The following is a 144,179-nucleotide window of genomic DNA, read 5'->3' on the forward strand; positions in this document are numbered from 1 at the left end:
GACTGTTCCCCAAATATAGCACGGCCAGGGATAGCATCTGTAAGAAGTCAAATAGTTCTATGTTTACACCTTAATCAAGACATCTCAATACACCAGTTGCTAACATCTCAACTCAAATGTCATCTCTTTAGAGCGGTATCTCAGCATCTCCCTCCCCAAATCACACCTCATTATTTTGTCTTCTTTCAGCAATTTCAGTACCTGATTTTGTCTTATCTATTTATTTGTTCACATTTTTATGATCTATTTCCCCTCCCATTGGAATATAAGATCTTCAAGGCTATTACTCTCCTTCTATACCCCAATTTGCTCAATAAGTAAATAATTTGTTCAATTAATAATCAAATGACCAGCATCAGGACCTGGTGAAATGGAATGTACATCATCTAGAGACTCTCAATTTGCAGCAGCTGGATGTGATAGCTAAATGTCACATTGGTCGTCAGATCTTAAGGAGGGTGTGAGTGCATTTTTATTGTATGTGAGTTAATTGTATATATAGGAAAGAGAGAAAGAGGGGAGAGAGAGAGAGAGAGAGAGAGAGAGAGAGAAACCCAAGACATTGAATGTAGCAGGCATCTTTTATTTTCATTTGTCAATTTACTTTTTCTTTCTTCTGTAGTATCCCCCTTTCTTTGAGGAATTGCTCCTATCCCAGCCATAAAACTATCTAAGAATGCAGAATCTGGGGAGGTGAGTTTTTTTTAAATAATCTTTTACATTTCATTTGTGGTTAGAATATTCAAATTTTCTGCGTATTTTTGCCTCAGTTTTAATCATTACATTTTCATGGCACATCATTGATTATGATGCGTCCATAGATGGACTTTTCCCCCTTCTCTCTCTCACTCACCCCAATCCCCCTCTTCTGCTTCCTGGGATTACCTGCATCAAGTGTCTTCTTAGGCTGTGCGTTTGGGGACACCAAAACACTCATCATCACAGTCTGGAAAATATTTGATGAGGACACAGAGTAGGATTAATGGCAGAACTTCTAAGTCAGCCTCCCTCCTGCTTGTGGGGATACCTTGAAGAAAACTGCAGTATGGATGAACAGAAAATGCCATACTATTTTAAACCTGTGATACTGGGGACGTGTGCACCTTAAATACGAGAATACTGTGAGAAGCATCCTTGCCTGAGTTCTGAGAAAGCACCATGGCATGGATTGGCAGAGATCTGTATCGGTGGCAGTGGACTGGGGAGGTGGTCTAGGTGACAGGACCACCAGAACAGGGTGATCATGTCAGAGCCCATCTCTTCAAGGCCACCATGACTTCAGCACAGTCCTCATCATCATAATCTCCCTGCTAACTGCTGATGGAGCGCTTACACAGAGGAAGTGAGTTTGGCACAAGGGACATCCCTGAGTTCCCCTCTCCCAGCAGGTACCCACAGGTAAAAAATGAGTAGACCTGATTCCTGGGAAAAATATAAGCAAGTCTGGACTATGTGAAGGTAGAATTACTGAAGAATATTTGGTGAAGAAAAGGACTGGACTTTGTGTTAATGTCCCACCTAGGAGACCAGACTTATAATTTGGATTTTAAAAGAGAAATGAACCTATTTTATCATCACAAATTGGTAAAGTCTGAAACATATTTTACAACCACACTATCAACAATTATTTAGTCCAGCCTTTCCCCAAGCTCACTTATTTGCCTACTATCTTAACAATATACCATTTGTACTGCTAGTTACCTAATATTTTTCTTTAAACCAACATACTTTTAAAAGCCTAAACACCCACTTAAGCTTCATATTGAATAAAAACAAACATAAAATTATTGATTTGGTGCTCCCTCTATATTTCTAGCATGTATGAAAATAAGTATATAACTATCAAAGGAAAAATCACCTCAATCTAGACGTGGTGCACATATTAGAAATTGGGAAGCACTGATCAGACACAACTATAAGTCACCCTGACTCCTCTGTTTCTCATTAGATTTCTAGTGTATTACAATGCCCTCTACTTTGTGAGTTCTTAATTCTCTGTCCATTTTTATTGGGTTATAATTGTTCCACTAAGTTTGCTTCTCACAAAGGTTAACTGGGTGTTGTAATTGCGAGTCTTGACATTTCTGGAAGTATATTTTGTTCTCAGTTTGGCTGCAAAATTCTAATTTCATAATTTTTAATCCACAGGATTATTTACACACTGCTCTATTGTTTTCTAATTTTTAATATTGCAAACGAGAACTCCAACGCCAATCTATTTCTGGATGAAAGCTTATAGGGTTTTTACACTATACTTGAAATTCAGAAATTTTACCAGATGTGCCCTTGGGTGAATTTTTTGCAACAGTTCTGCCCAGGGCTACTTCAATCCATAGCTAAAACTCCTTCAGGTCAGGAAATCTCCTTTCATTATTTTGTTAATTGATATTTCACTTCTATCCATTTTTCTCTTTTATTCTATGACTCCAGCTATATGAATATTGGGACATTATATCTACCACTCTCTCTCTTATTTTTTATCTCATGAGTTTATCTTTTTGTCTCTATTCTGAGAGGATTGCATTAATTCTTATGACTTGATAATTCACTAAATCAATTGTCAATAGTGTATAGGCTACAGTCCTGTTTTGGGCTCACACAATCATGTATTTTATTTTCAAGGACTGTTGCTTGTTTTCCTAGTATCCCATTTTATGCTTCTTTTACCCTCTGGCATTTCACTGAAACACAAATTTGAATTTTTCAAATGTTTGCTCCTGTTTTCTGCAATCATTCTTTGTAACAAAAGCCATTGGCTCCGATCGAACTGCTGGTTCCCTGTTTGAGGCTGTTCATCTCCTCAGACGACGATTTGTCAAATCAAATATATGTTGCTGTTTATAAATATGAAAGCCTGCACTGGAAAGGGTTGATAGCTCGTCTGAGTGCTGGCAGCAATGGCACAGGTCACCATGAGCGTTCCCCGCGGGTCTGGTGCACCTTTGCCTCCAGCCCCAGCTGGCTCAGCGCTGTGGGCTCCAGCAACCGGACAGACTCACAGGCAGGCCCCTGCCTTTGCTGCGGTTGCCAGATATCCAATCACACCAGGTTCACTTCCTCTGGAAAGTTCTTGAGGCTTCTCCCAGGTTGATGTTGTTCTTCCTTTATAACAGTGGTGTTTCAGAGTTTTTTTCCTCCTCCTATTTTTATAACTTTCATCATTTCAATGAGATTTGGGGAAGTTATTGTAAGCTCAAATTATTATCTTGAAATAAAACCCACATGGCTTCCTGTTAGACTGAGCCTGATGTAACAGGCTCTGTGATGCTGGCACACAGACCTCCGACTTCCGATTGCCAGCGTTCACATTTCTTTGCCTGAGAGCTCTCTCTGGCAGCCCGAGCCCACTGTGACTGAGCACACATAGCAGGTCAGATGTACTGGAATGTAATGCACCACCACCTTTCCATGACTGGTAAGGGTTGGCATACAAATACCACAGCTCCTTGTCCATTAGGTAGGAAACTCTGAGGTGCCTTGTCCTACACTGGGTCCTAGAGTTCCTAAAAGGAGAGGATGATCTGGTCACTTGCAGCAGTGATGCCCCCTTTAAAGCTTTCCTTCCCCTCCCTGTCTCACTTCCTCACTCCCCTACCGGTGTGTCCCAGCATCACCTCGCAGGTAAACTACTGGCAATTGAATCCTTATCTAAGGAGGATCCCAAATCAAAACACTGACAGTGTGGCAGGTTTTTTAGAAAGTTCTCACTCCTGGTGTAGAGAATGAACTGGAAGGGAGAAGCTGTGGGCCGGGAGATCAGCATGGAGATGTGAGATGCAGTCCTACAGGGGTAGGAGAGAAGCCAGCTCTTCGTCTCAAAGGAGGACCAACACAGGCAGCAAAGCAAGAGTGCCCTGAGATATTTTTAAAAAATATTTTGACATTTAGAAGAATAGAAGTAGCCATCATGGAAGTGTCCAGACTTTACTGAGCTTCCTAGCACCAACTTTACATTGTATTATCATTGTTGCTGTTATTACTAAGAAAGCACTCAGAAAATAATGGTTGAATAAGTGAATAAGTAAATGACTCCTAGGCTACTAGCTGGCTGGTGGCACCATTCCCTGAGAAAAGGACCAGAGGAGAAGGAGCAAGTCTGGAGGAAGGGGTGGGGTGGGCAATCTCCTCTATGAACATATCATATAACAGGGCACTCTGCGTCCTGCTTGGAACTCAGGGTGCTGGGCAGGCTTAGGCAGGGGAATAATCAGATTATTTCATAGTCATAGTGGCACATGCCCCTGTCAATCAGGAGGAATACAGCCCCAGTGCCAGAGCAGAATCGTGGAGCCCCTGCTGGACCAGAGGAGAACATTTTAGTTGTAGGGTTATAGGGAGGATGGACAGAGGGACAGGGGAGCCAGGACACCCAGGGGCTTGGGACAGTGGATATTCACCAACAGCTTCAGCTGCACTAGTGTGTACAGGTTGAGCCAGAGCTCTGGGCTTGAAGGCAGACAGAGAAACCAGGCACATTGGAAGATGCTATCCAGAAAGTCTAGAGAATGGGCCCCTGGCTCCTCCTGAGAGTCATCTAGGGCAGGCCAAGGACGATGAGCACTTACTGGGTGCTTACTCAGGGTCACAACCCCATTCCAAGAGCTTCCAACAACTTAACTCAATGGAGAGTAGTTTCCATGACTACCACTATTTTATAGATGAAGGAACCACTGCAGGGAAGGGTTGAGTGTAGGGTACGATTTTTAGTAACTTGCCTATGACTACATGGCTAGTAGGTGGCAGGGCCCAAATTCAAACCCAGACAAAGGCCTGTCTACACTCGGCTGCCCTGTAAGTTGGAGTACAAGATGGAAGACAAAGTGGGAAATCAGCCAGTGGTGATCAAAGAGCTTTGAGGAGGCTCGGTGGTGACTCAGGAGCTCAAGGCGTAACCAGAGAGGTACTCCTCCAGCGCTGGGTTAGGCAGGGATTGCACACGCACACTTGCCCCAACTGGTAAGGTCTTTGAGGAGTTGGAGGAAGAGGAGATACACATGGGATTTGAAACAGTCCATGGCAGGAGAATGGGCTTGGTGGATTTGAAAAGTGGGGGCACCGTTTATCGTTTTTTCCCCAAATTCAAACATGGTCCTGGGTAAAAAGCATTATTGAAGAAGTATCTCTGAATGCATGAATGAATAAACAAAAGACCTACTTGATCGTTCTCAAACACAGAACTGGTCCCATATCTCAGCTTCTTAAAATCTTCCCAAGGTGCTCCACCAGTGGCAAGATGAAGTTTACACACCTTATCCTAGAATTCAAGGCCAGCCTGTCATCTACCACCACGTCCCCCACACTCAGCCCTTCCCTGCTGCTGGGTGCTGGAATCAATCTCTCTCGGTCTCTCTCTCTCTCTTTCTCTCTCTGGTCTTCTTCTCAACCTCTTGAGCCCTGTTTTCTGGTCATTGCAAACCTCCTCACAATTTGGGTGGAGGAATTATTTCTTCTGCATAACTCGTCTTGGATGGAGCTGCAAATCACATTTATAGGCACACAACACCAGTGGGACCAACCAGAATCCTTTTCAGGTATTAATATCATCCCAGAGGGGAGAGGGAGTCTTCTCTTTCCTCTGAGGCTGCTCCCTGGGGTGCTGGAGTATTGTAAGCCTGGAGCTATGAACAACCCCTGCCACACGAAGGAATCTTGCTCTCGCTGAAGGGACAGAAGTCACATACAGAGAAAAGCAGAAGACAGACAGACACACACACACACACACACACACACACACACACACACACACAAAGATAAACAGACTAAGTGACCATGTTGCTTGAATCTCTTGGATTCCCTGTCCTTCTTACTGGTTTCATGAACCAATACATTTCTTTTTGTTGTTGGTTGTTCACTTTTTGGCTTATCAATTTGACTTGTATTTCTCTCACTGATCAATACACAGCTGTACTGGACTGCTGACAGTCCCTGAGGTCCATGCTGTCTCCTACTTGCACTCCCTACAGGTTCAAGCAACATGGTCTGAGCCATCTAAATGCCGAGAGTGCAGGAAATTTGAGAGTGGCCCTTGTGATCCATTATCCTCATTCCTCAGTTCTTCTGCAGGCACCACCATGCAGCCATGTTCAAGCTGGCAGAGAGATTGCCCTGGACTTTCCCCTTCATACTGTGTCTCCCCCATCTCCCATTCCTTCCCAGTTTCTCGGCTCCTTTGTGCCCTCCAGAGTCTGCCTCCCCCATGGGACCTGGCCCCTGATGTGGGCAGATATGGGACAGCTGCTTCTGTCCTTCTGCTTCTGGACAGGGGACCTTGGATGCTGCCAGCTCCAGACCTTGAGAGTCCACAGTATGGATCCACAGCAAGTACCCCACGACCTCTTGCACTGTAAAGACTACTGTGGCCTACCTTCCCTCCCCTGTTATGCCTGAGAGCGCCAGCCAGCTCCCCAGCCTTGAAGCATGTTCAGGGATTAAGTGAAGGCTGGAGAACTTTCAATCACTGCATTTCACTTGTGTGGCAAGATCCAGGGGTTAAACACACCAGGTGTTCCGAAGAGGAAGCATGACAAAAGGTAGGCAGGTTCAGAGGACCGGCGGATGTCACAGAGGAAGCAGAGTCTACATTGGCTGTTGGCAAGAAGGCCAGGCTAGACCTAGAGTGGCTAAGGCTTTCCCAAGCTGGGGCAGGGCACGGACAGCAGCCTGGCAGAGGGGCCTATGTGCCTCGCTTAAGTAATCATGAGGGCCTCAGGCTAGTGGCCTTTGGCAAATGACAGGAAAACTGATGTTCAGTGAAGGACCTTGAATGCCAGGCCCAGGTTTTTGACCATCATTCTCAGAGTCTAACCAGGGCTGGGGTTGATGCAAGGCCTCTTCTGGGAGGGCCGGTTGGTCATACCCTCCTTCGGTGCACAAAGAGGACTGAGAAGCCAGGGCATGAAAGTCAACCATCTTCCTGGGGTCGGCGAAAGGGCTCTCCCCTCCTTCTGGCTCCCCCAAACCCTGCCCCTTCTGTGGCCCAAGGCCTCGGCGGGCTCTAGCTAAAATGGAAGGCACCTTCACTTCATGACCTCAGCACCTCCTGCCCCCCTTCTCCCTCAGTTCCTGTCTATGCCAGGCACCCCAACCCCACTCGCTGGATGGGTGGGTGAGTCCTCAACAATCCACCTCTGGTGTTTTCCAACCTATAACTGTCTTCATCCCATGACTCAGATTTTCACTGCTTTTCCATTTAGGAAGCCCCTAAGTGGAGTCTTCTAGACTGTCTGCCTTTTTTTGGAGGCTGTCTGCCTCCATTTCCTTCCTACCTCAAGGACTATTAGGGTGGATTCACTTTGCTGAGTTTCTGGGCCAGCCCAGCTGAATGGGAGGAAATATCCCGGCATACCACTTGCCTGGTGATTCCGTTTCTCCTGCAGCATCAAGCCAAGAGCCAGAGAGTCACAGCCTGGGAGCTGGGAGGGAACGAATAGGCAGCCTTGTGCAGTTGCTCCTTGAAACGATCCTAGGCACTGGAGGGAGACAGACCCTGGGCCTGAAACCAGCCCCACCACTCAGCAGCCTTGTGACCTGAAACAGGTGACTTCCTGAGCCTCAACTTTTTTTTTTTCACTTGTAAAGTAGAGATAAAAATACTTGCCTTGCACGGTTATGAGGAAAGATAAATGGGACTTATGATAAGTCTGATATTTAGGAACTGAGAGCTGATATTACTTATTTTATCCCAATATCCTTGAGGGAAAAAGGCAGATTTGCCCAAAGTCATGTGCTGAGACACAGCTGATCCTGTTTGTCACACTGGAGCTCTTCTGCCCGCCTCACGCTGCCCCCACTGAGTGGAAGACAACAGGCAGGCGCAGAGGAGCATGATGGGAAAATCCTCCTGTTCTCTGATCATCTCCTGAGGGGTAGCACAAGTGGCAGTGACAGGGTTAGCAAACCCGCCCCAGGGCCGCTTCCACATCACTGGTGAAGAACAAAGGAACTGGGGGGAAAAGTCAAACAGAAGAAAGCGCCTGGAAAAGATGTCTTTATGTTCACTAACATGGAAAAAAAGAGAATCAAAGTATACAGCATGAAGATATATGTGTCTCAGAAAATTCATCCCCATGAACCTGTTTGTTCAATCGCTGTTGTAATTCAAGCATTGCCAAGTGGAAGTCATAAAATCAGGATGGGGATGGGGAAAAGGGCCGCCAAGGGAAAGGTAGTAATTATGTGCTATTTATTCTCTAGTTTCAGATCATTGGGAGTTTAAACTTTTCCAGCAAGTCATTTATATAAACAGATGCCATACTAAAATATGTTGTGTAAAAATATAAAACTCCTAAAGCATGATGGCAATAATATTTTAGGAAAAAAACATTAAAGTCTGGTAATATCAGAAAATACAAATAGGATCATTTTGAGCAGTTCTGTTTCTCTGTATGAATAGCAGTTGCAAACAATGGATGTATATTAAAGAACAAAGCATTTGGTCTGCACATAACTTAGGGGTAACATTTCTAAACACTGACTTTGTAAGAAAACATGAAGGACATCTTACACTCAGCAATGGTTAAAAGAAGGAAATCACTTTCTGAAGGATGCAGTGGGCAGAATGCCAAGGCCTTTGTTTTCAACTTGCTCTTAACCATGTTGGGATGTGTTTACACTGCATGGGGTTTCCTGCAGAATCTAGCACCAATAGATGGATCAGATTTTATCTTTGATCTGAGTCCTTTATGTCTTCAGTTTTGAGTGTATTGAGGTATGTTCTCTTTGGCTGCTGTTGTGACGAATGTGTAATAAAAAAAAACTAATATTTACAACGTTTAAACATTTTAGATTTCAGTGTCAACTCTTCACATAAAAAAAAATTGGAAGACTCTTAAGAATCATGGGAAGGTCATTACTTCCTCGCATCTGTCATGAAACTGTTTTCAATACACAGAACAATTAGCCTATTAGCGCAGCTGTACGCTTTCTGGTCCAGAATCTTCCCCGTGCTCAGTGGGGAGGCCAAGCCCATGACTGCCACGTCGGCGGTTCGCCACGCCTCACAGTACTGATCCACAAGACGGACTCCATGGGTGCTGGAGCCATGCCAAACGACCTTCTGGGGCCTAAAAAGGAATTTTGTTGTGTTACTGTTTGAAGTTACCCTTCTTTGTGGCAAATCTTGGTAAGCAAATTGGCATGTCTAGTGAGTCAAGTCAAACTCCTGAACCCTCCAGGGTCTGACTGCACACCACCTCTCTGCCTTTATCACTGTTTCCAACTTTCTGAACACACTGCATTCCAATGCTACCCAGCTTGTACTTGCTCTGAAATCATACTCTCTACTTTGTAAATCTGAACCTTTGCTCATGAGGCCCCTTAGTCTGGAATGGCCTCGCTTTCATTTTCAGTGATTCCTTCTCATCTTTCAAAGTCCATTAAATGCCCCCTCTTACAGGAGGGCTTCCTGATTCTCACCACCAAGGAATGATGACTGTTTCCTCTGTGCTCCTACCATCTTATCTGTTTCTCCATTTTCCAATGACAATACTATGTCTAGAATTGCAGCTAGTCTGTGTCTATCTCCCCACAGACTATGAGCTTTCAAAGGAGAGGGGCTGTGTGGGTTTATTACTGTGCCTTCTAGGCCTGGCATCAGGCCTGGCATAGACACTGAGGAAAAGTTTACTAAGTTGTTCTTTTCCTAAAAGCATACATAATTTTCAAAGAATTAGGGTGCAACTCACAGTATAGGATTAAAGAATCATCAACAATAGCATTACTTACCACTAATTAAGTGCCTACTGTATCCTAGATGTTCTCACACTTACCTTTTGATTCTCACAACAATCTTATGGTATGGCTATGATTATCCTGACCATTTGACAGGTGAGGCAACTGAGGCTCAAAGAGCGGAAGTGCCTTTTTGCCCCAAATCCCATATTAAGTTACTGGACCCAGGTCTCCTGGTTCCAAGGCCAGGCTCTCTCCATGGCCCTTGGCTGCCTCACTGAGGCTGGCAACACCTCAGAGGAGCAGCTGATAAAGGCACCCCCTTGTTAGACTGTCTCCTAAAACTGTACCATATGACACACTTCAAGGGCTTCCACCTCTCCTTACCAAGAAGGATCTGTCATTACGTCTCGGCCATCAAAGGAATATATTGGAGCCTGTGTATTGAACTGACCTCCATGGCCAGAAAAAATGGAGTCCCAATTATTAAAAAGTACTTGACCCTATGGAAACAAAATGCCACATTAGAATTATTATACAAATAACCTGCAAATATTGATCCACTCTATAAGGCCCAGAAGCCCCCAACCCCAATCCCAGATCCTGGACAGAGCGAGAACTCAGGAAATACTTGTGGTTTGATTTTATAATCTATCCTTGAACCCTTTTGGCTTTAAAGTCTTACTTCTTGAGGTAATTTCTTTTACTATGTGTGTATAAAGTCTCCTCCCCATCAAACGTGTGCTTTAGGTCTTTATTTTATTATTGCTATTTTAAACATTTTATATGTATATACTTAGCTTCAAATTTGTGCCAAGCCTTGTGCCAGCCTACAAGTGGGTGATGTGGAGATGAATTTCTTACTCCTTTTCTTTCAGTTATTTGTTTTCCAAGAATACAAACAATCTGAGCGGGTGAATGTGGTAGAACAGAACCTTGGAAGAGGGCATGGAAAATGCTGGGTGTGGGGTCAGGATGGACTTGCCAGCCTCAAGGTTCCAAATTGGAGTACGGGGGTCACGGGGACCAAAGGGTCTTGAAGTACCTTTGAGATCTGGTTAGGGGTCAGGACCCAGGATGTGTGTGAGCAGCAACAGAGCTGCCCCTCTATAGCCTTAAAGGAGTAGGCTATTTCCATGGCATAACTGAGGGATGCTGTGAGGCCCTGCCTTGCCAGTGAGTGAGGGCAGAGAAATATCTGAGGGTACAAAACAGGGTGCAGGACAGAGTGGCTCTGCTCTGGGACCAGTGCTCACCAGCTTTTCTCTGGTGCCATTCAGCCAGTGCTCTACAGAAGGCATCCTTGGATAGAACCAAGAGCCCCAGACACAGGGGTCAAGGAAACTAATTCCAGTTTGTAGTGACTTTGAGCAAACTGCTTTCTCCCTGTGAGCCTCAGTTTCCTCATCTGACAAACTGAGAAAAGAATAACTCCCATTTTTATTGGAAGTATCTATTAAGATAATGGATACGAAGTGCTTTGTAAACAAACAAAAAAGCTATATAAGTGAAAGAGGTTATTACTATCCCTCCTGTGTGTTCCAGGGGTCATAAACCATCCATGCAGGAAGGGCCATTGTAAATATAAGGAAACTGAGGTCCAGAGAGGGAAAATAACCCACCCAAAGTCACACAGCTAATCAGGGCCTTTAAACAGCACACTTCTGATGATGTCAGGAGTAGCAACTGCCTTTAGTTCCTGTGGAGACCAGTACATCCAGGAGGCAACAGGAATGATATTTATTTTTACCTTGAGGTTTACTATTGGAAGGCTGTATCTCTCTGCTTTCCTCACAACTGTGGAGAGATCTTGCAAATGGGAGGATAAGAATGCTCGGTAGGTGGACAACAGTCCTGCAGCCCTGGCCTGCTGGAAGCACTGAAAATCAGCTCGAATGTCCCCAGAAAATGGCGTGTTCAGAGCAACCAAGTGCAGCTGAAAAAAGTGGGAGAAAAGACAGTGCAGTTGAAGAATTAAAAGCAAACTCCAACCCTCAATCAAAACCATCACATGTTCCTACTAAGATCCCAGACTGGTTGTAATGAAAGGCACGCGAGAGGTCACCTTATTCAACCTCTACCTGTCATTGGAATTCCAGCCCCTGCTTGACCCACTCCAGGGAAGGAGAGCTCAGGTCTCCCAAAGAAGCCTGTGTTAGCAATCTGAACTCTAAATAGTAGAAATTTCTTCCATATATGAGACAAACAAAACAAAATAAGGCATTTCAGAGATCTGAATCCAGCCTGCAGGCAGGCCACCTGTGGGACACTTCTGGGTCTACCCCTTGTTGAGTTTCTAGGAGGTTTTTAAACTAGCTTTGGTCCTAGATCTCAGAGCTACATCAAGTTATCTGCCTCGCCCTTTCTTCCACCTCTTGAGTAGGCCTAGGGCTGATCATGAGGGACCAGAGGGAAAAGGCATTGAAAGAAGGTCATGACATTTATTCCTAAGACTGCTGGGATAGACCCTTTTGGAAACGAGGGGACACAGAGTAATTCTAGCCTCACAGTCCTGCCACCTTGGTCAGTAGTTCAAATAGAAGCCATTCCATCATCTGCTTTCTCCCGTACTTTCTCTCCCCAAGCCCAGCCTTCTTCTGCAATCCTCTCTCCCAGCCCTTTCTGCTGTACCCTCTGAATGACACTCCATAATCAAGGAACAGTCACCCCCCTCCTCAGTCTCATGTCAGGAGTAACTTTTATCTCATTAGCATAGAGCTGGGGAAGGCTGGTGCAGGACCTGGGCCCCAGTCACCAGAAAAGAAACATATTGTTAACTATCTTAAACCCACTCTTCCTCCCTCTTATGTGTCTGAAGACTGTGGCACCTGAGGGAAGAGGCCACATAGTGTCTTCACCTTCTGGCCACTGTGCTTCTGGGGGCTACACCCAAGGGTAGTCACAAGAGGCCCCTGAGGGACTGCACTTCCCTGATACCAGGGGACACCTAGGAAAGGGGCAGCAGTGAGTACAGGCCTCCCTACCACAGCTCTAACCCCACCACCTCCAAGCCCACCACTTCCACCTCCCCTTCTTTAAGGAAATGTACAGAGAAATGTCTGAAATGATGGCTGCTTCTGAATGGTGGGATTGGGGGCTTTTATGTTCTCATGTTTCTCTCTCTTTAACCACTGGAACATTTCTATAAGGAACAGATATTTTTATGAAGACAATGACATTTCCACAATCAAACGTTAAAATGGTTTTTTGTGGATGGTTGTAGTTATGAAAAACTATAAGTGATCTGCTATTTTCTTCCCCATTCTTTTCATTCATTGTCCAAATTTACTACAACGGATGAGTAATACGTTAGAATTTGTAAAATACTAGTGAAAAATTTTTTGTAGCTACTCTCCTAACGTCTCCCCTCACAGCTAAGCTTTTTGAAGGGTTACCTATACTTGCTTCTCTATTTCCTCACCTCCCATCTGCTCTGCAACCAACTAGAATCTTGTTGGCAACCCTTCATGCTACAGAAATGCTTTTCTCTAGTTTCTCAATTTGAACGACACCTTTTAGTTCTTTCGATGGGCCTCTTGGCAGCATTTGACACTGTTTTGGCTTCTACCTTGTTTGGCATTCTTTCTTCCTCTCTGGTGATGGCTTCTCAGTTTCCTTCTCATATTTCTTCCATCGGTTCCTTTTTGTTTTCGGTCCTCACACTCCAATCTCTTCTCACCATATAGATTCTCTTTTGGGAATCCTACCATCCCCAACACAATTGCCATGGCTCTGCTGAAGACTCCAAAATCTGTATCTCCAGACCACACCCACTGTAGGATTGCAGACCTTCTGATCCTACTCTCTCCTGGCAGTCTCCACTCAGGTACCGCAGACTCACCGTGCCCTACATGAGTTCCTGTTCGGTGAATGGCAGCACTACAGGAAGTGTGTTTCTAGTGCCCTCCAAGTCCTTGCCTTGTTCTTTGAAAGTATCCCCAAAACACTTGCTAAAAAGAGTGGTCTTGGGCCATTCGATTTCATTCTCCTGGCTGCTCTTGATTTGGCTGTGGGTAGGCAACTGCCCCATGCAGACTACCTCTCCCAAGACTCTGAAATAAGTCAGGTAGTATTGGGCTCTGCAGCTGTAAGATCACAAAGATTGGGGCCAGGATCAGTGCCATAGCAACCCAAAGCTGTGTGCAAGCTTTGCAGATGTAACCGATGTCTGTGTGCTAGGGTGGGGGTGGAGGGGAAGCAGGAGGAAAGACCTTTGCAGAGGCTGTCTGTAGAGATAAGTGGAGCAGACTAAGAGCAGGGACAAGAGCCCGCAGGCCCTGCTGTACTTCCTGCAGTTGAGTTCCATGAGGTTCCTGTAATTATCTGAATAAAATCTTCACTTGAGCTAGTGAAGAAATAGAGTGAGAGTTTCTAGTCTAAGCAATGAAATGATCCCTGGGAAAAAGTATCTATCACCACTCAGTTACCCAAGCAGAAACCTGGGCATCATTCCTGATCACCCTCATCCTCACTGCCCCTTATCCAACCAATGACCAAATTGTCACTTCTGCCTCCTCAGTTTCTCTCCTATCTGCCCACTTTTCTACATGTTCACTGCTGTGATCCCAGTTCAGATAATACAGTAGCTACTTAACTGTCTTTGGGTCCCTGGTCCTGTCCCCTCTAATCTACTTGTACATTATAAGCAAGGTAATTTCTGCAATGTCAATCTTATATACCTTGTTTTCCTTAAGATCCTTCATTGCTCCCCACTGCCCAGTGGAAAAGGTCAAAGCCCTTGGTTTGGCTTTCATGCCCTTGATGACTGACCTTGCCCTCTGCAGACTATAGTTATCCCTCCCTTGCCTTGAACTCTACTCCTTCAGCAAGACTAAAATACTTGGAGTTGGAGAAATGTACAGTGCTTGCCCTTGCCTCCCCCTGTTCCATATTCCCTCTGCCTGGAACTCCTACTCTCCTCCCCCTACATGGCTCTCCCCTGTACTCAATTGTCCCTCAGGTTGTGGCTTAAAGGTCACCTTCTCCAAAGAAGGCAGACTTCTTTGACTAGGAGTGACTCCTTATACTTCCAGTACCCTGCATGTGCCTCATCCAAACAACTTCTCACACGGCACTGGAATTACCTAATTTTTATCTGCCTCTCTGGCTAGTCTATATGCTTCTTGAGGAACTGTATGCCAAGCATGGGGCCTGGCACATGGCAGACACACTTTTGGCATTTGTAGAGTAAATGCATGAATTGTACTTACTGCAGGCCTGTCATAACTGACTCTTGAAAGAGACATCAGTGGAAGCTGAGGTTGATGAGGCTGTCAGGTAAAAAAGGAAAACAAACAGTCCTGAGTATGCATTCAATCTGTTCTTCACCGTACATTAAGGTACAAGTGCAATGTTTCTTGAAAAGCTGCTTTAAACAGTTTGTCTTGGTCTTTGGACCACTCCTAACTGTGAAGAGTTTCATGCATGAATGAAAAATGATCCTCAGAAAGGAAGTGGATATTCTCAAGACTTTTAGAAAGAGCACTGAACCAAGGAAGCAGAAGTTCCATGTTTTACAACCAACTCTTTCACTTAGTAGAGCAAGGCACCTCTTCAGAGCCTCAGTTTTCTCATCTGCAAAGTGGGAATAATAGTACCTGCCTCAAACGGTAGCTGTAAGGTTAAGATAGTGGGCAACATAAGTTGCCAATGTTCTTATCATGCAAGGAAGTCTCAGTGTCAAATATTAAAGGGCTCTTCTAGATTGCTTATGCCAACCATGTTTTCACAGATCAATAAACCGAGGCCAAGAGAAGGGAAGTCCCTTGCCCAAGAGGATTCAGCTATGACATGGGAATGGCAGGTCTCCAGACTGTGGGTCCAGCTCTCCCTCCATCTGTTGTGAGAACGTTCTGTTGGCACTTGGTAATGTCTGGGCTTCTGCCAGGTAGTGTACCATGCAGAGTTGGCTGTCCAGAGTCTGGAGAGCTTGATACTGGATGCCAAGGGGATTCAGCAAGTCCTGGTGAATGAAGGAGCTAGAAGTAAGGTGGGGAAACGACTTACATTGCTGGAAAGCGCAGGAGGTGGAGGACTGTCGTCCGGAATGGGGATCAGTTCTCCCAGCTTTAAGGAAAAGAGTACATTGAAAATGAAACATCAACCAGAAACCGTTCACCTATTTTCAAATTAGAAAAATGGCCTTTACAGGAGTAGATTGTTATTTGTAGAGGGTACTCGGAAGCAGTTTGTTAAAGGGAGTTTAAGAATTACCTGTAATTTTTTCCAACCGTCTTTAACACGAATAAAAAACTCAGTGCTGTCCTTCAGGTAGATGAATGTCCCTTCTATGACCAAATGTGCTTTCTGCAACATGTCATCCATGTTGCTAAATGCTGTAACCTGTCGGATAATGTTAAATTCCAAACACTGCAGTTATCATTAGAGCGATGGCACAAGTTGAAAAACTGGCCTCTTTGTAAAGTCGAGTATGAGCCATTCCCTCACAGTCAATGAAAGGCTTATTGTGCCCTAGAGAGATATATAACTTCATTAATCACTCAAGGACCCTCTTTTTTGATAAAACAAAAACACGCATTACCTTGAAACACAAATCTCAAAACAAATTAAAACAAAGATAATATCCTGCGAGTTCAAAGACATTTAAAAACTGTCGACAGAGCTGGCTCTGCTGGGTGTTGGTATTGGCAAAATCATGGGGAGGTTTTCCCATTTCCACTTGTGTGGCTGCACCAGGACACTGGCGTTGTCGCCTGTGTTATATTAGCTCTTGCTGCTCCTTACAGGGTTTCAGATTTGTTTTCATTTGGAGTAAGAAATGTAAACAAGTAAGTGACTCCACTTAGGTCTTGAATCTTTTTTGCCTGGCTCGGTAGTTCCAATATTAAATACACAGCAGAAAATGGGGGTCCGTAATTTCTCTGTCTAGAAAATTGCCGAAGATTAGACAACCATCTTGGCCTATCCAGGCACAGACATAAAGGATGGAAAAATCCATCAAGAAGTATCAAGTCTCAAAGAAATATCAGCCAAGGCAGCTGTTATTTTTCTTTTCAATGGAGAAAGATTATAAATACTTAATTTTCACCTAGCCTTGAAGATAATGACTTTGTGCATTAAAATGACTTAGGCATCCCCCAAAGGCCCCCAATATCGGAATTCCATCAACTGATGGACAGTTCTTCATCTGGCAGCTCAAGTCTCCAACTAAAATCTACCAAAGACCAAAGAGCATTCCTAGGACTCCTGAGAGAGGTATTTGTCCCTCTTTCTGTGCATCGCAATAATCTCTGTGTGCCATACTGTGCTCCAACGATCTGCAGGGTAACAAAGGTACGAGACACATCCTTTGGAAGAAGGAGAAGGCTGCATCACCCAGGGGAGATGCGACCAGCACAGGGCCTCCTGTGATGTTGTTTACACTCTTGTACTTGTGTTTTTTGATGTAATACGACTGAGTTTTGTTACAGTTTAGTCAATTAAGGATTAGAAAGGTGGAACTTAAATCATAAATGATTTTGTAACCTGTGTACTTTTACTTAATAAGTCATCCAAAGAGATAATAAATACGCTGTTTGTGGAATTATACCAATTCTATTGTCATAGAGGCCTAACTCCAGCAGAGAAGGTGTGCTGGCCCCTAAACACTGCAGCCAAAGTTCTAAGGAAACCCATCCAAAGCAGAAGGATGAAGACACACTGATGATGATACTGACCAAGTTTCTGGATCCGGGAAGGCCCGGCTGTCCTGGAGGGCCAGGCGGGCCTGGAAGGGCCACAGCTAAGAGAAAGCAGAAAAGAGAAGTTATGGAAAAGCACAATCTCTGCAAAATGCCTCTGATGTCGGCTCGTCAGTAAGGGGAGCATTCACCACCCCATTCACAGGGCTACAAAGTGTTGCCACCCCATAACCGAATCTTAGGAGCTCTGTGCCCAGCATATGATTCAGCCACATTGACTGGTTTGGGGGAGAGCTGAGATTCTTGACTGTAGCCCTGGATGAAGTCATGCCTAAGACTTTCCAGTTTTATAAGCGAGTAAGTTCCTGTTGTTTCTGTTGTTTGTGTAAGTCAGCCTGAGTTGAATTTTATGTCACTTACATCCAAAAATGCCCTGACTCATGTAACTTATTTCTCTCGAGAGACAAACAGGTAATTACTGAACAGAGGAAGCAGGCTCAGAAAAAGGAAGAGAAGGTGCCAGGCTACAGGAGGGTAAGGTAGGGCAGTGACAGGGGCCCTGGCTTTCCAGCCAGGAGACTCGAGTCCCTGATTTGTCAATTCTCAGCTGTGCAATCTTGAGGAAACAACAAGCTCTCTGAACCCCAGCTTCCTTCCTCCTCATATTTCTTCGTCCCTAGTCTGTGTTGAGAACTGAGAAAAATACAAACTAGGAATGTGCTTTGCAAATTGTATAGCATCCAACCAGAGATTCTTAGCTTTTGAAGAGTCAAAGTGCCCTTAAAAATCAGATCAAGGCTACTGCCCTTACCCCTAGAAAAATGCATATGCACATGTGCGCACGTGCTCACACACACACACTTCTACTTAGAATGCTAGTGGAATGACATTTCCCTGAGGCACATCTTTGAATTTTCTAGGAGTTTATGGTTCCCAAATGAAAAGCCCTTACTTTAGGCAAACATAAAGAAAAATTATTACAGCTATTCCGCTGCTCTCCTTCTACCTCTCTAATCTCCTGTCCCCCTCAAAATCTGCAACACTCTTGGCGGAGTTAAGGATGGTTGTACAAGTCCCAGTAAAATTACTGTATGAGATTTTTGAGGTCACTGCAAATAAGCCTGCAATTCTGACACAGGACGTGAAAACTCATACACAGGTGGTGAGTATCTAATGGAGGAAGGGTCTGAGGACTTGGATTTGTACTCCAGTCATGCCTCTTCCTAGTGTTTGTGACCTTGAGTCAGGCTCTTAACCTCTCTGAGCTTTGGTGCCTTCATCCATAAAATGAGTTTTATAATCTTACCCATTTCATCTCCCTCCGGGGTTGCTGTGAAGATTAAATGGGATAATGGATATGGGAGTGTTTTATAAACTGTGAATTGCCATGCATTATGTGAAGGGTAATCTCTTTCAATGGAGCAAGGAGTCCTAGGGCTGCCTAGTTTCGGGCTACTATGGACAACAGAGTCTTTGCATCCTGTACCCACCCTGCAATGCCCCTCTACCTCTCATAATTCCCACGCAACCCTCAAGGTTCTATGGGCACCTATGGGTTTATCCACCCAGCACCTTCTCTCTTTACAGGGCCAGCATCCTCACTTGCTCCTGAGATCTTCCCCTTCACCTCTGCGACCATTCAGATCCTGAAGGAGTTGTCATGGTTTCATGCGATCCCACTTCCTGGCAGCAGGTGACTGGTCCAAGGTTGGGCATCTGGCCCAAGACAGGTCAGTCGGAATCCTTCCCCAGAACATCCCCACCCCAGGATTTTTCAAACTAAAACTGAGAAAGAAGGCCAAGATTTCTAGATGATGGTGGAAGATGTAGGTTGTCGGTATTTCCCACCATGCAGAGGATGTGGTCTATGGTGAAGAAGCGTGAAACTGCAATAAGAGAGAAGCTGAGCAAGAGAGGCCAGAGATTCCTTGCAGGGACTGAATCCCTGGTTCCGGCTGCACCTAAGTCTCACTGCATGTCTGCTCCTCTTACAAATTGATTGTTCATCCCCTCTTTCACATCCAATAAGTTTCCCTATTGTTTGAGCTAGTTTGGGTTCCATTTCTGTCACTTGCCCCAGACACTGTAGGTCTCTTCCCAGGTGTGCTTCCACCACACCTGGCTCATGTCAACCAAGACAACAAAATATGCTGCATTCATGCTATTCCTGCTGCTACTGTTATTTTCCACCATGGGCACAGTGACAGAACACAGGCTTCAGAGCTACTCTGACCTCAGTCCTAATTCCATTGGTGCCACTTATTAGCTGTGTGACCTTCGAAAGGTTCCTAAACATCTCTGGCTCTCACTTTCCTCATCTGTAAAATGGGGATGCTAATACTTTCCTTGAAAGACTGTGTGAGAATCCAGTAAAATAATGTAGTAGAGTGACTAGCAGAGTGCCCGGCACTTGGTAAGTATTCAATAAATGGAGATTTTCTTCTATTTCACCCACTTTTCATTTGAGGAATTGAGGTACCGGGGTTAAAGAAATTTTTACATAGAGGGTTAGAATCAGTGCTAATCCTCAAGTCCCTTAAGTTCCCAGGCATTGACAAAAGCTTCCAAGACATTTCCAACCACACGTGAAAAGATGTTCAATACTATTAGTCTTTAGGGAAATGCAAACCAAAACCATGATGAGATATCACTTCACATGAATGAATGATGACTAGAATAAAAAAGACATGATAATAACAAATGTTGGTGACAATGAGGAGAAATCTGAACATTTGTACACTGCTAGTGGGAATGCAAAATGTTTCAGTCACTCTGGAAAACAGTCTGGCAGTTCCTCCAAAAGTTAGATATAGAGAAACCATGTATATAACCCAGCAGTTCCACTCCTAGGTATACACCCAAGAGAACTGAAAACATATGTTCACACAAAAACTTGTACACAAATGTGCACAGCAGCACTATTCATAGTAGCCAAAAGGTGGAAACAACTCAAATGTCCACCAACTGATGAATGGATGAACAAAATGTAGTGTAGCCACACAATGGGATATTACTCAGCCATAAGCAGGAATGAAGTACTGTTACATGCTACAACACAGGGGAACTTTGAACACTTTACGCTAAGGGAAAGAAGCCAGTCACAAAAGGTCACATATTGTGTGATTCCACTGATATGAAATGTCCAGAACAGGCACATCCAGAGGGACAGAAAGTAGATTTGTGGTTTCCAAATCAGGGAAAGATCAGGGAAAAGAGGGTGAATGCTAATTGGTACAAGGTTTCCATTTGAGGTGATGAAAATGTTCTGGAATTAGAGACAGTGGCTACACCATCTTGTGACTATATTAAAAACCATTAAATCGTACACTTCAAATGGGTGAATTTTATGGCACACAGTGATATCTCGATTTAAAAAAAAAAAGAAAAGTAAGAAGCCTCCAGCCAGGAAACAGCCCTCTGTCGGGCGGTGTGGCTCTGACATGCCACCCAGATGTGGTGACGCTGGGCACCACTCACAGTACTAACCTGCTCCTAGGATAGCTGGAGGTCCCGGTGGCCCTGGGGGTCCCGGTGGCCCAGGGGAACCAGGCCTCCCAAAGCCAGGTGGCCCAGGCAGGCCAGGAGCACCTGGGGGTCCCTGGGGCCCGACGGCAGCCTCCCCTTTCTGGCCCTGTCAAGTGCACAGTAACAGAAGAGAGAAAGCATCATCAGTCAGTAGAAGTCCCATCTATGCTTTTTGTCAGGACATTGGTAAGAAGTCAGCCAACACCCCCTATCGTTGTCATCCTCCTCAGTCCTGGGCACAAGCCAGGTGGTGTAAGACCTAAAGAGTGGAGGCCCAGTTGTTGTGTTGAATGACAGCAGAGAAGCCCAGGGAGCCCTGGACTCAGAGGTCATCTAGTCCAGCTTCAGCATTTCACAGATGGAGAAACGGAGGCCTAGAGAGGGCCAGGGCTTGCCTGAGGTCTCAACGCAAATCAGCAGCAGAGCTGGAAGGAGAAACTGGTCTCCTAGCTTTGTTGGGTCTACATTCATGGCAAGTTCTGGTCCAGAATTTGCTAATGGTCCCTGAGGGTCAATGATCTGGTCATAATCTCACTGGAGGCATAATTTGAATTTCTCTTTTGTGACCTGGAGAAACTTCTCATCCTAAGAAGACCAAGCTTATCTAGGGACTCCTTCTTTGATGAAAATCTAGAAGAATCAGATAGCCCCTCTAAAAACATCTCCCTCACCTTCCCTTTTGCCTCTATTACCTCTATTACTCTTTGTGCTGAGCGAATTTTCCACCACTGATGTGAATAAGGCAGTGTGGTGGGTGACTTGGAAGTTACCTGCGTGGACATGGCCTTGGCCAGCTCCCTTTCCTCAGAGGCCTCAGCCAGGCTCCCCACTAGTTGGCAAGTGTTGGTTGTGGGGTTGGGGGAGAGGCCAACATCCGAGGTTTGCCTCCAGCCTGTGGTGCTGTGACTGGCCCTTACTCCCCAGGGGCTTCAGGGAACACCGTGACTCACCAAGGAAGGGGACATGGAGGGGTCACTACTCACCGCCAGGCCTGGACTTCCTGGCAGTCCTGGGGCCCCCGACACAGAGAAGCCACTGTCAGAGTCCCCTTTTTCTCCTTTGATCCCCCTGTCTCCGTTCTCCCCCTGAAGCAGAGAACATCCAGTAAGAGTCGGATGTACCAGCCTCTGACCTAAGCTTGAGAAGTTGGAAACACAGGCCAAAGGTTGAGAAATGCTCACCTTCAAGCTGTTCAGAAGATGTCTCAGATAAGTGGGATCCACAGGAGGGCCTAAAAAAGAAACACTTTTTAAAAATTCACAATCAATCTCAGAAATTCAAACGCCAAAACCTCCAAGTTGGCAACCATGATGAGCTCCTAGCAGAAGTGACCCCACATTGGTTTAGCTGACAGAGGGGGCATTGGGCTTGGAAAGGAGCCCTAGTCCAGGTCCTGGAGCCCTGTGGGATCCTGGGCTCATCCCTGCTTCTCTCTGGGCCTCATTCTGCATATGAAGCTGGAATGATTGGAACTTCCGGCCTCTCTTGACAATATTCCATCTTGAACACGAGTCACCCATGACTGGGTCTGTCTGGAATTCCATGGAGCTTGCGGGCAGGGTGGTAATGTAATTAGCTTTACTTACTGGCTGAATTGGATTTCTCAGGAATAAAAATCAAGGGCAAGATCCAGAACAAGAGCTGGGATACCTGGTGGTCCCTGGGGCCCCTGGTCGCCTTTTTCTCCTTTCGAGCCAGGAAGACCCCAGGATCCTTTCTCTCCTTTAACACCTGCCACCAAATACACACACATTAAAAATAAAGAAATAATAAATAAATAAACAATAAAGATAGTGGAAAATCACCTTCGTTCCATATAAAACATTTTTGAGACAAGTTTTGAAACTGAGTCTCTTGAGCTAAGACCACTCAACAAACAGAGGCCTATTGAGGGTATAAAATCCTTTGCTATAGTATGGGGAAGCAGAGATAGATGCAGCAGACACAATGCCTGACCTTGGAAAGCTCTTGAGGAGACAGACACAGTGAGAATAGCACGAGGCAGGATGGAATAAGTACCATCCTCAAGGTGCCAGCAGTGCATCATGGGATCCCAGCAGAGGCTACAATTAACTCCCTTGGACAGCTTCATGCATGTGGCCTGAGACTCAACACCAAGTCAAGCACCCAGCCCCATCTCACCTAAGCCTGGGCAGCACGGTGGTGTAAGGGGAGGGGAAGAATCTCCCAGGAGTGCCATAAAGGACAACTAACAGTGCTAAGTTGGAAGACTGCCGACAGTGCGGTACCCCCACTCCCCACAGGGCTTGTGAGAAGCACTGTTTCTGCAGAACCAGCCTTACAGCCCTCCCTCCTCCCCAACTCTTTCTCTGGGAGAGGGTCTTGGAGGGAGCCTCCACGGAGTACAGAGTCTGGGAAGGGAAGCAGTGCCCTTTCCCTACCTGGATGAGTGGGGGGACACTAGATCTTTGAGTTCCTGGTTCCCAAGAGAGATCCACTGACCAACATGTGCCTACACACTGGGGATCCGAGAAAGCAAATCCAGCTCCATCCTCTCCTCCCCAAGGTCCACCTTCCACCAGGGGAAGGGAGAACCCTGAATTGGATCTGAACAAGCAGTTTCAGAACAGCCTGGACTTTGTAACCAAATGTAATGAAAAACCCATGAAGCCAGATACCATCAGGGAGACCACCACCTGGCAGGTCAGGGGTGACAGAGCCGAGCCAGAGGTCAGTGTTGGGGGAAGGTGGGGGAGAAAAGGGAAAAAAAGGCCTTTCCCTGTTTAAACTGCAAGTGTTCAGCCTTCTCAATCAAAAGGGGCACCCATGGTGTGACAGAGTGTGTGGGGACATGGAACCAGAGTCACTGCTTGCCTGCAGGCTCCCGTCTGCTGGCCTAGTCCCCCTCTGACGTGTGGTAGATAAGCTCCTACAGGCTGCGAACATGCGGATGTTTACTAATCACTCAGAGCCAGCACCTCTCACACTGCACTGTGTATACACTTCAGAGGGAGCTTGTGAAAACGCAGCTTCTGATCCAGCAGATCTATGACGAGACCTGAGATTCTGCACGTCTAACAAGCTTCCAGGAGGTGCTGACACTGCTGAAGCAAACGCCTTCTGAGCTCCTATGACCTCCCCTTCATTAGCTCTTGGTATATTGCATTATGTGACTTTTTAAGTAGTTTCATCCAGCAGAGTCTAAGGGCCTGAGCAGCAGGAAGAGCATGGGATTCTTCTGTCTCAGCCCAGTGGGTGGGATAGCGCCAGGCAAGGAGAACAAACTATCTGCGAACGGAAAAATGGAGTGCTGCCTGCTAGCTAGGAGGCTCAGCCAAGATGTGTAGAATAGGCGGATGGGTGACACAAGCAAACAGAGGTGCCCAGTCCCACAGCCTTGGTTCAGCTCCCACCCTGCCCACGACACACAGCCAGATCTTCCTGACCACCTAGACTACGCCCAGCCCTGGGCAAATGGAAACCACCTCTATAGAGAGAGGAGGGTCAGCAAATGTCCCAGAGAATCATAAGGTGAAGATAGGAGTGTTTACCATGAAAGGTGATGAGTTCTGAATTCCCAGGATACGTTGTACCAACCTAGAGAGAGAGAGAAAGCCAAGGTCATACGTTGCAAACCCTGTTCTGGTGTTTGCATGAACAGGGAGCCACAGTCCCCTGTCTCGGGAGCGAGGGGTGAGGTCATAGACTTAGACCTTCCTTGGGTGTTGGAGCCCCCCAAAACCCTGAGCTTCCCAGCGTCCCTCAATGCAAGGCACCCCAGGCCTTCAAGTGGGGTGGGTGGCATCACGTAGCTGAGCTGGGACGAGATCTGCTGGCCGAACAACTCTGCAGAGGGAAAGCTTTAAGACAAAAGTCATGGCAATGTTGGTCTGGCCAACTGCAAGTGTTCTTGCCCTCCTTCCTTATCAATTAGGATTGATACGTGTGAGAGGTCAAGCATTTGGGTGAGTGATATTCTCAAGCCACGAAGCTGGGCCAGCCATCAGCTTTCCTACCACGTGTAATCAAAGATGAGCACACTGAACAGCGCTCATGGTGGTGGGGATAATTAACAAAGGGGAGCGACCATTGGATTGTGGGGCTACTCGCGACTTCCCATTAAGTGCCAGGGGTCCGGAGTCCAAGCTATTCAAGATACTATTCCTTCGAAGTTCATCCTCAGATTCCTGCATTTCTTTTCTTTATCTATTAAAACAGAGCCACCGCAAGACAGTGGTGTTTTGTTTCTTGCATTTCTCAGTTTCCTCCCATGAATATATTTATTAACTTTGTAATAATCGTTTTAAAAATAAAACATTATTTTAAAAGTCAAAAAAAACAAAACAAAAAACAAAAAAAACAGAGCCACCTGCCACCCTTCTTTTAATAGTCGACTTTCACCTTTTTCCCAGTTAATATGCAGAATCAATATCATCCCTCTCACAGCAGGTCCTCGCATGCTTTTGGGTGGAAGGTCACAAGCTGCTCAGGGGTCACCAAGAAAAGATGGGGGGAGGGGACAGGAATCTTCCAGGGAAAACATTTCTAAGTTAAGGATAAAGGCAGCAGTGCCCAGCTGATATCTTACAGCTATGCTGATAAAGTTCCTTCACTCCAGGGGTGAACTGTAAATTGTTAAGATATTAGAAAGGGGCTGAAATGAGAAGGGGTTTGTGAAATGCTGGATGTGAGAGGAAGCATTTCTTTTTCAAGCGTCCATTTTGAGAGCTGAGAAATGCTCACACCCCAGTCCACGGGGTGTCCGTCCAGGCAATATGAAATCAAAAACCAAAATGCTCTGAGATCATCTTTGGCTTCTTGTAAGTAACGTCATGGCCCCTAAAGGCCATGGTCATCTGCAAAGCGTCCTAGCACAGGTCACGGTAATTGCAGTAGTATTTTTATAGCACGCTTGAGTTTTTCAAGTACTGTCCCGTGGTCGGTCCATTTGAATCCTGATACAGTGTTTGCTGGGAGGGGCTCCGGGCACTCCCTCATGGCAGGGATCTTGCTTCTCTGAGCTGCGGTCCCCCTTCTCCAAGGCTGGAGGCAGCCGCCTCTCAGCAGGGTCCCTCCGGCCCTGACGTGTTAGGTTTCCCCTCAGGCCACTGATGTAAACATGACCTGGGTAGCTTTTGTCCTCGCGTAGTTCTGGGAGCCAGCAGACCCCTTGGTTACCTTATTCACGTGGGTCCTGTCCTCTGCCTTCCAGGCCTGAGTTCCCAGGCCCTGGGCTGCAGACTTGGGTGTCTTGAAGTTTAGACATGGACAGATGTCTGGGCAAACACTCAGCCAAACTGCGTCATTTTAAAGCCTCTGACCCAAGTCTCATCACCAGCCCCAACAGGCATCAATTAAGAACCCACTTCAAAGAATCTTTCTGAATCGTAATTTGCAAGCTCCCGAGAACAGAAGCCACGCCTGTCTGGTTCACCTCTGTGGTCCCAGGGCCTCACCTGTACTCGGCCCTCGGCAAGTCCTCGATAAATGTTTGCTGAGTGAATGAGGGAATGATTACGCACAGTTCCATGACCAGTGCCTGTGCACGGGGAGCAGCCCACCCTCCCTGGGTTCTCCCACAGACACAGGACTCTCCCAATACGGGCGTGACCTTGGGGACACTGCACTGCCAGCTGGGCCATCAGGCACGTGCCTGACCCCTTGGGGTGCCTGTACCTGCTGCCTAGTGGTCAGGGGACCTGAGTGATGGTCCCAGCTCCTTCCATCCCGTGACCTTAGACAAGTCAGTGAGCTTGTCTGAGTCACAGTTTGTTTCCCCATTACAATGGGGGAGAGAAAGTCCTTCCTCTCAAGGTTGTGTGCTGTGCAGTAACACGAGTGTTGAGAAAGGACAGTCATAGATTTTAGCCCAAAGTTCCCGGCGCAAAGAGCACTGGTTGGAATTTCCTTTTTATTCTCATCTGTATTTTAAGGGGTCTATTTCCCTGCTTTTTATACTGCTCCAAGCATGAAACTAAAATGCTGATATGAAGCTAACAAAAGACACAGCTTTTGATTGCATTAAAAGAAACACTGTCCACATGTGTGCCCTCAGAAGACACAGTATGTTTCAGTGCCACGATCTGTTATCTAGAAGCCTCAAGTCACTTGAGGGTCTATATGTAGGTGATAGAAGACATCAAAGAGAACACAGACGGACAGAAGGGGCTCAAGACAAACACTTCTCTTCTGAGTTGCATTCTATGTCAAAGCCTGTTCTTTAAGGCAATGTCTATATGCTACTTACTGGTGTTTTGCAGTGTGGCCGGACTGGTATGGGGAAGACAGCCTGTTAGAGGAGAGGAGGGAATCAGGACACCCAATTCCAGCTTAGGCTGGGCTGGGGCTGTTCCCTGCTCCCCACCAGGGAGGTCTCCCTCACCTCCCCGCCACCAACTTACTCCTTTGATGTTAATCACAGCTCCAGGTGTTCCTGGAGGGCCTGGAGGACCAGGTAGGCCAGGTGGGCCCTAAAGGGAGGAAAGAAAGGCCATTTCTGACTTCAGGTTGTTATGAATGCAGAACAGTTGGCAGGACACTTCCCCAGGGTTTAGAGACACAACGAGGAAAGGAGCGTCCTCTAAAACCAACTAACTCTTCCCACGGGTAGGCCAGTCTCTTCCTGGAGCACGTCAACAGCAGAGCAAGAATCATCACTGGTTTACAACTGGGATAATGAGGGCCAGAGAGGGGAAGTGACCTGCTCGAGACCACACAGCAACTCACTGTGGAAGCCAGATTCTGAGCCCCCAGAGCAGTGCTCAGCAGATACTGAGCCCACCACCTCTATTGATGCATCCCACATATGGAGGGGCAGGTGGGGTGGGGCCTTCCCAGGACATGATGCCTGGTAGACTCCTTCATAAATGTAACAATAAACACCAACTCCTGTTAGAGGGCAGAGTCACTTTCAGAGCCAGCTTAGCCTGGCCTTGACACCATGCAATGTTTTCTCCACTGAGCCTGGAGCCCAAGCTGGACATGCAGCAGAAGAGGGGCAGGGGGACGCTCTGACCACAGGTGAGAGACTCTGATCACAGGTGAGAGGCATCTGGCCAACGCGGAAGCTCAAGTGCAGGCACCGGCATCTGCTGTACCTGCAGCCCCGGCGGGCTTGGTGAGTGAGTCAGTGCCCAGTGATTCAATACCATTGCATTTCTGGGCATACGAAAGTGCAGAGAGAGACCTCGGGATGCAAACAGAAGCAGCAACACACTGAGAACGGCATTTGCATGTACCAAATGGGGGACCTTCAGTGGTCACTAACTTTTGGAGTTCCTAGGTTCCTCCTGTGTAAAACAAGGACCCCAAGGAGTGTCTCTCAGGAGACTTATCAAGACTGAGGTCCTGTCCTCAAAAGCACGTCATAGAGTGTCTGGTACACAGTAGGTGCTCAATAAATGCTGGATCCCTTATTGCAGACATGGGGCCCTACTGATGTTCCAGTGTCTGCCATTTTATGAGGCCCTGCCTATGCAAGCTGATCAACCTTCTGTGTTCTCTCAAGAACGCTCACCGAGCCCCCCAAGAGACGTGCAAAGCCCCCAGGACTGTGTAACTGAGGCAAGCTTGGAGATTACTTGAGTCAGAAGACCTGGGATTGGAAACCAGACTTCCTGAGGATGCCCAGATCGCGTTCTCCCATGCTCCCTCTGGGGTCTGGATGAGGAAGCTTATGCTCCACTATGGTGGATTTGGTGGCAGGGACCTCCTAAGAGCGAGCCGGAGGAAAGGGCTGGGCTGGAGGATCTTTGGAAGTGGCAGCAGAGGAAGAAGAACATTCACGAGCATTCTCTGAGCTCTGCTTACTGGACCAGCACTAACCACCTCTCCTCTGGACACTGGCCCCAGGGACGTGGGGCTGGGCCCCTGTGGGCCCCTGGTGTCGCACTCACCGGCATCATGACCCCTCGATCTCCTTTGGCGCCTTTGAGGCCGTTCAATCCTGGGCGACCCTGAAACCCACCAGAGAGGCCTTAGTAAACCCACTGCCCACAGGCCAGCCCAACAAGTGTCCTCCCTCACATGCAGTCTGAGGAACCCGGACACCTACGGGTCGTCCGGGGAGGCCAAATTCTCCTTTGTGTCCTGGTGGTCCTCTGGGCCCCTAGAGGCAAAGTAAATACCAGATTAGAAAGAGAAAAATACTGTATGATGTCACTTACAAGTGGAACCTTAAAAAGCTGAAGTTGTAAAAAACAGAGTAAAATGGTGGTTACCAGGGGCAGGAGGGCTGGGGAATAGGAGAGGTGCGGTTTAAGGCACAAACTTGCAACTAGTAGACAGCTGGGTCCTGGAGAGCTAACGCACAGTAAAGTGACTACAGACCACAATATTGTATGATAATCCTCAAACTTGCTAACAGTCTAAATTTTATTTATTCCAACCACAAAAAAGAAATGATTATGTGATGTGAGAGAGCTGCTATCTCTACAGTGGCAATCACATTACCATATGTAAGTGTGTCAAATCAGCATGCACACCTTAAATGTACACAATGCTGTTTGTCAAATATATTTCAATTAACAAAGAAAGAAAAAAACAAACTCAAGGCTTAGGGAGATGGGGGACATCCAGCCTACCTTTATGGGCAGTGGGGACAATGAAGCACTAATAGGAGGACGGAGGTCAAGGGGAAGTTATGAAGCATTCACCTGCCTAGCTCCTTGTCCCCTGCCTCTCTGCTCTCAGCTGGACCCACTTTCTCAATCCCTCCTGCAGGCTCTACCCCATTCCAGACGTTGGACCCAACCCTCTCAGACAGTCAGGGCTAACAAAGAAGCAAGAGGTCAGTAGCTCCACGCCTCAGCAACCAGGTAGCCGTGTGTAGGGTCAGCTCAGAACGCAGAACTTTGCCTTAGGTCTTATGACCCAGGCTCTCCATGTCCCCCGTTGGAGTAATGCAGCCCTGCTTCGCTTCTCATGTCAGCCCAGCCCAATAACCTGCTCTAGGATTTGGCTCCTGCCTTGCTCCCACCTGTCCCTAAGGACCAGAGTCCTGGCCTGGCACCCCAGTTCTCCAGATAAGCCCCTGCCCATGGACCGCATTGCAGTGCTGGCTTTCCGTGTCCCCGTGCTCCCAGTGCCACTGCCCTGTTCCAACCTCCTGCAGAAAACCTCATGCCTTCCAGTGTCTGGGATGCATACAACGCACGACCTCTTCCCAGAACAAGCTCTACTTCCAGTCGACACCTTCCCTGTTTCATAACTGGGTCTGTCCTGTCTCCCAGCAGAATGATGGGCGTAAGTCTGGGGCATATCAAGCCCCTTCTTCCTGCTTTATTAACATATTCAGCCTTGCCCTGAAAGATGGCAATTAGACTGTATTGAGACCGGCTCTGTATGTAAATTGCCCAGCACAGGTTACTCTTAGGAAAAGAAAAGCAAGGAGTGAACAGGCTACAGGCCACATGGTGGTACATTCTAGTGCAGGGCTTCTCAAACATCAATGTGCCTAGGAGTCACCTGGATCTCATCAAAATGCAGATCCAGTAGATTCAGGGTGGGGCCTAAGGCTTTGCTTTTCCAACAAGCTCTAAGCAGATGCTGGTGATGTTGGTCCCTGGGCCACACTTTGAGTAACAAGGCTTTAGTGGAGTTGTAAGCTATGCTAGGCATGAGGGCCACAGACAGCCCATGTGGCACCTTATGCAAATTAGAAGGTGCCCCCTTACTGTCTGTGCTTGGCAAGCTATGCACAGCTGGGCTTCAGTGGGAACAACCACCCTGGCCATCTGCAGCCAACTGCTGGCCACCCCTGGAGCAGTAAGGCAAGAAGAGCCCTATCATGTCATCTAGCACTCATTCAATACCCTCACTTATCGATGGGAAATAGAAGCCCAGAGAGAGAAGAGGACTTGTTCGAGGTCATACAGCAAACGAGCAGCGGATCCAAGACCAGAAGCCAAAAGGCCCAGGTTTCCTGGGCAATAGCAATCTTTAGCAGGCAAGACCTGTGGTTCTCGCCACTATCCACTTCCCCTCTCCTTCCTGGACACACAGCTAAACCACATTTCTGAGACCTACCCGCACCCACCCACCCCCGCCACCACTTCCTGCATCAGAGGTCTGGCCAGAGTGGAGTTCATCATCTTCCATGGCCTCCTCCCCATTCCAACCTCAGCCTGCCAGCTGGAAGATACCAGTGTGGCCTTGAATTCACCAGAGGGCAGAGTCACAGGATGCAAGCATCCTGGGTCCCCAAGTCACTGCTTGAAGGGGAGATGCCCGACTGGGAACCACCACAGTGGACTTTGCAAAAGTGAGAACTAAGCCGCTATTGTGCCAAACCACTGAGATTTTATTTAGTTGCAGTTAGCCTACCCTTGACACAGACACATTTTGCCACATCCTTTTTATTTTCACAACTGGGACAACTCCATCTAGTTGAGCTAAAGTACAATAAATGCTTCGAACCCCAGTACAGATGGAGGGTGAGATGCTCTGGCTTACCATCGGTCCTAGAGCTCCGTGCTCTCCAGGTTCACCCTAAAACAGGGAGACAAGGACTCATCACTCAGACGAACAGTTTGCTACAGAAACAAAGATAGGATGTCGAAGCAGATGTGTGCCTTCAGGGTCTGGTGACATAATTACCTTTTTGCCTCTCAGCCTTTCCACCGGAATATCCCCTGTCAGGATGGCGCCCGGCTCTCCCTTCTCACCCTGAAATGCAGAGAACCTTTTGATGAAGCCGGCCCGGCCTTGGCGCCTTATCCAGACACTCATTGCCATGATTTCTCTGGCCTTCATGCTGCCCCTCCAACCCCACTGCCCCGACATGACCTCTTGCTAGAATATTGCACAGCCTCCTAAGTGATTAAATGGTCTCTGAACTGTTCTCTCCGTGTACCATCAGTTACTGTCTGAAAGCACAAGCTGGGGTCCTGCAAGCCCCTCCAGGGCTCCTGCTGCCACCAGATCAGCATCCCCACTCTCAAACCTCCAGGAATCAGCGCCAACAAAATCTGTCCCACCCCTGGCCATATGGCTCCCCACTGAGAGCCTCTGGCTCCTAATATATTTGGTAGTTTGCTTTCCTAAAACTCGACTTGAGATCTGTTCCCACCTAGAATCCTTATTCTTGTTAAAATATCTAAAATTGGGAAAGTGATGAAAGCATGAACAGTGGAGGCCTCTCAACATGAGTCTCCATGTGGAACTTTGCCTCCAAACTCCAGGCTCCTGTGTAAACACTCACTTGATCAGGCAAAGTTATTTCATTTGCTGGAAAACAGGGGAGATGTGTAGACTGTGGCAGAGATATGGGATCCTGCCCCCAATCCTGAGCTCAGGAGGGCCACCTACTATCCCAAGAGGCTTCCAAGGAGATATATGTTCAGAGAAAAGGCCAGGGAGAGGAACTACTCAAGACTCTGGCCCCAAAATTCAATGCTGGCCCCTGAGGAGCTGGGCTGGCCCACACAAAAGTCTCCCTTCAATAGGGCTGGAAGCAGCCAGGGCGGGCAGTGGTGCCAAAGCAAGCTGAGCAGCCCCTCCTCTCCGTTCCCCAAGCCCAGACCTGATATTTGGATCTTACCACTTTGCTGGTGAGGAAAAGCAGTCCTGAGCACGCCAGCAGCAAGAAGAAGCAAGCACAAAAGCATTAGAGGCAGCGTGAGGAAAAGCGCATTTTCTGCAAGGATCAGAGCAGAGCTGCCTGGGCGCTCTTCCCAGTTTTCAAGGTGGCAGGGGATTAGGGGCAGGGATGGCATGTAGGTCCCTCTAGATCCACCCGACCTTGCAACATAGAAAACAGTGTTTGAAGCAAGAGCTGATCTTGCTTGACCAGGCCTCCTCCCAAGCCAGAGGTGCCCTGGCCCCACACCATCTCTGTAGGCCCATGGCAGCAAAAGCCATCCCAAGACATGGTCCCATGTAGTGCTAAACTCAGCCCCAGCACACTGAAACCCCCACCCCCTGAAACTGTGGTCCATCGGCCACTGGAGACTCTCTCCCCCTCCGTGGGGCTAGTGTGGAATGGTGGGGGGAGGAAGGAAAGAGACTAGCCTAATGCTTCCACCTCTTAGAGACACATCCACCCTCCTTGACTCCCCGAGGCAGACTCGGGGTTGCTCCCACTGACTTTGTACAGACCCCCATTACAGCAATGACCATGCTTTCTGCTGGCTCTCTGCTTGTCTGTTTCTCACATCTTATTTCTCTATCCCTAGGACCTAGTACAGGAAACTGGCTGGCATACCTTAGGGCAGGGGTCCCCAAACCTCAGGCCGCGGGCCAGTACCAGACCACACAACAGGAGGTGAGTGGCGGGCGAGTGGGTGAAGCTTCATCTGCCGCTCCCCATCACTTACGTTACCACGTGAACCATTGCTGGATTACCACATGAACCATCTCCCTCTCCCTCCCCAACCCCTCTCCCCATCAGTGGAAAAACTGTCTTCCACAAAACCGGTCCTTGGTACCAAAAAGGTTGGGGACTGCTGCCTTAGGGAATGCATGTAATCTGGATGAGTATATAAATGGATGGATGAATAAATGAATCCAATCCAGAGTCACTGCACTCTATTTATGGAGGTCACTCTCCCTTTATCTATAAAAACCAACTGGGATATTAATTCTAAGAGGCAAATGTGCAAGGGTACAAAGGTCATTTCAATGCCCTTGAAATTCTCAGGAAGTGCTCTGCATGCTAAATATTTATTCCAAAACTTATGGACCAAACTGCCATCTAACTGCAGAATGCCCCAGCTCATAATAATAATAATAATAATAATTATTATTATTGTTATTATTTAATAACAATAATAATTTCAAAATATTAGCATTCATTTTACTCATTACTTATGCATCCTTGCATCCAACAAATGTTTTGAGCATCATTTGTGTACCAGGCGTAGTGCTAAGTACTGGAGCTACAGAAAAGACAGTGGATGTGCCTGCCCTTGGGGAGTGCACACTCAACGCGGGCACCCGTAGGCGGTTAGACAAAGCACAGTACACGTGAGGGCAGCATTCAAGGAAGTGCTGGGTTGAGTTCTCTTTCCAAACTATGATGAAAATCTACTTCTCCACGCACTCCACCTTCACCCTGGAGGAACCCTGAGATCATGAACGTTAACAGCCGGGGAGTGACTGCTACTAGAGACAGTGTTTCTTTGGCAGGATGAATATGTTCTAGAATTAGGCAGTGGTGGTGGCTGCACAACCTTGTGAATATACTAAAAATCAGGGAATGTCACAATTGAAAGGAGTGGATTTTATGGTATGTAAATTATATCTCAAATTTAAAAAAAGTTAACAGCTACTTTGAGCCCATTTGAAATATTTAGCAAATTCTAAAGCATGATCCCACCCAGATACCTGGACCCTTCTTACCTGTTCTCCTTTTAGTCCTGGAAATCCAGGCACGCCAGTGTCACCTTTTGGTCCTCTGGGGCCCTACAAGGAATCATTGGAGGTTATTCGGTTGTTTGTTAAGATTAAAATGCTTTAACTAAACAAAGTTTTTTTTTTTCCAAAAAGTAAAAGAACACAGAGGGCCAGTGGAAGTCACAAATTAGGAAAAACGATGTTTTTCCTAATTTTAAGTAGTCTAGAAATTGTGGTCTGTGGAAGGAAAACAGCACTGAGTGTTAGGAGGCCTGGAGGCCCCACTCCTCTTTGAACTGTGGGTTCCTCCAGCGGGCACCACTGAAACTGCCTGATGCCTCTGCTCACCCATGGGTCCTCGGGGCCATCCTGCAGCCCACCTCCCCCATCAATCACCCTCCATGACTCCTGCCCCTTCTCTGGCTCCCTACTACCTATGGGATGGGATCTAAACACCCTAGCCTGACATCCAAACTGACCCCAGCTGGCCTCAGCACCTCATCTTCCACTTGTCACTCCACCAAGGGCGAGCCTGTCCCCTTAGCCTCTCTGCACCCCACCCTCAACCCGCAACACAGCCTCTGCCATTCCTTCTTGCAGAACCAAATTCTGCACACCCGGTCAGAGGTGACCTCGTCTCAACTCCAACAGACACTTACTATCTGTGACAATGACTCACACAGCCAGACGTCTGCCTCAAAAAAAGAGTTTCAACACTTTATTGCAATTTAGCTTTTCACAAGTCCCTGTTTTCTGGGTTAACACAGTGGCCTTCAAATATTTGTTATTATTTTTTTAGCAGTGAAACTCTTTTTGTTCCCTTTTTTCAAGTAAAGTCTAAAACAAAAGCCCAATGTATAAAATCTGTCAAATGCAGCCCCGTCAGTGGCCTGGATGCCCCTTCCTTACTCGTGAAGTGGTCCCAAAGGCTCTTCTGAGGAGCCTGGGCTCCCTCGGGAACACAGAGCCAGTCATTTAGAGGAAAATGTGTCTGGAACATGCTCCGGTTTTGGAGCAGCCAGGCTGGGGGTGGAGCTCAGAGGTCTGGCCTCGTTTCTTCCTAACTAAAAGGTCTTCTCGGTGGCTGTCACCCTCCCGTTTTTTAATGTTTAGTTCCCATGTATTTTTAGTGGCAACACCATAGCATATGCTCCTTTCAAAAAAACGTAAAAGTTCAGAAACGTATGAAAAAAGAAAAAGAGATCACACAGTTCTACCCTCAACAACAAATTTCTGTTACGTTTTTTGATAAATTTCCTTCATTTATGCTGGAAGCAGCGTGTGTCACCGTTGGCATTACACCTCTCAGAGCTACAATGTATGGAGAAATTGTGCGGATTTCACTCTAGAACCTTGGACTTCGGCGCAGGCTCAAGCTTTTCGACTAAACGGATCACTTTCTGCACAGAAATGCATTTTCACTTTCCGTGGTGGAAGCCCCATAGCTCAGTGCACACAGACTATTACTTTTGGATTCCCCTCCCCATCCTCCATCGCCACCACCCTCTCTCTCCAAGAAGTTTATCTACTTGGACTCTATATACGTGATGTGCTCGCATTTATAGGAAGCCAACCAAAAGCTCTGCCTCTGGCTCTGGCTGGCCGTGGGCTAGAAAGAGGTGAACCAGAGCCAACCCGCTGCAAGCTGGTCACAGCACCGTTGAGGAAAGAAGGACTAAGGCAGAAAGGAACAAGAGCCGAGGTGAAAATAAAGCCCTATGGGACTCAAAGGAGGGAAGGACCACTCCAGGAGGGGGCAACGAGGAAAGGCTACATGAACAAGACAGGGTCAGAGCACAGCTGGGCAGGTGTGCAGATGGAGAGGAACAGCATTCCAGGTGGAAGGAACAGAATGCACACAGCCATGGGGCACAAAGGGAGATGGCTACTGCGGTACTCACTGGAAATCCTGGCAGCCCAGGCATGCCCTCGGGGCCCTGTGACACAGAGAGACAAAGCAGGCAGGTCAGGAGCAGCATTTCCAGGCCAGCAGGAACCTGCGCCACAGGGGCCCACTCCCTCCAGCACCTTCCAGAGGCCCAAGCGTGTCCCCACACAGTGGGGCTCAGAATCCACTCTGCGGAGGATGCCGAGGCCCGGGAGGGCACGGGACCAGTTAGCACAGAGCCAGGAGCTGCCCAGGAATCCGGGGCCTCTGCTCCCCCGAGCCAGGACTCTCGTCACATTAAGTCCCAGCCTCCTCCTCCCTGAAATCACTCGGCATCAGGAACCTCTGGGGCAATGAATGCAGAGCTCAACCTCCACAAATATTCTCAGAAAACAAACCCCTGGACTCCGAGGAGTGGGCCCAAAGGGTGTGCTGGGGTATCTGGGGGTGGAAGTGGGGGCAGTTGGTGAGACTCAGTTCTTTTCCCTCCATAAAAGTGAGAATTTTAAAGGCCCAGCCATTTTAAAGTTTCCAGGAAACAGAAAATTAGTGGTTCATTCCACATGGGGCCAGGACTCTTTTTCCTCCAAGCCCAGATACCTACACACCTATTAAAGGCATAAAAAGTTTGGTAGAATATATGTATACAGAGAGATATAACTGAATGACACAACTTTCTCAATCAACTGTACACGTGTCCCTGGTACACAGGGGGATTGGTTTCAGGATCCCCTGTGGATACCAAAATCCGCAGATGCTCAAGCCCCTTATATAAAATACTGTAGTGTTGGCATATAACCTACATATATACTTCATATACTTTAAATCATCTCTAGATTACTTATAAAAGCTAATACAGTGTAAATGCTATGTAAATAGCTGTACATCCAATGCAAAACCTATGTAAACAATTGCCAGCATGCAGCAGATTCAAGTTTTGTGTTTTAAAACTTTCTGGAATTTTTTTCAGCGTTTTTTATCCAAGGTTGGTTGAATCTGTTGATGACAGAAGCAAGAAAGGACAGATAGATAGATAGATAGATAGATAGATAGATAGATAGATAGATAGATAGATAGATGATGGATAGATAGACAGACAGACAGATAGATGATAGAGTATACATATAGTGTATATATATATGTAGTGTGTGTGTGTATATATATATATTATACATATAGTGCAGTGGAAAAGCATAAGGGTGCAGCTGGGAGGGAACTGCCTCTAAGTAGGAAAATCTTGATCTTCCATTAGGGATGAAGGGGACACCTGAGGGTCTGGATTTGCCATAGAGGAGGACAGGGATTGGGACGAAAGGAGGATTCTTGGGGTGGGGAAAATAGAGAAGTGGTGGGGGCAGACAAGGCTCAAGGACTCTTAGAACAGAGATGTGGATTCTTAGATCTTAGGCTGTCTATGTTTTGCCTTAGAATTAAGCCACCTATAGTTTGGGGGAAACTTTTATGAAATGACTTGATTATTTGCTTTAAGGTTTTCTTATTGGGGTGTGTGGATGATTTTAGAAGAAATCAAGGAAAGGGAGCCCCATTGGATGTAGTACAGAAGAGACAGTGAAACAACCTACCAACAGAGCAGAAGGAGATACAGGTTCTAAAGGAATCTCCCAGATATTTCCCCAGGACGTGGATAGCAGGGGTTCAGGCCAACCTCACTGTGAACTGCAGGGCGGATGGCCCCAACAGACACCTGGACTGCACAGCTGTGGAAGTACAAGCCTCAATCTCCGTGTCAGCTTCCACAGAATGCCACAGTTTGCAAAGCAGTTTCACATCCATCACCACTTATAAGCTTCCCCAAAGGCTGGTGAGGTGTTATCAGGGACAGGATGAGAGGCTCAGAGCATTACGTAGCAGAGATGGGGTTGGAACCCAAGGCTCCTAAGGCCAGAACGCTTTCCTCTCTCCCCAGCTGGCACCAGCAGGTGTGGAAGATGCAAGGGGGATTCATTGCATGGGCTACAGGAGGAAGCTTCCTTCCTCTTAGGTCATGTTGTGTCATGGACTGACTGTGGACTTGCAGAAATAAGGCAGCTTCATTGTGTGTTCCTGATCTCTAAATGGGGCCAGAAAGACTGAAGCCAGTCACATTTCCTCCTCATGTGCCCTCTAGGCTCCTCCCATTCTGGGAAATGAGATCATGTAAATAAAAGCAGGCCCCAAGCATTGCTCAGACGTCAATCAATTTGCTACTTATGATTCTCTGATTTCCATTACACACATTTCTGATGCAAGGGACTGATAGCTTCCACCGTGTTAGACAAAACTCCCTGTACAAATTAATGTGACAGAAACTTCTCAGAAACGCAAAGTTCTCTTTCCATTTTACTACTTCGAGACATTCTAGCTCTATGCTTCAGGAGATCAAAGGATTCAAAACGAACACAACTTAGTTTCAACTGGGGCATCTAGGTAGGACCCTCATTCTAGGGCAGCTGTGGATACACACCGGAGGCCCGACGCGCTCTGGAATGCCTGAGAAATTCGTGAATCCATGGGTGACGTTGATCAAAGGCTGAAAAGAGAAAAATCAGACAGAGGGTGGCACGTGTTCCACCTTGTTCTTGGCAGCTAGGCTTTAACTGAAGTCACCCCGCATGGCAGACACAGGCAGACACTGCCAAACCCACCCACTGCCAACATGCCCACCCCTCCCACTTCTTACAGCGCAGCCCTGAGCTGCCTTATCACTTCCCTCTTTCCATTAATCTTAAAATTGCACCATACATGAATGCCTTCCTTCTTTTATAATTTTAAATATATGTTTGTATTTAAATATTATGTGTATACATTATTATATAATTATAAATGATAATAATACCCACAGAAAACAGTGTTGCTGGGGGTGTGTGTGTGTTGTGTGTGTGTCCATGTGGTTATTCTATATAAATGGCATCGGGCTGTATGTATTATTCTTCAACTTGCTTTTTTCACTCAATCATGCAGCATGGAGGTCTTTCCATATGGAAGTTTTCAGTATGAACATTTTTAGTTTTAGCAGATTGCCAAAGAGCTGTCTAAAGGGGCTGTACAACTTACACTTCCAACGAGGTATGTGAGATTATCTATTTCACCACACCCTTATCTATACTTGATATTTTTTAATCATACTTAAAAAAAAAACCCTCTTTTTTCCAGTCATCTGGGATTTTTTGTCTTTCTGTCATCTACCAGTATGACATTACTTTTCTCCGAAGGGCCACAATTTTTCACAAATGTGACATTCTAATATTCAGTGGACTGCGATTAGGTCCCAGCCCACATCCCAGTCTTCTCTACAAATTTCCATCACTCTCCATCCACCCCCATGCCCATCAGCTCCCTGTGCCTTGGACACACCCATGTTTTTCTCTTCTGTGCCTCGGCTCAGAGTGTCCTGACCACCTGAGTTCTGGAAGTCCTGTCCTCCACACTTACCTAGTAAATCCTTCTTAGCTTTCAAGCCCCTGCTGAAAGACACTTCTTCCAGAAAGTCTGCCTTGATTTCTCACATCCTAAACCATCTTTCCTCCCTGGTTCTGCAACTTACTTTCCTTGCCTCTCAGTTACAGCTCTGTTACACTCATTCTCCTGACTGCAAATGCTGCCAACCAGAAGAGAGGATTCTGGACACTCTGTGTGAGACAATAGCGGTACCAGGGTAGGAACAGACAGCTGGGTCATGCTGGCAGGTAGAAACTCCAACACCAGATGCCAGCTACCTGCCCCCTGCATAACAAGCAGCCCTGAAGGCCCTGAAGTTGTGGACAACCTTCCCTCCCCTTTAGCAAAGGCAGCCATGTTCTGACCTGGTGATACTCACACTAGATAAGACCTCGATGCGCCCTGGTGGCCCCCTGGGTCCAGGGGGTCCCACAATGCTGGCTCCATCCATCCCTCTTTCACCCTGGATATAGCAGTGAGAATGGAAAAAAAAATTTACTGTATGTGGATAATGCTCCTAGAAATAGGCTGGAAATTTCCCTCACCCCCACTTCAGATCTGTGACCTCACCTTGGGTCCCTGGTCTCCTTTTTCTCCTTTAGGACCCTGGCAAAACAAACAAACATTCTTTGGTGTTTTTTCTATTCACCTTGCCCACTCTGCATCTATCCTCCCATCTTGCCATCTCTCCCTAAGCTCTCACACAGATTTTGTCCCAGATAATTGGAGCAAAAGATGAGAGGCAAATCCCCTTTACAGAGTCAGAAGGAAGAAATATCTCACAGAGAGTAACAGGACCTGAGGCCTTTTCCAAGCATGGGGTGAGTGTCCTTTTGACCCTAAACCTCAGAGCCCTCTGCATCTGGGGGATGGGGGAGGTCTTCCTATTCAATCAGGGAGGGGGCTGTGCTCTTGCATCTGCAAGGCTTAGCTCCTCCAGCACTGGTGTGCTCAGCTCTGGGTACCACTTGACAAAGATAATGAGATCCTGGGGATTGGTCCTCTTGAGCGCAGGTTTCATAGCCTAAGATGGACAACACCTCCCTGGGGGTAGATGTAGCAGGGAGGGGTACTTGTTAGGAGCATGAGATTTTGAAACAGGGCGAAGTGTGAGTCTTGAATGGACATCAGGAAGAAGGCAATGAAGCAGAGATGCTTGATGGTAAGGGACTGGGAGAGAGAGGAAGGTAATTTTCAAGTTTTCCCACATGATGTTTTGTGCAAAACCTCTGTGCTGCTCCTCACAGAAACAAGCTGTAAAGAGCACCCGGTCTCCCCACCGCACTGCTGGAAGCTGGAGGCGCAGAGAGGGTGAACTATTGAAAGCAGCAGAGCCAGGATGGCACCCCACAGCTTCCCCACTCCAGCGTGACAGCATGACACCCCTCAAAATGGAGGTTTCAAAAGTCAACCTACACTTGAAGCCGTTGGTCCAGAGATTCTGGGCTCATGCAACAGCCTGATGCTTCCAGAGCCTTCGCTATCCTGGGCAAGGAAGAAGAATGAGAATTTCAGATCTGATTCCTGAGCACCTCCCTGTCCCAGGTGTGGTGTTGGGAGCTGGGGCTCAGTGGGAAATCAGTACCACTTGGCGCTCAGTTAGCTGGCCTTTCCAATAGTCCTTTGCGCACATTGTTCTTTAACCCCAGGAAGGAGGAAAAGTACCTCAAATCCAAGTCCCATTGAACATCCAGGGCCTGGGGGTCCAGGGGGTCCAGGAGGTCCTGGGGGTCCCATGACCCCAGGAGCGCCAACTTGTCCATTTTTCCCTGGGGGTCCTGGTAAGCCTCTGTTGCCGGGATCACCCTGTAAGGAAGGGCGCAGGCTGATTATCTAGCCTGGGGTTCACTCGTGGAAGCAACAGTGCTCACACCTGAGTCAGGAAATTCTTCTTTGAATTTAATTAGGCTGATGGAGTCTCTGATCAGCGCTGCTCAGTGGTACAGAAACAGCTGTCTTGCCAACAGACATTTCTCTGGGAGATAAGCTGATGGTGCTCACTGAATGCACTTGGATGGAGGGGGTGAGAAAGGAGAAAACCTGGTGGGTTATTCACTCCCCTCCAGCTGCAGCTGTCCTGCCTTCCCCAAGCAGTTCCTTCCAGTTATTTCTCTCTGATCCATGACATTTACATGTTCGAAACTCTAGCCCAACAGTTCAATTACACTAAACTCGGAGAGAGGGGAGGAAGGAGGAGAAAGTTTTTTTCTTTTTCATTTTTTACCTTTTCCCCAACTGAGCCATCAGGTCCTCTTGCTCCCTGAAGAAAAAAATGGGGGCCAATTAATATATCTTCCATTAGGTATGTTTAGAAGGAAATGCAGGATTACAGACTCTTAGGTAACAGGACATTAAAATGGGACTATTCCTGCTCAGTTTGGACTGATGTCTCAAACCTGAGCCCATTATGGTAGTTGTGAGTTTGCTAGGCAGGTCATGCTGAAAGCTTGTGAAGCCCATTTTCAACTATTAGCTCACGACCTCCCTCAAGAGCGAAAAGAAGTTGAAGAGTAACCAGGGAGAGATTGTAGAGGAAGAATGCCCTTGGAGAGTTGTCAGTACACTGGGTGGGTCCTCTTCCCACCCTCCTGTGATGGACGTAAAGGGGTGATTCCCCTCCTCGAAGCCAAGGGAAGGGGCTTCAAGAATTTGATATGTATTCCTTAGGCTTTTGGAGATATGTGGATGATGGCTGGTTCTCTTCTGGGAAAATCTAAAGACCAAAAGCTGGCCGGAATAGTCCCAGGATTGGTGGGGTTGTGTGTCCACCCCCAGTGGGGGCCACAGTCAGGTTTCCTGAGGGGTTAGATGTGGACCCCAAGGACAGGAGCCAGCTGCAAGCTCAGAGCAGAGGGGAGGCCCCATGGGGACTGATGGTCAGGAGTTGTCAGCCACAGGAGACACTGCCCTATGTCAGAGGACTGCAGTTGGGGGCCCCCAGCTATAGGACCTCCAAGGCAACCACAGAAGCACCCATAAGAGAAGAAGCCGGCAATTGCATGGCCACACAGAAGGCCCTGACACCATGATATACCCGCCACCTAAGGCTGTGCCTCCTCCTAAGCCCCTCTTTCCCTGATCCAGATTCCCCTTCTTATAGCAGATTCAGAGAAAAGCAGAGAGGATAGTTCCAAAACAGTCATGCTCAAAAATAAGTTGGTGAGTGACACTGAATCTGAAACAGTGAGGAATGCCAAAGAGCAAACATGGGAAGCCTCTGGCTTCAGTTGTGGAAAGAAACCGCAGGGAGAAAAATATCAGACAAAGGGGTGGTGGAAGCCAGGAGCAGGGTGTGGCTCTGACAGGAAGATAGGTTGAAATTCTGGAGCTAGATAGCCCATCTCCCCTCACTTCCCACTCCTACTCCTACTACAACAACAGTAAGAGTCGTTTACTGGAGCAAAGAGATAGGGCAGAGCCCCAGATGGCTAGCAGACCCTGGGAGGTCCAGGGGTACCCCCAAACACCTAAGCTCAGCTGTTGCGGTGCCCTGATGGCACAGCCTACTCCTCCCATCACCTTCCGGAAACCTGCAGCCAAGCAGCTACCATCCAACTTCCCAGCTATTTGTACAAACAGAAACAGTATACAGACTAAAGAGGGATTCCAATCTCTAAAGCAAACACACAAGCAAAAAACACTACACATCTGAGGAAAGGCAGCACTCTGAAAGAGAAACAACATCAACCGTGGAATGTTTCCTGAGGAAACGGAGCTAAGAACATGATCCAATCAGGACTCTAAGTAAATACAATATATTCTCAGGGAGAAGAGGGAAGATATTACAGCCAAGAAACAAGGACAAACTATTATGAAATAAGAATAGTGGTTATAGAAAACATCAATTAGAGGTCTTAGAGACAAAAATATATAACTGCTGAGAGGAAGTACTCTATAGAAGGGCTGAATAACAGAAGAGACACACGTGAAGAGAGAATCACAGAAAGAATCCGGCTACTGCATGGTATGGTGGGAGAAGTGGGATGTTTGCAGAAGGAAGCAGCGGTGGCTGGGCCCCGTTGCTCCCCTGCCCGCCAGCCTGACCTGGGAAAAACTAAGTGTGGCCTTCTGTATCCAGGGCAGAAACAGGAAGAATCAGGGTCCAGTTTTGCTGCCCAACCTGCAGGCTACAGTTTCTGTCTGCTTTTCTTGGGTGTGACCAGCCACACCATCGTCTGCTGCCTGACGCAATCTGTCCTTGAAGGCAGTATCAACCTTATGCATTTTTCCAGTAACAAGTCAAATCACGGTCAGGGATATTGTGAAATAGAAGTTAACTTAGTCCCATCTCTTGACTTTTGGACTGCATCCTCTGAAAACATTATTATTGTGTTGCCAGTTGACTCCGTTCAAGAGAAGGATATTCGTAAGATGAAAAACTGTACTTTTTCAAATGCCTTCCTGACTCTTCAAATAAAGAGTACATCTTGCAGCAGTTTCAAAGGAAGTTCTAGAAGAGATGTTGGACCTTGATTTACGTTTCTCAGAAACAGATGATTTTATCCAGCTTGTACATATGAGGAGATAGTATTTGGACCCGTTCCACTGACTCACAGACTTGGTGGCCACCGTTTTGGAATGCGAGCAGATCAGCTTGGGGACGGAAGAGCTCATGTTTTTGGAACCTACACGAACAGGCAGAGTGAAAAGTGGTAGCTCCAATTAAAAGGGTCAGCTAAGACCCCATAGACAAAATGGTGATGGTATACCTGTACTTCGTTCCTCAGCAAGAGAACTGTGTGGTGAGGCTATGCACTATTTTGGAATTCCAACCAGCAGAGCTGCAGGTCTGCTAATGATGATGGAGTATGGAGAGACCAGTTCTACAACAGAAACACTGTGAAAGAATGAGGTGCGGGAGTGCTGCATGTCACAAAATCGTGGTTTGGAATTCATTAGAAATTCTGGTTTATTATGGTAACTGGCTTTGCTAAGGACAATGTTCGCCCTCATCATACAACATCAAAAAACCTAATAAACACATAGATTTCTGTTTCTGTTGTGGCTTCTGAGACAGCACACCTTACTGCCTTGTGAGTGCTCGTTTTGCTCATGGTATTTCTTACACTGATAACTTCAATTTGTTACAATGACAATTGACTATGGTCTATTTGGTTTTATGCAGGCCCACAATCCAGATTTTGTACCAAATATATCGAATGATTAAAGAAGATATAAAATAGGAAATCAGGCCAATATCGGCGTGTTTAATCGAAACACGTTGTTACGAGCTCTAAATCCATTACCAGATCCTACTTAAGAGCAGCTCACCACTCAGGTTCTTGGGGGGTACACTGCTCTCTACTACACAAGATTTAGAGAAGCACTCAAAGCCAAACTGGGATTGCTTGGAGAAAGGGAAGGTGATGATGATTTCCTTGCACTTCTCTCACATCTCATGGAGAAGCTGGTTTTACAGTGCCAAGCAATGACCTTTCAGTAGCTCAGTGAGGTTACTCATAGTCAGTTACTGCGAGCTTAATATTCCTCAGTAATTCTGGGCACTGAAGAAAATTCCAAAACACAAACTCTCTTCGGCCTGGGTGCCCCAGCACCTTTTGAGACTGAAAAATAACATGAATGAGTCAAATTGTGAAAGAAGGAAAAGAATGACCACTATTAGTCCTAGATGCAAGCCGAAGAACTGGAGGTAGAATCTACAGTGCAAAAACAGAAAGGAATTTTTCAGAGATCCATCCCCAGCGAGTCCTTCAGCAACCTCTCCAGAAGCATTCTACAGATGAGAAAGCAGGCCATTCCTTGCCCATTACTTTATGCACTAAAGATTGAAGAGTAGCTGCACATCTTAATTTATAATTATTTTTTATAAATTTTTATAAATTTTATAAATTTATAAAAAAATAAATTAAGGAATATTTCTGTCATCGAACTCAACATAGAATAATCTATTTGATAAATTCTTAATGACATCCACATTTTGATGACAATCCCACATTTGAAAACAATTACATACAGCAATACTTTTTTTCCAGCCATGTAAACCAGATCTTATTCTTTAGGATTTTCAACTGTCTAGACTGGTCTATGTGCCCTACAGGTGATAAGAGTGGCTGATATCCTGGTAGCATGAAGAACAGCTTCCTTGCAAGTGTCCATGCAACCGTGGAAGGAACTACCTGGGCAGGTAATGAGTCCCCTGTCACTGGAGGTGTGTAAGCTGAGCAGAGACTGTGGAGGGGCATCAAGGATCAAATGTATCATTGGATCTTATGTGGTGTTACATCACTGAGATAATGTTCTTTAGCACATTTTTGTTGTTATTTCACATTCAGACTATTCTCCTTGGTTTACTTTTTAGGGGGTTGGGGTGGGTGGGGGTAGATGTCATGTGCAAGGTTCCCCTCCAGCTCTCCAGAAGATGCAAATTTCCAAGTCCTTCTAGAGTCTGCTTTTCCTTGACCAGAAAACATCATATACACACAGGGCAACATTAGGCCTCATAGCAAATCCCAGGAAGAAAAATGTGATTTATCTGCCACAATTAGTCTGGGCAAGCCTGCCTATCTGTGCACAACTGTCTGTGCAGCTGCAGAGTGCGCCTGCGCAGGTGTTTGTGTGAGGATGTGGGCATGGGTGTGGGTATTTTTAACTCCGAGACCAGCCAGGGAGGGGTGGAGGGGTGGGGGAGGGGGAAGGGTGTATGGGTGAGGGGGTGGGCAGGGAAGCTGGTAAGAAGAACAGGGAAGATTAGAGTAAGTCTTGTGATGTTTTCTGCAAAATTTAATTTCTTATGAAAGAGTCGGTACATGTAAAATGAGTTCTATAAAGCTCGACAATTGTTTCTTCTTTTTCTGAGAAACGAGCTTTCTACGAAAATCGAGTTACTGTTTCAATTAAAATAAACACACTTGAGAGCTGACAGAAACTGGAAATTCAGTGCGGTGATGATGGTGATGTCTAGGGAGTCAGCATGTCCCACAACTTCATCCAGGTGGGGTACCCCACTCCCCTTCCAGCTGGGATGGACCCTCCCTCTTCTGAACCCCAGTGAAGCTCACGACTACATCTCTAGAAGGAAGCCTACCTTATCTTTTGTGACCTCTTTGCGGAACATGGCTTATCTCATCAACCAGGCTGGGGCAGGAACCCCACCCCTACACCGCCACATGGGCTTAAGAGACAGAAGACTACAGGGCTTCCAGAGAAGGAAGAGAGAGAAGGCGTATAAGACGCGGGAACCGAGGATGAAAGTGGCACCTGAAGGAAGTTTCATTCACTCATCAGGCTGCTCGCAGAAGCCTGTGCTAGGTTCTCAGGATGCACAGGCAGTGCTCGCGCTCCACTTGTCACGGTGGGGGTGGGGAGCAGTCTGGTAATCTAACAGCTTTCGTGTCCCTGGCCGTAGGGGTCCCAGCAGAACCAACACTGTGCTAATGAGAAACGGAGGAAGGAGGGGTGCTTTCTGTTCACAGAATCCGGGAGAGCCTCCCTGAGGATATATCTGAACTGGGCCTCGGAGAATGAGGAAAGGGAACGGGCATCCCAGAGAGGACACAGCAGGCAAAGGCCAGAGGTTGTACGAGCCCAGAGTCTTTCAGTCTGGCGGGCTGGCTGGCACAGAGGCTGGGTGTGTGAGGGAGCAGCGGGAGGTGGAGCTAGAAAGGTAGGTCGGGAAGGGCCTTGAAGGTCTGCACGGAGTGAGGGTTCTGTCCCGCAGGCAACAGGGAGCCGCTGGTTCTTTTTCAGTGGAGAGGGCAGTGAGTGGTAAGTGCCTGCTCTAGGAAGATGGACTGGGCAGGTGGGTGGAGGCTGGGTTGTGGGTGGGGAGAAGGAGGCACCAGGGAGGAGCCTGATGCCACACTGCAGGCGAGGAGAGATGAATGTCAGGTCAGGGTGGAGAGAGAGGTGAGAGATGTGGACATCAGATTGGCCAGTCTTGGCAATGGGCAGACCACGGCAGGAAAGAGAGAGGCAGGAAGAGTTAGAGAAGACTCTGCTTTTGAGTCCAGGTGACTGGGTGGATGGCAGCGTCATTCACAGAATCTGGGGACATGCGGGAGTGGGCAGGGGAAGATGCTGAGTGCAGGTTTGGGCATAAAGAGTCCGGGGAGGGGGAGACATCCAGCAGGGAGGACCAGGATGGGATCAGAGGCAAGGTCAGGCTTAGAGGTCCGAGAGGCAGGGTGGGTGTGGGGGTTCTCCATGTTGGACATCCCACCGCCACCCCCGCCACCGTTCTCCGTACCTTCTCCCCTTTCATTCCAGGAAGGCCAGAGGCTCCAACAAGTCCAGGCTTTCCCTCAGGACCCTGAGGAACATCAAGGACAATCAGCCCACAACATCTCTGATAAGAATCTAATAGGAACCCTCTTTGGAAAAGGAGACGAGGTCTGGGAAGACCCAGCGGGCGAAGCCAGTGGACCCGGAGCCTTGCGTCAGTCCACAGCGCAACACCTGTCCTGGCCCCAGCTCACCACTGCTGGCTGTGCACCTGTGGACGAGTGTCCTTCACCCTCTGGGTTGTGCTTTCTCTTCTGCAGGGGAGTTGGGGGCAGGGCTGGGCTAGATGGTCTCTGGGGGCCTCCCACCCCAGGCCTAGCACTGATGTCCTACGATTCCAAGATTCTGCACGAGCCTGCGTTTCCTACGCTGACGAAGATAAAGCGGCGAAACAGCGTGCAGGATGGTGTTTCTCTTGGCTGCTGCTTCTTGAGTCTTAGCAATGTCTTGGCTGAGGAGGATTCTGTTTACAAACGCTAGCTAGCTTCTCACTCCCCGTCACAAGCCTTAGCGCTGGGGTCTGCCGTGTGTACCCCGCCCTGGCAAAAGGAAGCCTCACAGGCACAGAGAGGGGGCAAGGACTTCAGCAGCTCACCGGGGGACCAGGTTCACCAGCAGGTCCATCTTCTCCAGGAGATCCAGGGGGTCCCATGAAAACATCAGTTCCTGGTGTTCCTGGAATCCCAGGTAAGCCAGGTGGGCCTGGGAGGCCTGGGGGACCCTAAAAAACAGACACCTTGTTAAGAAACAGCGCAGGAGGGGACATGTACATATATGGTGCACTCACTCCATTCCTGACAGCAGCCCTACATATAGAGACCACTGTTTCTACTTAGAAGATGGGGAAACTGAGGCTCGGTGAGATGATGTGACTTGCTCAAGAACTCACACACAGCTAATTAGGAGAAGAGCTAGGATTTGAGTCCAGGTCTTTTTAAGCCAATTATATCATGTTTTCTTCCTAGATGTTACACATACAATAAAAATCTAATTTGTTGGAATTCTCAGAGGTGCTCTAATTTAGTTTTCTGATTACCTGAGAGGTGAGTCTAAAACTGCCTACTGTTAACCTTTATTAAAAATATCCCTGCAAGGTACTAGCCTCTTTAGCCTCAGGCTGGGTTGACTGATGCCACCAGCTTGGAAGTCCCAACTGGGTCCCATTCCACTCATCCATCGAGTCCTGAACCCTTCCAGCCCAGGTATGATGAGTGGGCAGAAGGGCAGCTGAGCAGAGCCTTCTAGGTGGGGATTCAGCACAGGGGCTCAGAGGAAGGGATAGAGATGACGTTGGGGCCCTGGGGACAGAAGCATGAGACCCAGCTGAGAAGAGAGGTGCTCCCAGGGGGAAACCTAGAGGGACCAGTGGGGACCCAGCCTTGGGCAAGAGGCTGGGGGAGCAAGAGGTGCCAAAGAGGCAGAAAGAGTGATCTGGAGAGGCAGGGAGGGGGCTGCCTCATGGTAGGGAGGATTAGGGAAAGGGTGTGGAAGCCAAAATGTGAAGAGAAGAGGCCAGCAGGTCTCTGGGGGGAGTGGGGGGCAGAGCCAGGTGGTAGAGATGAAGGTCACGGGCATAACTGCTGTGGAAAAGCCTGCTGGAGAAGGCTGCCAGGGGAGGGAGGCAAGAGGCAGAGTGGGACTTCTGGCTGTAAATTAAGGCTCAGACTCACTTAAAGCTGATCAAGGATAGAAATACCAAACATATATAAATGTAGAGGGGAAAGTACAGTGAGTCCTAGGAGCCCACCATCAACCTCAACAGTTATCAACGGTGGCAATCTGGTGTCATCTGTTATTGGCCCCTGTGTCCCTCCCTCCTGGATCCTTGTGAAGGCTGCCCCCGACACCAGGCTGTCTAACCCTTGACACTTACTCTTAACAGCTCCTCCCTGCGCACCAGGTCACCAGAGCCAGAGCCAACGTCCAAACCCCAGCCCGAGCCGGAGCCCTCAGCCTCCGCTCCCACCTGCAGAGAGAAAAAAGTCCCACGGCTGGGTTTCACCTGCCACTCTAAGGACAGCCGTGTCACTGAAAGTTTTCCAATATTCTGTGGCCCGATAACTGCTGCTGCGAACTTCCCTTCCGGCCTTTTCTCTTATTCCCCTCTGCAGATGCTTACATCCCTCTCCCCCTCCTAGCTGTGCGGCCAACCCACAGCCAGTCCTCAAACACACTCTTTCATAGCCTCTCCGCCTCTTCTCCTAACTTTCAAATCCCTACTCATCCTTCAAGGCCCAGCTCCATGGTCACCTCCTCCATGAAGCCCCTCCCAACCCCATTTTCAGACAGAATTCACCTCTCCTACCCTGTGTTCCTACCAGCCTCTGTGGGGGTCTAGACTTGGCAGTAAGACCACCTGACTTGAAGCTCAGTGGTGTGTGTCTGTCGGCCCCACGAGGCTAGGACTCCTCCAGGGTCGGCCCAATCCTGAGACACCTCTGGGTACCCAGTGTCCAGCATGAGATCTGGCACCGAGAAGGCACTCAGTGTGTACTTGTTAAACGCCATCAAATTCCTCCAGAGAAAAGGAAACTTCCAAAACACCTTTCTGATACTTAGTTCCTGAAGATGGGAACCAGGCAAGGCCTAATTCAATCATCGAATAAGGAAGAGCTGGCTTAGGGGTTAGAGCTGAGTTTAGGCAGCTTGTGGTGGTGTGTGCATATGGGTGGGAGAAGGGAGGTGATGATATGACGGCGGGAAGACAGTTGGGAGGCTGTTGCCAGCATCTGAGGAATGCGGAGGTGCTGCACAGCTAGACTGGGGGGGTTGGGGGCTTACTGGATGGGGGAGGGGAAGGGGGGGCAACTCGATTTCCTGGCTTCTCTCTTGGTCATCAGGAAGATGGGGTACCATCCCCAGAGCAGGGGAACCCTGTGGGGGAGAGCAAGCCTGGGAGCATGGTGACAAGTTCAGTTTGGGATGTGCTTAGTTTGAGGGACCTGGGGGAATTTTCAGGGCACAGGATACAAAAACATGTAAATAGGTTCTGCTCCTGGGCTCCCTGAGAGCGCCCCGGTACAGAAGAGAGCACTGAGCTCTGACGGCAGGGCACCTGGGGGCAGACGGGAAGGATCCACCCATGGCTGCTTTGTGCCTCCTCGGCCCCCGCACGTTGTGCACGTGACAAGCCTGGGTGGAAAGCTCACTGTGGGTCCAGTAGGCCTGGCAGGTCCAGGGGGGCCAGGAAGCCCCTCCCCAGCTCCACCCTAAAGAGAACAAGATGTCAGTGGAGCGCGGGGCACCCCTTCCCACTGTCCCCTCCTCTCTCCAGAAGCTGTGCTTGTTTTAAGAGGAGGCTTGTGCAGGAGTTCTATATACCTGATTTGTTGAGCACGTACTGTGTGCCAAGCAAAGTTTTCCATGTATTAATTCACTTAATCCTCACCACGTCACAGAGAGAAGGTTCTATGATCCCCATTTTACACATGAATAAACAGAGAGAGAGGGGTGTAGCAGAGCCAGACACAGATGTCCCTCTCATCCACTGCCTTGGGTAATTCTGAGATTCAAATGATCCAAAACATATTCCAGAGTGGGTGTTCCCGTGACTGTCCTTATTGTGTTATTAAAACTGTTTGCTCAGGAAATCAGGGCACCCATTTCAATTCATCACAAATTCTTGACACAGACACATAGGGTCATCTGTCTTCATTAGCTACATGCCACAATGAAATGCTGCACGTTTGTCTCTCTCCTTCCCTTTCTCCCCACATCTCTCTCCCCCTCTCTCTAGGAGCTTTTTAAAAATCTCACTGAAAAAAAAAGAAAAAAAAAAAAATCTCATTGGATGGGAATTCCCTGGCGGTGCTTAGGACGCTGCGCTTTCACTGCCAAGGGCCTGGGTTCAGTCCCTGGCAGGGAAACTAAGATCCCACATGCCATGTGGCAATGGCCAAAAAAGAAAAAAAATTTTTAAATAAAAAAAAATCTCATTGGAAAATTCAGAAACCCCCTTGATGGAAAAACCACGATGTGTTAGGGACCTACCAACCCCCACAGTTCTACTACTTTGAGGCCACAACTGCTGACATTTAGGGAGGGTATTTCCTTCCAGGGTCTTTACATGTTGTCTGTTTTTAAATAGTTAAGACCACACAGTATATTGAAGTTCATAACCAGCTTTTTTCACTTAGCATTATATGGTAAGTATTTCCTTCCATCATTAAATATTCCTAATAAGTACAATTTTAACAGCTGCATAATGTCCATTATTTGAACATCCTTTAATTCAGTTAACTCTTCTATTGTTGGCTAGTTAAACTGTGTCTAGTTTTTTTTCCATTACGGACAATACTGAGATTAACGTCCATGTATGAAAGCCTTTTTCCACATCAGATATCTCCTGTAGGGTTGACTCCTAGAACAGAAGTGTCCCGGCCAACAAAATGTGGTTTTACGGTGTTGATAAGTGTGAACAAACAGCTTCTCAACAGTAAACCACTGACACCACCGCCAGCATAGCTGGTCTCGCCCGGCCCTTACCAACCACCAACTTCCCAAAGCACAAAATATAAAGGGTCTAAGGACAACTGAACCAGGTTTCCCAACAAAATCAATGGTAAAAAGAACAAAGTATGTGGGAGACTATCATAGACTAAAAGAGATGTAAGAGACACATCAACCAAACGCAATGTAGACCTCGTTTGGATTCAGATTCAAGCGAACTGTAAAAAGGCATTTTACAACAACTAGGGTATTAGATTATGTGAAGGAATCCCTGTCAGCTTTGTTAGATGGATAATTACCACTGATGGATGACACTGTGGCTAAGGGGAAAAAAAAAGGTCCCACATCAACCTATTAACAATATACATGAAAGTGTTTATGAGGTAAATCATACGATGTTTGGGATTTGCTTTAAAATACTCCAGCCTTCCCCTTCCCTCCACTCCAGAAAGATGGCTGTAGGAGGTGGAACAGGTAAAGCACGACTCCCGTAATGTTGCTGAGTGATGTGTATGTGGGGGGTTTATTATACTATTCTAAGTCCTTTTGTGAATTTTTAGTTTCCATAATAAAAACTTTTAGGAAAAGAAAAAGGAGAACTGGCTCTATTTGAAGGTGCATCTCCAGCCAGTACTGCTGCACCCGAGGTGGCTTCACCGTGGGGAGATGCAGTCCTGGTGTTTTGTGTCTCTTGGGGTGAGGAGCAGAGGAATGGTGGGACTTTGCTTAGGGAGCCCAGGGCCACAGGCATCCAGCCAACTTGGTGGGTTCCATGTTTGCTGCCCAGGACAGTCTAGCAGCGTGAGCCCCATCCCCAGGGGCTCCCCAACTAGTCTGGCAGTGGACTCGGACACCTGCAGTGGCCAAAGCTTCCCAGATGTCTCTAAGATGCAGAAAGGGTAAAAAACCAGAGCTCTTGCTCACCTCCTCCTTTTATAGACAGTAACACCAAGACTCACCACAAATCAGAACCTCAGCCTCCTGGCTCCCAGCCTGGGGCCTCTCTATCACACCACACTCGGGGATGCTCTAGGGCATGGGCTTTGCAGGCTGGCATGCCTGGGTTCAAACCCTAGCCCTGCTCTTAGGGGCATGCCACAGCAGGCAGTTTCCTTTACCTAAGTCTCCCTCCCCTCACCTGGAAAATGGAGAGGATTCTGCTTGCACCAGAGAGTGGTTGTATGCATAGAATCAGATCAACTTGGAACACAGAGTGTTTAATAAATGTCAGTGCAAAAGGCTTATCTCCTGCCCCTTGACTGTGAGTTCCTTGGGGACAGGAACAAGGTCATATTCATCTCAACCTCCAAGTGTAAGGACTGAGGGCCCTGCTATGCACTGAGTCAGCGAGAACACAGTGCTTGATGACCACTGAGCGCTGGAGCAGTGGGCCTTCAGGACTCGCAGCCGGCTCTCGGATGTCCCGTCCCACAGCCCCTCTTGTCCTGGGTCAGCCCTGGAGCGCTGTGGCCAAGGAACCACGTGCCTGTAGCTTGAGTCAAGGCTCTGAAAGCATGTGTGGCCAAGTGCTACTTGGGGAACTGGCAGGCCCAAGCTGGTCAGCAATGGAATACTTTCCTCTAAAAATATTGACACTTAAAGGGCAATTTAATTCCCCAGTTCACACAAGCCTATGCTGAGGACCAGCTCTGGGTTTCCCATTTCTAAAAGACAAAGTCACATCCCTTAACTGGTGACAACCTCACACCTGTGCATAGAATTTTCCGAACATTCCCTGACCTGCCTTCTGACTTGACCTCACAGCCACCCTCTTTTACAGATGAGGAAACTGAGGCCCAAAGAAAAGGATTTGCGTGAGGCTGTACAGTTGCAACCCAGAATTACAGAAACTCATGTTGGAAAGGACCTGAAGGTGACCCAACCGCATCCCCCCCACCCAAGCACACACACACACACCTTTGATGCTTCTATTTCCTCTACAGTCCCTGCCAAGTCTTAGAAGCTTCCCCACCTCAAGGATGGAATCTCACGACATTTGAGATGGTCCTTTGTATCTCTGGGCAGCTCTGCCTGTTAGAAAGTTCTCATTTCTCATATATTAACACATATATGTGGACTATAGAAAAATGGTACAGATCAACCGGTTTGCAAGGCAGAAATAGAGACAGATGTAGAGAACAAACATAGGGACATCAAGTGGGGAAAGCGGGGAGGGTTGTGGGGGAATGAACTGGGAGACTGGGATACCAAATTGTACGCTCTAAATATATGCAGTTTACTGTATGTTAAAAAAAAAAATAAAGTAACAGCTCAAAAAAAAAAAGAAAGAAAGTTCTAATTTCAATTAAAGAAGTGGGCAATTTGGGACACAAAGCCAGGTGCCCTACTAGGTTTTTACCTTTTGCTTTTTCTCTACAAACTGCAGTTTCCTTGTGTGTTCCCAAGTTGGAGGGCCCTCAAAAGCCCAAATTCCACACTTTGCGAACGAAATAAAAACCCACCTCTGGGAAAGCCAGGAGCAGGCCCCTCCCATGACTCTGGCCTTTCTTTCTCTCCTCTGTAAGACTGGCCAGGTCAAATCCTCCTGCCTCTCTGCGAAGTAAAATCTTCACTTACCGGAGGGAGCTCTCTTTCTGGAGCCACTGTGGGGATGGGGAGCGGGGGCCCCTCAGGGGGAGTGCCGCCCAACTCCTTCACCTCAGCCGCCGTGAGGGGCTGCTCTGGTGTGGCTGCTGCCACGTCTTCATCACTAGGACCCTGAGAAGCCAAACCAACACGAGGAATCACGTCACGCCACCCACGAGGCAGTGCGCATGCTGTTGCTGGGGAGATTTGTGGGCTGTCCTCTCAGTGGCACCAGCCCAGTTTCAAAACATCTTCCTACCTACCACCGCCATGATGCCCCACACACAGAAGCACAGCCTCACACCAGTCCTCCCCTGAAACGTGCATCTCCTCTGAGCCCCCCTCCCCAGGGAGGGTGCTCACTGCCTCTCCCCCCAGCAACGCCGTCTAACTTTGGACCACGCTCTGAGAAAGTCCTCCTTGGACAACGCTGGGGGTAGCAGGGACGGGAGAAAGTCTGCTCCCCTGACCCCCCTCTGCCAAGCTCCTTCAGTGATATCCTGCCTCCCTCTGGTTGGTGCCGACTCAGATAAATGCTCTAATGAAGCTGCCCGTGCATTTGGCTCTGGGAAGGCCGGCAACTGCCGCCGTCTCATGACCCTGACCTCTCTCCCCACTGTGAGCCAGGGAGGATACGCTAGGAGACACTTACAGATGTGAGCAATGGCTCGGGGGCCGCTGTGGGTGTGAGGGGAGCCAGGCCATCGGTGGGGACCCCGCTGGCCTCCTCTTCCTCAAAAGTGCTGAGGGGCACTTCTGCTGCAGCTGCTGCTGTTGTTAAGCTTTCTTCACTGATTGGACCCTGAAATGAAATTGACATAAGGGACCATGACACTTTGTCCACACCCCTGGTGGGTGGGATGTGATTACAGGGAGGAACCTGCCGAGGCCATCAGATAAAAGCATGGCCACAGCTCTTCTAAGACCATGCCTTAGCCCACAGACCCCCAGAACTCCAGGCTAGAACGTACCTCTCAGGTCATCCCCTCCCTGCCCAGGAGTCCCCTCCAGTACTCCTTTGCTGGGTGCTTTGGCCCAAACCTGCACACCTTCAGGAACAGGCACTCCCCACCTCCACAAGAAGCCCTTCTATCTCCAGACAGCTCTGCTAGTTAAGTTCTAGTTTCTGTTGAGTAAAGACTTGGTAGAACTGGGACCTACTCCCTAGTTTTCTCACCTTGTGACAAGGGATTTGCTTTTAAAGAAAAAGGAAAGCTAAGGAGGGAGGGAAGAAAGATGAAGGGGAAAAAAGATGAAGGAGAAGAAAGAGAAGAGGAAGAAGAAAGAGAAGGTGGTGGTGCTGATTTGTTGATTAAAATAACCCACGTAACTGCCGAGTGGCCTGGGGAGCCCCATCACCTGGCCCAGGCATACCCGCCCCCCTATAAAGCTTTCTTCTCCAGGCATTAGACCAGGTGTGAAAGGCTGGGAACAAATGTGTGGAATGATCTCAAAGGCCAGTTGTTGACATGTGATGGCCTGACGACCCCTTCCTTTCACTCACTCAGCAAACATCTACTGAGTCCCCAATATCTGCAGGGATGAAAACAGATCAATGAGCAAGACGTATGTGGTCCTTGGCCTCACAGAGCCTACAGTCTGGTAGGGAGCCAGAAAGGAACGATTTACCAAGTTTATTCTTTTTTTTTTTTTTCCTCAGCTCTTTATTGGAGTATAATTGCTTTACACTGTTGTGCCAGTTTCTGCTGTACAACAAAGTGAATCAGCTGTATTTATACCTATATCCCCATATCCCCTCCCTCTTGAGCCTCCCTCCCACCCTCCCTGTCCCACCCCTCTAGGTCATCACCCATCATCGAGTTGATCTCCCTGTGCTATGCAGCAGCTTCCCACCATCTACCTATTTTACATTTGGTAGTGTATATATGTCAATGCTACTCTCTCACTTTGTCCCAGCTTCTCTTCCGTCACCCAATGTCCTCAAGTCGGTTCTCTAGGACTGTGTCTTTGTCTTTATTCTTGTCCTGTCACCGGGCCTTCCAAGGAGACGTTCAGGGTACTATGAACATGTCTGATGGGGAGACTCACAGCCTGGGAGGCACCTCCCTGATGAACTGGTGTTTGAGCTGAACTCTAGAGGATAAGCAGGAATTAAAGGAGGGAAGAAGGAGGAGAAAAAGGTTCCAGGCAGAGAGGAGAGGGTGCGGGAAGATTCTAAGGCAAGAAGGAAAGAGGCACGTTCAAGAAACTGAAAGAAGGCCAGTGAGGCTGTACTGCCAAGAGCAGGGACAGCGGCCCAAGATGTGGTCCCGGAGGCTGGTGAGGCTGGACCCTGCAAGCCTTGGTGGCCAGGTGGTGGCCACGCTGCCTGAGGAGAGGGCTGAGAAGGCCCGGCCATGCCCTTGGACCCCGCCAGGGCCTGCCTGCCCCTGGACCCTCTACCATGCTCTGACAGCTGACCCGCTGCACTGCAGCCTCCAGGGGCCACAGCACACTCACCAGGCACTGGCAGACTCTACCTCTGGGGGCGTGTTTGGCCAGCGAGGTGCCCTCTCCCCATTCAGGTTCTTCTGGATTTGCTGAACAGAATGGAGACCGGCCCTCTGAGAAGGCCAGGATCTGTTCCCAGCCATGACCTCAACCTTGCAGCACTTTACACTCCTTACCAGAGTGACCCCTTCCCCAGGGTCCTGGGTGGGCATGGAGAGGGCCAGTCCCTCGGTGGGCACAGTGCTGGCCTCCGCTTCCCCGGCACTGCTGACGGGCACCTCGGCCTCCCCTGCTGCTGAACCTTCCTCATTATCTGGAGCCTGAACAGGAAGACATCGCAAGGGCCTCCATCACTGATCCGCTGCACTGCAGCTGGAGGGAGCTAAAGTTGCTCTCCCGGAGGTCACTAATCAACGAAGATGCTTTCCAGGCCTTCACTCACTGGGACTCTTGGCCTGAGGTGACGTCACTGGCCACTCCCACAGCGAGCCAACACCAGCCCTGGCCCAGACCTAGACATAGCCTCCAACCCACCCTCCTGCCTCCAGGGTTGCTTTCTCATCCTTTTCCTGATCAGGAATCAGGTGATCTTTCTAAGATCCTACTATGACTATATCATTTCCCCCTTTAATACCCTTCGTGACTCCCCACTTCTGCTGAACACTCAGGCTTCTTCTCATGGCATCCACGGTCTCAGAGGCCTCTCCAGCCACACTGCTCGCACCAGGCCCCACAGGCATGCCGCACTCATTTAGGTCTTTGTGTGTTCATGCTGATGCCTCCAGGCCTTGGCTCCTGCTTGCCCACCTTCCGCATCTGTCTCACTCGCATCACGAGGCTATTTCTAAGCATCCCCTGGTCTCGCCATCAGCATCCTTTCCCCAGGAAGGCTTCCTGGACCCCCAAGTCTGGGTTCTGGGCCCCTTTTTGGTGCTCCCCTGTGCTTCTCCTATCATACCTCGTCCCTCTCTGTCCCCAGGTGCTGGGTTTATCCTATTCACCTGGCGCCCAGCACAGCGCAGCACTCCACAAACACCTTCTGAGTGAGTCAACAGAGCCTTCGGCCTCCCAATCAGTGTCTGTTTGGACTTGGCCCCACAAGGCTGTCACTCTGTACTTTGCAAACAGGTGAGGAAGGCCAGTGACTGCTCCCAGCCAAGACGCCACCAAACTCCAGAAACGAGTGACGTGGCGCATGCACTCTGAGCGGCTTACCAGAGTGACCCCTTCCCCAGGGTGCTCGGTGGACATGGAGGGGCTCCGTCCCTCGGAGGGCACGCTGCCGGCCTCCGCTTCACTGGCAGTGCCGACGGGCACCTCGGCCTCCCCAGCTGCTGTTGCTGCCAAACCGTCTTCCGTACGTGGACCCTGAGAACAAAGGCATCACGGGGGACCACGCCACTTGCCCACGACCCTGATCAACGTGCCTGTGGCTGGAGGAGACAGTGCCTGTGCCCCTCTGGCAACTTGCATTTCTGTAGCGTCTTTCCTCAAAGCACTTTCTCATCTATAATGTTACCCCAGCTCCACAACAGTCCCAGCATCCCTGTGGCAGGAGAGACTGCACGGCACCTGTGTCTCCCATTTGATTCCAAGCATCTGTTTGCCACACCAGTGACTGGGAGATCACTGCCTCCTTTGACAGCTGCTCCAGTGCCAGACACTTCAATCGAGCCCTGTCGCCGCCCTGTGATCTCCCCCACGTGCCCATCCAGGAGCCATAAGAACAAGGCAAATGTCTTCGCCCTTGACGGTGCATCAAAGATGTGCAGGCAGCAACCCTGTCCTCCTCAGCCTTTTCCAGACTGGACACCCTTCTCTTTCCCTGTGACTCAATTTCCTTGGGAAATTCACAGGCAGATTCTCTGAAGGTTACCTAGCAGACGCAGGAAGTGGCAACAGAGAGCAGCTTTGGCCTCTGGAGTCACCAAACCGACTATGCTTTATCTCAGTTTCACAAAGGTTGTTTTTTTTTTTTTTTTTGATTTTGTGTGGGGTTTTGCTTTGTTTTGTTGCAAAACTTTTTTTTTTGGTTACTAAAAACACTAGGCTGAGCAGAGTTAGAGAGATTTCTTTGCTGAAGGACTCCTCAGAGCCTTATAAGAAGAATACAGAGGGGACCACTCCCCAAACTAACTGGGCTACAGAACTCTTTTTCCATATAATATCAAGTCCTTACAGAATTATTGTCCCAAACAACAGAGAAAAGATGATGTCATAGGCTTTTAAAATGAGATTTTTTTTCTGACTCAACGTCAGCAAAAGCCGCAAAGGACGAGTGTTTGCAGTAAGAATTCCTTTGGAGACAATGTTCTGCGTGCTGTGGCTTCCCTCCACCCCCACCACGAACTGTTTGGTGAGCTGGATATTCAGTCTTAGGACTTTGGGAGGCAAAGGGGACGGGTGTGTGATTCCCTCTAGGGAAATACCACAGGCCAAAAAGCAGGGAGCCATCCAGACTGAGTCAAGAGAGCGAGACAGAGAGTGAGAGAGGCCCGTCCTGCCGTTGTTTTCCCGGGATAGAACGATATGACCCCTCCAAGAGGAGCCTGCTAAAGCCATCTTGAGATGGACTCCACCCAAAGGGCCCTAGAGGATAAGGGCGACCAGCAGCGGGTGGAAGCCCAGGCGGAAGTCAACAGGCCAAAAATGCATTGGGGTCCTAGGTCCCCTGCAGGGCCCTCTGAGGAGCTGCAGAAGCTGCTGTGAGAGAACGCAAGGCCCAGATCACAGTCTGAGCAGCCATGTAAAACTCTGCCCTTCCTTCCCTCCAGGTGGGCTAGACTCTGCACGTCGGGGAGGGGAGTGATGACAGGGAGGAGAAAGAAGTAAGAACACACGCTTCCTTCCCTGCCTGGGTCCTGATTCTATTCGTATTTTTATTGCATTTTTGATATTAAGCTGGACTGGATTTTGGAAATACCTGTGAAAATAGGCTTTCACCAGAGAGTGAATGGGAGAGGAGAGAAATGTCTTGAGTTTTCATCCCAAGATAAGGGGAAGAATGAGCTGATACAGGGTTTTTAGCAGAGGCCAGAGGTGAGAAACACAATTTGCTTTAATTTGGCACCCTCCTGTGTCCACATTTAAACAACTGGCTTTGCAAGTGTAAAAGCCAATTACCAAACATAGAGCAGACACACCTGCAGTTAATCTGATTCTATCTCCAAGGGGCTCCAAGGGCAGAAGAGGCTGTGCATCTTCACAACGGGAGGGAGGTGGGTACCGTGTTGAGAACCCAGCATTCATCTCCCTGTGGGTTTGAGGACCAGCCTGAGCTGCCTCTCCTCCCCTGTCCCGGTGCCTCCCTGGGGAGCCTCTGGGGCCCCGGGACGCTTGCCTCCTTTTTACCAACAGGAGGGAGGCAGTCTCCATGATGTTCAACGAAAACCCTCGCCACCGTCTATGGTGCCCAAGACAAGTCACCACTGAGTCTGAAATAAGCAAGCAAATGTACTACTGACTTACCAAATGAAAGTTACCATTCACTCACCTCTTCAGCGACATGAAGGAAGGCCCCATCCCCAGAGCCAGTGTCTGTAATGGGGGAACCGTCCACAGTATGAACTGTCTCCAGTGTGTCATTCAGGATCTCACCAGACCCTACAAGAAGCAGGCATTCTGCAATTAATAACTGCATTTTGCAAAGGAAAAGGAATGAGGTCTCTCTTCACCTATGACTTGAAAAGATGTCCATAATACAGGATTAAGAGGGAGAAAATGTTGCAGCAAAACAGACATTGAAAGACAGTATTGGACTTCCTAGGTGGCGCAGTGGTTAAGAATCCGCCTGCCAATGCAGGGACATGGGTTCGAGCCCTGCTCTGGGAAGATTCCACATGCCCCGGAGCAACTAAGCCCGTGCGCCAAATAAATAAATAAAAGAAAGACAGTACTACATGGTGGTTTCAATCACAGGCTGTGTCTGGCACCAACTGCAGGGCAAGACCCTGCTTCGCCACTTCCTAGGAATGGGACCTGTGGCAAGTCACTTAACCTGTGGCTCAGGTTTCTCGCCTATAAAGAGGGGATCATAATTTCTACCCCACAGGGTCATTTTGAGGATTATGTGTTCCAAGGATCAATTAAGCTAATGCAAGAAAAAGCATTGAGGACAACGCCTGACATATAGTTAGCAATGGATAAATGTTCATTGTCAGTGTGATTCTATATTTGTAGAAGGAAAAAAAACTATATATGAGAATACATGTTTTAACATCATTATATACATTATCATCATTATATAGTTAATATATTTATTATACATAACATATGAAGTATATAGATATATACATATATATGTGTGTGCAGATAAACCACACATACTAGGCCAAACCACAGTACTTAACGTTGGTTTCCTCCACAGGACAGGAAAGGAAACGACTATTTTTTTGGTTTGCATAACTCTGCATTGATTGAACTATTACCACAAGCACATGTTTCTTTTGCAATTTAAAAAACAAATGGAGTCCTAAAGCAAAGAAAAAGACATTATCCTAACACGAATGCCTGCCTGTTACAGGCTGAGCCCCAAGCTAAGCACACCCCATGCACTCCCTCCTGCAACCCTCTGGCTGGCCCATCTGTCCTACCCACAGGGACCTCCCCACCACCTCGCAGCCGGTGGGCAGAGCCAAGGCAGGAATCCCACGTTTCAGTCTCCCTGCTGTCACCCCACAGTGTGTGTCCTGCTCTGATCTGCACACCAGCACCTTGTGGTTATCAACCCCATTTTACGCAGGAGGAACAAGGGCCCCGTTAAGAGTCTGGGAGGGGCCCTGAAGCCAGCCCTTTCCACACACACTGTGCTCACACATGTCCCATAGTAAGGACAGTGTCGAGGGGAGGCACTGAACTATTCAAGGGACCCTGTGCCCACATGCACGTAAAAGACGGAACGGTCAGCCAGTCCCTCTCTCGTCCTCCCTGCTCTGACCACAAGGGGGTGCTGTGCTAGCAGCCAGAGGGCCTCGAGGCCTCTGAGTCCCCACGCCTTGAAGGATGGAGGTTGGGGTGGCAGATGTCCTACACCAAGGTACTGTCAGGGACCCTTGGAATAAAACTCTTGGGAGGCTCTCCCTAGCCACGCACAGGGCTCAGGGTTCAGCCCCTTCCTCCTCACTGAGCTGTCTACTCAGTAAGAATGAAGATCTCTAGCCAGCTCTGCCGTTTCCATTTATTTGGCCTTCTGTCTGCCGCAGGAGGAATCTGGCAGGTGCCGGGGAACAGGCACGCTGTGCTCAGGCCGGATCCCACCTCCTGCACACTCAGCCCTCAGTCTAGGAGAGGCCCTTGCCCCCCAGCCCTGCAGCCTCCGCCCTCTCCTTGCCCTCGCTCTGAGATCCTAATTCCCTCCAGGAGCGCAGCGTGCACAGTCCAAAACCCGTTTCCACACCCGCACCCGCAGCATCCAACCCTCTCATCCACCCAGGAGGCCGGGGCTGTGAACACACCCAGTGGACGGCGGAGGACTCCAACGCTTGGAAATGTCCAGCCTTTGCCCAGGCCCAGCAGCAAATAGGTAGCCGAGCAGGGCTTCCGTCCGAAGCGTCTGCTATTGGCCAGCAGTCTTTCCATAGCTACACCCTGACTCCTGGACGCTGTTGTAACTTTATTAAACTATTATACAATTTTTTTCTATTCAGTGCTGTATACCTTCTCTCACAGACTTCCCAGGTTTAGTTGTTAAAATAACATTCATTTATTCGTGGCAGAAGTAAAAAGAATAATGATACATAGAATTTTATTAGAATTATAAAAGATAGAAGTACCAAAAAGAAAATAAAAACCACCTACAGTCCTGCCACCCAGAGATAACTACACACAGCATTTTGCTGTGTATTATTCTAACACACACATAGAGTGCTCTACATAGCTCTATATAAATAGATACAAATAACATATATTCAAATTGAGGGTCCCAGCACTCGTATAGTTTTGAAAGCCAATTTTTTTGTGGAGTACACCATGAGCATGTTCCCAGGTCATTAAATCTGTGTCACCAGTTCCAGGGCTGTACATGTGAATGTGGGTGGCCTGGGTTGTTTCTGACCTTATACCTAAATCTCGGTGCTCTGGTGCTGTCTGTAACTTCAATTTGAATGGTTACCCCTCTGATAAAGGGCAGAAAATGCAGGCCAATCTCAGCCCATGGGCACATGTCAAGCTGCTGCCTGGGGGATCCCGTCAGATCCTGTGCTTCCGCCAGGGCTCCTCTGTATGGCTGGCCAGGAGCAAGGGCTCTAGACAGGGAGCCAGGAGGCCAGCACTGCCTCCAGGGTCTGCCAGTGACCTCCTGGGTAGCTGCCCCTCTCTGGCCATCAGTTAGTTTCCCACATGTGCCAACAGGAGTTTAGATGGCCTGATCCCCTGAGAGTCAGTGAGTTTGTGGCCGAGAATGGAAAGAGTAGGGATCCTGGAGTCAGGCCTGGGTGCTGGCTCAGTCCCACTGCGCACTAGCTGTGTGATTGTGGGCACATCACTCACCTTTGCCAGCGTCAGTTTTTCCACGTGTAAAATACTGGCTAACACTAGAGACTAGGAGACATGTTGTCGGGATTGGAGAGGAAGTCTGTAAACGCTTGGCACACGGTGGGTATTTAATAAGCAGCCGCAATGATCACAAGCTTTTCACACCCCAGGCCCTTCTGGAGGGGTGAAGTCTGGGGGTTAAAAGTTCTGACATCCAAGATTAAACACCAGCTCTGCCATTTATGAGCTCCAGAGCCTCAGCTGGGTGACATAACCTCTTTGTAACTCGATTTCCCCATCTTGTCTGTAAAATGAGGGTGATTATGGTTCCTTCCTCAAGGGGTTGAGGGGAAGGTCGAGACACTCTATATCACATACATCACCCAGTCGTCACTCAACACAACCCGCCACGTATGAAGGTGCATCAGGGACTTGCCTTGCTCAGGGCTGCTGTGCGGGATGGCACTCAAGTTGGCCGTTTCCTGGGTCCCCTCAGGTACAGGTTCACCGGAAAGCTCTGCATCCTCAAAGGGAGGGGATGGAGTTGGAGGTATGTTTATGGGTTCAACTTCTGCTTCTTTAGACTGCAGGGAGGAAAAACGAGGCCCCAAAGGATTTACTTGGTAGGAAAGCAAAAATATGGCACTGAGTCTCACTGAAGAAAACAGTACCTCCACAAGAGCTGAATAAACCCAGAAGAAAGCCTAGACCTGCCTATGGTGTACCTGGGCGATCACTGAACCCCCCAGGCCCTGAAAAAGGTACATGTTAGGGTAATCGAATTGTGTTCAATTTACAGCAAAACTCCGCTATTCTTGGTGGAAGCTCTTCGAGCACAGAAGCCATATCCCTGTGATCCCGGCATCCCAGGCCAGCACAGAGGAGGTGCTCAGTAAAGATGTGTTAGAGAGAGAGAGGGAGGGAAGGAGGGAGGGGGCTGCGCTAAAAGCGATACAAATCCAGTCCCAGGTGTGTACTGGTCACGCATGCCTACGAACGTAACAGATGGGTATGGTTTCCTTTCCAGGAAACTTCAACTTCTGTGTAGCTTTTCCAAAGCCGGTCGATGTCTTAACCACCTTTACCAACGAGGCCAAAACAAGCAAACAAAAAATCCCAACAGTTGGAAACAGCAGTTCAGAGATCTAGGCAGAAATCCTGATAAAGGGGAGCCAAGATCATCCCCAGACCCAGGAACAGATAGCAGTTCCTATGACCCAGGGCTTGTCAGTGGTCAGACAACCTCATCGCTTTCTGAGCTCAAGGGGCCAGGGTGAATGGAAGGACCCTGCCGACCAGTGTTGGACCTGTGGTATGAATAAGAAACAACTAAGACACGAAGATTTCAGGGTAAATTTCTTACCACAGCCATCACTTACCTATCCTGACTAAAAACAGAAGATTATTTCCTTAATGTCAGAACCTAGTACATAAATGATGACTCTCTGGTCCGTCAGAACAAGGAAGATTCTTATGGGCCCCAAACTTCATGGTTCAGTTCCTTTAATCAAACTCAGGTCAAATCCCAGCTCTCCACTTATTAGCTATGTTATGTTGGGCAAGTCATATAACCTCACAGAGCCTCAGCTTCCTCTTCTGTAAAATGGGGCCAATAATAACTACTTAAAAGGTATATTATGCACGGAGGTGCTTGGCACAGGGCCAGGCCCATAGTATGAGCCCACAAATGGTAGCTATCACCAAAGTCACTAGATGTAATTTCTCTGGGTGCTGATATTAAAGGTGATTATCTTTTTGCTAATGTGCACTTGCAGTTTTTTCAATAATGAACGTGGAATATTTGTGTACTAAAAAAAAAGATATAGTTTATTGTACTATAAAATCTCCAGGGTGAGGGCAGGGATGGAAGGCTTCACGAAGTTGAGCCTTGAAGAATGAACAGAGTTTCAGAAAACAATGGACGGAAGGAGGCACTGAGGTGAGAAAGGACACAGCACTGCCTGGGCCTGACACCCTGTGCTTGGCGAGGGTTCGGGGAGGGAAGGGGGGGATAAGTCTGGGGACATAGAGAGAGGGAGGGGGCTGGTTCTTAGGTGAGACGTCTGGCCTTGAACCAGAGGCAACAAACAGCATCCCTTTGGGTCTCAGGATGAGGGAGATGTGGGCAGGTGTGCCCTTTAGGGAGTTCCTCCAGGTGTCAGTGAGAGCATGGACTGGGGGAGTTGAGGTTTAGGCCAGAAGACCAGGAGGGTGCACTGAAGAAGCCCCGTGAGGCAGGAGCCGGGGAGGAGTAGTGGGAGCAGCAAGCAGGCTCTCCCCACACCCCCCACCCCCCGCCAAGGAGAGGCTGGGAAGAAGACCGAGTACGAACTCCCTATTCCCAGCGGCAGGGTCATCTAGCAAGGCAGTGAGGACCCCTGCCCCAGGCAGGTCCTCTCCTCTCCCTGCCAAGCGTCTGGGGGAAGCCACTTCTCCATGGTTACCTGATGGGGCCAAGACAGCCTGTGTCTAGTCTGGAGCAAGGGTGCTGGTGACTGGAAGCCAAGTGGCTTTATAAGGGGCTTGAGATTTGAGATGAGGCAGGCAGGGCAGGTGAGGGTGCGGGAAACACAGGACCGTCAGGTAAGGGTGGGCTGAGCTCAGTAACTCCAGGTGGCAAAGGTGGAGGTATATGAAATCACCAACCCCAGCCTGTCAGCGAAAAACCTCTTCTGGCAAACTGCCAGCAAGGCAGCCATGAAGCCCGGACTCAAGGCAGAGCTAGTGAGCTGACCCTCGGTGGTCAGGGTCAGGTGTCCTGCCTCCAACCGGCTGCTGCAGGTTTTCAGGGGTTAGTGTGGATGGAGGACCCGTGTGGCCTGTGACAAAATGGGAGTGTTGAGTCTTAAGACTTTTTAATCAAAATGTGGTGATTTGCTGGCCCACATTCAACACGTATTTCCTGAGGCCCTACTGTGTGCCGTGTCTTAGCTGATCCCCGGGATGTGGACATGAGTGAATAAAAAGGGCATCTGTCCTTAAATTGCTGGACTGCTGGGGAGACGCAGACCAGACACAACTAACTGTGATGAATGTGACACTTGGGATTGCGGGAGCGAGAGCCACGTGTGAGGGGAGTGCGGCTGTGGCCTCTGGTGAGAGGGGTGGGAACTGGCCAGGCAGAGACAGGGGCAGGCAGGGGCCACCCTGGCAAACAGGACTGCAGAAGCCAAGGCGTGGACGAGGGGTGCAAGGGCTTTGTGTGCTGGGAATCTGAGCGTTTGGGTGTGGCTGGAAGAGAGGTCCTGGCTGTGGAGCAGAATCACGTGCAGAGCTTTGTGTAAGTACAGACTCTCAGACCTCACTCCTGACCTACTGAATCTGAACGTCCAGGTACGCAGCCCAGGCAAGAGGCTTTTTTTAAGACCCTCCCCCAGCACCCCTCCCCACGTATACACATACACACACAAGCACACAGACATATACACAGATACACATACGGACGGACCCCCCCCCCCCCCACACACACACACACACTCTCTCTCTCTCTCAGGGCTTTGATGCACAGCCAGGGATGAGAACCATAGGGTATTAATTCTAACTCAGCAAAGATAGAACTTTCCAGAAATGGAAAGGTGTGTCAGCAGACGCTGACTTAGCAGGGAGAAGAATGGGGGAGCAGGGACTCCTACCCTAAATGGGGAAGGAGGCGAGGAGGGGATGGCTTTTTAAGTCCCTGACTGCTCAGGCAGCCCATGATTCAGTTGGCTGGTCATGGCCTGTGTCTTGGAGGGTGGCAGTTTGGAAAGGGTGAGGACAGGGAAGTGAGATTCATTCCAAGAGAGAAGCCAGACAGAGAGGGGAGGGGAACGTCTGAGCCGAAGAGAGAAATGCCCCCGCCAGGGGAGGGGGGAGGGTTGTGGCCCGGGAGGGTAGGCTTCCGGGAGAGGGTGAAAGGGGAAAGTCCCCAGCTCGGGGGTGACATGACTGACAGTGGCCTGGACCCCAGGCTGGAGACCTGGCTCTGCCACCTCCAGGCTGGGCAGCCCCAGGGCAAAGCTCTTCACTCGTGTACCTCAGCACCTCCTCTGGGGAATGAAAGGAAAACACCGCCCTGCAAAGGAGGTGATAGCCCTCCCTGACCAGCCTCTGCCTCCACGTCTCACTCTCTTAAGCCCCACTCCCCTTTCCTGTCCACCCCTCAGGACCACCTTGGGTTATTAGCCTCTCTGCCCATGTCAGCCTCACTCTTAGCTCTGAACTGGTACCCTGGGGGGCAGCGTCAGGCTAGAAAGCCCAGGGGGCCACGGCTCTGTGCCCTGATGCCCTATGCCATGGCCATGCCAGTGGGGTGACCAAGGGCTGATGGGCACATAGGATTGCAACACTGCCCAGAGCAGCCACCCCCCCTGCAGTTACCACTCAGGCAGATACCTTGGACCCTTGACTTTCTCCATCCCAGCTATCCCCAAATTGGCTGTGGTCCTGGGGATGCACCCCTGCAACATTGCCCAGACCAGCAGCACAGGGTCATGGCCTGAACCCTTGATGGGCCATGAGGGGACCTGTGCTCTAGCCTCAGCTCAGTCACTTACCCTAGGGCCCATCTCTTCCCCTCTCTAGGCCTCAGTTTGCTCATCTGTAGAAAGGGCAGTTTTCTCTACACCTCTGAACAGAAAGGGTTGACCTTCAAGTCCCTGACACTAACACAGACTCTGGTCCCATTCTGCCCTACCCACACCTCTGTCCCTGGAGCTCTCTAATTTATAGCCTCCGCCTTATTTCCAGCTCCCTGCTTTCTTGTATCAGAGATGAGTCTATAGACTGAGCCAGACCAGTTGAGGAGATGGCTGGGGCTTCCGCGCTCCATGACTCAGACACTGCCGGCTGTTTTCATTAAAACAGGCTCCTTGGTGTCTCCAAGGTCTGATTCAGTGCTTTTAAAACCACTTCCTTGTCTCAGCCACAGGGCACATTCCCAGGAGGGAGGAGGCCCACACCACTAGGAGGATGGCTGCCTTTCCCATGGGGCCAGAAGCAAGCTCCTGGGAGGACTCTGCATCTCATAGGAGTGGGGGCCCCAACTTCCTTCTCACAGCCAGAGCCCAAGCTAGTGTGACAACAGCCACCATTCAGGGCCACTTTCCTTGTGCCAGGTACTGGGCCGAGACTTGCCTGTGCACGGCCTCATCTAACCTCACAAGGACCCCATAAGACAGCACTCTGATTATTGCTTCATGGAAGAGGGACTGCGGCTCAGAGAGGCTGAGTAAGTCACCGAAGCTCACGCAGCTGCGCGGCGATAGAGCACAAAGTTCGTCTTCGGACAGCCCTCTCGTGGCCACAGCACAGGGTGGCACCCAGGTGATGCCATTCCCGTGCACTGGGGATTTTGCAAAATGCCCATTGGCCAGTACTTTCCTGACCTCCCCAGCTGAGCTGTCAAATGAAATCGCAGATGTGAGAACAGAGAAGTCAGTCAGCCGGGGCTCTGGGTACACCCAGCCCCCTAAAAACCGACCAAGATGACACAGCACCCAGTACTCACCGGGGCTTGAGTGTAGGTGACGGCCTCCAAGATCTCAGCTACGTCATCTGTCTCCTGAAGCCCGCTGGTCTCTCCTGATGCCTGTGTGGAGACAAATCATGTGGGGCAGAGGGGGGCAGTTTACAACGGGGGGGTCACAGAAACAGACTCCTGTGGAGGCACAATGTGCGTGTGAAAGAGACAGAGAGGGGTGGAGACGGACGGAGACACAGAGAGCAGGATGGAGGACAGAGCATATGACTTGGCTCTTCGTTTTGTTTCTGTCCACGTTTTATTGCGCAAACAACAAAAAACTGCAATCCATGCAGTCTCTCTAACATACCTACTTGCATTTTGCCCAGGTGCCCTTCAATCTCTATCAAAAGTCATTCCCAATCTTTGCATGGCTGTCACCAGAATTTCCCATTGGGAACCGTTACATTTAAAATACATCCTCTCTTTGCTACCCAGTCTTCACAATCAGCCCCCTAATGGCAGCCAAGACACCTGTGTGCCATGATTTTGTAACTTACTTGTGGACCCTTGGGTTGTTTCAATTTGTTCAATTTTAATGGCAACACAGAGATGAAGGAATAAAGACACACGAGGCTTCCCTTCTCTCAGCATCGTGGGAATGCCAGGCCGGGATCACAGCCTCAAGGAGAGCAAACATTCTTACAGAGCCAAGTTCCACCTCTGAGGGGCTTTCCAGCTACACCGGCAGCATTTTTTACTAAATGAATGAAATCAGCTTATGTTTCGTTTTGGGGCTGACACCACCCAAAGAAGAGCAGAAGCCCTAGGAACATGCCATGCTCTGCTTGACCCTGCCTTTCCTGCATTGTGCCATGGCCTCTGCTGGGAACACCTTTTCTTCTTCATCTGGCTGACACTTGCTTGTCCCCGGTCAGGCATCAACTCCTCCCCGACTCGCTTCCTGTTCCTCCTCTTCCACCTTCCTGCCCCCAGCTGACCTGTAGAGTTTGGGTCTGAGGACCAACCATACTCAGCTCTATCACTGCAATTTGGGTGAGTGTGAGCATCTTGAGGATGGAGACAGTTCCTAGTTCATCCCTTTATCCCCAGCATCTCCCCAGGTCTGTCACCTTGCAGGTGCTCAGCCAATTCTGGACGGAGGGAGGGAAGAAGTGGGGGAGGGAAGGGGAAAAGGACCCATCTTTTTTTCCCCTGCGCCCCCCCCACAACTGAGGAATTGATTCATTTGCCAAGCACAGAAGCTAAATTTAGGTTTGTTTTTATAAGAATTTACACCCAGAATGTCTTAGAGGTTTAACTTTGATTTTAGAATCCTGACACCCTTTCTTGGCAGGAAGTCTGGAAACCAGGCCATTGACTGGCACAGCAACGGAAGAACCTAACACCTTAGAAGAAACACAACTCTTCCCCCCCGCCCTCACTCGCCACACACACACCAAAGACATGGCTGAAGTTCTTAAAAATAATAATAAAGCCAAAAAGCCCAAAATAGGACTCGACGCAGTGCTTGCCAAGAGGAGAGATTTCAGAGACTCCATGACGCTGGGAAGGAAAAACTGCCTGGGCGCCAGGCCCTTCTCTGGCTGCTGTGGCTACAGGGCCCACTGTGGGGGCGACGGGGAGAAGTGAGGGCTCACCGAGGATTCTTCAGCGTCACACAGCTCCTCAGGAGTCCTGGGGTCAGGGTGGACAGTGAGCTGCTGTATGGAACCCTAGGGAAAAGCAGAGAGGTCAGAGGCCGCATCTGCAACATAGGCACCAATAGGAAACATGATTTTCTGTAACAGAGAAGAACCAGTGAAAGGACAGGTGTGAGAAGTGCTGCCCGGGGCCGTGACAAGGAAAACAAGCCACTTTCCAGGCCCACTTTCATTCAGGGAGACGCTCCTTGGGCCAATGTAATATGAACCACACTAACTAGAGAGGTCCTTGGAGATCACGGTGTTCAAAGTGCAGACTAACAGCAGCCTCCTAACTGGTCCCCAGGTCCCCAGCTTGTCAGCAATGAGCCCTAAAACGTACGCCCCACCGCCCCACCAGAAAGTGTCTCTCCCCCATGGCTCAAAGCTTCGCAGCTGAAAGGACTTGTCCCCAGAGTAAGTGGTAACCAGCCTCCCTGCCTCCACTCTGCTTCCCCTCCCCACACCTGACAGCTCATTCTCCATGACGATCTCCAAGTGAGAATTTCAAAATTATTCATTGGATTTTAACTTCTTAAAATCCATCGTCCACTGTACTACAGATAAACCCAAACCGCAGCCCACAGTCCTGTCTTGAATCAATTGGGAAGGTATCAGTAAGAATAGTGCTGACTAAATGAACAACTACAGTAACTCAGGGATTTGCTTTAGAATGGCTTATTCATAAAAACCCATTTTGATAGCAAAATCAGTTTTTGGCTATTTCTTTCAAGACACAATGTCCAAAAGGAGCGGGAGAAACTACCTCACACTCTGACATCCCAGCTATTCCACCTTTGCAGAAATTATGTACAACTGTCACCCTTTTCCAAAGATAAAATCACTGAAGGATAGAACAAGCCTTACCCCTTTTATAATGCCTTAAAACATACAAAGTGCTTTCACACAGGTTAGCTCACGTGACTCCACAACCCAGTGGCCTAGGTTTTCTTTTCCCCACTCACAGATAAGAAAACACAGAGAGGATCAGAGAATCCAGATACTGTCTAAAATCATCAGGCTACACTGAAAACTCAGGGCTGGAATCTGTTCCGGGCCAAGCTTTCTTCCCCCCAGCATGCATGCCCCTTTGAGGACATTAAAAATAAAACAATAACAAGAATAGTTGCTTGTGTTTGTTGCACAGCGTCCAGTGGCCCCCCTGATCTGCAGGACTTGGACTCACGGTGAATCTCTCCAGCCCCGTGGCTCCTGCGTTGCCCACGAAGATTCCCGCACTGGGCTCGAAGGCCAAGGCCCGGGAGGACCTCGGGAAGGGGACGGGGCTGTGCTCCTCGCAGTCCATGAGGAGGGTCACGTCCTCGCCCTGAACCACCACGGCAAAGCGGTTCCACCTGTGGGTCATCACGGGCACGGGGAAGGCGGCAGCCTCATGGGACACCTTGGAGCCGGGCTCCGTATAGTAGAGGATGATCCGCTGGCGGCCGTCCTCTACGCCTGAGAGCCGCAGGCCCAGGTAGATGACCTTCTGGAAGGCATCTGTGATAGCAAAGAGCACGCCACCTCGTGCGCTGCTGGGCTTCACCATCACACTGATGGCAAAGTCCCTGAAGAAGGTGGGTGGGATGAGGGTCCTGGCAGGGCGGCCGACATTGGCACCAGGCCCGAAGCTGTACGCTGGGAAGCCACCATAGCCAGTGACAAAGGACACAGACGAGGGCAGCGGGACGCCGATGAGCTCCGTGAGGTCCAGGTGGCCCTGGGAAGCCAATTCTGCAGGGAGGGAGAAAGGAGGCCATGCTTCACACATATATTCTACTATGTTTGGAAATGAGAAAGAAATAAAGTCAGGAATGAAATGGGATCCTTCAGGAGCCCTACTGCTGTGTCTTAATTATTGTTTTTCAAACTTTTTTGACAATGACCAACAATAAGAAATGCATTTACATGGCCACCCAATATGCACGTTTAGACAAATATATATATCTGTAACACTGAAACAGATGTTTCATAAAACAGTGTTTACTTTTAATACTCACCAGGCACTATAATATTTTCCTTTCTGTTTAACAATTCTTTTTCTCTTTTGTTTCATTAAAAACATGCTGGAAACAACCTACTAAATTGATATCATTACCCACGAACAAGTCATGATCCGCAGTTTGGAAAACATTTAAGAATACTCCTAGAATATCCCTACAATGTTCCACCATCTACTTAAAGATTCCCCCCCCGCCCCCGCCCATTTCTTCCTTTAAAAGTGGATACGTTTGTTTTGTTTTGTTTGGAATGAGGTCTACTGTTTAAGTGCCTCAGGATGTGGGGGAAAAAGCAGGGACAAAACGAAGTGGTCCCAGCCCATAGGACGGCCGAAATCTGTATCACGGTCACCGCCCTTTGTCACTGCCATGATCATGAGCTGCATCACCCATGCTCCCCGAGCTCTCACACCAGGCCCCAAGCTCCTCACATACATTAGCTCACTTACTCCTCACAACAGCTCCACGAGCGTAGGTACGAGTACCCCACCCTACTCCAGAGAAAACTTAGAGAAGGTAAGAAATTTGCCCAAGGTAAGCCCGCCAGGAGTCCAAGGCCAGAGCATCGGTCTGAAAAGGCTGGACTCTTAACCACCAACCCTTGGGGGGAAAAATAACAGGCCTCCATTGTGGTGGCCTGGAAAGGACCCCAGGCTTGGTCCCACCCAACCACCATCCCCTGGGAAAAGGCTGTGTGGCTGGCTTGCAGTGACGTGCACCCACATGTACTGGAGGTAATGAGAGAGGAAGGCAGGTCCCAGGGAGAGGTGGACATGAGGCCTTGTAACTGAGACAATAGATCCAAACTGGATTTTGAGAAAGGAATGTTTGAAAAAAGGAATGTAAGATGTTCATTTTGTTTAATATGTTTAGATTGATTACATGTTGAGATGATAATTTGGGGAAATTCTGGGCTAAATAAAATATTAACATTTTAAAAACAAGAATAACATGAGGAACAGGCATGGGCCCACCACTCCACTTAAGAAGGAAAATAGCAGCCCAGCTGAAGCGCTCATGAACTCTCCAATCCTGCTCCCCCTGCCGATGCCCCAGAGGCAGCCCCTCTGGGGGTCCTGTGTTTATCATCCCCACGCATGCCTTTGTGTGTTTACTGCATGAGTATATGTGTCTAACAGAATGCCACACCGCAATGCCTGTCTCCTAACCTCATGTAAATGTTGGCATGCTGCATATATTCTGGAACTTTTTTTTCCCACTCAACAGTGTATTTTTGAGATTTATCCCTGTTGAGACATGGTTCTAGGTCTCATATTTTCACAGCAGTACTCTATGTATAAATAAGCCACTTTGGATGAGTTCACTTTTCTGCTGATGGAAAGTGAGATTTCCATCACTACAACAACAACTACTGCTATAGACTTTCTTAAACACACCTCCTTGTGCTTACCTGTGCAGGTAATTCCACCACTTAGGGTAGAATTATTGGATGATATGGGTATGTTCATCTGCAACTTCACTGAGTGTGGCTAAACTGTTCTGTTAAGCAACTGTGCCATTTTTAAAAAATTGAGATGTAACTGACATGTAACTGTGTAAATTTAAGGTGAACAAAGTGTTGACCTGATACACTTATGTTATATATTGCAATAGGATTACCGCCCTAGCATTAGCTAACACCTACATTATACCCCACAATTATCATTCCTTTTTTGATGCAATTATTATCTTAATTATCATTAAGATGCAACTGTGCCATTTTACATGTCCACCAGAAGCATGTTCTTGCCAACATTTAGATGAGGTAGAGAGATGAGATTTGGGGAGCCGTCCATGGGGCTTTTCAACTACAGTGATGATATTTATTTCTTAAGCTAGGAGATATTTGAAAATATTCCTGTAGTATTCTTTATTAAAAATATCATGGAAAATATCTCACAGCACTACTGAAAACGATTACCCCATTTTCAGCAAAAGGGCAAATCTGGTCATGTTGAGGCCCTGATGAGAAGGCTTCTCTGGCCATCTGCGCCCTCAGGGTCCACAGTGGCCTGGGTGCCTGGCTGGGGAGGCCTTTGCGGTCTAGACCCAGCCACACTCCGACTCCCCAGCATGCCCAACGCCATTCCTCTGGTGCCCCAGAATACTGCAGGTCCTCTCCCCTCTACGTCAAATGCTCTTCCCTCTGCAACCCACCCAACCTCACCGCCCCCGCCCCAACTATTTTTACCAGAATAACTCCTCATTCTTCAAGACTCACCTCCCCTGAAATCCCTTGTTTCACCTCCTGACCTACATCCTCCTCCCAAGGCTGCATCAGATGCTCCCTCAGTACACACTGGGGTCCTCCACTTTCACCCTCAGCATGCTACAGGTCACTGTTGGGTCACTTGTCTCTCTCCCTACTGGACCACAAGAACATGGACCACACCATTCATCTCTGTGTTCCCAGTATCCAGCTCAGTGCTGATGAATGAATGAATGAAAAAATGAACAAATAAATGAATGAAGTCCAACACCTTCAGTTTACAGAAAGAAGGCAGTTTACTGAGGTTAAAGGAGGGAAGGGGTTTGGAGGCTAAAAAAAAGAACTAATTCTCGGGAAGATCCCACATGCTGCGGAGCGAAGCCCGTGCGCCACAACTACTGAGCCTGCACTCTAGAACCCGTGAGCCACAACTACTGAGCCCATGTGCTACGCAACTACTGAAGCCCTCGTGCCTAGAGCCCATGTTCCGCAACGAAAGAAACCACCACAATGAGAAGCCAGCGAACCACGGAGTAGCCCCCACTCTCCGCAACTAGAGAAGACCCGTGCGCAGCAACAAAGACCCATTGCAGCCAATAAAATAAAATATTAAAAAAAAACCCTGATTTTCAATCCAATGCCTTTTCTGTCCAGTTTACAACTTGCATTAAATAAGTATGACAAACCCCAGAAGCCAAAGATAAAAAAGATTTATAAATTTGGTTAAATTTAACAACACATAAATTTTTAAAGTTCTGCATAGCAAAATAAATCCCCATAGTGTCAAATAAAATCCCAACCTGGACAAAAATATGTGCTACATATATTGCAGACAGCAAATGAATTACCCTAATACAAAAAACAAACGAATAAGCCGGAGGCCAAAGAATCCAATAGAAAAATGGGCAAAGAAGAGGAAATTCTTTCCACAGCAGAAGAAAAAAAAAGTGGCTCTTAAACATATGAAAAGATACTCAACCTCATTCAGAATGAGAGAGAGATAAGGTAAGATTACGAAGAGATACCATTTTCCCTATCATAGTGGCAAAGATCAGGATGCTGAATAAGATTCTGTTTAACAAGAGTTTGAGGAAAAAGGCCATTGCAGGCTTTGCTGGTGGGGCTGTAAACTGGCATAACATTTGTGGGAGGGGCACTTTTAGGATACTTATCAAATTAAAAGTGCATATGTACTCTTTTTTTTTGGAGTATAATTGCTTTACAATGTTGTGTCAGTTTCTGCCGCAGTGAGTGAATCAGCCATACGCATACACGCCTCCCCTCCCTCTGGGACCTCCTTCCCCTCATCCCACCAAACTAGGCCATCACATAGCACCGAGCTGAGCTCGCTGTGCTATACAGCAGGTTCCCACTAGCTATCTATTTTACACGTATGTACTCTTTGACCCAGCAGTTATACTTCTATGAAGTTTTTAAACAGATAAAAAGTTATATGTGACATATAAAGCACTTACAAGAATATCCAATGAAGCATTGTTTAAAATGTATCTAAAACCATTCTGTCTTGGAATTCTTGGGAAATGGTTAAATACATAATACTTTTAGCTATATCCATACAATGAAATACAATGCAGCCTTTAAAAAGGTATGATTCCTTAGGTTTCAATATGAAACGAGATGTATTAAATAGAAACAAACATAAGAAAAACAAGGCGCAGAATAGAATTGCTATCAGTTGGAAACACATATATTAATGCATGTTAAGTACATAAATACACAAAATATATTTTAAAATATATATTAGAATATCTCTAGAAAGATACACAAGAAACTGGGACAAGAGATTGTCTCCAGGGAAGGGAGCTGGGGGACAATAGGAGACTTTCCTCTCACTGGATACTCTTTTGTACTTTTTGAATTTTACCCCCAAGTACATGATGTGAAAAGGACATTAACTCCTTCCATCCCCTTTTAGAAAGTATAAAACCTTTTCTTCATGTTTTTCCTCACTCAAATACAGCCCATCTCTGTATACAAAGACAGAAAAAAAAAAAGAGTAAAAGAAAAGAAATAGAAATAAAAGCAAGTACCCCACTGAGATTTCTTTTCTCTCCTCCACAGTTTAAAGATAAAAACAAAACAAAACCATGAGTACCCTGCTGATAGCTTTGCTTTCTTCTCCATCTAATGCAGTGAAAGCTCTGCCTCCAGCTCCTCTCCCTCTCCTACTGAGAACAGAGGGAAGCCCCTTTCTGGTAGGATGCTCCAGGTTTGCAGAATGTGTGGTTCCAGAGGGAATAAATGACCCGGGGCCTCTCATCCAGTGGCATGTTTCTAAGTGGTGTCCCGAGGGTTCAAGGGACAGGTGGGGTTCAGGGGACCCAGAGACAGGGGCTGAGAGGTTCGCACCCAAAGCCTGCTTAAAGCAGCCCAGCGCTGCCGTGGCCAGTAAAGCCCAGGCTTCCACATGGCCATTCTGGGACTTCTTACTTCCAGGAGGATTCTGGTTTGGAAAAAAAAAAAAATTCACCAATCTATCCAACCTCCTTATTTTATAGACAGGGAAATGGATGGTTAGGGAGAGAGTTCCAGGACCAGGAGACACAGCCAGGAAGCAGCAGATGCAGCACTGAAGCAAGGATGGACAGAGGGGAGGTATGATTCTGCCTTGGGGGTGACTTGGAATGACAGGTGACCTGGAATTGGTGCCCTTCCCATGACCCCTGGGCTGCCCCAGCCCCACCAGGCACAGGCCACTGGTTGGCCAGAGGGAGAGTGGGCAAAAGAGATAGCCTGTAGAGGAGAACTGGACAGAGCTGGATTCAGATCCAGCCTTTGCTGATTACCAAGTGGGCAGCTTTTGGGTGGATCATTAACTGGTGATGTGGCGACGTCCCACCCATCTCACACATGGGGACCAAATGAGATGATGGAGAAAAAGTACAAGTGCTCAACAAATGGTAGAAATTGGCCTTCTGTTTGATTCAAAGGTATAGCTTGCAAAAAAACAAAGTCTGCAAAGAGATCCTTTCCTAATCCTACCCGCCCCTTGCTGCCCAGACCTCAGCTATGAGGGAGGACCAGTGTGCAGGCATCAGGCAACAGGCCTTGCCTCCACGGGGTCAGCCACAGGGGGAACCAAGCCACAATCTAGAGGAAGTCCGAGTCAGCCCAGCCATGCTCTCAGCAGCCACCCCCCGCCCCTCCCCCCCCCCCCACACACACTGTCCCACAGCATGGTGTGGCGTGGCAGGGAGCAACCCCTGGCCTGGAGTGACCCATGCTCAGGGCTGCGCCTGGGCCTGCTGGCTCATTTCTCCTTGGCCTCCAACAGGAGGGACACCTGCTCAGAGGGCCACCAGGGAGGGGAGAGAAGCCAGGGAGCCAAGACAAACAGGCCCAGCAACGTGGTCCGTAGGCTTGTCCTGGGATGGCTCTGTGCTGGGTGGGAAGAGGGGGGTGGAGAGCACAGCTAGTGGGAAGACATCTCACCATTCTTGAGGGGCAAGACTGGAGGGCGGAGAGCTAATGGGGAACTGACTGCAGAATTCTCTGGCCTCAGGAACCTTGGGGCCCTTTGTGGGAGGGGGCCACACTTCTCCAAAGATAACGACCTATCTCATAGGACATCTGTCCTCAGTCTTAATCTCTCACTTCATTAATGCATAGGGATAGCTTCATTTCCAATGGGGGTTCTTCAACCCACTTTTCCAATTCATGAATTTGATAACATGTATAAAGCCCCACATCATACCTTGTGTGCAGCTGGGGATATGGAGCTGAATCTAGAATGCAGTCTCTCAAGAAGCTCATGATCTAGGTTTCTCAGTTAGCAGTCATCCACTCATGCTACTCACAAACTCCAGAGCCTTCAATGGCTCCCCAGTGCCCTCAGGATCAAGTTGAAATTCCACTCAAGACACCTGCTTCATCTCTTCATTCTCCCCCTTTTCCTGTCCCTGGCTTTGCTCGTGCTGTTCCTCCTATTGGTAACACTCTTCCCTGTCTTCTCACAGCTGAATCTTTCTAAGCTCGCTCAGCTGCACCCCAGGACACTGCAGCTCCACTCCCACCTCATACACAGAGCCACAGGCATGACTCCCTCCTTCCAATGCCCACATCAGGGCTTGGCAGAGGGCAGGCACTTGGTGTTGTGGCCTGCGGAAAGGGGAGAGACGGATGCAACTGGGCATCTGTCTTTGGTTCAGGCTCCTGAGCACAACTTTGGCTGAGCCCCACCCGAGGGCACAGGGAAGTGGAATCAGATGGCTTTAGAGATGGACTGGGCAGAGGAAAATCTGAACAGTCACCACACGGTGCGACTTTCCTCCCAGGGGTCCAAAGCCAGTTTCCATGGAAACCGGGGCAGAATCCTAGTGATGAAGAAACAAACAGGGCAGGGTTCAGCTTTTCCTTCCACAGAGACGACAGTGACCTGGCTAGAGGAGGTGAAGAACTGGAACCCTTCCCTCTCCTCCGCTCCAGGGCAGCTGACATCTTTCCTCCCCAGGCAGGCCTCAGTTTCTCCTTCTGTGTAATGGGCTGGTTCAGCACTTCCATCTGTGGGGTCCTGAGGCAGTGCATAGGGCTAGCCTGGGCTATGGAGCCTTGCCTCCTTAGGGAACTGTATTTGGCTTTGCAAAGCTCCATCTCACAGATGATTGTCTGGGACCTGAGCCCAGTGCTCGCGCTTGTTAGCATTTAAAGCCCCAAGGGGCTAAGGAGCATTCCTCTGGCTCTAGGTCAAACAGGGCTGCAGAGAAGTCAGACAGGGAAGCTAAGGACACTGCAGGAATGTGTGCAGCAGTGGCCCCTGGTGGCCACATGGAGAACTGCACCCATGAAACCCAAGGAAGGCTTCCTGGCTGCGGCTGCCCGGGACACCGCCTAGGCCAGAATCAGAGTCAGGTTTGGAAGTGACCCAAGAGAGCAGGTCTGAGGTCAGTGGGGAGCTGTGGACAAGCCAGGACTAGAACCCAGGTGCCTTCCTCCAATCGTTTGCCCCTTTCCTACACCAGCTGTCTGTTAAAGCAAAAGGTGTCCCCTCCCCACATCCCATTTCTACCTGCAGCTGTGAAGACTACAGAACACTTCAGTCAGCTTAAATGGGGATTCACTGACTCCTCCTGCTCCCACTGGGGGCAGGGCTCAGGGGGTCCAGATGATCCAACCTTGCTGGGGCCAGCAAGCTAAGTGTGTATAGGTAAAGTTGGGGTAACTGCCCTGCAGACCACAGCAGGGCCCCTCTCTCCTGGATTTCCTTGCACTCAGCCCCTGGGGAGAGAGGAGGTCCCCAGTACCTCCTTTGCTGCCTGCTGGGAGTTCACCAAGTCACAGACTCTATGCAGAAAGAGTGCAGCTCACCATCTGGAGAAGGGGCTGCCTCCGCCATATTCCACCCCCACCCCCCACAAAGGCCATCTGCTTTCTGCTTGCATATCTCCACTGTTCAGGAGCTCAATGCCCCCAGGACAACCCTGGCCACCGCTGGGCAATTCTAAGTCTTCTGTCTCCCAGTAAGCTAAGGCATGTCCCCCTGTAGCTCCCACCTACCAGGCTGGGTCTAACTCTGCCCTTTGGACCACATACAAGTCAGCCTGGACTTCCACACCATGACCTCTCAGACATTGCACGGGATGGTGGATGGGGCCTGGTCTGGGAGGCAGATTCTGCCACCAAAGCAGTATATGATCTCCAGCAGTCCCTTTTCTCTGAGTCTCAGGTTCCTCACCTGTGAAATGAAAGGCTTGCATCAGATGGTTTCCAAAAGCCCTTGCCAGGTCTGAATGTCTCCAGTTTTGCATCTTCCTCTCCTATCTGTCTTCCAGTTTCTCTACCCACCCATAACTGCCAGTTCCTTCAGCCCACAGCCTTCAGGCCTGGAAGGAATGACTCCAACAGGGACCAGTACAAACCCAGCCCTCCCCCCACAGACGTCCTGTCTTTGGGCAGCACGGCCTGGCCGGAGGCAGGGAGCACTGTGCCCAGGAAAATGTCATAGCTCTGCCTGTGAGGAAACATCACCCCACCCAGGCTGGAGTTCCCAGAGGCGCCCAGCTCTACCTGACTCCCTTCCCAAGGAAAATGAACGCTACAGGATTCCTGCTGCAGGAGCTCCATCCACACCCAGCAAAGACGCAAGAGGTTCTTAGAAAAACCTACCACCCAATGCATTTCTTAGAAAAAAGAACTGTTTCCCTGCCAGGGAAAAATCCTGGATCAACTTAGAAGGGAGACCTGGGCTTGCCAACAATCAAAGACCTCATTTTTCTGAATTACAGAAGAGCATTTTTCTACATGTAAACTTAGAACGCCTCTTTCCCTTTTCCGGTTTTCATATATAGCGCAGGAATTTTCCTGCTCAATGAAGTTACTGTATAAGCTCTTCTTTCTCTCTCTCTCTCTCCTTCAGGCCTCTGACCTCAACTGAGAAAATGATGGTTTTGAAGGGGCCTGGTGGTGGTCAGTGTACTGGCAAAGCGTGGGCTCTGCAACTTGACTGCCCTGCCTGGCCGCTGGAAGGAGCTGGGCCCAGCTGGGGGGCCCAGCTGGGTGTCCCCAGCAGGAAGAAGTCTGCACCTACCAGCACCCTCTCCAGTTTCTGAAGCATCCTCTCACCTGTTCCCTTCACCAGCGGGGAGGCAAGGTGGGGCTCATTCTCTCATTTGGCAAAGGAGGGACTCAAGCCCCAGAGAGGGGAAGTAACTCACCCGAAGCCCCAGTGCAGGAGCCAGCCTATCATAGTCCACTGCCTCCTGGGCTTCCCCTGCGGCTCTCCCTCTGTCCCCACAGTCCCCATCCATCCCTCCACCGCTACACCCTCCTCTCTGCATTCTGGTGGTTAGTTCCCTTGCTTCCCTGATATGCGTAAACATGGGCTCCTGGGCATGGACCATGCAGACTCATCTCTCGGTCCCCGGCACCAGCACAGAGTCTGGCAAGGGTGACCCAGGAATGGATGACAAGAAACAATAACATCTATGGCTAAGATTTGCTGCGGGCTTGCTGCATGACAGGCACTATTAGAAGAGCTTTCCACCAATCATTTCATCTTTACCCTTGATTCTTTATGAAGTAGATAATATTATTATCCCCATTTTACAAGATAGAAAACTGAGGCTTGGAAAAGTTAATTACTGCTCCAAGGCCATGAAGATAATAAGCAATTGCAGTCAGGATTCAAATCTGACTAGGTAGTACAACATGGCATGAAGGTTCCAGTCCTAGCCACACATCAGAGTCACCCAGGGAGCCTTTAAAAAGATAGAGGTCCTAAAAAAAAAAAAAAAAAAAGACAAGAGGTCCACCCCTCATGCCTGGCCCTATGGAATAAGAGTCTTCGAGTCTGGCCTGGGTGTGTCTGATGCCCTCTTCCAGCTGGCAGCCACAGGTAAGGGTTAACCTCCTGGGTTTTAGTAGCAGAATGACCTGGGCTTGAGGCCTGGGTCTACCACTAACTGGGCTGTGACTTTAGGCAAGCTAATTCGCTTCTCTGAGCTGTAGACTAATTGGTACAGCAGGGCAGCAATAGAAGCTGGTCCCCAGAGTCCCCGTGAGAATGGACAGCACGGTGAGGGCCACGCACAGCACAGGGCCCAGCACACTGGGAGCACTCAGAACCCGGAGACTAGGCCGACTCCGGGCCAGGTACCCTCATGGTCTCTGCAGTTCCCCTCACAGCCACCCTCCAACTGTTAGCCATCACAGGATCAGTAATAGAATCGGATAAGTAGGCCCGAGACAAGGGAACTGAGGAGATGAGCCTGGAGAGTGGTATGACTCCCTCATTCTGTGACCAGGGCCTGACCACCCCCTACACACACACACACACACACACACACACACACACACACACACACACACACACACACACACACACACACACACACACACACACACACACACACACACACACACACACACACACACACACGTACACCTTGCGCTAAGCAGAATCAGCTCCAGAGCCACACTGGAGCCCCAGGAAGCAGGCAGTGGGTCTTCTGTCCTGCTGCAGTGAAGGCCTTCGGACCCCTTCCTCACAGCCTTCCCCAAACCTGTTCCAGGAACTTGGGTTCAGAGCCACCGCACGGACCACGTGCACCAGGTGGCACAGTAAAGGCTGGCAGCTGTGGGCAGGTGTGAGGGCCACGGGCACCTGGGAAGAGTTTTGTAGTAACTCCTCTGGGTGTGTGGCCCTGCCTTTTCCATTTGGGGAACAAAGTGCTCTTTGAGTGTGATGGAGGCCTTGACTCCGAGGATGACATCAGCTGTGGTGAGTCACCACTCCCGGCAGTGGCTCTGGAGGACTCGGCCCGGGGCTCCGCGAGGAAAACTCACAGACTCACTGAAGCCGGCCTGGAGGAGAAGGGGCCTGCCCAGGGCACGTGAGGGGCCCTGGAGAGGAACGGGCAGCGACCTGCTGGAAGTGGGCGAGTCCAGGAGCTCCTGAAAATGCTGGGCTCGGCGCTGCAAGGGGACACAGGACCAGCACTGGCAGGGCAGCAGAGTCAGGGGAGATGGCTGGGCCACACGGTTCCCAACTGTCCCCTGGGGCCAGGGATGGCAGGAGGGAGGGGAGGCGTGGAGGAGGCCACCAGCAGGAGGGGGGAGGCTAAAGTAGGCCTGCCCCTCGGCCCCCTAATACATGCACATGCATCCAGACTCACACTCGTAAAACCACACTCACACACACACTCTCACCTGTTCACAGCACACCCACGAACACACTCACACACCCTGATACAGATATCCACGCACACACATTAACACACTCATATACACACACACACCTTCACCCGTGCTCATCCCATACTAACACACCCTGACACCTTCACACACTCACACGCATCCACCCACAATTCATTCATGGAGACGCTTTCACACATTCACACACTTACACTCAGCTACCCTGATCCATGCACTCACACCAAAGCAACTCAGACTTAATTTGCTTAATATTTTGGGTTCCAATTACAGTCCCATTTGAAAGGGATTCTGCAGCTAAACACTAACCCCCCACACAAACCCACACATTAGAGACCCTTCCGTGTTATAGATGTTGAAGTGGGGGCTCTGCAGGGGCAGATGTTTGCCTGGGGACCCACAGAGAATCTGCAGTCCCCTCTTTCTTCTCTAGATGCCTCTTTAAAGGTCTGAAGATCTTCGACTGCACGTCCTACACACAGGGTTTCAGTGTCTCTGATGTGGGCACATTTTCTGGATTCTCCCCTTTATCAGTAAAACCTTCTTCTCAGCATATTAGATTTGGGTCATTTCTTCACACAGCATTGAACCCAATTAACTCATTCTCTTGGAAGCAATGCTAGAAATGGCTGAGCAAGAAGTATGAACCACAGGTGATATGGGCACCTGGCAGAGCCTGGCACAGGTAGGTGCCCAATAAATGCTAATTTCACGAATGTACCAGGAAAGCGTAACGATAGCTCATGTGTATTGAGCCCTTATTATGTTCTGGGAGCCACGTATTTTGCCTGCCGAGCAGTGGGTCTCAACCCTGGTTGCACAGAATCACCAGGGAGATTTTTTTTTAAATACGAATGCCAGGGGCCCACCCCCATACTGATTCAGCTGGTCCAGGCATGGCCTGGGCCCCAGCCCCCCAGGTGGTGCTGATTCACAGCCCCCCGAGTTCTCCACAACAACCCCACTCTGGACCGTTCCCAGTGGACAGACGAGGGAACAGCGGCACGGAGAAGTTAAACAGTTGTGCGCCCTTCAGCAAGTTATCAGGTCCCGGAACCGGTGATTTTAAACCCTCATCTGTCTAAGGCCAGGAACTGAGTCTCCCTCTGTTCCCCTCCAGGAATGTCACTTCCGCCTAAGTCTGCCCCGCCTCCCGGGAGCACACCCTGATTGTCCCAGCCTCAGGGACCTTGGGCCCGTCTGCCTCCCTACTCCCATCGCCCTGCAGCACCTCCCTCTCAGGGATGAGGCTGTGCCATCAGCAAGAGACCGTCTCTCATGGGCTTCATCTTCTGAGCAGATCTGGAAGAGAACTGGACAGCCACTGCTCTCATCTTGGCTGGCCTGCCACATCTTTCAAACTGGAGAAGGATCCTCCAAGCAGCACAGTATTGGGGAGAAAGACTCAGCCAGATCTGGCTTCAAATCCCAGTTTGTCACTTAAAAGCTGTGCAACTTTGGACAAGACACTTCATCTCTCTGAGCCTTGGTGTCTACATCCATAGCACAGGAATAATGCCACCTACTTCAGGAGACAGTTTTGAGAATGACTTGAGATGACAGACATAAAATACTAAGAGAGGGCCTAGCAAAGCATATATTCAATATAGCACAGCTGTTGTCTGTGATTATTGTCAATATTAGCCTTGTTTTCTCTCCCCTGAACGATTGCCTATAATTGCCAAGAAAGGTAGGTTTGTGCAATTTTCCCTCTGGGTCTCAGTTTTCTCACCTGCAAAATGCGGTGATAGGACCTCCTTCAACTTAGTTGCAGTGAGGGTCAAATGTGGTTCTGTATTTGAAAATGCTTTGTCAAGCGTAGCCTGCTCAGGTGTAAGGAGCAACTAACATGGACAGAGGGCTCCAAATAGGTGTCTGGGGGCTGAGAGTGCTGTTTTTCTCAGGTTAGTGAAACTTGAACATGCTGAAATGCTATAATGTGGCCAATGCAACTTCATAAGCAGAATTTCCTGCCCCAGCCTGGAAATGGCTTGAATAAAATGGGGCTGACCTGGAACCTGTAAACTGGTTTAGCACCTGTCTCCATCCCCTCCTGACCCCACAGCTGGAAGCTGTGGTCAGGCTAACTGTAGCGGCTGGAAGAAACAGCAACTGAACAATAATAATAATGGCCCACGTTCACTGTAGTGATGGCCTCTAAAATGACAGGTCCATGTCTTAATCCCTGGAGTCTGTGATGTGACTTTATTTGGAAGAAGAGTCTTTTGAAGATGTAATTAAGGATCCTGAGATGAAGAGACCATCCTGAATTATACAGATGGGCCTTTTTAAATCCAATGACAATTGTCCTTATAAGACACAGGGGAGGGACTTCCCTGGTGGTGCAGTGGTTAAGAATCCGTCTGCCAATGCAGGGAACATGGGTTCGATCCCTGGTCTGGAAAGATCCCACATGCCGTGGAGCAGCTAAGCCCGTGCACCACAACCACTGAACCTGTGCTCTAGAGCCTGCAAGCCACAACTACTGAGCCCATGTGCTGCAGCTACTGAAGCCCATGTGCCTAGAGCCCGTGCTCCACAACAAAAGATGCCACTGCACTGAGAAGCCTGTGCGCCGCAACAAAGAGTAGCCCCCGCCCCTGCTAGCCGCAACTAGAGAGAAAGCCCGTGCGCAGCAATGAAGACCCAAAGCAGGCAAAAAATAATAAAGTTCTCTTAAAAAAAAAATCAATCAATTAATTAATCAATGTTAAAAAAAAAAGACATGGGAGATTTGACAGAAGAGAAGACGATGTGATCACAGAGGCAGAGACAGCAGTGATGCAGCCATGAGTCAAGGAATGCTGACAGCCCCCAGAGCTGGAAGAGGCAAAGATCCTCCCCTAGAGCCTCCACAGGGAGTGCAGCCCTGCCAACACCTTGATATTGGACTCTGGCCTCCAGAACTTTACCAGTTGGTGGCAATTTGTTACAGCAGGCAAAAAACCTAGTACACTCGCTGAATATTTACTGTATGCCAAGTCCTACTCTAAGTGTGGTGACTGCACTGAGTCATTAAATACTCACAGTACCCCAGTGAGGAGGTATTATTACCACTTTATACATGAAGAGATTGAGATGCAGAGGGATGAGGTCATACAGGTAACAAGTGGCAGAGACAAGATGTGGACCCAGCCTGGGCCCATGCTCCACAGCCCATCTGATTAACCACAGCGATGATTCTCAAAGTGGGGTTCCTGGACCAGCAGCATTAGTATCCCCAGGGAACTCACTCTGGGAACTCAGAGATACAGACTCTTCGGCTCTACTCCAGACCTACGGAATCAGACACCGTGCGGGGTGGGGGGTCCAGCACCCTGTACTTTAACCAGCCCCCCAGGTGACGATGCACACACACGTTTGAGACCCACTGCCCTACACTGCACTGCTGAGGGGAAGCTGGTGCCCTAAAACCTGAACAGAGGCCAGCAACGGGGAATCGTGGAGCAGAAGACATGAGCAGGCAGGGAGCAGCAGGGACGTCTGCTGCAGGGGCGGAGACCTGGGCACGGGACTAGGCAGGGCCCCAGCTGAGATGGGGCTTCCCTCGGGTCACAGCACAGCCACAGCAAATGAGCTGCTTCCCAGACAGGCTGATGGGGGTGCTGAGGTCCTTCAGTGACTAGATCCCACTGACTGACAACAGGGAGAGCCAGCCACGTGGCCCCAGCTCGGGGGAGGAGGTTGGCGGTCTGTGGGATGCAGAGAGGCTTAGGAGGTCCAGCCCAAGGTGTCTGGGCACGTTGGCGAGGGTTCTGCAGCCAGGAGGAAGCTTGTGGCCTCCAAGGGAGCTGCTCCCCGGAGAAAGCCTGTCCAAAGCAGGAGGAGCCCACGCCTTCCAGGAGGGGCGGCAACAGCTGCTTCCCTTGTCTCCGCAGCTTCCCTGTGCCCTGTCCGGGGCTTAAGAGGCCTGAAGACCCCAGAGAAGTCCTCTGCAGCCAACGGGGAAGCTGGGCCTCAGGCTTGGCTTTTTCTAAATGCCTACAGACGAGTCACCCCGTCTGGCCAAGAAACCCTCGCTGGATGTCTCCCAGGAGGCTCCAGGTCCTCACTACTCTGCTATTATCTGTTTATTTGCACATGTCTCCCACCGGCCTGTGAGCCCTTTGGGGGAAAGGCATCATCTGTTTCATGTTTATATCTCCCACCTTCACTCCCACCCCTCTAGAGCGGGGCTTGCCTGAGTTAGGCAAAAATTGAGCATTGATGGAGGGATGAATGAATGAATAATGCACACGAGTGAACGAATGAGCGTGACAGATTCTGGACAAGAGTGGCCATGTGCCAGTCTTACCATATCACATTTATTGTCATCAATACATGCAATCAATACAGTCTTTGTCATTAATTACAAAGAATTCCAATGAATGCCAGCTCTTGTCAGTGATCCCACCAGCACCATTTAGCTCCACATGCACTTAATAGCCTAGCTCTTATCTGATGCCACTGTTGAAGTATACTATAATAACAGGCACACAGAGGCCTGATGTTAACTTTTCTGAGGGCTGCGATCTTCCATTCCTTTGGCTGACCCTTAAGCAAGAGGGTGCAGAATGACCAGCCTTCTAAAAAATGCCTGCCTTGACTCTCACCCACCGAATGAGTTGGGAGTGCCGCTCGAAAACACACTGGCCTCTTAGACTTCAGACTAAATTCCAGCTGCCTCCACCTTCTCCCTCCCTGAAACAAGGGTCTGGGTAGGGATGGTGAATAACGTGAGCCTCCCCTTCTCAGTACAGGTTCTTGAGGTTTGGCTGGAGACCTCAGAGAGGCTGCTTGTCGCCTGTCTGGGGGTTAGGGCCTGAGCTGGGGCTACTGGGAAGATGGGGTGGGACAGGCCAGCCTTCAAGGTCCCGGGAACAGAAGGGTAAGATTCCTGTTCCTCGCCACACCCCCACCCCACCTCCAGCCCCACAGTGTAAGACATTGGGGTGGGAGGGGCATCAATGGTAGGAGGAGCTTGAAAGAGTAATTCTGGAGCTAAGTCTCTAAGTGAGGCATGTCCTTGGGTATTTGAGTTCTTTTGCATGGTTGACACCACATGGTCCATAAAAATCTCTTACAGAGTTGCTAACCATGTGTAATTCAGTCGTGAGTTACCTTATGCCAGCCCCGAGAGAATGCCGCCACAAGGGGAGGATGGATCTCAGAAGGGAGGCAGGAGTGGACCTCCCTGTCTTTCACTCTATCCTGGTCCCCGTTGAGGGTTTTCTGGCATTATCTACAACCAGCATGCAGTGGCCACTCTTGTCTGGACTCAGGCCTGGGCTGGACTCTGGAAGATCAAGAAGGCTCAGACTCTGGTACCCGAGTAGCTCTCAGCCTAGTAGAGGGAGCAAGACACCAACACACAGAGCCCTGATACAGGTGCCTGAATTGAAGGAAGGGGCAATGGAGACAGGCCTGGAGGGCTCTGCACAGGTGAACACAGTGGAGCAAGCAGAGCATAAGCAAACCCGTGGAGTTAGGAGAATGAGGGCTATGTGAGTGGTCCCCGGAGGATGGAAGCAATGGGACCCTTAGGTAACCTCCAACGTTAGGGCAGAAAGGCAAGAATTACGAAGCCAGATAAATACGGACGTGTGAAGCCAATATCAGCTCATTTACTCTCAGGACAATTTGATAAGGTGGGGACTACTGCGCTCCCATTTTGCAGATGAACAGACCAAGTCTGGAGGAGATCAGCCCACAGAGCTGGACTGGGATGGTTGGGACTCACGTGTGCGTCACCTGAGGTCCTTCCCAGCTCTTTCTACTCTTAATCACTTTTTCACTTGGGAGACTGGAAACAGATTAGGGAAAGCCTTGAATGTCAAGCCAAGGAGACTAAAATTTATGCAACAGGCAATGGGGTGCCTGGAAAGGTTTCTGAGGAAAGCTGCTGCTGACCATTTTAGGAGGCATCACCACTTCACCTCGAGCTGCTGCCCCAGCAGTCAGCCTCTTCCTTTCCCTTGCCAAGGAGAGGGTGGAATTGGGTGATTTGGAATGCAGAGCGAAGGCGGTCGTTTGGCAACAGCAGGAGACATACTTTCCTGCAGCTTGGCATGTTATGCCCTGGGCAAAATCAAGCTGCCCTGGGAACGGCCCAGGGCATCTCAACAGATGAGCTTGTGTGAATTCAGCCAGGGCAGGGAGGATGCAGGCAGAATGAGCTCACTTCTTCAGAAGGCGCTGTGAAATCTCTGACCTCCACTGACCAGGCTGATGCAGGCCTGGAGAGTCAGGGTGACCTTCAGAGCTGGGAAGGACTTCAGTCCAGTGTCCCCAAGATGAGGAAACTGAGGCCCAGACTCATGATGTGACTTGCCCAGCATATCACGTTCCCACTCTCCAGGCCATTCTCATCCATTGCCCTAAGAAGGCGAGACACGGGGAGGTGTTTGGTACACCACAGGTGCCCAATATGGGAATGAATGCATAGTGGGGGCCTGTGGCCTACACATATAACTACTGAATGCTGTTGAGTAGGTGGAAACAAATGACATAGAAATTTGTCCTACAGCTGTTATGAAACACACTGCTTCTTTCTACAGATTTTCCTGCTCCACTGTGCAGGGACCTGCTCTCTGCAGGATGCTGGAGCCCCATTTGGCTCTGAAATGGGATCTGAGTTTAAGGGAACAGCCAGAACAGATGGTGACCCTGAAGTCATATTTTGAAACAGGCTGACTCTTGTTTAATCTAGATAAAAGTACAGCTTGATGGCCTCCAAATGTTAGATGGAGGAAGAGCCTGTGCACCTCCAGAGTAATGGGAGAGGAAACCAGACCTTCCAAGGTGGGGACCTGGGAGATGTCCCTAACTGGAGGCCAGAAACTGAGGGTGACTTTGAGGGGAACTGAGGAGGATGGCCTTGAGCCTCACCCAGCAGATGCAGAGGAGGGACGTGGAATTCTATGCCAGAGACCTGCACTCAAGGTCTCATCCACTTACTAGCCAGTGACCTTGGGCCAGTTCCTTAACTCATCTGAGCCTTAGTTTCATTATCTGGACATAAAGATGACAATACTCGGCTCTCAGGGTGGTGATGCAGAGTAATGTCAGGGGCTGAGCACGTCTTATTTATCTGATTGTTCATTCATTCATTCACAAATATCCTTAAGCACCAGCTACCACATGCCTGGCACTGCTACTGCGGGAGGTTCACGGACGAACAGGACAGACGTGACCCCTGCCCTCATGGCATGTATGCTCTAGCACTGAGCTCCTGGCTGGGCAGAAGAACCACCTGAGGGCTTTAGAAGACTAATGCCTGGCTCCACCCCAATTCGGATCTCTGGGGGTGATGCCCAGGCTTCAGTACATTTTAAAAGCTCCCTAATGATGCCGTTATGCAGAGGGTGTGGTTCGTGGCTTCAGGAAGACCTCTCACCCACCAAGGGCCTGTCATCTCTGGCTCTATGCTGGGTGCCTCGAGAGGTGGGACCTTCACCACCCCCTGTTCAGATGAGGGAACCAACTCTCCTTCTGAGCAAGTTGCCCAAGTCATACAGCTGATAAACAAAAGAATTGGGATTGGAAGTCCAGGTGATGTTTCCAAACTTCAGCTCTAACCATATGCTGCCAGGCACAGAAGAGACCCTCAGTGTATGTGAGTTCCTGTCCCCCGTCTGTCCTCCCACACCCGTGAGATTGGGAGAGATGAATAATACGTCTACGGTCAAGCAGCAGCAAAACTTGGGCGTTCAGGGGTGGTGTGATACTGCCCACCTGGACATCCAGTTCTAGATCCAGTTCTTCTATATTTTCGCAGTGACTCTTATCATGTCCCTTGTCCTCTCTGAGCCTCCAGCTCCCCCTCTGTAATTTAGGAGAGCCAGAGTAGAGGATCCTGAAAGTCCAACATTTTCTGGGTCCTCAAGGTCCCCAGTGGGTTTTGATGGAAGCAAGGTGTTTAGGGGACCCGTGGACCCTAAGAAGGGAACTTAGGAGCTCCAGCTACCCAAGGTGCATGAATGGTGAACTGTGCCTTCTCCCACAAGGAACACAGACCACACTGGGTAGGAGGCTGCCTCCAAAGGGATTCTTAGAAACCTTGACCTTGAGTGGGACTGGCCAGTCTCCTGCATGCATATGCATGAACAGCATTTTCACATTCCACCCAACCTTCCCATGCCCAAGTACCCCACACACTTATTCCTGGAAAGGTAAGTGCAGATTGAGAGAGGGAAGCTTCTTATGACCATCAGCACACATGTATCTATTCATTCAACTAGCATTTATTGAGCATCTGCTGTATGGCTGCACTGTTCTAGGTGCTGGGGATCCAGCAGGGACAGACAAGTTCTTTCCCTTGCCAAGCTGAAAGTTCTAGTACAAGAGCTGTGGAGAGCAGTGACCTCCATCTTGTCAATGGCAAAAAACATGTCAGTAGCCTCTTCCACACACAAGTCCATTAGGTAACTATCGATGGAGGAAAAGTTTAGATAAGAATGGGTTCTGGGGACTTTCCTGGTGGCACAGTAGTTAAGAATCCACCTGTCAATGCAGGAGACACAGGTTCCATCCCTGGCCTGGGAAGATCCCACATGCCAAGGAGCAACTAAGCCTGTGCACCACAACTACTGAGCCCACATGCCGCAACTACTGAAGCCTACGCACCTAGAGCCTGTGCTCCGCAACGAGAGAAGCCACCGTGATGTGAAGCCCGCGCACCGCAACAAAGAGTTATCCTCACTCATCGCAACTAGAGAAAAGCCCATACATGGTAACAAATACCCAAAGCACCCAATTAATTAACTAATTAAATTTATAAAGAAAAAAAAAAGAATGGATTCTGGCACCTGCTACAATAATTCCAAGCCTCCTCCACCAGTTGGGGACCTCAAATCTATACATAACATAATCTCCACTAAAGCATCCTACCATCAGAGAGAGGAGACCCTATATCTGAGGGCCTGAGTCTAACCAAAGAGCCCCCCAGAGCTTGAAAATTTAATTAAAGCTTCCAGCTCTATCTTTACAAGCGCTTAAGTTTTGCACTCTACTCCATACTAATTGTGTGCTGTTTAATATAAAAATGTTCTAAATTATTTCCCAGTTGTTACTGGACTCCCCGAGTTACCAGCTGCTGAGTAAAATGGATGCAGGAAGTAAACAATGTGGCTTTGCATGCCACTGTCACACAGCCAAGGACCACGAGCACACCCAGTTTGAGAAGCAGGTCTCCAGAGGAATGGCCTGGACAGGAGTGGGTAATGCGTCACCCATCTCCCACCACCTCTAAAGAAATTGCTCCCCACACGAAAACACCTAAAAGCTTCCCACCCGAGTTAACCCCCGCAAGACCCCTCTGTTCCCTGGCAAGAGAATTCTGCATTGTACTTGTGTACAATTCACATTGTACACTGTGAATACAGAGATCCAGAGAGAGAAATCAGAAGAGATATCAGATCTGATGAGCCTCAGAGCTGGTCCAACCCCTTCATTTCACAGACAGGAAGAAGCTTTTCAAAGCCAAGACTAACTGGAGACTAACGGCAGAGGGCAATTCTTAGAATCATTTTCCCATGTGACCTTCACAACCTCTCAGCCAGGCAGCTGTGACGGCCTGAGAGGCTCTGGGTGGCTGAGGTAGGACCAGAGACTCTGCTCCGGGCTCTCACACAGCCCTACTTCCCTATCGTTTCACTGTAAGTCTCTCATATACACTTCTCTTGGGCAACACAGAGATGGAGACCTTGTACCCCTCCCTGAAGCCATAAACTCTCTGGTAAGTAGAGGCAAGAGGAGGGCAGGAAAGAGCACCCAGAGGCTCTCAGCCCACAGAACCTGGGCTATGAGCACCGGGCAGGATGCAAAGGATGGTGCAAGCCAAGATGCTCACCCAGAGCCAGGCTTGGGAAAGCAGCTACTGGACGGAGGCTCTGCTTTCATGCTGCAGACCCTCCACTTCAGCCCCCTCCTATCCTGTCCGGTTGCATTCCAGCCTCCCCTCCCTTACCAGGCTCTGAGAGTTAACTGCCCAGGCCCCCCGGCAGCTGCTTTCATCCCCTCCTTATTCTGTTGTCTCTATCTGGAACATTCCACTCCTCTTTTAACCCACCAGCCCCACCCGATTTCCTGGCTAAATCTATTCACACCTTGGATCTCATCTTAAATGCCACTCCCTGGGGAGACTTTCCTGACACAACAGTACAGATTAGAGTGGCTAGGTACGTGCTTTCATAGCTCCCTCTTCTTCATTACACTTTCTACTGTTCCTGACATTTAGGGTTTCTCTTGCAACTCTTTATTTAGTGTCTATGTCCCCCATTAGATTCTAGGCTCCACGATGGTGGGAACCATGTGTATCTTGTTCATCATTTTATACCCAGCATGTACCATGCTGCCTTGCACAGTTAAGGAAGCAGTTAATAAATGTTTATTTTTAAAAAGTGAGTGAAAAAAATGAGTGAAAGAAAAACCTACCAGGCTATGACAGGCAGAATGACCTTTATACCAAGAAATTTTGGCATTAATTCTATCCAACTCACCCACACATACTTGCAAGGTCCTTGCTTAGCTATATTTCACTTTTCCCATATTGAATTATGGCTATTTATCTCTCTCCACTGGAAGGTCAATGATTCTGAACTCTAAAGATGAATGGCATTGTCCTGGCTCCCCCCATCCTTGGGGAGATGGATTTGCAAGTGATTCTGATGGAAGAAACCAGGTACAAGCAATGCTGAGGGAGGCCACAGGAGAGTTTAGGGATCATGTCAGTTAGCACTGAGGTTGAACCTCGTCATCATGGCCATTACTCTTCATTGAAGGTTCCCGTGTGCCACACCCTGTGCTAAGAGCTTTCGGGACATAACTCCATGTACTCATCCAAAGAACTCTGAGATAGGTATTATTATTACCTCCACTCTACAGATAAGAAAACTGAGGCTAGAAGAGGACCTATAAATTGTCCAAGGTCACCAGCTAGTATGTGTAAAGCCTGGAACCAAACCAGCCCCGCCTGACCCCTCGCCCCAGCACTTAACCACCAAGCTACCAGGCCCGCGTCTCACTTCCGTTTGCACACCCATCACCTGGGGGCCAGGGTAAGGCGTAAGGTGCAGAATCTGATGCAGCAGGTCTGGGGCTGGACCAGGGACCCTGCATTTCTAACAAGCTCCCCAGTGGTGCTGATGCTGCTGGCTCAGGGACCATACTTTGAATGCCAAGGCTTTAAGGGAGAAAAGGAGAAAGAGGATTTCAACAGGGCAGGGAGAGTATTCCAGACTGTGGGGCAGCACTAGCAAAGGGAACACACTTGTAAATTCAGAGACCAGTGGAGTTCAGCGTAGTTGGAGCCAGCACACTAGGAGGGCTGGGAGGGGAGAAGATGTCTTGAGCTCCAGCCCGAGGAAAGTGGAATTTAATGTACTGCAATGGAAAGTAGGGAAGGGTTTTAAGGGGATGTGACACGATGGGACCCACCACTCAGACTGCAGTGAGAAGCACTAGAGGAAAGAGAGATGGGAGGACCTATTGGCCAGGATAGGGAGGTGCTGTGACAGTCCCTTAGTGACAGGTTCGAACCCAGTGGGACAAAGGGATGAAAGGGAGAAACTGGATGCATCAGACCTTGCAGAGGCAAAATCAGTTTCTTCAACACAAAGTTACAACACGCTTTCCAGGTGCTAAAAATTTGCCAACCAATCCATGCACTACAGCAACCGTGCAGAGGTGACAAAGCTGATGGCTGATATAAACGTAGGTGCACACAATGCCAGCAAAGCCTCAAACAAAACTACTCTTAGAAATGGGGCCCACCAACCAGTTCTTCCAATCAACCACACAGTCTCTGTGGTGACCCAGCCTTTTCCTTTCTTTGCAGATTAAGTACCCGAGTCCAAGAGTGGAAGTTACTTAGTCAAGCTTCCCACTGAGGTTCCAGACCCCAGGAATTCTACCACTAGCTTCCTGCTGTGCACCCGAGAGCACTTCCTTCAGCAGAAAAAAATGAAGACATTCAACTATAGTTTAATAGCAGCCCACACTTGCAAATATTAAACAAGAAAAACCATTCCACTTCTTCAACTGGCAGCTCATATTCTAATAAAAGGGGAGGGGGGAGCAGAAATGGAGCCATCTACTCTAGACAGTTAAACCTGAAATAAAATTAGAAAATGTGTCACATGGAAAAACTGCAGTGAGAAATGTTTTCTTTTTTTCTCCACTTTTCTTTCTGTGGGAGAGTGAGTAATTTGGCATTTTAACTAGACGGGGAAGGAGAGCAGCTGTGGTCTCCGTTTTGTACCAAATACACACAGCCGTTGGGCATAGTTCTGTATCCTGATCCCAGTGAAAGACGGGAACCAGACTGAGCGCTGCTGAGTTGAATCACCTCCCCCAATGGCCACAAAGTTTGGGTGAAGGGAACTCAGATATCCTAGAAGGTTCCTGCTAACAGTGCTTTTAGGGTTCACCTGGTCCAACCCCTTCATTTCCCGGATAAGGAAACTGAGGCCCAAAGAGAGTCAGAGATTTGCTCAAGACAAAAGAGCAGGGGAACAGCAAAGAAGAGCCCCTCTGATACCATATTTGTCTCCAGCGTCCTGGGGGCCCTCTGCGGCTGGTGGTGACCTGAATGAACACAGCAGGCTTCCACTGGGTTATTCGTTTAACAAGCATTGACTGAGTACCTGCCAGAGCCAGGCATGGGGCCAGGTGCTGGGAGTTCAGGGGAGAATAACCTTAGTTCAGATTCTCAGGGTGCCCCCGACATTCCAGCCACCCAGGCTGTGTGGTTTGAGACCAGGCTATGAGGAAGAATATTCTGGGAGATCAGGCCAAAACAGCATACTGGTAGGACTTCAGAAGGTCTCAAATGCCATGCTAGGAGTGTTAAAATCATTTTCTATGGCTGCTATAACAAATTACTGCAAATTAAGTGACTTCAATCAACACAAATGTACTACCTTACTGTTCTGTAGGTCAGAAGTCCAACACAGGTCTTGGATAAAAATTAAGCAGATCGTGCTCCTTTCTGGAAGCTTTAAAGAAAAATCCTTTTTCTTTTTTTTTTTTTTTTTTTGCTTTTTCCAGCTTCTAGAGGCTGCATATATTCCTTGGCTTGTGGCCCCTTCCTCCATCTTCAACACCAGCAAAAACAAGCGGTCAAGTCCTTCTGACATCACCTTCCTCTTCCACTTTTAAGGATGCTTGTGATTACACTGGGCCCACCTGGGTAACCCAGGATCCTCTCCCCTTTTTAAGGTTAGATGATTATCAGTATGAACTCCATCTGCAACCCTAATTCCCCTTTGGCAACCTAACATATTCACAGGTTCTGGGGATTAGCATGTGGACACAGTTGGAGGGCCAGTGCTCTGCCTACCACAGTTAGTTAGCATGGGAAGATGACAGAAGGCTTTAAGGCAGGGGGGCGACATAATAAGAGCTGGTTTTACACTGCTGCTCAAACTGTAACGTGCATGTGAATCACCAGAGATCTTGTTAAAATGCAGATTCTGATAAATTGGGTCTGTGAGTGGGACTGGAGATTCTGCATTTCTACTAAGTTTCCAGGTGATACTGATATTGCTGGTTGGTGGACCACACCTGAGTGGCAAGAAGCTAGAAGACTCCTGTGGCTGCAATATAGGGGTGGGTGGAGAGAATGGAGGCCCGGAGACAGTCCTGTTTGCTGGAAACAAAGACAGAACAAGCCAGGCACTGAGACTGTGCAGCTGGAAGGGGAGAAGCAGCTGGCTGACCCAACTTCAGATGGTTCTGTGTGTGACACTGTCGAAACTGCATGGATTTAGGTTTAGTTTGTCATCAGCTTTTGGACTCTCTGTTCTACAGGATGCAATGGTTATAACTTTCCAGCACTGGAAAAGCATAACTTCACTTTTCTCTCATGAAATGTATTCCATCCCTGATGTATCTGTCACACCCAGCCCCTGCTCCCGTCATGCTTTGGCCCCTTCACCACCACCACCACCGTCATCATCACCATCATCACAGTGGATAGCTGTGGGTGGTCTTCCAGCAGAGCTGGAGACTCACAAACTCTGCTGTGGTCCAGGGTTCCTAATGCTGGGTGTTCACTAAGATCTTCACAGTCCCAGGCTTTGAATGATTCATTCATGAATGTATTCAAATGCTCATTGTGTCCGTTTGGTGCCATGTCAGATGCTGAGGAAATATGGATAAATAACATAGGGTTCCTGCCCTCAAGGGACTCACAGAGATGTAGGAGCCGGAAGGAAAGTGGTACTGAACTGGTCACTAATTACAGGCCCCACGCTTCCCTCATTACTCCTTATTGTAGGAATTATTGTCCCAATTTACAGACAAGGAAGATAAGGATAAGAGAGGTCATGGGCCCCAGGTCACTCAACAGGGAGTAGCAGAGCTGAGATCGGAACCCAGGACGTGAGTTCTGAGGTCCAGTGGCAGCTCAGTCTACCACCTGTGTTGCGACCAAGGACAGGACCTTTCCTTTCTGGGACTCAGGACTGTCACCTTTGAAAGGAAGCTGCTGGACTGCATTGCTTGTTCTCAACCCTGGCTGCCCTTTAGAATCACACCAAGAGCTTTCAAAACCTGCCAAAGACTGGACCCCAGGCATATTAAGAATCCGGGGGGGGAATGAATTGGGAGATTGGAATACCAAATTGTACACTCTAAATATATGCAGTTTATTGTAAAAAATAAAAAAATAAAAAGTTAAAAAAAAAAAGAATCCTGGACATGGGGAGGACTGGGCATCAGATTCCTCTTGAATCCCCAAGGTGATTCTACACCCAGGGTTGAGGACCACCAAGGTCCCTGTGACCTGAATTTCCTGAAAAATCCTCTTCTCCTCAAGCCCAAACACAAGGCCCAGGCCAAATGGATGCATGAGCGGTCGTGGGGAGGAAGGAATCCCCAACTCCATTCAACTAAGGACAATTTGGAGCAGTAACGCTGACACTGTCCCTTGCACTGTTGTCATTTTTTCCTTTCAGTTAGAAAAACAGCAGCAGTGGACGAAGGTCAGGTAAGCTAGGTAGGTACTCTCTTATACTGCTGCAGGGAGTATAAACTACTATGCCTTTCCAAAAAATGCAATGAAAGCCTTAAAAAAAAAAATGGGCAAGCACTAGACCCAACAGTTTGTTTTAGGAATTTGTGCTAGGAAATAATCACAGGAATGGTCACATACAGAGCTACAAGAATAGGGTCATGGCAATAGTGTTTATGCAAGTGAACAACGAAGGCTTAGAGGAGGCCTAGTTTAATTACAGGACATTCACATAATGAAATACTATTTTGATTACAAAGGGTTTAGGGAAGAATATTCAATGTTCCAGAGGAAGTGTCTAGATAATTATTAAGGAAAAAAATGCCAAGCAACAAAATACAATGTACAGAATGATCCATTCACATTATAACATGTGCATATTTAGCCATGGAAAATAAACTTGAAAAATAGTCCACCAAATGTTAGCAGGGTTTATCTCTGAGTCATGAGATAACATGCGACCTTTTTAAACTTCTTTTTTCTTCAACCTAGATTTTTACAATGACTATTATTTTTATTATCAAAATATTTTAATGTTACTAAAAAATATAAATCTCTTCTTCTGAAGCTTGCTTACCTCCCTCCGCCTCCCCCTCTTCTGGTGGAGATGGACATCCCTACTTCAGGGGTGCAGTGCCTTGCTTGCACCCACATTAGGACACTCAGGACACGCTCCATGGCATTTAAGCCAGCGGCTCTACACTGGTCTCTACTGCTAGATAGTGAGTCCCAGCAGGGTGGGCACTGGGTCCAATGTGGCTCTTTAGTCACCCTGCCACCCATCCCCGTGGGCCTCAGAGGAGGCAGGCAGCCAGGAACTACAGGAGGAAGACAGAAATCTATAGCAGTAGCCAGAACACAGAACAGGGCCAACAGTTTTGAGGACCTCAGCAGACGTCTGCTTTGGGAGGAGACTAATTGCAAAGACCTCCCGGTGGTGGAGGGGGCTTTTAAGCTGGGCCCCATTTGAGTCCCTCAGTGATAGGAGGGGTGACTCCCAGAGAGACCTAAGGCAGGGCTGCTCTCTGCAAGCCAGACTCTAGCTAAGCTCCACAAACCGAAAAAGGGGCTCCCTCAACACCTGAAGTCAGGGGTCCTGTTCACTCGAGGGAGTTGAGGGCCCTCAGAACAGTTTTCTGCCCTGTCCAGTTCTTTAAGTCATCCATGGCATGCAACAAGCATGAAATGAATTGGGCTGGATAAAGTTGGGTTGGGATGGATTGCACTGGATTAGGTTGGGTTGGGTTGGGTTGGGCTGGGTTGAGCTGAGTTGAGTTGATTCTAATTGGAGATAAGGGGTGGGTTGCACTCTAGGTGACCTAGGCCTCATGTCTTGTCTCATTAGATCTTGCCCAGGAAGAGTTCTGGGACTTCTCCAGGTTCTGCTCTAACCCTAGACTTTTTTTCTCTTGAAATGGGGTAGAGCAGAGGAAGGCGGTCAGTTAGCAAATTGTGCCCCTCCCAACACCTCGGACCCATCTCAGCTCCCTGGGCTCTGTGTCAACAGCAATAGCTCAGGCCCTACACCTCGCTCCTCTGACTTTGAAGCCTTAGTTGCTCATCTGTTCTCGTTACTGCATATTAATGTCTTAAATTGCATCTTATTGTAAGATTATCTCGCTTTTTATAACCCTCACCTGCCTGCCACCACTCCAACACTCCCAGAATCCACTCATGTCATGAGAAAATTATGTGACAAATCAGTCTATGCTAAGGAATTTATGGCTTAATGAAGGAGGCAGGGGTAACTTCCCTTACCAGATTTTAAGACATATTACAAAGCAATAATTATCAAGATCATGTGGTATTTTTTAAAAACAACACACATGCACAAGAAAGTGACCAAGAGTATAAAGATTCCACAAAAAATTCTCTTGTTAAAAGAAAAATTTTACATGATAATCAGAAGCAATACTATGATGGAGGAATAGTTTACATTTTAATCAGTATTTCAGGGCACCCTGGGTACCACTTTGGAAAAGAACTGACCTCAGAATACACTCTATGTAACCTATTTAATCGATGATCCATTTTAAATGGATCAAGCTGCAGACATTCAAAGGAAACTTGAAAATAAGCTCATATATTTAGCTAGCACAGAGAGATAAATGTACAGCTTTTGACAAAATAGAGGCTTTCAGGAGTAAGATGAGTGGGATAAGCTAGAAAATAAATTGTTTATACAAATAGATGTAATGAAAAAAGATAAAGAGCAAAGTTAACAGTGTAAATCCCTGCCTAACTAGTTATTAAAGTCATTAAAGAAAAGACAACTAAAAGCCCCATAACGTGCCTTGATTACTCAGCCATGGCCACTCCACAGTTGGCGGAGCCGTGGAAGAATCAGGATGACTTAGACATGGCAGAGGACATGGTAAAAATTTGCACATTCTCTCTAGACCACAGGCTGGACCTGCCCATTCATTCCCTCTTTGATTCACTGAAAGAGTTTGGAGAGCGCCCACTCTGTGCCAGGCCCTGTGCCAAGTTCTGGGATTCAGAGTCAGGCAAGGCTCAGCCCCTGCCTCACAGAACTTCCTGTGCAATAGGGAAGGCAGATGAGTAATCAATGGTCATGGTCTAGTCTGGGAAGCCCTGTGACTGAGAGATGGTGATATACCATGTTAGCCCAGAAGACACACTCCACATGCCTGGTAGAACAGAAGGGCTTCCCAGAGAGGAGTTTTAAAGGATCAGTGGGGGGTGGGGTGCCAGGTGAACAAGGGGAAAGGCATTCTTGAAAAGAGACTGGCCCATGCAAAGACATAGAGGTGGGACATTGAATAGCTCATTCAGAAACCTGCCAGCAAGTAGTTGGTGAGAGCCCAAGTCAAGATGGACTGACTCCATGTGAGTGGAGACTGGGAGGTAGGCGAAGCCCAGACCACACGGGGTGCTTGGAGGCAAGGAGTATGACTCCACCCTAGGTACATGGAGAACCCATGAGAGCAATTAAACTAAGGAGCGCCATGATTCATTTGTATCTCAGAAAGATCCATCTAAATATATAATAAGAACTATCCAACCAGTTCTGTTATTTGATGGACGAAATCTATTTGGGGGAATCTAGTCAGAGGAAATAATCCCAAAAGAAAATAATGACCATTTTTCTGAAGATGTTCCCAGCAGCACTATTTTATCACAGTGATAAAATGGCCAGAATCCAAGTGGCCAATTCTGGACAAATGAGGCATGATCCACACCCTCGAGTTGCATAGGAAGGAGAGAGAAATAAACATATTGTCAGCACGGGGGGACAGTGGCTGGTGCCTAGAGAGACAGATGAAGGGCTGTGGCGGTTTAGTGATGAGAAAGCTCAGCTGGGGAGATCCAGAGAAGGTGCCCTGGAAGAGGTGCCATTTAAGCTGGGAGGTAGAACTTGGCCTTAAAGAGAAACAGAGAGTGAGGAAGTGTACTCTAGACAGGGAGATTCGTTCACACCTTGTGCAAAGTCAAGGAGACTGCAAAATCCCAAATATACATGGGGAGCTGTGAGTGGTTCAGTGTGCCAGGGGTTTTCAGCCTTAACTCTGCTACAAAACACATAAGCAGGACATTATGCCACCACAGGCATTCCCAACTTTAGAGAAAGCCAAAAATTTAGCCAGTAATTAAAACACTACAATCATTCATATTTATCACAACTTCTAATGGTATGTGAGCAACAGGAGGTCATGACAGACTGGGGCACGGGTAAGGTAGGAGGCCAGTGATGTCAAATCTTAGGTGTGACTCTTACCTCCTTCCCTCTCACTCAGGAAAGCACATCAGCTGGCCACCAGCAAGAGTGAGATGATTAAAGGAAAACCTGAACCTGCCCTGATTAGTACTCAGAGTTTCCCCCAAAGAAGATCTACAAATGGCCAAGAAGCACATGAAGAGATGCTCAACATCGTTAGTCATTTGGGAAATGCAAATCAAAACCACAGTCAGCTACCACTTCGTACCCACTAAGATTGCTATAATCTAAAAAGTAGAAAATAATGAGTCTTGGCAAGGATATGAAAAAATTGGAACGCTTGTACACTGTTGGTGGAAATGTGAAATGGTTCAGCCACTGTGGAGAATGATTTAGGAGTTCCCCAAAATTTAAGCATGGAATTATGATATAACCTAGCAATTCCACTGCTGTATACTACTGAAATAATTGAAAATAAGTACTCAAATTCTTGTACCCAAATGTCATAAAAGCACTAATCATAATAGCCAAAAGGAGGAAACAACCCAAATGTCTCCATCAATGGAAAGAGGATAAACAAATTGTGGTAAACAATGGAATATTATTTGGCCATAAAAAATGAAGTACTAATACATGCTATAACATGGATGAACCTCAAAAAAATTATGCTAAGTGAAGGAAATCAGACACAAAAGGTCACATATTGAATGATTCCATTTATATGAACTATCCAGAATAGGCAAATCCATAGAGACAGAAAGCAGTTTCGTGGCAGCCATGGGCTGGTGCAGTGGAGATGGGGGGAGTGGAAAGTGACTGCTTAAAGGAAATAAGGTTTTCTTTGGAGTGATGAAAATATTTGGAACTAGAGATGATGGCTGCACAACAATGTAAATGTACTAAACGCCACGGAATTGTCATTCATGAATCTGGCTAGTTTTATGTTACGTGAATTGCACTGCAATTTAAAAAAGTAAATCAAGATATCCAAATGTCCAACACATATGAAAAGGTAATCAACTTAATAATCAGGAAAATATAAATTAACACTACAGAAGATTCTAACGTGTACCCATTAGAAAGGCAGAAATTCAGCACAGTGACAAGACGAAGCAATGGCAAGGGTGAGAATAGAGGCTCTCATACCAGATCGGTGGCGGTGGACCTCGGCACAACCATTGTGGAGGACGTGCTGCCATTGTTCATTTGGGGGATCTGCATACCCTGTCACCCAGCACCCCAATCCTAGATGTAGAACCAACAGAAATGCATGCACAGAGATGTGTACAAAAAGGTTCAGAGATGTGCTATAATATTAGCCCAAAATGGAAACCACCCAAATGTCACTGGAAAAAAATGGATAAATAATGTACAGAAATTAACACAGTGGAATATTATACAGAAATGAAGATGAATTAACTACAACCACATGCAACAGCATAAATAAATCTCAAAACTTAATATTCAGTGAAAGAAGCCAGACACCAAAGAAGACATCCTGCATGTATAAAGTTCAAAATCAAGAAAAATAGAACTTTAGAATTTGGGGATACACGCTTAGGTACTAAAGTTTTTTTTTTAAAAGCAAGGAAGCAATCACCGTAAAAGTCAAGGTGATGGTTACCTCTGAGGGGAGGGAGGGAATAATCACAGCCAAGGGGCCCAGGAGCGCTTCCAGGGCTCTCCCATTTCTTGACCCAGTTACTTGAAAATCTGCTCTGTGAGAAATTTATGGGACTGTATTTTTGTGTGCACTTTTCTGAATAGATGTTATATTGCACAATAAAACAGCTTAAAGAAAAGTAAATAATTTGCACATATTAGCATTTTGTTATCAGGAACTAATTAGTTATGACACCACTGCCCCTGTCCCCCCAGTAACCTCCTTATCCGCTAAAATAGCAGGCATTTCAATGACACTGTAACTTTACCAGCTCAGGCATCACCCTCCAGGGGCACAAGGATCAACGTGGGGGACAAGGGGCCCGTTGACAAAAGTCTCTTTAAACAGGGTGGGCCAGAAAACTCTCAGGAGCTGAGAAGTCTTGGGACTTTGGACCTCGTTTCCTCACCGGAAGCACAGTCCCAGGACCGAGCTCCTCGAGGGACTGTGAGGACTGGATGGATGAAGTATGAACGTATCGCACATGTGAAGTGGTTTACAAGTGTTAGCCTTATTAAACTGCATGTGAGATTTGGTTTGCAGGAAGATATTTCACGTCTAGGACGATGCTCTCCAGAGTCCCAGAGGGACATGAATAGCCATCAATTACCTATCAGTTGCAAATGGCCCTCTCCAGGCCCTTTTCTTCTCCTGAAGGTTCCCTTGCACTCCTTTTTTACATTATGGATAGGGGAAAGGACTTCCTCTATATTAGAAAGACGGCCCTCACCTGGCTTCGAGGGAGCCAGCCTACAAATGCAGGAGGAGAAAGAAACACCAACGTTTCTTTCCCTAGAACCTTTTTCATTTTGGGGGTGGGGTTGCAGCCAAGTTCCCAGAAGACCACAGAACCTGAAGCTGCCCTCTGCCGCTGAGCTGGCAGCACCGTATATCACATGCAAAACTACAACGTTCCGACATGGGCCACAGTGCTAAGAAGCCAAAACTGTGTTCCAACTCTCCTTTAATCTGCAAGAAATGCCAGGCTGGACACTCTGGCAGGAAAACCTGTCATGGCATTTGAGATTTGCTCCCAAGGAGTCAGTGGTCTGGACTGTCCCAGGCTTCCTCTAGCACACAAAGAGTTAACCATGGCCACCCAAGCAGTCCTCAGTTTCCTTCAGAGGGACAGAGGTTGTGTCTCCCTGCCTCCGCCGCAGGGCCCCCATCTCCCCATACATTCTACTGAGACTGTGTACTAATCTACTAAATCCAAAAGCAGTCAGAGGCTACTATTTAGAGAGTGGTAGTTCTCCTGCAAAACTGCATGGAGAAAAGGCTGAGCAGGGAAGGACCAGAGTCTAGAGACCTGGGCCCAAGCCCTGACTTTTGCACAGGCCAGTTCCTAAGCCTCTCCCACGCTGAGTGTCCTCTTCTGTAAAAATGGCTGTATTGCTTTCCAACACAGCTGTTACAAGGATCAACCTGTAGCTTCAATCACTTATTCTGTGCCCAGGACGTGCCATGGTGTGGAGAGCGTATTACTTCTAATATCTCCTTTAATCTTCACAGCATCCCTAGGAGGAAGGTGATTTAAGTATTTTCCTTTTTCGGGTGGGGAAACTGAGGCACAGAGTGGTGAAATTCATTGCCCAATGGCACCTAACCCAGCCACAATTCAAGCCCAGGAAGCCTGAACACACTTTAACTCAAAACGATTTTAACTCAGACTCCACTAGTCATACAGCCACCCCTGGGTCCTGGTGGGGAAAGTGAAGCCCAGTAACAGAAGGTACCAGATCCCCTGGTTCCCAGTCCACAGCTCTTCCCATCACGCATGGAGCCTCTGCCCACGACGGATGGGACTCTCCAGGTAACTCAGGGCTAAGTTAGGCATCAGGGCAATTCAGTCCCGTTATTTCTTGCAAGGCAAAGCGCCAGGTGTCTCAGCTGGCGGTCATGCTTCCGCACCTGTGTACAGAGAGGGCACCAGATCTGCCCTTACAATGAGCTAGCCAGCACGCACGACCTGAGCGCGGGCGCTGGGTGAGCTGGAGCTAACTATCCCCGCGGAGCCGCTGGCGCCGTCACTGGCTTCCGAAGTCCCTCTCTGCCCAAGATTGGAAGGGCCGCGCCTAGCTCAGACATCTCGGGTGCCCGGACAGCGCTCCACCCGATCCGGCCGCGCAGAGACTCCCATTCGCCCCCTCGAACCCCCTGCACCGCCCGGGGAAGCCGCGGCTGAACCGCCAGTGCGCACTGAGCGGCGAGGACTCCCTTTTATGTCCAGGAATGAGGCGCGCACCGCAGCCGCGACCGCCGCCAAAACCAAGTTTCCCGGCGCGCGGAGGTAGCCGGTGCCACCCTCGGGCCGGGCCGCTTACCTGTCGCGGAGCGGGTGCGGGAGACAGCGGGGAGAAGCGCGGAGATGGAAAGCAGCAACAGCAGGCGCCAGCGCTGCGTGTCCCTCCTGCGAGAAGTGCCGAGAGAGAGAAGGTGAGGCGGGCGGGAGGGGCCGGGGGAGCCGGGGCGCGGGGCAGCGAATCCTACCTTGGTGCCATCCCGCAGTTCCGCGAGCCCCCGAGGGCGCCGGGCCGCCGAGCTCCGCGGACGGCGATGGGCGCTGCGCGCGGGCCGCTGGCTCTTCCCGCCGGGAACAAAGGCGGCGCTGGGCAGGGGCAGCGGCGGCGGCGGCGGCGGCAGCGGCAGCGGCGGGCAGGATCCCGGCCCGGCCGGCGCCCTGAGTCACCCGCGCTCTGAAACCCGACTCCGCCGCGCCCTGCGCTCCCCCGCGCGCTGCGCTGCGCTGCGCCCCACCTCAGGCAGTGCCGCAGCGGCGCACTCACACCCCAGGCTCCTGGCTGCGCCGCCCGCCTCCCCACGCCCCTTTCCCCCTCGACGGATGCGCGCCCCCCAGCCGCGGCGTCCACCCGGGCCGCCCGTGTAACCGAGAAAAGCCCCGCGCCGGCGCTTGTCTGGGTCAGCGGCGGCTCCTTCCCGCCCTCACGTCTGTCCCTGTCCGGGCTGCCCCGCAGGCAGAGCAGTCTCTTTTCACGGGCCAATGGAATCTTCTCACCAGCCCAGGGAGGCTGGAATCGCTGTGATTTCCCTAAATGACAACGAAGAAACTGAGGCTCAGAGAGATGCAGTGAAAGTCCCAAGGTCACACAGCTGGATGGGGCTCTTGACTACTGCGCCCCGCCCTGCACGCCTGATACACAACCGCCTTGAATGCCCAGGAATGGCCCCTTTGGGGCCGGATAAGTGCTACATATAAATAAATGCAGCAAAGAGAAGCCTAATAAACATTTTTAATATATCTAGTATTCGCGGATTCCAAGGTTTTCCTCTTTGTACCTTGCCTGCACCGTCATCCGCCACCACCAGAATGTAAGCTCCAGGAGGGCAAGAATTTATATTTATTTTGTTCTCTGTCTAAAATAGTTCCTGGCAGTAGGACATGCCAATAAGCGGGATGAATGAAGGAACACAATTCTTAGGTGAGATACCTCTCCAGGCACTGTGATGACCAGGGAAAGATGAACCAGTCTCAGCCTCCAGAAGCACACATGGGCAGTGTGCATAGGGGGAGGGGAGCAGAAGGCAGACTATTCCACCTATACAGAGCTTAGCACAGGGGCTGGCACTGGCTACACCCTCAGATGGTGGCTTCTTATTATTATGATGACCACCAGGCCCAGTAGTGTAAGATACTTGGGGGAGAGGAGGCACCACTGAGATCAGATGAGACTTGGACACTTCTGAAGCCAGGCATGCCCAGAGGCCTCTCTTCCTGATGCAGTGGGCTGTGGCTCTGTGGTCAGTTCCTGGTTTTCATTTCTAGACAGCAAGTCACCACCTGCCAAGTGAAGGTAGTCTGAGTTAGCCCTGCAGAGATGGGATGGGGATGAACATAGTGGCTGATACATTTATTGAGGGCTGATTGTGTCCCAGGCCCTGTGCTAAAAGCTTCACTCATAACAATCAATCCCCGCAACAGTCCTGGATGGACAGTACTTCAATGATCCTCATTTCATAGATAAGGAAGCTGAGGTTTAAAATGTGCCCAAGCTAGTGCATGACAGGTACCAACACCCATGCTCTTCAACACTCTGTCACACTACCTGTCTGTGAACAAGAGGATTAGACCCATTTCCCCACCCTTAGAACAAAATTGCACTGGAGATCTACAGCACTCAGGCATGAAGGAGTTAATGCCAGCACAGGCAGTAAGGGCTCCAAAGGGAGCTCTGGCCTGGGGTCAGGAGGCTGGATTCCTGTCCATTTCTGGCCCTAGCTGCAGAGTGAAGTTGGGCAGTTCTGGCCCTAGCTGCAGAGTGAAGTTGGGCAAATCCTGTCCTTGTGTGACTTTATTTCTTCATCTATAAAATGGACATGATCCTGCTGCAGGTGGATGGCTGGAGTGTGGATGAGATTACTTGCATGCCACAGTGCTTTGTCCACTGTAAAGTGCTGTACAGATGTGAGGGGTCAGGTCTGGGATTAACGCACACAGTCTTCAAAAAAGAAAGAAAAATCAGCATGGCCTGGATAAGGCAGGAGAGGCTTCAACCTGGTGAAGTTAACCCAGGCTCTGGGGTCCCCAGAGGATTTGGGGGCGGGGAAAACAGGAGGGAGGGGAAAAGTAGCCAAAGCACCTCTAGAGCTAGGATGGCCCCACATGAAACTAACACACAAGGCAAAGTGCATTCTAACAAAATGGTCAGGCTTCTTTCTTATTCCGTTCATATTCTCTGTGAATATGAATTCCTCTCCCACTTGCAGCCATGCTGCGCTGGACATAACTTATTTTATTATGAATTACTAACTATAAGGAATTTACCTTATTAGTTCTATATTTTGTATTGCTTATAAAGTACCACATCCACTGGGAATGTAATTGACTTCCTTAGAACTATAATTCTATATTGCTTCGAAAGAGCCACATCAACTACAATTATATAATAGTTCCATTTTTCTGTCTGACACTTAAAACAACAGATTGTGAACTGGTGACGGGGGCTCAACTTGGCCCACAGATATGTTTTGTTCAGCCTACCTGGTGTCAACCTCCAAATTAAATTAGTTAGTAATATTTGATAATTAGTTGATGTTACGTGAAAATACAGATTTCTGGCTTCTTTTTTAATTTTTGGAAAACCTGGCAACATGGGGCTTGCGTTCCCTGTGCCAGTGATTGATTTGCATTGAAAAGGGGCTGCTGCCTTCAGTCAAGGCCATGTTCTCCAGTTTGCCCTGATCCCTATCATCCCTATTTTTCTCCAACGCCAAGGCTAAGAATCATTTGCCATTTATCATCACATATGCACTCTGCCTTTTCTTATAAGAAAGAGAAAATGGGGGGAAAGATATACACATAGAGAAGGGGCATGTTTCAAGAAAGATGTGGAAGAATATATTTCTACATGTTTAATATACAAAGTAAGTATACCTACATTAAAAAAATGAAAACTAAAATGCCATGATGAAACAAACCTGGTCCCTCAGTTTTGCCTATTACCTGATGGATGAAAGGATAGCTGCATTTTGATTGGTGGGCTTGATTGTGGTCCAATTTATCAGTCTAAGATACATATGCATAAGGCAGCAGTTTCTTTTACTACTCTGGCAGGGAAGTCCTGTGTGTACATTTCATATTTTGTTGGTTCTGTGTATCTGATAATATCCAATTCACTAGAATCTAAAGATAAAAGTCCCCAAGCACATTTCTTTCCTACAAATGATTGGAAATAAATGCACATTAATGTTGTTCATTTCATACCTATTTCACCTGGGAAGCCAGACCATGTTCCTAGGCAATCAGGGCTCTCATTTTAAACTTAGGCCTGGAGGTGGGAACTGTGAACTCAGACTGATAGAGGACAGGGAGGGCGTCCTCCCTGGGAGCTGAAGGGGGACCAAATGGTCCCAGCTGCTGGTGTGGGAGGGATGGGGGCAGGATGCCAAGCAAGGCGTTTCGCCTCCTGCCAGACTGTGTTTTGAGGGTTTAAGCGATTTCCTTCTATTCAATATGAAGTTGTAGAAATAGCCAAGAGGAAGCTTTGTGTCATGCTGGTGCTGGTCTAAATTGTTTACCAGGGCTACAGTACAATCTGAGAGACTGGGACATGTGGAGATGGGGGGGATCTATGTCCCAGCTCTTCCAGGACTCAACTAAATTAACGGGCTATCCATTTTCCTATAAACCACCCGAGTGTCCCAGTAAACTCAGTCTCCAACAGCATTCTCCAGATTCTCTCAAGCAGCTGGAAGGGACACAAAAATCAGTGAGAAGCACCCTGGGTTGTGGTTTGGGAAGCAGTTACCAAGCACATAGTGCACGTCTTTCTGAACTTGTTTCTTCAGGACATGGGGATAACACCTCCCTTGTGGAGCTGTGGTGAGAAAGTTCACAGGAGACACTCAAAGCTTGCATCCTCATCTGGTTTCAGGAACAGAAAAAGCAGAATAGACCTAACTAGCTGACTAGAAAAGAATTAACTGGAATACCCAGAGAAAAGGTCTGCCTTTGGGGTACTCAAGAGAAAACGATGATAGTGTAAGCCCACAAGTGCCTTTCACGGAGGATGCTTTTGTTCTGATGAGAACCTTGATGTGTTTGGATACCTCAAGAAGGACCATGGACTGAGAAGAGACAATGTGTTCTGCATAAGAGAGATGATTTGAAAATCTGACGATCTTAGTGTGAAGAGGACAAGAAAAAAAGGGAGGGAGGCTATGTCAAACACCTCTTAGGTGCCACTGCCAGTGCCCGTCCCTACCCTCTGCCTCCATCATTTATGTGCACTATAGGCAAGGTGATCCAGCTGCCAGCAACTGAGCGCTTTCTCTGGCCGCTGGAGCCTGCTCTGCCCACGGCATAGTGGACCGGAAGTGCTGGCAAATTAATGCTGACCCCCCATTCCCCCGCTGCTCTCAACCAGTGTCAGATGGGAGCTCATAGATTAAAAACCTGGGCTCCCTGTCCCAGTTGGTGGGAAATTCTAAGACACCCAGAGTCCCCGTCACAGCCCCGTGCCCCTTACGCACACTAAGCACCTCTCCCTTCCTGCCCAGGGCCTCCTTGCAGATGCTGACCTCCAACACCCTGTTTAATCCACTCAGCCTGAGCAACCTGGACGTGCTGTAGAAATAACACCCCAAGAAGCATATATTTAGCCAATGGAAGCCAAAAAATACATTTTTCTCCCTTATTCTCCCAGATGCACCATCCTGAGAAAGTCATTTGAGGCACCTGAGAGATGCCCTCACAAGACTGAGTGACGGATCATCTAATGCCTTTCATTGGCTCTTCCTCCTTCCCTGTCTCATTTCCTTTTTCTTCACTTCTGCTCCCTAGAATTTTACTCCCTATGTCAAAGAGACACCTAAGACTGAGTAACACCTCAGTGATCCAGGATAAGCTAGGTGGTGGAGTTTCTCACATTCATGTTAACAGGATTTCTAGAGTACTTGTCGCTTCCACCTCACCAGGTCCAATTAGCATCATGTTATCAAATAGGGGACCAGCATTATGATCTGTGGTATATTAGGATGACAAGGTCCCAATGGACTATATTATAACAGAGAACAGGAGAGCAAACCTAGCTCTGGGACCAAAAAGTGCATATGGACTACTCTCCTTGCCATATGAAAGCAAATTGCTTTTGATTTCCCCTCTATAGAGACTGTGACTGCACTTGCCAGATCATGGTGCATCCCAAGTGTCAAAGGTTGTGTTGATATAGTCCAGTAGCTACCACATCTGTCATGGCAGCTGCAATTGAGGCTACCATCTGGCCAAGTTTATAGCAATCCGCTATTATCCACCACAATCCATTTGGCTTTTCCAAGGGCCATACAAGTGAATTAGTGGAAATACAATGGGACCCACCACCCATGCACCATTTAAGTGTTAATAGTAGTTCTAAACTCTGTAATACTTCCTGGGATGTGGTATTGCTTCTGATTTACTCTCAGAGGTAGAAAAAGGGAGGTAGTTTCAAGGACTTCCACTTGACCTTTGAATAAGTCAGGTAGCTAATATAAGGGTTCTGCCTGACGCTAAGTATCATGTGATTATGTATAGGAATGGGCACAAAATGTGTGGGTCTTTGTATCTCACAATGCTCACCAGACAGCATCCATCACAGAGGAGACATGCAGCAACCAGATGGACAGAGTGACTCACCCCGTGGATGTCAGCTAGCCTCTCACCCTGGTTACCCCAGGGCTGACATGGGAGAGCCCTAAGAAGAGTGACAGCGATGGCTGGGGTAAATGGTGGACAAAGGCCCAGCAACATGGGCCCCATCCTTCTGAAGCAGATCTACCTCCTGACATGGTGGAATGGCCAACCTGCCAGCTGCAGACACTGACACTGAGCCCTCAGTATGGTACCTTTCCTCAAAGAGACCACCTAGCCACTTGGTGACAAGTTGATTTCTTCAGACCTCTTCCTGAGCTCACCAGCATCAGTACCTATCTGGATATGGGTTTGCCTTCCCTGACCAAGTGCCTTTGCTGGCACCATCATGCAAAGAGGAGCAGAATGTTTGGTATACCAATGTGGTGTCCCATACGACACTGTCTTAGATAAAGGGACCCATTTTATGGCAAAAGAGGTGTGAAAATTGGGGAATGACCAAGGAACCCACTGGTTTTAGCATTACCACATCACCCAGAAGCAGCTAGCTTCATACAGTGGTGGGAGGGCCTGTTGAAGGCTCCGCTAAGGCATCAGCTTAGGGGCAATAAGCAGGGTTGTGGCACCCTCCTCCAGAGCATGGAACCCATGGTCACTCTGTGGTCCTGTGTCCCCCGTAGCTAGAATACTTGGGTCTGAGGATCAAGGGATTGATCAAGTACTGGATTGAGACCTTTCTCTCTCTCTTCCAGTGATCCACTGAAACCCTAGGCTCTTTTGGGGTAGAGGTGCTGATTTGCAGGGGAAGAATTCATCCAAGGGATACAGTAAGGCCACTAAACTTGAACCTGAGGATACCACCTGGTTACTTTGAGTTGTTCATGCCAGAGAGCCAGCAGACAAAGGAAAGAATGGCTGTATTAGTGGGGATAAGAACTCTGATTACCACAAGAAGTATTAACAGAGACTAACTTATGGGGGCAGATAATTTCCTGGGGTAATTTCTTCAGGTAATTTCTTGGGGATTTCTTGGTGGCTCTATATTCCATAATGATGGTAAATGAGCAAATGAAATAATCAAGGCATCTAAGAGAGCAGACCCTTAAAGGATAAAGTCTCAGTCACTCTGCCAATCAGCATTAGTCAGCCGCAGTCCAGACCAGTGCTTCCTAACCTGTGGCCCTCAAGTATCAGAATCATTTCATGGGGAAAACGTTAAAAGCATAGCTTCTGAGTCGCCACTCAACACCTACCATAGCAGAATGTCTGCAAGCAGAACCAGGGAATTGGAATTTTAAGAAGCTCCTCTGGTTCATCTTATGCACACTGAAGTTTCATTGCCATTGGCCTAGTTTCACATCTATATTTCTCACAGCACCTGGTTCCTGATCTCTATCTTGGCATTTCTTGCCTTAGGACACTTTCCCCATTCAAATATAATCTGCCACAATGATACATTTGTAGTTTCTATCTCAGACAGGGTGCTAAGACCTCTCTTGGATGGATTTTCCCATTCACCACCCCCTTGAAAGAGCAAGATATCATACATTCTGTTGAGTTAAGGCCTTTAGGATCCAAGATTTTGGAAACAAAGCAGCCCAGAAATGGAAGGGACCTTGCACCTGATCCCAAGTCCAATCCAGTCTGTCTCTGCTGTGCAAATTTAAAGAAATAAGACAAGCAGGGGAGTCCCCTGCCTGCCATTTGGCTAGAGAAGGGAGCCTGTTGAAGAGGATGTGAACAAACCTCTTCCCTGGCTGTCTGCCTTCCATCCTACCCCAACCCCCTCATCAATATACCTGATAATAACTGTCCTTTCCCCAATATCTGTAAAGAAGGGTGTGGCAAATATGGAAGCATTCAAGTTAACTGCTATTTTTGTCTCAAGGAGGATGAGTTGTTAAATGTGTCTTTGCGATAAACCAGAGAGGGCAGGACTTGAAATCTGCCCAAAGTGATGGGAGCTTTATCACGAACTAAGGACCTATGTCCCCAGATGGCAGGGCCACACCTTGCTTTTGAGAGTGGCCAGTAAGTGGTACAGCTTCCAAAATATACAGCCTCTCTCTCTCCCCGCTTATGTACCACACTGCCTCCTATCCTGGCTCTGCTGGCCTTGACTGCAAATCTGCAGGAGAGGTCTTGGATCAATAATAGATTGTGTCTTCCTCTTTACTCAACCCTATAGGTTCAGGTGTTTAGTCAATGACATCCCTAGAGGGTGTTTGGAAATGTCCAGGTAGGGAAGTTTCTTTTGTCACAATGAATGGGGATGCTACTGGCATTTGGCAGGCAGGGGCCAGGGATGCAAGAGGCAATCTATGCAACAAAGAAATAGCCCAGCAAAAGTACCAGCTGTGCCCACAGTGAGAAACTCTAGCAGATTGTGACTTTCAAACTTTTTTTGACCAAGACGCTTGGTCTCACAATCACATAAACGCTACCTCTGAAACAAAAGTTTCATGCAACAGTATTTGCCCTTATTACATGTAATGAACTCAGGTATTTTCTACTCTATTCTGTGCTATTCCATTGAATTAAAAAAAAAAAAAGATGCTGGTCAAAACCTACTAAATAGATTTCATCACCTATAAATGGGCCAAAATCCATATTAGGATGTGATCATTTCAAAACTCCTAATCAGCACCAGTGGTGGGAATCTGGAGTGACTCTTACTGTAAGAATCGTTTGTCTACTCTCACTCACACTCCTGGACTTGGTAAATTTCAGGGCGAAAGTGAAAACCCCAGCAACTTCTGATGAACTAAATTTGTCTTGCTCTGTCTCCCAAAGAGATGCCCAAAGAGAGACAAACAATTGTCCATCGCTGAAGCCTGCAGTTTTCACAGGACCCTGCTTTGAGCCAGGTGGCCCATGTGTCTTGCGTTTCCCCACAGCGGGAACAGGTGGATCCACCCATTCAAAGGCTCTTGCATCACAGTGGACCGTGGAACTAGCCACAGTGGGAGGGGTTGGGGGATGGCGCTGAGGACCCCGATTTGGCCAAAAGGCTTTAAGAGAGTACTTCTCACCTTCTCTGAACTACAGCAGGGCGCCTATGGCAGAGGCCAACCTGGTTCTCCAAATCAATCCTAAACTTCCCTGCCTCCGTGTGCAAGCAGGCCAAGTTCTAATGTGGAGCAAGAAACACAAGAGTAGATGCCACCCAGGAGGCCGAGGGCAGGGCTAGGCTCAAGGGGTGGGGCTGTGACACTGGCTGGTGGGACACCCAGCCACCCTTTGGATACCTCCTGACCACTAAAGTCAGTCACAAACTGATCCCTTCTTCCAACTGCTTCCTCTAATATTTTTACCACAGTCTTAACAACCATCATATCAACATATTACTTTAAATGGCTGAAATGATACCACTTTCAGAAAATGTGGCCCTCCCTCTGCCTCTCCATGGACAGTCCCTCCCTATATTGGTTCATTCATTTCCTGCTTCCTGGATTTTGCGACTTGGTGTTCTCACATGTAGAGCCCTTGAGAAACGCATCACACTCTCTCTGAAGCACCCCAGGGCCACCAAGGATTCACACAACCCCTCAAACCCTCCCCACACCTGCTCCATGCTCTGGGGATCCCAGCCCTGCCAGGCCTCTCACTCTTAATGATGCATGAAATATCATACACTTTCCCACCAGAAAGCTGACAAAATAAAATGTTGACTTGCACTGGCCTGAGCAGGTCTGTATTCTTACACTCTAAACAAAATTATGATGACCCACGTAGCTAGGGGCCTTCATCGCTTCCTTACCACTTATCTCATGTCATCATCACAGCAACCCTGGAGGTGGCAGGGCACATCTTATTATCCCTTTCAGAGATGAGAAAACTGAAACTTAGAAGGGTTAATTAGCTGAATTTCTCAAGGCCAGTAGGTTGATGAAGGGCAGAGCTGGAACTTGAACTTGGGTCTTCTGGCTTCCCATGCATATTCCACTCACATTTCACTGTCTCCACAACCTCAGTAAGGCATCCAGGCTTTATTCAGAACTCCATTCACCTACCTCGTTATCCAGAGGATACACGAAAAGACAACTGGGAATTTTTCACCTTCACATGGAAAGTTGCAGGAGTCTCACGGGGCCTCAGTGGGAGATGCAAGCCAATAGTGAGTCCAAGGAAATCCCAACATACAATTTTCACCACCTCAACATTTGTGCTTCACAAATAATACTTGCCAAGAGGGACGATTGCTGATGTGGGTGCCTCGCCGGTTGGTGGGAATTGGCCATTCAGACCCCCAATTCCAACAGCTGCCTGTGGCCTGTGAGTAAAGAGGAAAGATCAGAGCTGGCATTGGCGTCTTTGGCCAGACAAGTCTGGGTCCGAGAAGGTAGCTGGCAACTCAGATGCAGAGCCGTGAAACTAGAGACTGGGGTAGATCTCCAGAAGAGCTCCGGGTCTGTGGCTGTTTTGCGAAGGAGGAGGAGCAAGTAGCTTCTCCACCTGAAAAATTCCTGAAAGTCCTCAGTATTCAGCCCAGGGAAACAGCCCAATGGTTATATTGATCACATGAGTCATCAAGAAAAGGTTAAATTGTGCTCTGTGGCTTATTTTCAGAAAAGCTCCAAAGTGTAAAACATCTTAGCAAAGACTCTCATCAAAAACAAATAGAATCAAAAGTAACTTTTTTAAATTAAGAAGGGCAAGATTTAATAACTTAGAAAACTATTAGAAGAGTTCTTTGCCCAAATTTTTACATATATGTATTACATGGGATTTTTTTGAAGCCAAATTTCCTCTTTTATGTTTGTGAACCTCATGAAATGGAACACCTACCTTCTTCAAAAGATGCTTTGAAGCCATAAAAATGTTCATACACTTGGACTCCATAATCCCCTTCTGGGAAGCTAGCCTAAGAAAATACTCTGAAATATGGAAAAAGCCATATGCAGAAAAATACTCATCAAAGACTTGCTTAGTGAAAAACTGGAAGCAGCCCAAATATTCAAAAAGGGGAGGGAGGATGGTAAAATAAATTAGGGTATAAGCTTTGAAGAAATATTCTATAACCATTAAAAATGACGGTATAAAGTTTATGAAGGATCAGAGAAAATACTTATGATAAAGTATTAAGTAAAAAAAAGTCTGGAAAAATATTTGCACACACATGGTTTATGAAAACAAGCAGGGAACATAAAAATGTACTTGTCACTGTGTCAATGTGGTAGGCTTATGGATTTTTACCTTGTTTTCAAATTTTTCTAATAGTATTATATCTCTTCTATTAAAAAAAAGGCAATAGCTGCTATTAATGCTTTAAGTAGGAAGAAACATCACTAGTAGAGGCTGGGGGGTAAGTTAAGATGAGAAACTACCCATCTTATTGCTCAAATATTGTGTCTTCACAACAGTTTTATGTTTTATGAAATAAATGTATTTCATAAATATATGAAATTATAAAATATATGCAAAAAGTTTATATAAAAATATAGTTTTGTTTAAAGCATGAAAAAGGCCAAATTATATGACTGCAGAAACCATCCAGGGTTTAAAGTTTCTCTTATTTCTGTGTTTTCAGGTTGCTATGAATCCACTTACAAGGGGCTTCTCGTCAAGGAGCACTGAAATGATGCTTAGTGTCCCTCTGCAGTTTTTATTTCACCTGTAGCACTCGATAGGCCATGATCAGGGGGATATGGGTGCTGGGTTTAGAAAACAAATCTCATTTTCTCCCGCCACAATCCAGGACACTTAGAATCATGGAAGAACTGAAAGGAAACTCCAGGTCATCCAGGTAGAAATCTCCCTGGCAGGATCACATGTCCCAGTGAGGTTGTCAGGTTGGAGAGACATGCAAGGTCCCTGACTGGCTATGTAAGTGTGAATCCAGAGTCAAAGTTCTGTTCAGGGACAAAACAAGGTCCGTTTACAAAGGTGAAAAACAAGCAAACAAACCACAAATCCAAATCCAAATCCCTGGGAAACTGCAAACTGGAAATGCAACTCAAAGACACATAGTTCTTAACACAAGAAAAATAACGGGGAGGGCAGTAAAGGCACCTGTTGGCATCTATTGTTGCATAACAAACCACCCTAAAATTTAGCAGCTTAAAACAAGAACCACTTTATTGTATTTCCTGATTTCATGGGTCAGGAATTCAGGCGGGGCTCGGCTGAGAAATGCTTTTGCTCTTCATGGCATCTGAGGGCACTCCGTGGTACTCAGCTGGCAAATGAGTCTTGAGGAGTCAAAGATTCCCTCACATGCCCGATGCCTAGGGAGGCTAGCCAGCTGGGCATCTGTTGACCACAGTTCCTACACCAGGCCTCTCTAGCACGGCGGTCTCTGCGGCACGCTGGAACTCTTACATGGTAGCTGGCATCGCTCAGAGCAAGCATTCAGAGACCTAGACTTCTTGCAAACTAGCTGGAAATTCCAGAACCTCACTTCTGTCATATACTATTGGTCAAACAATCAGTAAGTCTAGCCCAGGTTAAGGTGGGGAGGAATTAGACTCCACCTCACAACGGGAGAGGTAGTGAAGAAATGTAGTCAGCTCTGATCTACCGCAGCTTCATTTTACACACATGAAATTGGAGGGGAAATTGCAGGTAGGAGGCAGTGCAAAAAATAGAGGTGGAATTCACGTGTACGTGGCTGGTAATGATGAAAATTGGTACAACATTTTGAGAAAGCACCTTGTCAATATGTACAGAATGCATAAAACCATTCATCCATTTTGGACCCCTGTCTCACTCCTGGGAATCTATCTACCCTAAAGAAATAATTATCCTAGAGACAAGAAAGATTTACTATTATATATCAGAGTGTCAAAAATACACAAAACCTAGGAAGATGATTAAGGCTTAACACCACTCTGAAATAGTAAGCAGCTATTAAGAATGTTAATTATGAAAGTTTTACCTAGAAATATGGAAAATATTTACAGTGTGGTGTTAAACAAACAAACAAAGAAAACCAAAGGTTATATGCATGTAAAAAAGGATCAAAGGAGGAAAGGAATAAAAATAGTTTTATTCGGGTAATGACATTAGATCATTATTTTTCCTATTAGATCTTTTTCTTTAAAATATAAGGAAGAGAGAAGTATGTTAAACACCACTGCAGGGGATGCAAACAGCAAAACCCAGCCAGTATGGGACACTAACTCTGCAGGACAGATGCCCAGTTTCCTCCAACAAACAAATTACAAGGAAGAAACAAGAGGAAGGGGAATCTAGCGGTTTAAAGAGACTTATGAGACTTGTCAACCCATTGGAATAATTGGGCATTATTTTGATCCTGAGCCAAACAAATGAATTGTAATGACAACATTTAAGAGACTTAGGGGAGGGGCTTCCCCGGTGGCACTGTGGTTAAGAATCCGCCTGCCAATGCAGGGGACACGGGTTATAGCCCTGCTCCGGGAAGATCCCACATGCCGCGGAGCAACTAAGCTCATGCACCACAACTACTGAGCCTGTGCTCTAGAGCCCACGAGCCACAACTATTGAGACCATGAGCCACAAGTATTGAGCCCTTGTGCCACAACTACTGAAGCCCAAGTGCCTAGAGCCTGTGCTCTGCAATAAGAGAAGCCACCGCAATGAGAAGCCCATGCACTGCAACGAAGAGCAGCCCGCACTTGCCACAACTAGAGGAAGCCCTCGCACAGCAACAAAGACCCAACATAGCTAATAAAAAACTAATTTAAAAAGAGACAGGGGAAATTGGAACCCTGGGTTTTTGTTCATCTTAAGGAATTACTGTTTATCTTGTTAAAGATGATAATGGTATTGTAGGTACTTTTTAAAATCCTTATCTTTTAGAGAGATAGAAATATTTACAGATTAAACGATTATGATATCTGGGATTTGCTTCCAAAAATATGGAGTGGTGAGAGGAGTGATTGGGGTGAAGATAAAAGGCGATAAGGAGTTAGAAGTTGGTGGAGGGTGGTATTACACTGTTCTCTTCCGTATTTCTTTGAAAGTTTCCATACTAAAAAAGGTGTGTGTTTGTTTTCAGTGTCATTTAAGGTTGCTGAATGAAGAGACAAGCCAGGCTGTGCCTCGGAGGGATGAATCAGAGGTTGGTGTGGAAAGGATGCCACAAAGAGCCTTGGGGTGAGGAAGGCCTGAACCTGAGCAGAGGGGGGCATTGAAACCTAAACAGGTTCTTACAGACAGGAGACCTGGCCCTGGTCCCAGGTGGGCTGCTTCAAGCCCTGTGCCCACTCAAAATGTCAGTTTCCTCAGCCATTAACCAAGGATAGTATATATATGTCTATGCTACTCTCTCAATTCATCCCAGCTTCCCCTTCGCCCCCCGCCCCCCAGTAGCATAGACATATATATACTACCAACTGTAAAATAGATAGCCAGTGGGAAGTTGCTGTATAACAAAGGGAGATCAACTCGATGAAGGGTGATGCCTTAGAGGGCCGGGATGGGGAGGGTTGGGGGGGAGTCGCGAGAGGGAGGGAATATGGGGATATGTGTATAAATGCAGCTGATTGACTTTGGTGTACCTCAAAAACTGGTACGAGAGTGTAAAGCAATTATATTCCAATAAAGAGCTAAAAAAAAAAAAAGGATAAAGATCTTACCTTGAGATAAACCAGTGCAGCTGTTTGATGCCTTAAAGATTCTGGTACCAGTTTCCAAGTGTGGATGTGTGTTGGGAGGTGTGGGTTCCCCCACACCATCAAGCAATTCTCTGGCACCACCTGGGTGTCCTAAAATTCAACTCAGTTCTGACACTACCCAGAGATAGCATCAGATCACACAGTGAAGGGTTTAGTCCTACAAGATTGCTCCCCTCCCCTCACTTCAGACGCTGTTGCAAGTCCACATTGTCACCTGTGCCTCTGACCAACTGGCTATAGATTGAAGGTTCCAATGATCTTCTTCTTGGATTCGGTTAATTTGCTAGAGCAGCTCACGGAACTCATGAAACATTTTACTTACTAGATGAGCAGTTTATTATAAAAGGATATAACTCAGAAACAGCCAGATGGAAGAGAGGCATAGCACAAGGTCGGGGAAAGGGTGTGGAGCTCAGAGCATTCAAGCGCTCTGGGAGTGCACCATTCTCCCCAGAGCTCCATGTGTTCACCAACCCTGAAGCTCTCTGAACCCCATCCTTCTGGGTTTCTGAGGCTTCAGTCATAGGCATGATTGATGAAATCATTGGCCATTGGCAACAGAACTCAACCTCCATCCCCTCTTCCCTCCCCAGGGGTGTGGAGGTGGGGTTGAAACTTCCAACTGGCAACCAGCCCCCATTCTTAGGTGCTGGTCTAAAAGTCATCTCATTAACTTAAAAAAAGAACATTTATCCCTTTTGGCACAGGAAATTCCAAGGGTTTTAGGAACTCTGTGCCAGAAATCGGGATGAAGAACAAATACATATTTCATATTATAAATATCATAGCCCGTTTTGGGCAGAAAAGCTGTTGCGGGCCATGCACTGCATTAGGAGCAGCATAAGGCACAAGCTCCAGCCATGCTTGGTCAGGTCACCAGGGCCCTGGCCTGTCCCGCTCTATGAGAGGATACATGGTGACCTCAGCTGCTGACTACTGGTCAGATTACAGAAAAGGAGGGGATGCCAGAAGCCAGAGTCCCAGAGAAAAGCCAGCAAGGCCCCTGTCATCCACCACCTGACAGCAAGTCCTGGGTGGGCAGGGATGGGAGAGCCGCCCTGTCCTTGACCTTTAGCTACAGAGGCCTCAGAACTGGAGAAGGTCATGAACTGTTTCCAAGCTGGGCACAGGGGTCCACATGGGAGGGACAGAGAGGAGATGCCTTGCTCAGGAGGGAGCAAGCAATGGCTGCCAGGGGCACTCTTGCCTCTTTCCTCTTTCCCGAGGAGGAAGGATCGAAGCCTGGCTCTAAATTCCAGCTGTGCCACCTTGGGCAAGTCACTCCACCTCCCTGACGGGTAGTGTGTCCTCTACAAAGCAGAGACAGTAATAATACCTGTCTCATAGGGTTGTTAAGTGGCTGGGACTAAGCCAGCATCAGAAGACCTTTCACAAATAGGAATTCTCTCCCCATCCATCACCCCTCCAATCAGAGCCCTGGGTGGTAGCTGTCTCTGTATTCTAAGCAAAGGTCTCACTTCAAGGGAGATAGTCAAGATTCAGAAGCATCATTAGAGATCTGATGTGCTTAGTCTGGGATGTGGCGAGGAGCAGAGAGACTTTTAGAAGCCCCTCAAGTGACTCTACTGGTCTGCAGGGCTGAGAATTCCTTGTGATACTCCTGATAAAGATCAAGTGAATGAATAAAAGCAGCTTTTTCTCTTATTGCGCTTTAGGGCCAAGTGCAGCTGAATGGGGGTCTAGGGGTCCAAAGATTTGGGAAATTAAAGAAAAATTTAACCCCTCGGATATGGGGGTCAACTCTGGAATGTTGTCACATGTTTAAAGCTTGGAGATTTTGCCAAGCCTGGTTTAAGTTTGCTTTTTTTATAGCGTCATGAATAGTTCTATGTTGGTTTTCCCCCCTCCCTGTTATTTTGCAATGGCTCTTATTCAAAGGCTTGAAAAATTTGATGAACCATGTCCCTCTGATACACATATCTAAGAATAAATTAGAAAATATTTGAAATATATTGAAATATATTTAGGAAAAAAAAAAACGCCATTTGGTACTACGAGGATTGAGGGTCTATAGAAAGACGCCTTTCAGAATAAATGTCAGGCATTTTTTTCAGATGAATAAGCCCCTACAGAGGTCCCATCACGATTGGTCAGTTCATCCCTCAGTTCAACTCATAACTGCCCATTGATTCTGTGGAAGGCATTCTGGAATAAGGTTGGGGCTCTAACACTCTCAGGAATGACATGGAAACTCTTGGTCCAGTCCTGGGAAATTGATGCTTTCTTTCCTTTCATAAGCCAGAGGGATCTGGCAGTGTTTTCTCAGACTTCTTTTTTTTCACTCTTGGAATCTTCATGCCCCCTGAGATTTAATGAGTGGTTCTTAAAGTGTGGTCCCTGGACCAACAGCAGCAGCATCACCTGGGAACTTGTTAGAAATGCAAATTCCCCTGCCCACACCGCAGACCTACCGAATCAGAAATTCTGGAATGGGGCCCAGCCATCAGTGTTTTCACCAAACTTCCAGGAGATTCTGATCCACTAGAGTCGAGAACTACTGATTAAGAGCACAGATGGACAGACTTTGCTTCAAAGTCAGCTCTGCAACATCACTCAGGTAAGTCACTTCACCTCTCTGATCCTCTGTTTCCTCATCTGTAAAATAAGAATGACATACAGCCGACCACTGCAGTCTTGTTTGAAGATTAAGGGAAGGAATGCAAGTAGAGTGTTTAGCACTGTTCTTTGCAGGGCTGGGATTAGGGTGAAGCAAATGAGGCGCCTACGGTCCTATGGGTACATCTTTAAATTCTGCACCCAGAGATGGCTCATCCTCTCACCCTTGTCCTCTCCCTGGTTCTTGATATTCCAAAAGTGCTGTGTAAATGGCTGCTACTATTTTATATTACTGAGGGATTGTCCATCTTTGGGGCCTTGACCACAAGAAGTTCTGGAGTCAAAGTCTTTAGACAATTTGGTGTAGAGGAAAGAGCACTGGCTCTGGGTTAGCAGGCCAGGATCTGAACTCTAGGAATGCCAGCGAAGGAGAGCAGGGCAGAGCAGAGGCGGGGCAAGCCCAGCTCCCCAAGACAGGCTCCTTTCACTGGGCAGGGCTCTTTCTTCCCTGTTTCCTTCTTTCTGAGAGAAACAGAGGTCACTCGAGTTTGGACCTTCTCCCATCTGTGGTCACTGTATTTTATGCATCAGTAGATACCAAAAAAGCATTTGACAAAACCCAACACCCATTCCTGATTAAAAGTTTCAGCAAATTAAGAATTGAAGGGGAATAGAAAAGGACTTCGTCTTTCTGTCAAAGGGTGCCCACAAACCCGACCACTAACATCTTACTTACTGTAAGATGCCCCTCTCCACCTAGGATCAGGAACAAGATAAGGATGTCCCCTCCCACTGCTACTCTGTGCTGTACCAGAGGCTCTAGTTAGTTCACTAAGGCAAGAAAAAGAAACAAAAGGCATCCACATTGGAAAAGAAGAAGTAAAATTGCCTTCATGCACAGATGACATGACTGTCTATAGAGAAAATCTGATAGAATCTACAGCAAAGCTACTAGAATTAAGAAATGAGTGTAGTGAGGCTACAGAATACCAAATCAATGTACAAAAATCAACTTTATTTCTATATACTAGCAATAAAAATTGGAATTTAAGATGTAAAGATGTCATTTATAATAGCATAAAATATGAAATACTGAAGTATAAATCTGCAAAAGACATGAAAGACTTGTGCTGAAAACTATAAAACATTGCTAAGTGAAATTAAATAAAACCTAAGTAAATGGAGAGATAATTCATTACCTAAACCAAGGGCACAAAAATTGACCCCTATGTTTCCTCTCAGAGTCTTATAGTTTTGATTCATTTTGAATTCCTTTTTGTATATGGTGTGAGACAGGAGTCCAACTTTATTCTTTTGCATATGGATAGCTGGTCATCCCAATAACACTTGGTGAAAACCCTGTTTTTTCCCCCATTAAATGGTCTTGGCACCATTGCAGAAAATCAATTAATCATAAATACAAGGGTTTCTTTCTAGATTCTCAAATTCTGTTCCATCGTATATATGTCTATCTTTATGTGATTACCACTCAGTCTTGATTGCTATAGATTCATAGTAAATTTTGAAATCATGAAGTTTGAGTCCTGCAACTTTATATTTCTTTTTCAAGATTGTTTTGGCTATTCAATTTGGACAACCGATTTTTGACAAAGCTATAAGTGTTGTTTAGTGGAGAAAGAATAGCCTTTTCAACAAATAGAATTCTGGAACAATTGGATATCCATATGTCTTAATTTTTTACTCTCTTCTGTCCATGACCCCTGCTTTTGGCTCAACCCCTATTTTCTGAAATGCTTGTATTCTTCTAAAGGTCTTTTTCTCATTCCTTTTCAAAAACATAAATTTAATTAACCTTAATTAAATTCTAATCTTCTTGGTCTGTGCTTTCTCTTTTTGCAGGCTATGCCTTATCTCTCCATTCATAGATGACTTCTGAAATCTGAAAGTGTGACTAGCTTAAATGGCAAAACTGATGGGAGCCAAGGAAGCCTGTGAATCTGTTCTCTGTGCCTTCCTCAGGCAATGGCCTTCCCTCCCCCTGGTCAGGTCTGGGGAAGGGCCTGAGTAGCTAGAGCTACAAGGATTCAAGCCCCTACAGGGCCATCAGGCTCTGGGCCACTTCTCTCACTTGACTTCTGAAGGAGTCAGGGCCTCCTCAGTATCCCATCCTGGGTCTGCCTTGGACTTGTGTTTGTCCATAAGCATTACACATGTCTTCATGACATAAATCAAGTATCTAGTGCACACAGATGTCCAGCTAACCTGTGCAAACAGGCCTCTGGGTCCTGATTTGACCACTGATGGGGCAGGAAGTACCAGGAGAGCTCTGTGCGGCACAGGAGTCTCACAGTGTGACCCCTGGCCCAGCAGCAGGAGCATCACCTGGGAGCTTGTTAAAAGTCAAATTCTCAAACCTATTGAATCAGAAACTCTGGGCTGAGGCCCAGCAATCTGTGTTTTATCCAGCCCTTCGGGTGATTCTGAGGCACCTGTCCAGTTAAAGCACTTACCTGCTGGCACTAAATTACCAAGGTTTAATATCCTGCTTCTGCCATTTGCGACCTGTTACTTAAAATCTCTGGGTCTCAGTATCCTCATCTATATAGTGGAGATGATAAAGGTACCAGCCTCCTAAAGGCTCTTGTTCAAATTAATGGAAAGATCCATGTAAATTTCTCAGGAAGCATTTAATAATCACTAGTTTATAAAGGTGAATTTCCCTTGCCTTCCCTGCTTATGAAAATTCATTGTCATGTGTAACATTTGTATAAATATTTCTTAAAGAAATTTGTATGTGATGGTCCTGCTCATTTTTATAGAAGCAAAGTAAGTATTATCATCACCTTCATTGTCCACTTGTAGAAAACGAGGCCCAGACGATGAACCATCTTTCCAGGGCGACAGTGAGACAGAAACCACTTCTGCCTTGAACATCTGTGTATTTGCATCACATTGTGAGTTCTCAGGGTGCAGGACTGGAATCTTAGTTGATACAGGTTTAACTGTTTTTGTGTACTACAGAAAGGAAGATAAGGTTAATGGTGATGCTGTTAATTACACATGAAGTGCTTCGCAAGACCCAGCTTAGCACCTTACTCATCACTGCCCCCTGAGAGTCCTCATTTTTTAAAGGGGCGAGGCTGTTTGGGTGGGCTCAGCTCCAACTTCTGGCTCCAACATTTCGTAGCTGAGCGTGTGACCTTGAACAAGGCACCTGCCTCTTAGAACTTCCTTCTCCTCTTCTGTAGTATGGGGCGTTCCACATGCCCTGCCCATCTCCTGGAGCAGCCTTGAGTCTCAGATGAACTAGATGTGGAAGCACGTTGCAAACTGTTACGTGCATGTACAAGTATGGAATTGGAAGTCACAGAGGTGCTGAGCAAAGAGTTTGCTGAGGACATATACCACAGGCCCCCGCCAGCACTCAGCAGCCCTGTGGTCTGGCAAGGCCAAAGCTCTGTGCAGCTGGTGGGAGGGAGGTAGGAACTGGGAGAATCAGTCAGGACATGTGGTCTGACCCATGTCAGGGAGCAGCCTTCCTGGACAGAGGGAGCTCAGAGACCCTGGCAGGCAGAGCCACAGCTGATGCCATTGCAGGTATGAGCCACCAGCTCGGAAAAAGCCCACCGCTGGCCTGCGTCTGGGCTAGCAAAGATGCTCTAGAGTCAGGCCCAAGGAGTCCGCTTGAAGTACAACAAGTTCTTGTCCCAGTTGCCAGTTCACAAGAAGACCTTGGGCGAGACCTTCACTTCTCTGGGCCTTAGTTCTACAACACAAGCCAACACAAGAAGTCTGGTTCGCACTATCCCACTCTCTCCATTATTATTCCTCCTACATCGAGTGTTCGCACCTGAAAAATTTCCCTGAGTATCTTTTCCTGAGTAATGACGAAAGTATTTGCCCCTTTTGCAATACTCAGAGACACATAACAGAGCTTCCAGGACACTATTCCTAGCGGTTAAGGGTAGAGCTGGGAACCAGCCTATCTAGACTGGAATCCTGGCTGGCTGTGTGGCCTCAGGCAGCTTGCTTAGCCCCTCTGACCCTTGGTTTCTCCATCTGCAACATAGGAATCATAAGCATACCCACCTTACCAGGTTGAAGATCACTGAGATGATGTGTGTAAAGGGCTGCAGCCAGCGCCTGGCAGAGGAGAAGCTCAATAAGAAACTGTTATTATTTTCTCCAAACACAAGGGTACAGAGGGACCACCCTGAATTGACTTCGGAGACACCTGATGCTCTTAGGAGCCTGTAAGCCCTCACATAGGGGCTATAGACTATTTCTTTTAGGCTTTTGAAAGAACTGGAAATAGTCTGAGGAACACAGCACCCAGGGGCCCCCAGCCTGGGAACTGCTGCTCTGGGTCTTAGCAATTCTTCCAGCTCTGACAACACCTCAGCTCTGCCGAAGGTCAGCCAAACCTCTTCAAAGAAATATGCGTGGTCAGTGGCAGCTGGGCCTGCGGTGAGTCCAAGGCAGACCCCAGGAGGGGCTGCCACAGCCCAGAGTCCTGTCTCCCAGGGGCAGGGCCCCTGGACAAGTGGGGCACATCAGAGGAAAGCTTGCAGCCTCCTGTTTAGCGCATCTGGGAACTGAACCTCCCCGCCCCCTCCCACCTCTCTGATCTGAAAAGGCCAAGAGAGAAGGAAGTGGTTATTTCAAAGGCTGGGTGAGCCCACTTCACAATGGAGCCTGAGGTCCTGAGTCCTCTAAGGACTTGCTGAGAGAGAGAACTTTGCCTGTTTCCTTTCCTCCATTTCCTCCTTCCGCTCCTTGCGTGTTCTAAATATACATCTTCGAGGTCAAGATACGGGATGGCAAGAAGCAGAAACCTAGCCACCAAAGGTAGAGAGAAAACGCGGGATCTGGGTGGGGTGGGAGTGACGTGCGGGGTCAGCGATGTGGTGAGTTCTCCCATGGCAAGTGCCCCAGCTGTTGGGAACAGCACACAACCCTCCCCTCTGTGGATGCCTCCCACCCATTCTCTCCGGCTCCTCACACCAACTGCCCGAGACATCCAAGGCAGGGATTCTAAGTCCCATTAAACAGAGGAAGAAACAGAGAGGCAGAAAGGAGGTGATAACACTACAAATCATGGTTAACCAATATTGAGCACTTACTAATTTGCTAACAAGGTATTGAGAACTCATAAGATCCCCACAAGGATCCTATGAGGAAAGTATTATTATGACTATCCCCATTTTACAGATAAGAAAGTTAAGGCACAGAGATATCAAGTAGCTATCAGACACTAGAGCCCACACTTGTAATCACTGGCTACACCAGCCCTGCCCAAGGGACCACATGAGTCAGTGGCAGGGCCAGGAGCCAAGCCAAGTTCAGTGGTCTTTCCCTGCCACTCTTCTGTGTGGTCAGTGTAAGGCTAGCTTTCTAACAGTCAGATGTACACAAAAGAGGGGCCAGCGGTGTGGGAGGGAGGGAGTGCTCCATACTGAGGGGCACCCCAACCAAAAGTACACGATCCCTTGGTGGGGTGTTACAGAGGTGATGGGGGTTGAACTTAAGGTTCCTTCCAGACACGAGCATCTACACAGGATGGAAGCGGACAATGAAACCCATTGTAGGTGCTAAACATACCTCCAAAAAAGATTTCTAGGTCCCATCTTTTCTTTCCATTCTCACGTCACTCATGCATCCTTCAGCTACAATTTACAATTTACTATGTGCCAGTTGCAATGTCATGTAACAAGGAACAGGACAGACACAGCCTCTGCCCTCTTGGAGCTTATACTACAATGACCTATACAACCCAGGTTGCCTTCCTGCCACGTCCTCTACTAAGCCAAGGTTTCTCACTCTGCACTTTGGCTCATCCTCTTTCCCTTCTGCCACCTCCTCCTGCTGAAATCAAACCCAGCTCCAATGCCACCTCTTCTAGGACACCTTCACTGGTATTCTCAACAGCAGTGTCATTCCTCCTGCTAGGCTCCTGTGATCAGTTCAGGGTGTTTACATATCTCATGGGGAGTCGTGCTGAACTGCTTTGAATTTCAGATGCTGCGGGGAAGTGGGGAGTTCTTCAACAAGACCACAAGCTCATGGACAGCAGGGCGAGTGGGTCCTAGTCTGGCTTTCCAGTGCCAGGCATCCAGACACAGAGAAGATGCCCATTCACTCATTCATTCATTCAACAGATATGCCCTGAGCACCTACGATGTGGCAGGCACTGTTCTGCCTCTGGGTTTACAATTGTGAACATAACAGACAAAAAGCCCTGCCTCCATTGACATTCCAGTGGGAACGACTAAGTGGACAAATTGATAACCGAATCAATATGCGTTGAATCCTGAAAACCCTTTTGAGATCCTACACCTAGATAAAGGTACATTTTAGGACTGTTTGTATATCCACAAGGCCAAATATTTATCTAAACTAAGTGAACTCTTGAAGGAAGCCTACCTTCCTCTGTGGTGTGAGTGTTTAAAAATCACTGGAAAGAGATTGCGTTGGAATTGGTTGTTGCAAAATGACCCTGTTGGGGGATCCAAAGCCACTGAGGTATTAGTCCGAGACTTGGATAAAGTAAAATAAACTAAGCTTTAGAGTCACAGAGAAGATTCAATTTGAGGAAACACCACGCCCAGGGACAGTAATAACAAAAATAATCACAACAGACACTTACACAGCACAGACTCTGTGCCAGGCCCGGGAGAAGCCCCTGGTGCCTGACAGATGACAAGGCTATGTCGGAAGGAAGGGAGGCCATTAGAGGGGTGACCCTGACTGGAGCCGTCCCTCGAGATCAGGCCATTGTTCACTTGGGCTCTGACTGTTGCATAAGCCACAGTGAGCTTGCAGCCCGGTGCCTTTGAAATTCCCAGGAATTCAACGGCAGAAAAGACAGGTCTTCCCAAGTGAAAGGAAATTTGATTCCTTAAAATATAAACGTTGCACTCAGAGGAGGAAATTCCTTGTTACTATGGAGGCGTCTTCGCTTCCCGAAAAGAAGACTGGAAAGCATATTTGTTGAGAGCCTGTTATATACCAGGCACTGTGCGAGGGCCTGATGTGAACTATCATTTACTCACTGCTGGGCGCTGTTGTAAAGCGAGGCCACAGCCAGAAGTGAAATATATACATGCTGTTAGTCCCCAGGGCTGACATGCAGCCAGGATGTCCCCATATAACTGCCTACTTGTTGACATATTTCCATGTCTCTGTTTTACAGAGCAGCTGCCCTGAGCCCCCAGGGGTCCCCTCCCTGCCCCAGCTGCCCCAGGCCCTCCTCCCATCCTTCCCCACCCCCCCACTCCCCGCTTCCCTAAGATCCAGCTACTCCAGAGTGGGCTCCAGCACAGCTAAGGGCCCAGAAGGCCTGGCACCCATTGGAGGCCCAGCCGGACCTGACTGGCCGGTGCCTGTTAAACGTTCTGCCCATCACCCTTGCCCGGTCCTCCTGGAGCTGCCAGGCCAAGGGTATCACACTAAATCCCCAGCAGCCCAGTGAGGGGGAAACACTGACCCTCTCAGACTCCTGCTTCCAGCTCCTTAAATGCCACTGCCCCCCAAGCTTCCTCCTTTCACCGCTGCCCTCTCCTTCCTCACCATGTCCTATAAAGAGCTGATCCCAGCTGGTGGTTTCATACCTTTTCTACTTGCTCATACCCCCTGAATTTGCTTCTCCAGCCTGGACCTCTCTCCTGAGCTGGCCATACAGCCAACTGCCTGCTAGACGTCTCCCTGGGAAGTCCCACTGCCACCTCAGACCCAAGGTCTCCTCAAGGAACTGAGGTCAGCTTACCTCCCAGACCTTCCCTTCCTCCCCCGCCTCCTCCTTGCCTCCTCCTGGGTTCCCATTTCTCTCTTCCCTGCACGCACGTATTCATATCATAAACACCTGGAGAGCATCCATCACATGCCAGGCACCGTGCCTGAGGCTGAGGATGAGCAAGGGGACAAGATAAACCTTTAAGGAGCCTCTAGTCCATCAGGTGCCCAAGCTAGAAGGCTGAGTGTCACCTCCAACTCCTCCCTCCTTCAGCCCCAGAGGGAACATTAAACAAGCCCTGCAATTTGCCCCTTTCCCTCCATCTCCATGGCCAAGGCCTGAGCCCAGAGCCGCATCCTTTCTCACCAAGGCCTCCCTCCCAACCTCCTCAGCCTCCCTCCTCTGTCTTTCTCGGTTACACAGCTAGATGGACATCTCCGGCACACATCTCAAGCTGCCCCTCAGCCTAGAGCCTTCCATGGCTCCTCACTGTCCTCAGGAGAAGGTCCAAGCTCCCTGGCCTGGCGTTCAGGGCACATCCTGACCTTGCTTACTCCAGGGGGGTTGGCCTGGTGGGAGCCCCTGCATGGTAGAGCCATTTGTTCTCAACCACCTACAGACCCCTCGCCAGCCAGGGTATGCATGCACACAGACCCATGTGGACACACAGAAACACACAGGCACAGACACAGACACACTCAAGTGCACATGAGACACAAAAGAGCAAGCCCATTTATACCGACACACATGCCTAAAGATGGAGTTGCCAGATTTAGCAAATAAAAACACAAGGCGCCCAGCTAAATTTGAATTTCAGGTCAACAACAAATTATTTTTTAGCATAAGTATATCCTAAATATTGCATGGAACAGATTTACTACACTAAAAAATAATTCATTGTTCATCTGAAATTCAAATTTAACTGGATGTCCATATTTTATCTGGTGACCCTGCACATCAAGGAAGGCTCACACAAGCACCCCCCACACACAGAACCCAGCTTACACACACATACATATTACACACTGACAGCTCAATCCATGTGTGCATGTGCGCCTCACATGTCATGCCTCAGAGACGAATGGGCATCTCAGCACCTAGACTGAACTGTGGCAGGGCCGTGAGATTGGCCAGCTGTGGAGGGCTCTTCAGGGAAATGTTTATTCCGTGAATAAATGCCTAATTGACAGGAATTCCTGGATGTCCAAGTTCCAGAATGTTGTGTGCCCTGAGTGGTCCCTGCGGAATTTGAAGGCAGACAGAATTAAACTCAAAAACCTGACCTCAACACATCTGTAAAGTGTGTCTTTGGGCAAGTCACTCAGCCTCTCTGCGCCTCCATTAGCTCATCAGTAGAATGGAAATGTTCCATTAATAAACCAATCCCTTAGGGTTATGGTGAGAATTACTAAATGACATCCTATATGTGGAAGACTTTGTCAGAGTTTTGGGTACAAATCAGTTATTATAAACTCATTGTCAAGTACATACACAAAATTAAAAAAATATATATTACTGCAATTGGATTCAGAGATGGAATGGCCCCTCAGAGCATAAGTAAAGCACAGAAGAGGAGAAGGTGACAAAATGTTGGAACAATTAGACTCAGGCAGTTAAACAGGGTGGGAGGAAACGTTTGGACGTGATGGGCATGTTTATGGCGTAGATTCTGGTGATGATTCCATGGATGTGTACTTCTCTCCAAACTCATCAGATTGCATACATTACATTGTCCAGCTCTTTGTATGGCAACCATACCTCAATAAACTGGTTAAATAAAAAAACAATAAAGTCAGGCACTAGTATTAATTAAATACTATAGAGTCACATCCTAAATAGGTCAGGTTCTAAATTCGGCACAGACGGGGAAAACCGTGTATGTTTAAAATACTTTCGAAAACCTTTAGGATTGTATATACACTGTTATGAAATGTCAAATAATAATTCTTATGCACACTGGAAATTGAGGACCAAAGAAATAGAATGAAGGGAGGGACAAAAGGAACTTCTTTATGCAAATGCCTGGGCATATTCTGCTTTTCAAGTGACTAGCAAATCCCTAGTGGTGGATGGCAGGGGTGGAATTTCAGCTTTTCTGCCTGCTTGCAGGGTTTCCTCCATTCTTCTGAAAACATTGAGCTTCCAAGTGGTTGACAGTAGTGTTGTTCATCAATTATCTCCCACCTTGAACACAATAGGATTGGATGTGCCTGTTCCCTTGAGGTTAGGTGAGATCATGTGACTTGCTCTGGCCAGTGAAATGTGAGGTGATGTGTGTTACTACCAGGCAGAGGCATTCCAGTTGTGCTAAGTGCTAAGCAACTCTTCATCTTCTCCTCCCCCCGCAGCCACGGACAACGACATTCCAGATGGTGAACCCAGATGGAGTACCTAAGAGAGGTCAGTGTTGGGCAGAGACTCCACTGAGTCTTGAGGGAGAGATGAACGTTTGCTGTTTAAAGTTGTTCATATCTGGGAGCTGTGTGTTACTGCAGCAAAATCCAGCTGACCCTGACTAATACGTTTTATAATCTTAATACATATTCATAGATTTGTTTGTTGATAAGACTTTTTTTAAACGTCACAACCTCTTATAGGGGGAGGAAAGTTCTAAGTAAACTTGTAAGTTAAATGACTGATGTGATTTCATGTAATTTTACCCTGCCTAGTTTCCTTCCAAACAGACTTTGTAGTAGCTTAGCAAGTCAAAATACATACTGACTAACAGATTAACTAACAAAACCATGGAGGAGAAATGGGAATCCACTCAGGGAAAAATGGGAGAGGATTGTACCTGGAACTTTGCTAAAAGCCTAGAATAAAATGTTAAATTGTGGATCAGTGAAAGCATTTAGGAGTGGGTAACAGCAGAAATTAGTAGCAAAAGGCTCTGGACCAGAGGCTGGGAGGGAGGAAATCAATGTTTACAGAGTGTCTGCAATGTGCCAGATACTGTGCTACATGCATTGAAAATATAATTTCTTTATTATTCTCACTAAAATCAATGATGTAGAAACTGAGGCTCAGAGAGGTCAAAGAAGTTATCAAGTAGCAGAGAAAGGATTCAAACCCACACTGGCCTTACTCTTACAGCCATGCTCTTACTGGAGACATAGCGAGGCTGAGATTGGCAGGACACACTGGCCACCGTTCACTCCAGGGGTGGTTGCAATTTAACGTGGAAACAGGCTAGCATTCTGTTTCTCAAAAGCTCAGATGTGACAGTCTCTTGGCAAGGACTGGGGTGTGCAGAGGGCTTGCCCCACACAGGGCGGCCCTGCTTATGACTTCCTGCTGTATACCCACAAGGGTCCTAGGCTTCTTGGGAGTGTCCTCAGAGGAGGAAGCAGCATTCCACGCCCAGATGTAGACAGCTGTGAACTAGGGTGACTCATGCTGGGACAAGAAAGCCACTTCTTTGCCTGGATTCCCTGTCCCCAAATCCTAATCTGGGGAAAGCTTCCTTAAGCTCCCTGAACACAAGACTCTGTCTGGGTGGCTGGCGCATGAAAGGGGCGGGAAACCAATGACGTCCAAAGAGAGCAGGGTCCAGAACAAAGAGGAAATTCAGGGTGGGAGATCATTTTTTCTCCCTGGCAAGGCTCCTGCAGCCATCTGGCTGAGGGGGCTGTTATTCAAACCTCTGGATTGTAGTGTGTTTGTCTTTGAGCAGTTTGCAGCTGATTATTTTCATCAAATTCCCTGCGACCAACTGTGCTGGCTCCGATAGCAGGCAAACCTGTGCAGCCAGCACATCCTGTCTGCTGGGTTCCCGGTTGGTTCCCCTCCCAGGGAGCCAGCAGCGTCATCCTCTTACCAACAAGTAGCCCCTGGCCCAGGACAGGGCCTTCACCTCTGGATGCCTAGGCCAGCCCTCTAACTATTCCAGCCGATGTCGGCCAGAGTGACTGGAGTGAAGGAGGGGCATCTGGGAGATCAGAAAGCTCCTGGTGGCCAGACCAGCTCCAGGGGCCTTTAGGGTTGTCGGGGCCCTTTAGTGTCGGCAGCACCAATCTTTTCTGGGTGGCATCACTGTGCAGAAAGGCAGGATGGAAAGATCTCAGAGAGGACTGAGTTGAACGTTCAGGCCAGATCTCCATTACGCTTGCTATCAGGCAACTAAGCATCCTTTTCTTCCTCTGGGGAGCAGGGATAGGAACGCTTTCTGTCCCTGGGCTGTTGTTTGCAAATGTATACACATATAATATGACAGGCAGACCTCGTTTTACTGCATTTCACTTTATTGCACTTCTCAGGTATCATGTTTTTTACAAATTGAAGGTTTGTGGCAACCCTTCAACGTTGAGCACATCTGTTGGCACCATTTTCCAGCATTTACTCACTTCGTGTCTCTGTGTCACATTTTTAGTAATTTTTACAATATTTCAAACCTTTTCATTATTATCATATTTATTATAGTGATCAGTGATTTTTGATGTTACTACTAGAACTTGCTGAAGGTTCAGACGATGGTTAGCATTTTTTAGCAATAATGTATTTTTAATTAAAGTATGTACATTGTTTTTTTAGACATAATGCAATTGCACACTTACTAGACTACAGTTTAGTGTAAACATAACTTTTGTATGCACTGGGAAACCAAAAAATTTGTGTAACATGCTTTATTTCAATATTCTCTTATTGTGGTGGTCTGGAACTGAACCCAAGATAACTCCCAGGTGTGCTTGTATACCTAAAAGGCCTAAGACCACATTTGTACATAGCAAGTTCTTGATAAATGTTATTAGTTTCCCCCTTCCATTTCTTCAAGCATGTGCTCCACTGGCCTCTCAGCTCTCCTGGCTTGAAGGATGGGTGAGGCTTGGTATTCCTTGCTTTGGGGAATGAGATGCAGGGACTGGGGGCTTTCCTTCTAGAGGCGATAAGAATGGTCCATGTCTTCAAAGTAACTGTGTTGGCCACAGACTGATAACTTTTACCCAGAAAGTAAAATCCAAATGGTTTGGTAAGATGTGAGCTCAGTTACTCAATCTGCCTTTTGGATGTCAGCCTGTCTTTGGGGTCAAATGAGCTCTTAACAGGCCTGGCATTTTGCTATCTGCTTTCTCCTGCAGCTGTTTTTTGGTAGAGAAATCCCACCTGTGCAAGAACACATACTTGAGGTCCTTCAGAATGAGCTTCTGTGTGTGCCAGATGGGCAGATTCAATGGCAAGGTGTGTGTGGTTGGGGCTGTCATTTTAAAATGGAAGAAGGGAGGGAGAGAGGGGGCTTTGTCTGAAGGGAAGGGAAATGCTCACACTTGCCCAATGCTGAAGGAACCTTGGGGAAGGTAGCAGGTGTATACACGCCACTGACCTGCTCCTGACCTCTCCAAGAGAGGCCCAGGGAAGGAGAGCTCTGCAGGGGAAAACAGAGCTGGAAGTGGCTTTCAATTACTTTCAGTTGCCCTCTATTCGAAGATAGAAAGAGGGTGATCAAGGCAAAGGGCTCTTGGAGATGGAGGTGCTCAGAGCTGGCCAGAGCCCTGCTGACTTTAGGGGTGGGCGTGCACAACTGTGGAAGAAAAGCCAACCACTGACATGAAAGAGGCACGTCCTCAGCTTGGGCTGAACTAAGGGGACAGAGGGAGCAGTGTTGGGTCTGAGTTGGGAATGCCATTTGTGCAGCCCTGGACAAGTCACTTCCACCCTGCAGGACTTAGTTTCCCTTGTGTGAAGCTGGAGGGTTGGACTGTGCCATCTCTAGGCAATCTCCAGAACTGACTTACATAGTGTCTGATGCAGATGTCAGGTGAAGAAACCAAAGGAACAGAGGAGGGTGATTGATCACTTGAGTCCACACCCCTTCTCTCTGTCCACTGGATGTCCCACGTCATCCATACTCATTTATCCAGTTGCTGGAGATAAAAGTCTGCTTACCGATACTCACACAGCTTTACAGGTTTGTCCACCATACAATCCTGTTCATTCCTCCCAACAACCCTGTAAGAAAATAATACCTACAGTTGTTTGAGTGATATTATGTGCTGAACATGAGCCTAATCCTTTTACATATTTCATCTTACATAATCCTCACCATAATCACATGAGACGTGGGTGTTCTTGTCCCCGTTTTACTGGTGTCCACTTGCCCCCGGCACACGTGAGTTCCTCTGGAGCTCCGATAATTGGATGGAGTCTCTGAGTTTGACCCATGTACTCTGCACTTGGGCTCTAGGCCCTGGGCCAGCTCCCGCCTGTTTGCATTAGGCTCTGATTTCTTCCCAGCTGTCCTTGGCTCCGGTCTACCTCTTACCATAGGGCTCCTTGAGAAATCATTTTCCTGATACAGCAGGAAGAGGTCACTCGGGTGGGCTGGGTGCCGAGGGAGATGCTGAGTTACTTTCCACAAGTCTGTTCCTCCCCAGAGAAGGGCTGGCCCACCCATGTCTCCCAGGACAGTCTGAATGAGTATCTGATCTAGAAATTTGGCCCAATGTTCTTCCTTCCTCATTGGCTCAGAGGATCCAGGGTCATATCTGCTGGGCCAAGCCCTCCGCCTGTGTCCTAGATCCTGAAGCCTCCCTCGCCTGCTCAGCCTTCCCTCCCTGGCAGCCCTATCCTTCCCTCTCTGCTGGTTCTTTCCCATTGGTTGCAGCTGAGGGGCTGCAGAAAGAGCCTGGACATGGAGTCAGGAGACTGGGAATCAAAGCCGCTCTGTTACTTACTAAATGGATGACTCTAGACAGGTCAGTCACCTAGCTGATCCTCAGTTTCCTTTCCTGGAAATTGGGGTTATGAAGGTGGTGGGGCAGCAATTCCTCTCCAGCTCATTTCCAGCTGCTCCCCATCTTCCCACCTCTGCTCCACCCAGACCTGTCTCCTGCCTGTGGATTATGTAACAAATCCATTCAATAGGTAGGCTGGGCACAGAGCACGCTCCCATGAGAAGCTCCACACAGGCTCTGCTATCAAGTAGTCCACAGCCTAGTGGGGCAGGTAGGTGATAGACAGGCAACTACAAAACAGTGTGCTAAAAACTGTGATGCCAGAAGCCAGGGGTGCTGGGGCAATGTGAGGAAAGGCATCCAACTCAGGCCTGGCATGCCTGCAAAGGTCTCCCAAAGGATGATACTTCAAGCTGAGATCTGGCAGGAATCAGCCCTCTGAAGATGAGGAAGAGAATATTCCAGGCAGAGGGAATAGCATGAAGCAAGGCCCAAAGACTAGAGAAGGTTAGGGGGTGTGAACAAACATGGTTTGATTTGATTGGACCACAGCATATGCGTGTGTGTGTGTGTGTGTGTGTGTGTGTACTCATGCATGTTGGAGTAGGAGAGGATAGAGAGGTGAACCTGGAGAAGTGGCCATGGACAAGCTCATGCAGAGCAAGACTCTGAGCTGTACACATAGAGAGCAGTGGGGGAGGCCTGGAGGGATTATAAGCAGGGAAGGGACATGGTCAGGCATGACTTTAGAAAGATCCCTCTGTCTGCCATGGGAAGCGGGGATCAGATTAAAAAAAAAAAAAAAGATTGACAGTACTAAGCATCTATGAGGATGTGGAGCCCACTGGAACTCCCATACTCCATTTCTTGATTCCCACACAAAGAGATATGCATGAGGATGTTCACTGAAGTACCATTTGTAATAGTAAAAAAGTAGAAATGACCTATCCAGGCATCTGCAGACAAACAACCCTGGAAATGGCAATTTGCTTATACGCTGGAATACAACTCAATGGTTAAATGAATGAACTGGATTTCCATGTATCAAGGACAAATCTGAAATATAATGAGCCGCGGGGAAAAAAGGCAACTTGCAAAAGGACATGAATCTAATACCTTGTGGTTTGTGGATCATGAGTAGAAAAGATATAAAAATATATGTGGGAATGTATCACAACAAATTATATATTTACTCTGTGAAGGGAGGGTTAAGGGGTAGAGTAAGAGTTTAGCTGAAATTATAATCATATATTTATATAAAAGACAGAATTGAAGCAAATATAGTGAAATGTTAATATCTATTGAGTCAGAATGGTGGGTATCTGGTGGCTCTTGCATTGTTTGCTCTACTTTTTGATATGTCGAAGTTTTTGGCAATTAAATTTTAAAGTGGATTTGTGGACAACAAGGCAAGGAGGAGGCAGATCTGCAGGGGAGGATTTTGCTGTGTCCAGGTGGGGGTAGCTGGTGACCTGGACCAGGGGAGGGCACAGTGGGGATGGAGAGAAGTGGATATAAATGAGCAATACTCAGAAGATAGAATCAGGGCAACTCTGCCTGCTGGGATTCCTCCCTCTGCCTCTCTCTATCCTCAGGCACCTAATCAGAGGTCTGCCTCCAGGAGGCTTCTTCGACCACTCCAGTCCTCAGAGATCTCTCTACTTGGACATCTTCTAGCCCTTGCAACATTGGTCACTCCTGGAGTCACTTCATGCAATGATGCCTGGACTTGTGGTGTCCATATGTTTCCTTTCTCCAGTAAAACCATGTGTTTGAGCAAGGCAGGAACCCACTCTTGACGGGTGTCCCGTTAGGCATGTCTATGTGGCTAATTGCTGTATGCCATGCCCTCACATAATGCCAGACCCATGGTTGGTGTCAGAGAAGTTCTAGTTGAATGAATACATGAATAGATAAGTGAAGGACTAAATGAATTCCAGAAAGAATTGCTGAGGAAATGCAGGGGGTCAACTGGCTGCCCTGAATTCAAACCACAAGTTTGCCATTAACAAGTAGTAACTTGGCTAAGTCGCTTCACCTCTCTGAATCTGTTTCCCCAGCTATAAAATGGAGAAAATGCCCATCTTTCAGGACTAATGCTTATGGATATTTTATATTGCTTATGTACACCTATGGGTATTACGTATTATGAAGATTATATCCATAAGATGCCTACCATTTCCTCCCAATCTCACTCATGTTTCATGGAACTTTCCTTGTTCCTAGCCCAGAAAGTGTGGCTTTTCATATCAGTGGATGCAGCCCCTTCTGCAGACAAGTAATGGAGCCGGGAGGACCTCTGGCCCAAGCTGGACCAATCACACTCTCTCCCAGGAATTTGGAACACAGAGGCTTAGTCAATTGACATGCACTCATTAAACATTTGATAAGCAGGCTACTCTAATCATGCCCTGAGCTTGCACAGTCATATATTTTAGCCAACGTGCTAAACTGCAAGATGAGAGTCTGGGAATGTGGGGGGAAAATAGGACACTGTCCCTCAATCCTGCCCCATATCACTGCCTGTTTTCTAGGGCCTATGCGGACGAGCCTTCTCTGTCTTACAAGGCCAAGGCTGACTTGCTCCTGTCTTCCCCACAGCACTGAGCCTAGTGCCTGGCACTGAGAAGGCACTCAGGTGACACCGGTTCAGATGAATTGTGTTGGATATGAATGGAAATGGACCAGGACTCATGAGGGAAAGAGAAAGCTAGCTGGCAAGTACAGACAAATCCAAATCATAGGAGGGATGTTTTAAGAAATTGGAGATGTTTAATTTGCTGCAGAAAAGGCTCATGGGCAGCAAACAGAAAAAGGGACCCAATGTTCTCCGTGGCTAAAAGTTACAGAGAAGCAGGTGTGGCTTCACACCAGGAAAAACTTGCTGTTGGAACTGCTCACAGGTATTTTGGTTGCCTTATAAGGCTCCCTGTTTGGGGCCATGTGCAAGCAGAGACTGGGTACCACTTAACAATTATTCAGGCACTATATGAGAAGGCTGGGTTAGTGACCCGAAAAATTCCTTTCAACTGGGAGTGTCTAAGTCTATGCTTTTAGTTATTGGTGCACCCCAGATGAAACTGTTAGTCAAAGTTCTAGTTAACAGTGAGACCTCTCGGAAACTTTGGCCACGTGTTCTGAAATACATATCAGACAAAGAGCATCCATGGAATAACTTATAATTTATCATTTCATTTTTTATTATATGGTTTTATTAATGTTAGATAAAGTTTTAAGAAAAGCTTTTTTGCCCTAAAAATGTTAATGGGTTGCCTGTCAGCTTCAAAAGAAGAAAAATTGCTAATAGGAAAATTATATAATTACAGTGTTAACCCCGAAGTAGAAAGAAGCAGCAAAGTTTCAGCAGAGTGTGGGGCAAGTGCTTAGTATACGGGCATGTCCTGCTCTCTCTCTTTTTACAGTCCGCCCAAGGTCACCAAGAGGACAAAATCAGGATAAAGGCCAGAATTACAGAACCCAGTGGGACCACACTGTGTATGTGATACCAGCTAATTGAAGACAGATAGAAAAATTTCCAAAATTGTTATGGAATAAGAACTCCCCCTGCCCCATAATGATATCTCCACTGAGTCCCCTTCCAGTTTACCTCTCCCGTCAGCATAACAATCCACTCCCTGAATAAGCAGGGCCATTCTCAGAAGAGGCAGAAAGAGAAGAGCTGGGCGTAGCGTGAGGGGGGGTGGTTTGGTGCTTTTGGGGAACTCCATCCTGGTTGTATCTTCTTCCTGGGCCTTTTGGCATCTTGGTGCTTGCCAATTAGCCATCCCCAGGTGGACCCAGCCATCAGGTAAGCATGTAAATCCATACACCTAGCATCCATGATCTACACATCAAAGTCACAGAAAGAAATCTACATGGCAAATAGGAATGACGAAGGATCCTATCGTTAGACAAGTACTTTTAACAGTGGTTTTTAACCTTGGTTGAGAGAGACTTTAAAAACCCCAAAACTTCCATTTGAAACCACAAAAATAAGAATCTCTGGGGGTGGGGCATAGATATCAGCATGTTTAGTTTTTTTTAGTGAGATATACTTTACATACTTCTGAAATCTATAGATCTTAACTACATATGTTAACGTGTTCTGACAAAATGTGTACACCACTGCAACCTACACCCCTCTCAAGACATGGAACGTTTCTGTCACCTCAGAAAGTTCCCACCTGCCCCTCCCTAATCAATCCCCAGAGCTCAAGATGCAAACACTGTCCTGATTTTTTCTACCTTAGATTAGTTTTTCTTGTTCTGGAGTTGCATATATTGAATGCATAGAATGATATGGTATGAGCTCTTCTGTGCCTGGCTTCTTTCACTTGCATAACGCTTTTGATTTTCATCCATGGTTTGTGTGCATTAGTAGCCCATTCCTCTTTCATTACTTAGTTGTATTCCATTATACGGGTGTGTACAATTTATTTTCCATTCAGCAACTGATAGACATTTTGGTCACTTCTAGTTTGTGGTAATTCTGAGTGAAGACTCTGTAAACAGTCACATGCAAGTCTTTGTGAGGACATATGTTTTTATTTCTCTTGGTTAAATACCCAGGAGTGATATTGCTGAGTTATACCATAAGTAGAGGTTTAACTTTGTAAGAAACTTCCAAATTGTCTTCCAAAATATGCAATTTTTACGTTCCTACCAGCAATGGATGAGAGTTCCAATTGTTCGATATCTTTGTCAGCACTTGTTATTGTCAGTTTCGTTATCTGAATAAACTTTTAATTTTAGACCAGTTTTAGATTTATAGAAAACATTGTACAGGTAGTAAAGAGAGTTCTTACATATCCTGCACCCAGTTGCCCTTATCATTAACACTTACATTAGTATGGTACCTTTGCTACACTTAAGAAACCACTGTTGGTACATTATTATTAACTAAAGTCTACTCTTTATTCAGGTTTCTTTGGTTTTTATCCAATGTTCTTTTTCTGTTCCAGGATTCCATGCACAATACCACATTACACCTAGTCATCATGTCTCCTTAGTCCCCTCTTGGCTGCGACTGTTTCTCAGACTTTCCTTGTTTTTGATGGCCTTGACAGTTTTGAGGAGTATTAGGTATTTTATAGGATGTCCTCAGTTGGGATTTGCCTGATGTTTTTTTTCTCAAAATTAGAATTGGGTTATAAATTCTGAGGAAGAAGACCACATAGGTAAAGCATCATTCTCATCACATCGTAATCAAGGGTACATACTATTAATGTAACTTCTGACAGTTGAAGATGACCTCAATCACCTGGCTGAGGTACTGAGAAAAAAGCCTTTCAGTGTGTCCATATATTTCCTTTTTCCATTGCTCTTTATTCCTTCTGCAGTGTCCGATTTGCTGTTATCCAATCTAGTGAATTTTACAATTTCAGATCTTATATTTTTTAGTTCTAGAATTTCTATTCAGTTTTTTTCCCATTTCTCTGTTGAGATTCCCTCATCTGTTCATTCATTATATCCATCTCTTCCTTTACTGAAAATATTGATAATGGCTATTTTAAAGTTCTTATCTATTAGTTCCATCATCTTAACTTCTCTGGAACTGTTTTTGCTAACTGTTCTTTCTTAAAGTTTGGTGCACATATCCCAACTTCTTCATGTTTCCAGTAATTTTTATTTGTTTGCTGGACATTGTGGGTATGATGTTGAGAGTCTAGATTGTTATCTCCTTTTAAAGAATATCACTTTTTTTTCTGGCAGGCAGCTGCCTTTATTTTAAAGACAGAGAGACACAGCCTTTCTGGGATCTCAACTGAATGTCCAGAGTATTCAGTGATGTCTCTCTAATATGGTTGATACAGAAATCCAGTATCTGTCATTGCTGTGAGACTACCAAAATCTCTATTGACCTCGTAGGGCTCCAGTAGCTGTTTCCTGCCAAGTCTCTCAGAGTCTCTTTCTGTACAGGTACAGTTTAGTACTCAGCAAAAGACTTAAGGGAATTTCATGAAAATTTTACATTGGCATTTTTCAAGCTCCCTAAGTGATTCTAATGTATAGCCAAGGTTGAGAACTACTGAGGATTAATTCCCTAATTGTGAAGGAGTTGGAAAAAATGCCCTATTACCAAAGAAAATGCTGGACCCCTCAAGGTGGACTGGTCCTGAACAAAGTCATGAAGGATGTTGATAAAAGAGCTCTACACTAAAATGGCTCTTATCTGGGAGACAGAAAGGAACAGAATCCAAGATAAGTCAAGTTTAGTGTACCTCCTGTCCTTTCAAAGGAGCGGTTATTATAGCTCATTCTTGATCTGTTTGAGTAGTCCTCCTTTCACACTTTCCTATCACCTAGACTCTAAAAACTAAAGTGATATCTGGTCAAAAAGAATTCCCAGTGCACTAAAGTCATCAGGTGGAGGAAAGTGGATCAACCCTTAGTGAATCCCTATCAGGTGTCAGGTTCCAAATTCAGAGGATATGAGAGGAGATTCCAGTATATATGGAGCTAAATTAAATACATTTCAGACTGTGATAGGTCCACGGTATGGCAGAGACACATTCAAATTGCTGTTAGGAGCACAGGTATGTCTAACTCTG

At 47.8% G+C, this 144,179-nt stretch overlaps 1 protein-coding gene across 3 annotated transcripts; it reads right to left on the minus strand.

Moving 5' to 3' along the window:
* Positions 1-7,971: 7,971 nt before the first annotated feature.
* Positions 7,972-106,978, minus strand: COL15A1 (collagen type XV alpha 1 chain). Of its 3 annotated transcripts, XM_057722075.1 has the most exons (41): positions 106,495-106,977; positions 106,329-106,414; positions 105,741-105,915; positions 71,981-72,528; positions 70,753-70,827; positions 69,140-69,220; positions 64,088-64,235; positions 60,674-60,783; positions 58,396-58,548; positions 57,357-57,500; positions 55,382-55,531; positions 54,721-54,861; positions 49,568-49,660; positions 48,290-48,415; positions 47,660-47,722; positions 41,678-41,713; positions 41,119-41,259; positions 40,870-40,938; positions 40,024-40,059; positions 39,833-39,916; positions 38,480-38,545; positions 36,029-36,064; positions 34,134-34,196; positions 31,392-31,460; positions 31,248-31,283; positions 28,849-28,902; positions 28,691-28,750; positions 27,197-27,265; positions 27,043-27,084; positions 24,347-24,392; positions 22,485-22,565; positions 22,016-22,065; positions 21,818-21,919; positions 20,796-20,940; positions 17,346-17,410; positions 15,883-16,011; positions 15,676-15,735; positions 14,880-14,939; positions 11,420-11,605; positions 10,057-10,172; positions 7,972-9,062 (listed from the first exon to the last, which is right to left on the minus strand). In XM_057722075.1, exons 3-41 carry the CDS (start codon positions 105,781-105,783, stop codon positions 8,849-8,851), a joined length of 3,990 nt encoding a protein of 1,329 aa, XP_057578058.1. In that variant the 5' UTR covers positions 105,784-105,915; positions 106,329-106,414; positions 106,495-106,977; the 3' UTR covers positions 7,972-8,848. The 3 variants fall into 3 exon arrangements, with proteins under 3 accessions (XP_057578058.1, XP_057578057.1, XP_057578059.1); XM_057722074.1 differs by lacking the exon at positions 105,741-105,915; XM_057722076.1 differs by lacking the exons at positions 21,818-21,919; positions 105,741-105,915 and having other exon boundaries at positions 106,495-106,978.
* Positions 106,979-144,179: the final 37,201 nt, after the last annotated feature.

The sequence above is a fragment of the Hippopotamus amphibius genome, chromosome 2 (genome assembly GCF_030028045.1).
Source record: "Hippopotamus amphibius kiboko isolate mHipAmp2 chromosome 2, mHipAmp2.hap2, whole genome shotgun sequence".
Taxonomy (NCBI): domain Eukaryota; kingdom Metazoa; phylum Chordata; class Mammalia; order Artiodactyla; family Hippopotamidae; genus Hippopotamus; species Hippopotamus amphibius.

Excerpts from the sequence above, each read along its gene's own strand:
- COL15A1 (XM_057722074.1), bottom strand. Across the intron at positions 41,260-41,677 it reads ATGGCTCAGTTGGGGAAAAG|GGTGATCCCGGCAACAGAGG; the intron begins GTAAAAAATGAA and ends CCTTCCTTACAG. Across the intron at positions 15,736-15,882 it reads ACGGTTGGAAAAAATTACAG|CTGGGAGAACTGATCCCCAT; the intron begins GTAATTCTTAAA and ends TTTTCCTTAAAG.